Genomic DNA, 138,404 nt, shown 5'->3' with positions numbered 1-138,404 from the left:
CTCTCTCATCTCCTCTCCTCTCATCTCATCTCCTCTCATCTCCTCTCCTCTCATCTCATCTCCTCTCATCTCATCTCCTCTCATCTCCTCTCCTCTCCTCTCATCTCCTCTCCTCTCCTCTCAGCTGCTGAGGTTCAATTCCTCCACATGGAGCGAGCAGGACTCACAGGGAGTGTGACTGGTGAAGAAGAGGAAGGACACTCCAGGATGAAGCCTCCACTTCCCCTGCTCCTCCGCCTGACAGAACACAGCGCTGCCCCCCCCCACTCACGGCCCTGTACAGCTCCTGGATCAGGTACCTACACACACACACACACACACACACACACACACACACACACACACACACACACACACACACACACACACACACACACACACACACACACACACACACACACACACACACCACACACACACACACACACACACACACACACACACACACACACACACACACACCACACACACACACACACACACACACACACACACACACACACACACACACACACACACACACACACACACACACACACACACACACACGCACACACGCACACACGCACACACACTCGTTTGTTTGTACGCATCAGCATGACGCACGAGGAACATGTGCAGCACATACACACCTGACGCACCCCCTTCTTGCGATGACCTCTGCATGGCTGTCATTGAGTATGTCACCTACATAAAAGACAGCATCAAGGACAACTCAAATGAAAGAATCGATAAAACATTGTTTTCATTGTTCATCATGCTGTAAGGAATGTCCCACATGAATGTATTTGTTTTATTCTAAGGACACATACATGCAAGATTTCAGTGATGATTGTAATCAATCCTCACTTTGGACTGCAACAGGGTAATGTAAAAAGAAGTATGAAGAACATATCCTGTGGTGACAACTTTATGGTTTGTCTATGGGGGTTATTCCCTATCTTTATTCGAGAGCGTGGTCTTTAGATTTGAGAGCATACTTTATGTCATTCTTTCCCTCAAACCCTGTCCTCACACTCAAATAGTGCTGCTTGCACTCAGATCTGCTGCTGCTCAAACTGTAGCTTGCACTCAGACATATTGCTGCTTCAGATGTCCTGTTCCAGCTTCAAACCTTCTCCTCGCACTCAGGCTGTTTCTGTGCGCTCGTGAAATGTCTGCTCTCAGATTTCTTCTGTGCGCGCTCGGAGCTTTTGAGCAACAACCCTGTCAAAATCCCTCAACCAATAAGAGGCCTGTTGTCCTTGCGGGTGCGTTCGCTTTACTTATGGTCTATAAACTACCGCCCTCCACGGCTTTATGTACTTCACTTGTTTAATTTACAAAAATGTTTGGGGGGGAGGGGGGGGGGGGTAAACACAGTTATATATTTATAAAACGGACAAGTCAAATCAAGCAATCTGATGTTTCTTAGCCGTGATATAATGAGCGTATATCCCGGGTATAATTGTAGTTACTTTTCACAAGTCAGTATCCCGCGTCTGAGAAAAGCTACAACCGTACAACTGTTACATTACGTCCGTTACGAAACTAACTAACAAACAAGCTTAAGATGGAAACATTTAAGGTTAACTTCGACCTCCGGGGGGGCCTTACGATGGAGGAGTAGATTGAGAAGTGCCTATCTCCAGAAAAAAAAAAGCACCATGCTGTCTGTCTAATATGTTCGCTTGCTGTTATTGTTGTTGCATAGCAACCACCTCGCACTATGTTTTGTGCAGAAGGCAACGGAGGGACTATTTAATTTTATTCCCGGGCTGATTTTTAGTCCCAGACCAGTCCGCCACGGAACGTAGCTATTATGTAAGGTGCTGGTATATATATACTAACTGTGCTTCCCCCCCCGCAAAAAAAGTTGTAAATTAAACAAGTGAAGTACATGCTATGTTATAAAGCCGTGGAGAGCGGTAGTTTATAAACCAAAGAGTAACCGCCCTTACGGGACGCTCTAATAAGTAAAGTGAACGCACCCGCAATGACACCTGGCCTCCTATTGGTTGAGGGATTTTGACAGGGTTGTTGCCCAAAAGATCCGAGCGCGCACAGAAGAAATCTGAGGTTACACTGACCCCAGCTTCTATGAGTAAATGGCTTCGCCCTCTAAGGCTATTGGGTAATCCCCCCGCGCAGCACTGAAAACTTGTAGTCCACGCCCACCCGCAAGGTGGGCCCCACCCTCGGGCCTCCTTCCGGTATAAATAGGAAGGAGGCCCGGCAATCTGCTTCCATACAAAATAACTTTTCTTCAGCTATTCGTGGAGCCAGTGGGGCCCAGCACTTAGAGGGCTGCACCATTACTCATAGAAGCTGTAACCTCAGGTCTATTTCGTATATGGCTTCGCCCTCTAAGGCTATCGCTATTGGGTTAAGGGCGAAGCATGATGTAGTCTGCGCCCCACTGGGTCCGCCCGGCACTAGAAGCACAGACACACCTGCTCAATAACACCCCCTGCCTGTTGCGCCATGCGTAATGGCACCTCCCCGTCCCTGGAACATAGCAAAACATGCCTATCTTCCTGACAGGACGAAGGCTGGGAACAATACATACCGGCCGCTGTGAGAAAGTAGAGACGAAGGTCCCACCTTATCCTGCGATCATAGAGGGGGAACAGCCGCTCTCTGCGTGTCAGACAGGCAGGAGAGCGCCCAGCTGGATCCCTGACGTCACTCACTCCGACCAGACACTCCGTACAAAGTGTGTCAGAGGAAAAAGGAACATCCCTCCTATAAGAGGGGAAAAGGGCCGCTCTCTGCGTGCCGAGAGGCAGGAGAGAGGCGCACCGCTGGATCCCTGACGTCACTCACTCTGACAGGACACTCCGTACAGGGTGTGTCAGAGAGGAATGGGAGACATCCCTCAAATAAAAATGAATCAATGAACAGGGGGAAGACCAAGATGCAGCTGTGCAAATATCTTCCACTGACATTCCTCCGTGCAAAGCCGTGGAGGAGGACATTCCTCTGGTGTAGTGCGCACTGATGTTCTCCGGGGGATCCACCCCAGAGGAGACATATGCCTGCGACACAGCCTCACACAGCCAGTGTGACAGCCGTTGTGCAGACAGAGGCTGCCCGATCGAGCGCTCTCTATAGTGCACAAACAGGCGCTGAGAACGGTGCCAGGCCGCCGTGCGCGCCACATAGCAGGACAGCGCGCACAGGACAGAGGAGATGAGACGCGGCTTCTTCCTCGACCTGTGAGGAGGCGGAAAGAAGCCATCCAAGGTGATCACTCTCGACTCTAAAGAGCGTGTGATGACCTTTGGCATAAAAGCCGGGTTAGGGCGTAAAACAGCTGAACTGCATCTCCTTGGATCCGGAGGCATGACGGAGCCACAGAGAGAGCAGACAATCACTCACCCTTTTCTCTGATAGAGCCACAAGCAGTACTACTTTGGCTGAACGCAGTTTAAGGGGAACCTGGTCTAAAGGTTGAAATGGGGCTTTGCTTTAGTGCACTTAACACCAAAGCCAAATCCCACTGAGGCGCCAGTGTGCGTGACACTGGTCTGAGTCTCCATACTCCTCGCATAACGGCTGCTGCGCTCTGCGAGCCCCTCGGGTCAATTCGCCGGGAATATACATTGCTCTGATGAGAGCAACGTGTGTGCGCGCCCAGAACAGCAGCCGCCTGGCTGCGTTCAGACGCTGCGCAGATCGTACTCCTCCCTGGCGATTGAGGTAGGCTGCTTCCATAGCCGTGGCCTGTTGTCTGTGCAAATCAACACATATTTGATTGTACAGCAACGGGGCGACTCCCCCGTTCTTTTCCGAGATTTAGAAAAATAGCGGGGGTAAAAACCGCGCAAGACACTGTTCCTGACATGACAGGAGTGTTTCTTGTATCCCATGGAACTGCTGGGGGGGGGGGGGGGGGCTTCTCTGTGATGTGCCGTAATGGTCATCATGGTGACGAGCCACGCCCTCGCGAAAGGGCTGCGAGGGAGTTTCCACACACTGCATTTCACTCAGTCTCTCATCATGAGGCGCGTACACGCCCAGAGGATGAGAGGTGTGTGCATGCTGTCCACACGAGGCGTTATAACGGTGCTCGTGGGTTTATTATGACCGTGTGTAGGAGGCATATCTGGGACAGAGGAATGCAGCGAGCTCTGCAGTTTATAAACCAATAGGTTAACACAGCGGCTTCTGCAGCGAATGAACCACCTCTGGAGTGTCCCCCTGTTGGAAGAGACCCCGGGGGATCATCACGTGACCAGCTGACGCCAACGCCGAGCAGAGCGTCACGGAGAGGGCTGTGTGGGTTGTGACACGCCGGAGGAGAGCTGTCAGTTCCTCCACTCGCTGCCGCGAGAGCCGCGCTCTGCTGCTGGCTGAGTTTAATTCCACTCCCAGATAAACGATTGTCTGAGAGGGAAGAGGACAGCTCTTCTTCCAATTCATTATGAAACCCAGGCTTTGACAGATGCAATACGAGATGTACCGTCTATAGAGCGACTTCCTCCCTGGAGCGAGCCCGCAAATAGCAGGTCGTCCAGAGAAAACCACACTCTCATCCCTCCTCTGTGTAGCGGCTCCAGCCTTCTCTACACAAAAAATGCGAGGAGCCAGGAAATAACCAAATGCTATTTCCTGTGTTTCGGGATGATGGGTACGTGGAAGTATGCATTCCTGCGCTGCCCGTGAGGCAACCCAAGGTGAGCTTGGACCGAAAGGGCTGCACTGGGGCCTCCACACGCTGCGTCTCACTCCGGCTCTCATCATGAGGCGTGTACACGCTCAGGGGATGAGTGGAGGTGTGTGCAGTGCTGTCCACACGAGGCGTTATAACGGTGCTCGTGGATTTATTATGACCGTGTGTACGAGGCGTATCTCGGACAGAGGAATGCCGCGAGCTCTGTAGGTTATTAACCGATAGGTTAAAACCAGCAGGCTTCTGCAGCGAGCGCTGACGCCATGGCGCTGCGGGCGCTGCGGGCGCTGCCGCTGGGGGTACTCAGCCTGTAATGGTCGTCATGGTGACGAGCCACGCCATTGCCCTCGCCGCCGCTGCCTGTGAGGCGAAAGGACTGCGAGGAAGCCTCCAAACGCTGCGTTTCACTCCGGCTGTCTTCCTGAGGCGTGTACACGCTCAGGGGATGAGTGGAGGTGTGCACAGTGCTGTCCACATGAGGCGTTATAACGGCGCTCATGGGTTATCATGACCGTGTGTAGGAGGCGTATCTCGGACAGAGGAATGCCGCGAGCTCTGCAGTTTATTAACCGGCAAAAAAAACAGCAGGCCCTGCTGTCTACTTAATCAACAGATTAGTGGCAGCTGGCTTAATTACCGGCTGACCGGAGCAGACCAGGAGCGGGGGAGCCTCACTCCTCTTTGACTCGCCGCCGGGAGACCCTGTCTCTGGGGTGACGGGGGTCCAAACAGCCCGTCTGAGCTGATTGGAGCGTCCAGTAGCACTTTTCTGGCCGTCTCCGTAACAGACGCCTGCTTCCGCCAGAGGTGGCGCTGGATCTGTGTCACCCATGCGGAAATCCTCGCCTTGGAGACAGCAACGGACGCGCACAGAATGAGCGCCGTGCTGGCCGCCTTGCTGATTTCCTCTGCCTCGGTGGTGGACCGCTCTACCAGTGTCACCACCAAGTTGGAGAGCAGCGCGATGTTATTCGCCGCCGCGCTGTGGTGACGGAGAGGGGAAAAGCATGTTCGGCCGCCAAGCTGGCACCCTGCTCCGACTCTGTCTCCCCCGTCCGGAGGAGAGGAGGGAGGGGAGAACCGAAACGGTGAACCGTGGAGGGAGGCGGGGCAGGAGTTGCTTTTCTTCAGACTCCTGCCCGGCACTCGGCCCCAGGGACCCGAGGCCCCGTCCGCGGCTCGTAAGCCTGGACGGGCCAATCGTCCTCCTCGGCCGCGGCCGCAAGAGCGTCCGCTCTCCGCTTCCTGTCGCCCGAGGGGAGGGGAGCGCAGTGTGTGCACGCTACCTGCTGGTTTAGAGCCGCGTACGCGTGCTCTGACCCCAGGCAGGATTCGCATACTGCTTTTATCTCTGCTGGTCATAACTCATTATGAACCCAGAGCCACACGAGGGACCATCGCGGACGCAGTTGTTGCTCATGATGATTCTCAATTGCTGTGCTTCAGTAACTGTGCTGGTTTGCTGAAGAAAAGAGGGAGCAGATTGCCGGGCCTCCTTCCTATTTATACCGGAAGGAGGCCCGAGGGTGGGGCCCACCTTGTGGGTGGGCGTGGACTACAAGTTTTCAGTGCTGCGCGGGGACGCAGGGGGATTACCCAATAGCGATAGCCTTAGAGGGCGAAGCCATATACGAAATAGATCTGAGAGCAGACATTTCACGAGCGCACAGAAACAGCCTGAGTGCGAGGAGAAGGTTTGAAGCTGGAACAGGACATCTGAAGCAGCAATATGTCTGAGTGCAAGCTACAGTTTGAGCAGCAGCAGATCTGAGTGCAAGCAGCACTATTTGAGTGTGAGGACAGGGTTTGAGGGAAAGAATGACATAAAGTATGCTCTCAAATCTAAAGACCACGCTCTTGAATAAAGATAGGGAATAACCCCCATATGTGTCCTGCCAAAATAAACTCTCTGTTCCTACTAAACACATACAAAGGACACAAAGGTCACAGCAACAGGAGGACATACCAGAGGGACTCATGGCTGTCTGTCCGATACATTTGGTCCCCGTTCCCAGGGAAACAACCTCCTTCTCAACTGTTGGAGAAAAAAGACTTTGATCACATATTTAGTGCGTACACATGCTTCACATTCTTATATCCTTTTTAAAATATGTTCTCTAAATGATAGGCAAAACATATTGTTCATGCAGTCGTGTTCCTGTGCAGTGTGTTCTGGATATAAAGGGACAATGATACATTCATTACGTACATGCTTCGGAAGTGATGGAAAGTAATTACATTTACTTTCATTATCTGCTAATTTATACTTCTACCCCAAAACATTTTGGAAAAATATTGTACTCCCCTACAATTATTTCACAACATATGTTACTAGTTACTTTTGCAGGTTTATAATATGAATACAAATAAAGAGTAAATGAACTGATACACTTTGATGAACTGTTGGATGGAGATATCTAGCAGTATAAACAGTTGTTCATGTTATCTCATCCTTCAGCTGCAACTTAAAATGACATTAATGCATCACTTATTATAAACCAATGATATAATATATATCATTCAGAAAATGGCCACTTTGGATAAATAGTATAATTAGATGCAAAGTACATTTTGCATCTAACCCTCCTCTTCTCCTTGTACACAAACTCGCTCGGATCAGTCATTAGCCCGCATGGTTTTTCATACCACTGCTACGCTGACGACACCCAATTAATTCTGTCCTTTCCCCGCTCAGAGACCCAGGTCGTTGCACGCATCTCTGCTTGTCTAGCTGACATCTCTCAGTGGATGTCTGCTCACTACCTCAAGCTCAACCTTGACAAAACTGAAGTGCTTTTCCTTCCGGGAAAAGATTGTCCCACTCTTGACCTGACCATCAACATCGGCACCTCTGTTGTTTCCCCGACTCAGACTGCAAGGAATCTGGGTGTGATCCTAGATAACAACCTGTCCTTCACTGCAAACATCGCTGCTACAACCCGCTGCTGCAGATACACGCTTTACAACATCAGGAGGATGCGTCCCCAGCTGACCCAGAAAGCCACGCAGGTTCTGGTCCAGGCTCTCGTCATCTCACGCCTAGACTACTGCAACTCCCTCCTGGCTGGTCTACCTGCATGTGCCATCCGACCTCTGCAGCTCATCCAGAATGCAGCGGCTCGTCTGGTCTTCAACCTTCCTGAATGTTCCCACACCACGCCGCTCCTCCGCTCCCTCCACTGGCTTCCGGTAACTGCTAGAATCCACTTCAAGACACTGGTACTTGCGTACCATGCTGTGAATGGATCTGGCCCTTCCTACATCCAGGACATGGTTAAACCGTACACCCCAGCACGTGCACTACGCTCTGCATCAGCCAAACAGCTCGCTGCACCCTCGCTACGAGGGGGACCCAAGTTCCCATCAGCAGAAACACGTGGGTTTGCTATCCTGGCTCCAAGATGGTGGAATGAGCTCCCATTGACATCAGGACAGCAGAAAGCTCACACACCTTCCAGTGCAGACTGAAAACTCATCTCTTTCGACTCCACGATAGAACTATTAACAAAGCACTTATATACTAATAAAGGACTGGCTTATCTAAAGCCAGTTGAGTAGCACTTGAAATGTTTTTGCTCTATGAAGCCTGTTGTACTTTATGATTCTGTTTTCTTCAAGTTTGTATTTTGTTGATCGAATGTACTTATTGTAAGTCGCTTTGGATAAAAGCGTCAGCTAAATGCAATGTAATGTAATCAGAGGTGGGAAGTCACTCAAGTACTCAAGTACTGCACTAAAGCACAATGTTGAGGTGCTTCTACTTTACTTGAGTATTTACATTTTTTGCTACTTTGTACTTCTACCTCACTCCAATTCAAACGTAAATTGTGTTTATTTAATATCTTTAGTAGCTTTACATATTTTGAGTGCAGGTCATGGTACCGACTGGCTGTACTGCCGTCATGACGTCAGCAGTACGGCACGTTCTCGCGTTGCATTGACGAAACTCAAGTCGATGTTAAGTTTGGAAGGAAAAGGCTGGTTTCTCTCCGGTTACAGAGCAGGCTTGACATGAAGAGAACATGAAATATAGTTGTATGTTGTCCAACCTGTGTCAGAGTTAGCCCTCCGGGTGATTCTGAGCACCGCGGCCAGCAGGGTCCACTCTCTGCCCGGCTCAGGCTTCCCTCTCCGGGGCAGCTGCTGGAAACGCTCGTAGCACAACTTGGCGATTTCATCCGGGTCCACCATGTTAACCCGGGGCGGGGCGTGTGAGGGGGGGCACACAGGCATTAGTGTTATAATGTATGTTTAAGTGAATTGTAATTTAAGAAGTCACGGTCGCACATGAACAATATCTAACAGTATTTGTACTAAGCTCGGCTGCTTGAAGGCATCTCGAGAAAACGCAGAGGTCACTTCCGGGCCGAGCCAGCGAATGATTTCAAAATAAATGTCCTTCACTATTGGAGCCCTAACATCTAACTAGAAAATGCATTTCCTGCAGAAAATGCGTGCGAATGCTGTAAACTGTGAACATTTATGGCTGAATTTTGCTGAAAATGCAGAAAAAGCTTAATATTTCAAAGAAAAGGTTTAAAAAAAAAGGTATAAACAACAACATGTATAGCCTTGATGTCCTGAGATAGCTGAATAATGTAATAGTTGAATGGGTTCTGTAGCTGAAAATAGGCTGAAGGAGTTAAATATCAGATGTAAGTAGTAGTGAATGAATTTGTATTAAGATGAGAAAATAAAGTAAAAAGGCTTGGGAAAGCAGAAGAATATTTGAACTGCAAACTTTTCGACTAAAACCATACGTCACCAATAATGTATAAAATATGTGTAACCTGTTGAAGTCAGTATGAAGTCTCCATCAGACAGAAAAGAATAGGCTGAGACAGTCTGGTGTGTTTGTCAGTGTTTGTTTCTGTGCTGAGCACCTACTCATAACACCTGTGTGTGTCCAGAGATCAGAGACAACCAACTGCAGCACTGCGTCCCATAAGAATGCATTGACTTGTATATCTGACCATTTTGCCACCTGTTCAAAAACTATGGCGAGAGAGAGAGAGAGAGAGAGAGAGAGAGAGAGAGTGTGTTTGTGTGTGTCTGTGCAACACGTTCTCACTCCCATCCCGTCACATATTGACGGACGGTCAGGGCCCCTCCCCGTCGCTATATTACGTACAGGGTACCCCTTGCCCGTCAGGCTTCTACGGGCAGGGCGTCCCATAGACCTTCATAGACCACGTGATCAACAACGATGGCCGACCTTCGTGTTATTCTCGGTGGAAAATGCCTATTTTAAGGTTCATTTGGCCATTAAAATGTGTTTTGATGTCATTTTATGCGAGTAATGAGTTTTTATTTCTGATTATTTGTGCAGTACATGTACATGATGTTTAGTTTGCCAGTTATGACGAAGGTTACTTCATGAATGTGTACACATTCATGGTTGCTATGGACGCTGCAACAGCTCCCAGACCACGTGATCAACAACAATGGCCGACCATACCACCTTAGCACCAGAGAAGCCAGGAGGGAACTTGAGGTGCGCGTTGACAACAAATGTCTGGAGGTCCAGCAACCCCCGAAGTATCTTGGAGTGCGTCTGGATCGGACATTGTCCTTTAAAAAACACCTGGAAGAAGTCAAGGCCAAGGTGACATCCAGGGTCGCGCTGATCCGCCGCCTCGCTGGAACAACCTGGGGAGCCTCCGCTAAGACGCTGCGAATATCCACTCAAGCCCTGGTCTTCTCTGCAGCGGAATACTGCGCCCCAGTCTGGAGCAGAAGCCCTCATGCGAAAAAGGTCGACGTGGCAGAATAATAACTGGATGCTTAAAGCCTACCCCTGTGTCCCTCTTGCCAGTCCTCGTGGGAATAGCACCGGCCGGCCTCCGACGGGAGGCTGCCACCCTCGCCCTGGCCAGGAAGGCACAAAAGTATGACTGGCACATCCTGCACCACACCACAATAACTCCAGCACCTCCAAACAGACTCAATTCCCGCCACCCCTACAACATAGCAGCTCAAGAGATGCTCAACTCCACCTCTGAGGATATCTCCAGAGATGCATGGTTGGCAGCAGCTTGGAAGCAGGAGTGGGAGTCAGCCGGGCCCTCCCGAATCCACCGTTACATCTGGGACCCAGGAGATGGCACCATTGGAGGAGACGACCTACCGCGCCGGCAGTGGACCACTCTGAACCGTCTGCGAACTGGGGTCGGTCGCTTTAAAACCTCGATGAAGACGTGGGGCTTGGCGGACAGTGCGGCATGCGAGTGCGGTGACCCTGAGCAGACCGCTGTCCATATAATCACCATCTGCCCCTTATATAGACCACCCTCGGAAGCCAGCCTCTTCGACCTAGGACCAGAGATGCGGGCATGGCTACACGACACCGAGTTGGACATCTAACGTTATACGAAAGAAGAACAATGGCCGACCTTCGTGTTATTCTCGGTGGAAAATCCCTATTTTAAGGTTCATTTGGCCATTAAAATGCGTTTTGATGTCATTTTATGCGAGGAATGAGTTTTTATTTCTGATTATTTGTGCAGTACATGTACATGATGTTTAATTTGCTAGTTATGACGAAGATTACTTCATGAATGCTAACGTTTTTTTGGTGGAAATGTGTTTTTTCACAGCAAAGTCACCCTCTGTACTTGGACTTATTGGGAGAATCTAAAGGCAAGAACATCCCAAATATTCATTTAGGTCTTTATTTTAGACCTTTAGTTTTGCCGTCTGTGAGGAAAATACATGGGGCTCAGAGCCTCGTATTTTTAGAATCTTTTTTTCCTTCTAATTTGTTATTCTTTTCAAAATAACACACTGTTATTTACTCACCAATAACACACAATTATCCTTGCTTTTATTTATTGGTTTAATTCCATAATCTCGGTCTTTTTTGGTGTTCGTCAGGAACTGAATTTCAAAATAAAAATAACCGGAAACAGACGTAAGCATTTCGAGCGATTACCCAAGATTCTCAGCTACGCTGATTGGATGTTTTAGCCGCAATGCATGCTGGGATTTGGTGTTTATATTATATGAAATCCGGAAAACATTTTAAAAGAATAAAATAATACTTAATTCCGAGTGCTCTTGCTTTTCTCTTTGAAAGTCATCACATAACGGCATTGTAATACACGGTTCGGCTGCATTACATATTACAGATCTGCCGTAGTTCTTTATTTATAGCTCCCTGATGAGAAGACCTTTGGAAAAACTGAAGAAATGCCGCCGAAACTGAATACTTGGCGTGGATCATAAATATATCACCAATTACCAAACATCTTCAATTTCTCTTCTCACAATACGTCTCCTTGCAGTATCAACACTAATTCGGCTGACTTTTACATTTGATATAATTCATAGATAGGTTATATTTACACCATAGCGGTGCACAGCTGATATAAAAGGACTTGTAGTTTTTAAAGATATTACTGATTTGAATTGGATTGAATTTTGAATGTAAGAATGTAAATACTGAGTCTGAAATAGTATAGCAATATGCTGTAAAATTATGTGAAAGCATGAATAAAACTACACATCTTCAGATGTTGTACATACAAGTGTCTGTGTGTACCTTGTGTGCACCGCCTAGTGGTTAAAGCACGTTATTGAATTATTGTTTTTATGTGTTATATTTGATTAAAAAAATATTAAGAGTACATATACTTTCATAGGGGGAAAGTAGAAGGTCTGTGATAGAAATATAGAATATAAAAAATCAAGAAGATACTATAAGTGATCTCTTCAATAAAACAGTTTAGTGCAGGATGTACAAAGATATTAATAGGAGGAGGTGCAAAACAGAAAAACGGATTAACCTTTATTTAAACATTAAATAACAGATTAAGGTCTTGCTTTCCTGCAATGTTAACTATGTTAAAGCACTTATTTTAACTGATATTATACATATGGATTATACTCTTATGTATGTAGATAGAATAAGAAATGTGCAGAATATGACAGTTTAATGGTGGAGGTATACACATATTGATAGATGTCTTGTAATGCACTGTTGAGGGACCTGTGACCCAAGTTTTTCATTCATTGCATAACTACACCGTAGTTGTGTATATGATATGTCAATACACCTTTAAAATCTTGACAGGGATGTGCAAAATAGCCATAATATACAGTCTTTAATTAACTATTAGTAGAGAATAACGAGTAATTAATATACTTTATTACTCGTTTCCATTAATGTCAATTGCAGATACATGTTTAGTCTTCTCAAGCACCAACTATCAAATATCTCATTTTACTCAGGTGTAACTAAAGTCTGATTTAAGGGTTATATTTCACATCATTAATCAGAATCTGCAAAGTAACTCAAATAAGTGTAGTGGAGTAAAAATACCAGGTTAACCTCTGAATTGTAGTGGAGTAGAATTACAAAGTATCAATGAGCTGTCATGTGGGTATATATTAATGCTGCGCATTATGGACAGCGATTTTCACCCATTTATTAATTATATGTTTTACATTTGATAACACCAATGTGTTTAATACTAGCAACTTCTAATTGTGGGAAAAACGAAAACGTTCAGTAGAGACGTCCCATAGAACATTTTGTGAAACACAATCGTGTAATGTGTAGTTCTGGGGGGGCGTTCGATTCCAGTGTTGGATAGTCTGGCGTGGTTTCGTTCCATTTCAAACAGCTGTTTGACGCTCTGCGTAACCTTGGCGCACTGCCACTCCAACATCCAATCCCAGACCTTGAAGAGTCGGGGACTGTAGTCCTAAACGATAGCTGGGGATTATGGGTAGTGTAGTGTTTTCGGTCATCCTAAACTCAAAAATGTTGACAATCGCAATGATGCTCGAAATGTCCCTTATAGGCCTACGTCTGTTTCCGGTTCTTTTTATTTTGAAATTCAGTTCCTGACGAACGCCAAAAAAGCCCGAGATTATGGAATTAAACCAATAAATAAAAGCAAGGATAATTGTGTGTTATTGGTGAGTAAATAAAAGTGTGTTATTTTGAAAAGAATAACAAATTAGAAGGAAAAAAAGATTTTAAAAATACGAGGCTCTGAGCCCCATGTATTTTCCTCACAGACGGCAACACTAAAGGTCTAAAATAAAGACCTAAATGAATATTTGGGATGTTCTTGCCTTTAGATTCTCCCAATAAGTCCAAGTACAGAGGGTGACTTTGCTGTGAAAAAACACATTTCCACCAAAAAAACGTTAGCATTCATGAAGTAATCTTCGTCATAACTAGCAAATTAAACATCATGTACATGTACTGCACAAATAATCAGAAATAAAAACTCATTACTCGCATAAAATGACATCAAAACACATTTTAATGGCTAAATGAACCTTAAAATAGGCATTTTCCACCGAGAATAACACGAAGGTCGGCCATTGTTGTTGATCACGTGGCCTGGGAGCTGTTGCAGCGTCCATAGCAACCACCTTAGCAACCATGAATGTGTACACATTCATGAAGTAATCTTCGTCATAACTAGCAAACTAAACATCATGTACATGTACTGCACAAATAATCAGAAATAAAAACTCATTACTCGCATAAAATGACATCAAAACGCATTTTAATGGCCAAATTAACCTTCACCGAGAATAACACGAAGGTCGGCCATCGTTGTTGATCACGTGGTCTATGAAGGTCTATGGGACGCCCTGCCCGTAGAAGCCTGACGGTCAAGGGGGCCGCTGTCCGCAATGAAGGTCTATGGGACGCCCTGCCCGTAGAAGCCTGACGGGCAAGGGGTCCGCTGTCCGCAATGAAGGTCTATGGGACGCCCTGCCCGTAGAAGCCTGACGGGAAAGGGGTACCCTGTACGTAATATAGCGACGGGGAGGGGCCCTGACCGTCCGTCAATATGTGACGGGATGGGAGTGAGAACGTGTTGGTCTGTGTGTGTGTGTGTGTGTGTGTGTGTGTGTGTGAGAGAGAGTGTGTGTCTCTGAGATGTCTTCACAGCTGGACTGTTGAAGTCTGCTGCATGTCAGTTGGAGTGATGACATCATCGTGTTCCATTACACAGGTGTTTATAGTTGAGCTAACGAGGTGCCTAGACTTCAAAGGCTTCATTGTTCTGAATGAGAGATGAACCTCTTACATGTGAACGTTTTGTGGAAGAACCGTAACAGATATCTGTGAAATTTCAAAACGTGAAGCATGTCAAGGAAGTTGAGTATCTGAAGTGTAATTTTTGTGTAGTTTTGGGTTAATAATGTGGCCTTTTTGGCAGTTTAACTAAAGGTGTGCGGCTGCTACCATGAGGAAATATCTGCCTGAAATTACAATGGGCTTCAATGGAGGAATGTTGAACGTTTTTGTCACTTAATGCCCTCAAGAGGCATTTTCTTTAATATTTTTTTATCTTTTTTTCAACCTAGGAGAGGTTTTCCTACGTTTTCCATGAAAAATATGTCTGAGGAGTGTAGGGTTTGGGAAGTATGGCAAGTTTAAAACATTTTTGGGGGAGAATTTTGAGCTGTCCTGCACTCTGTTTTGAGATCAAAGCACTCTAGAGTTAACGAGCTGCTCCATCCACTCTAATGTAAAAATCTGAAAAATGCCTCTCTACCAAGCTCCAAACTAAATTCAATATCTCAGAATGTTTAAAAGATATCAAAAGTAAAAGTCAAGTTTGAATAGCTGAAGGTCTTGTGGTCATTTGAAAGTTGGAATGAAGAGTCTGGCTGAAATTATGTGGAAGGAGATGCATTTGGCGCAAAGTGTAGGAAAACAGGATTTGAAGGCATCTCCCATTGACTTCAATGTTAAAAAAATAGTTTAAAAAGCTGAATATTTCAAAAAGTATGAAATATTTTTGAAAAAGTTGAAGGTTTCTTATCAATTGCTGAAAAGGCTGAATAGTTTAATATTTGAATGGTTTCTGTAGCTGAAAGTAAGCTGAAGTTATGGAGAGCTAAAGTATTGGCTGATTTGAAGGCTCTTCCCATTGACTTCAATGTAAAAAAGAGTTTAAAAAGCTGAATATTTCAAAAAGTATGCAACATTTTGAAAACGTTGAAGGTTTCCCATCGATTCCTGAACAGGCTGAATAGTTTAATATTTGAATGGTTTCTGTAGTTGAAAATAAGCTGAAGTTATGGAGAGCCAAAGTATTGGCGGGAAGAATAAATATTTGAAGTATTATAGTGTGAATGCTGTAAACAGCATTCATACTAATGAGGGAGCTATCAGCAGGGTATTACTAGAAAACAGTAGTAGTGTCCATGTAGTATAGGAAGCAAAAACAATTACGGTAGTAATTATTTTAAGAGCAAAATATTATAGAAAACCTTGTACCATTATTGTATTGTACTTCCTTGTGTGAAATAAATACAGATCATTTGATTTACTATATGCATAATTAATGAGGTTTTTAATGTACAATACTAAAATAGATGCATTTTGGATGATGAATGGTAAAGAGCACAAATGCACACATTTAAAATGTTGGAATAGAGAGACATTGCCTGCTTGTTACCTGCAGCAAGAGCAGATCTGGATTGCCTCAGCAGCACCCCTTGCTGTCTGGCTGCAGCTCAGCTGAGAACACGGAGGCTCTTTGTGCTGCTGGATCACACTCTGTCTCACATCTCGTACGCAAAAGTACAAACTGAATTTGCTCCAAACTGCCGTCATTTCTTCTGCGGACAAACTAAGTGGACTCTGGCGGAAGATGCAGTTCCTAGTACACTCTCCCCCTGTCAGAGGCAGCTTCTCTGTGCTCTCCAGGACGGGGTGCGTGGCGTTGAGCTGCTGACCACATGCAGGGAGAACTTGTTTAAGTTCCTTCAATACTTCTAACCACTATCAGTCCTTTCCTTTCTCTAGGACCTTTAACTGTTTTGAACGACACGCGTAACCATTTCTGTGTGTCGCTCTCAACTTTGGAAGGAAATTACCTAATGGCATTTAATGAATAATAAAAAGATCCTTCATTTTTTTCTCATCTTATTTAATGTTTTTTTTATTTAATGTTTACAATTTTAACAGCAGAATTGTCGATCTCTAAGCGATGTTTCCAGCACCTTGTTGAGTCGATGCCACGAAGGATGAAGGCAGTTCTGAAGACAAAAGGGGTCCAACCCGGTGCCAGCCAGCTGTAACTAATGAAGTGGCAGTGAGTGTAGAGCTCCCACTTACCATGACAACATGTCTCTCCAAAGAAAGCATGAACACAGCTCAAGATTTAAATCTGATTTATTGTAGTTATGTACAGAGGGAACACGCTGAATCTCACAAGTCAACAGAAAAATAGAAATGAAATCACAACTCTTCTCTGAAGCCTCTGGGCCAGAGCAGCACTCGTTCATGATAACGGCTCTGTCTCGTGTACAGACACACACATGCACGCATTCACTGCCTCTCTTTCTCTCACTCTCGTCTCATTAACATGTTAAAAAAGGTAATTCTCTCTGGTAGATATGTTATACTGCATTAGCGGGAGCTGTTGTGTTGTAGTGAGTCTCTGAATCTGTTGTTGGTGCGTTTCTAAGCAGTGAGTAGAGGTGAGTGTGATGGGTGAGTCCAGTCAAATATAACTCTCTGTATGCGCCCTCCTGTCAAACCCACACACACACACACACACACACACACACACACACACACACACACACACACACACACACACACACACACACACACACACACACACACACACACACACACACACACACACACACACACACACACACACACACACACACACACACACAGGTGATTAATAAATGCAAAGTAATAATATTAATGACAAAACAACGATCCCATTGAATGGACTGTCCTTCTTTACATGTGTGTGTCTCCGGCGTCACTCCTGTCCAAAGCCCTCCGTCTCCTCGATGGCGAACAGGAGCTTCTCGCGGAGCTGCTCCAGGCTCCTGTAGGGCGGCAGGTCCAGGCGGTTGAAGCTGAGGAGCAGACAGAGGTTTAGTCTTCATGTCCATACACGGTGATATCGGTGAAATACTGTTCTTCAGATGAATGGTTCCCCTTATTCTGTCCTACACGTCACTGTGGACGTCTCATTAAGTGACCTGATTCAGAAGGAGGGCTAAGAGACTTCCGAATTTAAGGGACTTTTTCATGAAATCAAACCAGTTTTTATACAATTTATAGACCCTTTTTATTTGATCATCTTTATTTTAATCCTGAAATTAACTCCTTATACATTCATTGTAATTGTTGGATACAGAGTTAAACATTTATATTATGCTCATGTTCAGGTGATTGGTTCTGTGTGTTTTATAGAACAAGTTGAAACGCCTAACAGTAGTCTTTGAACAGTGTTGGTTATGAAGAGGCAGCTGAAGGCAGTTTCTCAATGCACACCGTGTGCATCGCTCTGTAGGTGGAGCGCTCTGATACTTTAACAGGACTTTAAAAAGCACCCAGACCTAAATGAGTATTTAAGAAATGTAAATATGGGACCTTCCTTCACAAAAGGAATTCACAGCACATCTTTGGAAACAACAGAGATCATCTTAAAGCTGCCCGTCCATTGTATCAGAGTCTTCCTATTGTCTTCAAGAACATTTCCTAAAGGATAAACTCACCATGTGTGACTTCTTGGAAGCCAAGTCTCCTTCCCCACCTTGTCTATGCAGAACTTCTGGGGACCGTTACTTCCTGCACGAAGGACAAAAGTGATTTAAATGAATTTAAGCTTGAATTTCTTTTTATTATAATGGCCTTACAAAACCATTTCACTTGTTCCAATGCATACCATACATTCTTATAAGGGACATTATTATATAAAAGCCAGGATTTAAATAATATTTAAAGTTGTTGAATTTGCCTATGGTCTAGTAAAACTGCTCAAACACTACATTTTAATATAATGAACTTCCATAGTACTAACTTCATCAGCACAACATGTTTTACAAGTCCTCTCTTTTGAACAGAGATACTCGTTTCGTCCTCCTATTCATTCCAGTTGTTCTGTTGATGCCATTCATGAAACTCAGTAATGGGAAGGCTGGGATACGCAACATGTCAGACCTAACCGTGAGGGCAGTGGGAGTGTGTGTGTACCTATGAGCTCAGTGAAGCCTCCGACAGGCAGTCTGCACGTTCCCGTCACAAACTGCAGCAGACGGATTCTCTTCTCGTTGTCCATCTCTTTCACCACCTGCAGAGACACACCTCCATCAATCACTGCACACACCATTCAACACAGTGTGTGTGTGTGTGTGTGTGTCCGTACCTGCCAGAACCAGTGGATCTGCTTGCTGTTCTTGGTGTAGTGTCTGTAGATGGTGTTCTTCTGCCAGTCGGCCATGTCTATCTCCTGCATCCCACACAGCATCAGCTGCAACACACAACAGGACACTTCACTACTGCCCCTACCAGAGGTCCACCGCTGACTCAGTGCTGCCCCACTCCATCAGGACAGTCACTACTGCCCCTACCAGAGGTCCACCGCTGACTCAGTGCTGCCCCACTCCATCAGGACAGTCACTACTGCCCCTACCAGAGGTCCACCGCTGACTCAGTGCTGCCCCACTCCATCAGGACAGTCACTACTGCCCCTACCAGAGGTCCACCGCTGACTCAGTGCCGCCCCACTCCATCAGGACAGTCACTACTGCCCCTACCAGAGGTCCACCGCTGACTCAGTGCTGCCCCACTCCATCAGGACAGTCAGGACAGAATGGATGATAGCGTTTCCCTCTTCTCTCTCACCCCATCACTAACGCCGATGCTGCTTTTCGGTCACATAACCCCGAGCTCTTGATACGTAACCAAGTAGAGTTCTTTTTTCTAGAAGCCTTTCCGATTTCTACCTCACTCAGTTTATTCATGTGTCAATGTTTGCTATGTTCCAAAGACTTTTATAATCAGATGTACTGCATCTGTTTGTATGACATACAGAAGATAAATAGTCCATTATCTTTCATTTAAGTGTATTTAGTATGAGAGGAAATATGCTGAAAATCAACCACTAAGTAATAATTACTTTAGATTTGAGTGTGTTCTAAATCCTTTCATTCACTATCCTCTTCTGACTTTAAAAGGTTCATACGCTGCTGCTGCTCCTCCTCACCTCCAGCTCCTTCTCGTCGAAGTAGCGCAGCCACTCCAGAGGAACCACTTCATTGAAGCCGTCCAGGAAGGCCTTGGTCTGCTCCTCCACCCCCCGGGTGAACCTCCAGTCCGTCAGCAGGCTGAGGGGAAGATAAACTCGTGTTCACGCTGAGCTGATGATGGTTAGCATGTCTGGTCTGTGCGGCTGCCTCTGTGCACCCACCTGATGTACTCCTCCTTGTTCTCCTCCGTCACCAGCTCGTTCTCTCCGTCGTCTTTCAGCTGGTGGGTGGACACCTTCCCCAGGATCTCCATGTCCTGTGCAAAGTAGAGCTCCACCCCACACTCCTCCAGGTGGTTGTTTCTGGAAACACAACAGAGACAACTCACAGCAGGGTTTGCCTCCTGCAGGAAGTCAGCTGCTACGCTTCCTGTGGCGTGTCCACTTCTCCAGGTCCAGGCACCTTTAGAAACATGCTTTACACATGGAACATTCTGATGTGGCCACACATTCTAAATGACTTAAGCATGCTGGAGAGAATGCTGTGAGCAGAAAGCAAACCATCGTCATGTGAAGCTATGAGGAGCTTCTGAGAAACTGTTCAGCATTTCTCTAAATAAGAACCTATTTTATTATTACTTGAAAAAACACCAGATGGAATCAAAAATAAGAAATCTTATAAAACGTATCTTTCTTACTTTATAAGAGCTGCAATTATTAAACAAGTTACAAGGAACTGGTTATAAGATGATACATGGAAACATCTGGTAAACGAAATGTAAGGATAATAAATGGGAAAAATGTTAAGTTACAGAACACAGTCGTGAATAATGACCCTGTGGTCGCTTTATGGATATAGCTATGAGTATTAATGATGTATTTGTTATTTGTAAGCTTTATCCTATACTTTAAAAACAAATCTGTTTTATTTTTCTGATTTGTGGATTATTTAACTATTTAATGTATTTTAGTTTTAACTGTATCTTAATTTGATACATATGTCTGCAGCCAAATCATTTCTTCAAATGATAAGAAAAAATACTTTGGTAAGAGTTTATATCATATACGTCAGTGCTTCTCAAAGTGTGGTCCGCGGACCACTGGTGGTTCGTGAGCGCCCCCTAGTGGTCCGTGAGTATATTGGTAACATTTCACATTTGAAATAAATAAATTTATTTAAGTTTTTCGCACTCTCGCGGGAATATCTCCGCAATGGAGCGAGCTTAAGTTTCACTTTCGATTGCATGATATAGCCCAGATAAGTACATTCATCACACATGTGGCCACTTGTTTGTACAATTTTCAGGCGATTTGTAAAAAACGATGTGTTTTTGGATATTTGTGGAGTTAGGTGGTCCGCGAGTGTTTTTTTATTGGTTAAGTGGTGCTTGGTATGAACAAGTTTGAGAAACACTGATATACGTGATCCTGCCGATTTGTTTGTAAATATTAAGCGTCATTTCAGTTTTTCAACATTTTATTGACTGATTCTATATTGACCTTCATACCTGAGATCAGCTGTTTGTTTCAATTATTAAAAAATTAAATAAATGAGGACAAAAAAATATTCTTCCTGAATATTTCCCTCCACTTTCTACTTTCAGATCACAGCTGAGCCCCCTGCATGACTTACTTGACCCACATGATGGAGTTAAAGAACTCGGGGTCTATGGACTCCAGGTCTTTGAGCGTGGGCTTCTTGTCCAGCATGCGCTTGTAGAAAGGCAGCGTGAAGCCGGTGTCGATGAACTTCCCGTGGTACAAAGCCTGGGGAGGACGAGAACATTAGCAGCCCCATAACATTCATTAAGAGATGCAGCACATCAGTGTTGGGGCGCCTGAGGAGATGCATGGCAGGTTTGAGTCCCTGGATCTAATGAAGTGGGAGAGTGGGGGGAGTATTTGGCCACTTGGGTAATACTATAGTGTTACTGTACGGTGACATATGGCTCAGGTTTGTTCTTGACAAATGATAAAAGTGTTTCAGTTGCTCCGCCTGTGCTGACGACTCACTGGGGATTGTTTTCGTGCCCATTCCAGTGTTGAAACGTTTTTAACAGCCAGTCACACACACACACACACACACACACACACACACACACACACACACACACACACACACACACACACACACACACACACACACACACACACACACACACACACACACACACACACACACACACACACACACACACACACACACACACACACACACACACACACACACACACACACACACACACACACACACACACACACACACACACACACACACACACACACACACACACACACACACACACACACACAGGAAGTAGAAAGGTAAAAAGGAGGCAGTGAGAGGGTTGTGTAGTCGACCAAGCATCTTTATAAGGGACGTCAGCAAAGTGAACTTTAGGACTAAATATAGCCAGCTGCTGCGGGTGTGGGCTGGGTGCGGCGGTGAGGTCATAGTGTGGGTGAGGGGTGGGGTGGCAGGCGGAAGGGGGGGTGGGGGTGCTGTGTCTGGGACCTACAGCTCTCTGGAGTTGACCCCAGAAAGAGAAGGAGACATGATAGTACACACAGTACATACATACATGTGTTTTCTGTTCTTCACAAGAAATAAGTAAATACGAAGCTGTAAACCAACTAATTGTTCTCTATTATTAAATAAAATATAAACTGGTTACCTGCAACTCTGTATAAACATTATTTTGTGTGGAGACCTAAACATAGAACTGAATTGAATAGACCCGTCTTATTGAGTCAGTATGGGAGCGCTGCATCCCGACTGCAGAGCCACTGCAACAGTCCGGCTTTACAGAACCTTAACTTCCCTGAAAGCAAATCCAACCCCAGGTACGACAGGAGTGTCTTCTCAAGTGAAGCTCACCATGGCGATGAAGCGTCCGATGAAGCGGAAGTACGTGAGGTGGTCGGGGTTGATGGAGGAGGCGGGGTTGATCTGCAGACAGTAGTTGTTCTTGCCGGCGTACTCAAACAGACAGTACATGGGGTTCAGCACCTCGTGGGACAGCAGGAAGAACCACTCCCTGCAGAGACACCAGGGGACAGGTGAGACACCAGGGGACAGGTGAGACCTCGGAGGGCAGCATGTCAGCAAGTGATGCACACATTGATCATATATAAGGGCATACTGTTGGATGACTGTTCTTTTAAATGATGAAGTGTGACAGTTCATTTGTGCATTAAAGTTTCATCACTATGAGCTGAGATGGTGGAAAAAAGAAGACCCAATTCAAAGTGCTTTTGTTGAACAAGAAACAACAACAGAAATAAATGTGACAAACGGATGATGGAGACAGAACATAATCCACAAAGACATTTTAGAGATAATAACAAACAACTTCACTCACAATCTAACTCAGTAACTCCAACTCCTCCAAACATTTGTAAGCAATTATAATAAAAATAAATAAAGATAATTGTAGCTGCTGAGATCTGACTGGCAGCTTCTCCTTGATATGACCAGCTTCCAAAGCTTTACACTTTCCTTCATTATGACCAGGTTGCTGTGACATCATATTACAGAGGAGTGGACTAAACTCATTCGTTCACTAAGTCCACTCGGGTTTGAACACCACACAAGATTTCTTTCAGCATTGCCATCACTTAATATGGTATTTAAATTAACCATGGTTTCATGTGGTGAGCTGGTGCCGGTAAAGTGTCAACACGTATCTAAAATAGTTCTTCATTTGTCAAATTATTTTATTTTATATTTTCATATTCAATATTAAGCATTTATACATATTCAATAAAGCTTTTCATGTGACTTCCCAAGAAAGATTCCAAATCCTGTAACAATACATCCTGAATTACATTTGGTTCTTGAGCTTTGGTTGCTTTGAACAAACCATATGTGATGTCAATGAATAGGATACAGACTTTAGTTATGAGTATAAAAGGTACTACTTCCATTCGGAGTCAGGACACAGAGTGGATCCTAACGTGGAACCCTTTGGGAAAACAATAAGCAACATGTAGCATTATAACTCAATGTAGTATAAAGCTGTTTCCTAATCTAGAGGTTTTTTTATTTTAGTCTTGTTTGGACCAGCTATCAAGAAAGTATATTTATTTGGATAGTGGCATTTATTTGAATATAAACCACATTTGCACACATCCTATCCTCATTAACTCCGAGACACACACACAACATGAAGGATAAATACAGACACAATGAGACAGTGGACTGCTGCATGTTATACAGAGTGAAGCTGCAGCACCACCACCAGCTGCAGCAGCACCACAGCCAGCTGAAGCACCACAGCCAGCAGCAGCACCACAGCCAGCTGCAGCACCACCACCAGCTGCAGCACCACAGCCAGCTGCAGCACCACAGCCAGCTGCAGCAGCACCACCAGCTGCAGCAGCACCACCAGCTGCAGCAGCACCACCAGCTGCAGCACCACAGCCAGCTGCAGCAGCACCACAGCCAGCTGCAGTAGCACCACCAGCTGCAGCACCACCACCACCAGCTGCAGCACCATCACCAGCTGCAGCACCACCACCACCAGCTGCAGCACCACCACCAGCTGCAGCACCACCACCAGCAGCTGCAGCACCACCACCAGCTGCAGCACCACACGCTCCCAACGCCCGGCCTCCCCCTGGGGGTTATGGGAGGGGGATATGGACGGACGGACGGACGGACGACGCAGACACCTCGCAACATCCCGTCCGTGGTTCTACCCTGTGGTAGAACAGCATGATGTCACCTACCATAGGGTAAAACCACTGACGTGACACTGGAGACACAATGCAAAACCAAACAGACAAAAATGAGGAAGACCACCGACAGAAACAATAACAACATACACAGAGAGGAGGTACACCTGGCACAGTGGGGTGGGGGATATGTGGGATGGGTGGGTGAAGGAAGGAAGGAGGACAGAGATGTTGCAAGAGTGTGGAGGATTTAATCCGACACACAGAAAGGCCTGACACCATTCAGGCGAAGAGTTGTGTCGTCTCAACACCACGTAATGCCGACGCCTCTTAAGATCTTTAATAGTTTCCTGTGTGAAAGTGAGATGCAGCGTAGGAGGAAGCTGTAGGAGGAAGCTGGGGCGGAGACGAAGAGTGATGAAAGAGCAGGGGGGGACACCCTCACCATCACAACAAAACAGAAGGGTCCAATCACAAGCTGTAGCACCTCACACCAGTTCACAGGGGGAGGACGAAGGTGGCTCTCACCTGGCAATGCCCCCGTAGTCCAGCCCCTCCTCTCCTCTCATGATGATGTAGAGTCTGCGGCGAAGGTCGTATGGCTTCACATTCATGATCTAGTGACAGAACAACATCTATCATGAACAAACACACAACACGTTTTAAACACGTTCAATGTGTTGGGTGGTCTCTACCTGCTGAAAGGAGTCCTCAAACAGGGTCTGTCTGGACACTGAGATCTTCACATGGCTGGGCAAGGCGTTGGACTGGAGAGAGACACAGTTCTCAGTCAGTAAGACATTAACAGCTGCCGGTTAACTTAACCCCCATCTCTAACTTTAACTTTATTACATATTACCATTACATCTTTGCTAACAACACCCTTACTGTACTGAACAGGGGCGAGTACTTCAAGCGGGTATATTCAGCACACATACTGGCTTTTCTATAGCAGATGGTAAATATATGCAGCTCAATACTATTAGATACACATCACACTGATGCTGCCTCTTCCCTCTCTGGTATCGAGCCGGGCACATTTAGTTCTACTTGTCCAGCACTGAGTTTCTGCCTCCAGCCGGCACACTGGAGGGAATGGAGGTTTGTTATGGCACACAGAGCACTGGAACATGATATGTTTTTGGACCCATAAAAACTCCACGTATAATGTGTTTTGTGTATTATAATAAGTGTTCATAACAGTGGTTCAAAAAGGGATGCACAACGACTTCCATTCACTTCCACTTTATGGAAGGGAGGAACACATCTTAAAATTGATATAACTAAATCTGGTGAAAATACAGACACAACTATCTTCATGGCTAGATACCACTCTATTTAAGTGTGAACATTTTCTTAATTCAAAAAGAACATTTAAACAATTTAAATGTTATTTTTATTTAAACCGCAGTGATACACACAACTCAGAGATAAAGGAGAGCTGCAGACTCCATTCCACACTTACATGGCACAGGAAGCGGAACTGGTGGTACTTCCACCTGAAGCTGCGGTCATAAGCTCCTGGTGAGCCGCCCTGCCGTGACCTGCACACACACACACACACACACACACACACACACACACACACACACACACACACACACACACACACACACACACACACACACACACACACACACACACACACACACACACACACACACACACACACAGGAAGAGAGGTATTTGGTCAATTCTAAACTGCTGGAGCAAATCCCCTGAGGGACTCATGATTCAAAGCGACAGCGTTGATAAAGGGACTCAGACACGCCATGTTCCTGATGATCAGAAACACGGCGCTCTCCTTTAAGAAGGCCTCGTGTCCCGTGTTGCTGGTCAGGGCCTATTCTGTTCTCACTGTTGTCTCCTATTCTGTGTCTGAGTCTCAAGACAGAGTGAGTCTGGGCCTGCAGCTGTGTTAGTATAAGCTCAACACACACACAGGATATGTGCTGAGTCAGCAGCGAGGCCGAGACGCAGGGAGAGAAAGATAATGGGAGGATGGGAAGAGAGAGTGAAATGAGGGGAGAGAAGACGGCGGCCTGCAATGTGTCTGGTTTATTCTGGCCTAGCTGCCAGGCTCTTCCCGGTCTGGTGAGGAAATGGAGACCGCAGCGGCACACACACTGCTGCAGCAGAACACACTCAGGAGCCCTCATGACCACCGTGCCACACACACACACACACACACACACACACACACACACACACACACACACACACACACACACACACACACACACACACACACACACACACACACACACACACACACACACACACACACACACACACACACACACACACACACACACACACACACACACACACACACACACACACACACACACACACACACACACACACACACACACACACACACACACACACACACACACACACACACACACACACACACACACTGCTGTGGATCAGTTGATGCACATCTGCACATTCTCCTGACTTTGCGGTGGGATTCGAGACTTCTTCAAGCTAGGCAAACATCCACAGGCTGAGGGGAAGAGGTGTGTGTGTGTGTGTGTGTGTGTGTGAGAGAGAGCTACTAGCATGAACATGTTGAACATATGACTTCATGTTAAAATACCTGTGAGGGTTACATTTATTCTGTCTGGCTCAAATGAATATTGAAAAATAGAAATGAAAGGCAATGGATTAAACACGGCTGAATAGAAAGGCAGGTCGAATCAAAAGATGATGTGTTTAGATTAAGACAGCTTTGACCTTTTCAAGGTTTCTAGATCACATTGGCTTTGCAGTCATGTCCGACTAAGGCAAGTCATTGTGCAATTATAAAACTAACTGGCTAACATTCTTTTATTAGTTCTTATTGATTCAAGAACTGAAGGATAATTTGATTTAGAAAAAAGCAGCTTTGGGAGGAGGAAGTAGGGCTGAGAGAATATTTACCCTGACTCAAACCCGGGTCGGGGGTCTTTAAAGCTGGTGTTGCGCGAGTTGTGGTCCACAAAATATCTGACTCCCTCGGCGGTGTACTTCATCTCCCAGCCCGGGGGCAGGGGGTGCTCCTTGATCATCCTGCAACAGGGAGAGGGCAGTGAGCACGGTCCCAGCCACAGGGCCCCGTCCTGGGGATGAAACTAACACCCCTCCCCTCCAACCTGGGGGGAGATAGTCTCCTCTGAGGGAGGTGTGACTGATTCAGACGGCTTCTGAACTCTGGAGATTAACCCATATTAAATGTTACCCTATTATAAACTCAAGGGCGTGGGCCGATAGTTCCTGTTCCACCCTAGCTGCAGTGTTTGCCTCTAATGAATGACATTTCACAGCTAACCAGATACCCAGTGACACTTATGAATCAGTTCTGAAGATATACAAATACGTCCAATTAGAAGAAATTCAGGCTGCAAATTAAAAATAATATTAATATTTTTTACCAGATTAAAAAGGTATTACTTTTTATCAAATCTTTTAGCAGGTTAGAATTAGTATTTTTTCCCGCCTTTTAATGACTTTGATGATTGTTGATGTAATTGTCTGTTTACAATGAGTTTCTGTTGAACGACATGTTACTTGTTCTGTTTGTAAAGTACTTGTATTGCCATGCGTTGAACAGGCCCTGCCTACAGACGGTAAGAACACTGTGAAGCCCTTCAGAGCAGCAGCACATGGCTTTGTGAGAGACTGCTCAGTGGAATGTAACAATGAGAGGCACACAGAGGCCACTAACAGCTTTCACAGAAACACTTCTACAGAAGAAGATGCCCTGAAGAAGATGTGGGAAATGTGCTAACCCAGAAGTTAAAGGATCCATCAGAACGAGTGAGGTGAGGGAAGCATTCAGCTCAGGCACGTTTACACGTAAAGGAAGTAGAGGGTGAAGCCAGAAAATGATCAAATTGTAGGATAAGAGCCTAAAAAGTTTCCAAATCTTTCTAATTTTCTTTTAATGCTTTGAACAGTCCATCATTAATTATAAACGTTGTCATGCTCAAGTCCTTGTGTTTTTATTTGAATGGACTGCTCCAGAGATGTTCTCAAATTCCTTCAATCACTCCAAGTGAGAAGTAGCTCTTGGTGTAAAGGACCCTCTGCCGGTGTAGGACCCTCTAACAAGCAGACACATGCAGACACACACACATTAGTTATGTTTCTTATGCTCACCCTTGGGTCCGGGGGTCGTCCCACTGTGTGGTCCGTGTGTTGTGGTTGACAAAGTAAATTCTGCCATTGTCCTGACGCTTCTCTGTGGACACAAACAGAACATGCGGGAACAATTAGAGCAGTGGGATTTGTGATCTTAGGAGGAACAGCTGGAGGATCGCCAAAGAACTCGGGAGAATCTAAAAGATCAGCGTCCTGAGCGCCTCTGTCAGCAACTGCTCTGCTCACTTTCTTTTTCTGATTAAGAGAAAACATATCTCACCACCCTGATAGAAAACCTGCAGGTCTGTGTGATATTTTGCCGAGACTTGATTTAAATACCTCACCGGGGTAAGTGTGTGTGTGTGTGTGTGTGTGCGGTAGGCCGCTGGTCTCATGAGAGCAGTCGGTGCCCCCCCCCCCCCTCCCTAACAGGAGTGTGTGGAGGGCCCAGAAACAGTAGTGCTCACATTGCAACTCTTACTTACTCCTCCACCCCCACTATACTATCCAGTTTGAACCCCCATCCCCCTTTTTTTGTTTTCTTTCATTCACCACTACATATGTTGCTTCTCCTCCATCTCTCCCTCTTCTCTTTTGGAATCTGAGCCTGAAAGGAAAGCGAGGGAAGCAACCGCAGATGCAAAGAGCGCCAGAGGAGCCGGTCTGAGCCAGAGAGATAATTGAGGTTTGGTCTGGAAGTGCCGCGACATGTTGAGAAGGCATCATGGGCAGAGAGCGAGGCTCTCGGAGTGAACATGCAGTCTGAGGAAGTGCTGATGGGTGTTGCCAACTTTATGAATGAATGATTGTGTGTGTGTGTGTGTGTGTGTGTGTTCTACATGGACCCCATTACATTACTCATGTGGGGAAAGGTTGGAAGATGAAGAGACCCATCAACAACACAGTCTCTGTCCCCTGTGACTTGAGGGCAGAGGCAGTGGATAGGGACGAAGTGGCATAACATGAGCAGAGTGTTGAAAAGGACCAATAGGCATTACATCCAGTTTCCCAACAACGTGATGAACACTGGGGACTACGATAAATAAGGCCAATAATAAAAGCCACAGAAAAAGAATTGTTTCTGATGTGGATGTGATCAAATGTGTGCTCAGAGTGTGTGGATAAGAGAAACCAGTACTCCCAAGCCTCACTTCCTCACAGCTGTGTGCAGAGACACAAAGCCAGCTTGAAGAGCATTAGGTTTCTATGATAGATGGCATCGCTTCACTGTTCACTACCGGCATGAGGAATTCAAATTCCCAACAGGATACTGGCCAGCATTTAATTTTTTTATTTAAAAAAGGTAGGAATCCTGACTGAGCACACACTTCAACACGTCCAGCAGGAGTACAGTCTGAATACAGCAGTGAACCTTCTGTAACAGGTCAGGAGTCTCAAAGAAGGTGACATGTGTTCGGCAGACTTACCCCATCCAGCAGGCAGCCCGCCCAGAGGGTCGTTCTCCACCGGAGCACCGGACGGCTGAGGGACAAACAGAGAGACACAAAACAAATCCGGTTAGGACACCTTTCTGTCTCCATCCACTGCTCTTCGCTCCGTGCTGCTTTCTCTCAAAGCTTGTCCTAGCTGTACATCGTCAGTCCACTGTTTCTCAAAGTCGCACGAGGAGGAGGAAAAACAACCCAAAAAGTAACGTGAGAAGGAACCGGAGTTCAGACGAGTAAGAACAAATAAGAAATCAAAAAAACTCACTCAGTAAAGTTTTCCCACATTTGGACAATCAAGTCAAGCCTTGACTCCGCAAAGTCACAACACCAGGGATGATTCCTGTGGGTAAGTGAGGCAGGTTGGTGTGTGTGTGTGTGTGTGTGTGTGAAGGTGTGAAGGGTGGGGGGGCTCCTCTCTGCTGAGGCGGTCAGGGGCAACTGAGGGAGCTGTCCGCCGGCGGCTCGTATGCCTTCCAAAAACGACACGCTCGGTAGGAGGATAAAACAACAAGGCTGTTCCAATGAGCTCACTTTCTGGATGCAAGCCCCGCCCCCCGGCTTCCCGCTCACCTCCTCAAACACACCCCACCTCTCCCTCCACCCCGGGACCCCTCCCTACTCCACCCTGAGATCCTCCTCCTCCTCTTGCTCTCTTCTAGCGCTCCTGTGAAAGTAGGCAGGAAAGTGCGATGTCTGAGGGAACTGAGGAAACATTCATGCTTGTTCCAGACTGGACACCTCCCCCCGCCTCCTCCCCGGTCGCCCCAACCCGCCCCAGGCCTGACAAAAGGCACCTTTATTCACCCTGGGCCTGGAAACAACTGTGGGGTTTACTCAGCCTGCACTCATATACACACACGCACAGTGGGGAAAAGTGTGTGTGCCCTGGTGTGGAAAGTTTGTCCTTGGCAAACAGTCCGTCAATGTGTACGTTCTTATGCTGGAATACAAACACATACACTTGCATGAATATATTAGCTTGAATGGAAAAGTAGCTGAAAAGGCGCTTGTTGGGAATTAGTGGCTGCTGATGGGTTTCCATGCTACGCCATGTTTATCAAAGGTGTAGGTGTGTTGCAAAAACCTGCAACACCATGAACTGGATCAGCAGGCGGAGCACAAGCCCCTCTGTGACAACACGTAACCCTGGCTCCTGCTAGCGGCCCGTACATAACAAGGTGGGGAGTTCTATTTGGTGACTGTAAAAAGACAAATATAAAAAAACAAAAACATTACACATAGAGAACATCATACATTCTCCTTCTCTTAGATTACTGGTAATGGCAGCACAGTTGGCGCTTGTTGTCCTTTATTAACTACACTAAAGTATAAAAAACATTTTCCAAATGAAAGCTGAGGCTGGTTGCACCACAAAAGTGAGGATTGTTTCCTGAGAAGACGTAAAGTTCACGATTATCCACCAAATGTCAACGTAACTTTACGAAGCACACAGAAATGTGACTGTGCCCATTTAAAGTGGATCTGTCATGGAAACTGTGAGGGAGCGGGGATGGAAAGGATGGGGCCGGCTGGAGGGGCCAGAGTGGGCACACAGGGTTAAAGGGTGTGTATGTGTGTCGCTCCCTTCGACAGCCAATCTATGCGTCTGCACCCCACCCATATGGGTTTTCTGTGACTAAAAAAGGTAAAAGGAGAATATAATGATATAAAGACAAGATGACTTCATCCTGGCTGTGACCATTCAGCTCCTCAGCAGCTTCCAGACAGGGGGAGGTTGGGGGGAGGAAAAGAAAGAGAGACTGAGAAAATAAGGGAGGGAAAGGAAGAGAGGGAAAGCAGCATGTCGGCAGAAACGTGTGAAATAATGGCAGGGTGTTATGGATATGCACGTAAAACGCCATACAGGAGCATTTCAAGGCCAGGTTCCACAGCTGACAAAGGCAGCTTAAGCTCGTCGCTATTCTCATGTTTTAACACTTTTACCACTTCAGAAGAACAAGTCAAACAAAGTTGGTGTAAAATCTGAAGCCACATTGCTGTTGCGTAGACGACTTGTCACTTGTTCTCAAAGAGAGGAGGCACATCTCTGTACACGGGGAGAGGAAGGGGAGAACAGCATCACACAGACTAGAGGTCAGTGAGTTGACCTGCCTATCTAACATGGCAGCTCAGTGCTATGCTTCAGACTGATCGACAAGCAGATTTAGTTTGAATAAGTTAGAAACTTGTATTGTAATTGTAGCAGTGTATAATTGCAATAGTTAAACCATGCAAAACATGTAATAATGCTGAATATTTGCATCTGTATTTCTTTGCTCTCTCAATTAATTTGACATTGAGGCTAATATAAATTACATTGTCCAACAAAATAACTTAAAGGTTGCCCTAAGAGTTTCAACCACAGATTATGATGATCTCTGGTTATTAGGTCTTGTTATAACCTATTATTTGATTAAACGTTAATTCAGGGTTCCCGCGCTTGCCGTGAACATTTTTTCCATGCTACCTCCTGATTTTCCAGGTACCATATTAAGTGATGATCTATAGGCCCCTGAAGCTTGTGAAGTGTGACCTGACCATCTTCATGACCCAGCGAATCTCTGCTTCAAATACAGCTTGGCTTGAACAAAAAGTTTTCCCCTGAGCTCCAGAGCCTTTTTCCGTAGGCTGTTCACTGCTGGTACTGGGCACCTGACTGTCACTTTCGATATCCTGGCTTGTTGGGCCGCTTCTTCCCTCTCCTGTTTTTGTAGTCAAGAAATCTGTCATTCTTCTTTCATTATTTAGCTGTCCAGCTAACTTGGTGTGGGTTTGTCCTTTTGAATGGCTCTTGAGGGAAGCGACCCCCATATTGCTGATGTCAAATGACTTGCGGCAAACTTGCAATAAGCCTTGTGGACATCTCCTCCTGGTACCTCTCCAATCCAGTCCTTGTATTGAGAGTCATCTTTCCAATGTGACTTGAATCTGCCGCGTGTCATTGTCACTCACTCCCGTAATGCATCACACATTTGAGATTATGAGTCTTACTAATGAACCTAAAAGGGAAAACATAAGGCTAGTTCCCCCTATGGTTCCTCAGTACAGCAACCCCACTAGTAAGCTTAGCTTAACAGTATAGATGTATAGAATTAGTCTAGGCAATGCATTTTCAAAAATGTCTCACCCCAAATGTTCCTATTTACTAGTATAATTTTTTTTTAAGAAAAAAACGAAAAATCACAAAATAGCTAAAAGTAGATATAAGAATGAATGTTACAAAATGTATCAAGACTAGACTATTCATGTCAACTAGTATAGAAGTAATGTCACAGCCTAATGTGAAAATGTCTTGGTAGTTAACTAGCAATGCAAGCTAGTTAGTTAGCAAACTGAATGTTGGCTAGCAAGATTGCACTCCATGTGCTTGCTAACCATCATTAACAAATCCAAATTCAAAACAAACTCAAACTGCTAGCTAGTTAGCAAGATTGCACTGCTTACTAACTAACGTTGATAAACTCAAGTTTACCACAGTTAAACACAGCTACTTACATTTGAGGATAAACTTGCATAAGAAGTTTCACTGTAGATGTCAAGGCTCCCGTGTTGGCTGGGAAATGCATGTATTTGACCCTTCTATTGAGATCGCGAGTAACGTTATTATTCCTGAAGTCCACCAATCCGAAACTATACTTTTAAAGTCCATATCACCAAGTTGCCTGCATCAAATTCCAACATCCAATATACCATATAGGATGCCAAGAGCATGCTCTACAACATGGGATCATCCATTTCTATCTACAGTAAAAGCTGTTCACATGTAAAGTGTTTTTATAAACTCATCTTAATTCTGTGCTCAATAGTTTCATTTTATTACTATTTTACACCTCATCTAATAACAATTTCCAGGACAACTGTTTCTATTTCCATGTAATTTGCTGGTTTTGCTGAAAGGGGCCCTATCAGGTTCATATTATATTACGTGCCTCTACTGTTACATGTCTCCTTGCTTTAATGTTCAAAAAGCTCAGTCTGCTCTGATTTTTCAGCTCGCCGGTTCTGTTGTGATTGGTCAAATGTGTTGCGCTAGCCAATAGAAGCAGGAGTGTTACTATGTTCCAGAAGTAAACTAATTCCCTCTGGAGGGAACACAGGGATTTTAATCTTTGCAGACCATTTACAGGCACAGAAACCGATATAAGACTACAGGAACGGAAAATACGCGGCGGCGGCAGCGGCAGCAGCAGCAGCTGCAGGAACAGCAGCAGCAGCAGGAACAGCAGCAGCAGCAGGAGCAGGAACAGCAGCAGGAACAGCAGCAGCAGCAGCAGCAGGAACAGCAACAGGAACAGCAGCAGGAACAGCAGCAGGAACAGGAACAGCAGCAGGAACAGCAGCAGCAGCAGCAGCAGCAGCAGCAGGAGGAACAGCAGCAGCAGCAGCAGGAACAGCAGGAACAGCAGCAGCAGCAGCAGCAGCAGCAGCAGCAGGAACAGGAACAGCAGCAGCAGCAGCAGCAGCAGCAGCAGCAGGAGGAACAGCAGCAGCAGCAGGAACAGCAGCAGCAGCAGCAGCAGCAGCAGGAACAGGAACAGCAGCAGCAGCAGCAGCAGCAGGAACAGCAGCAGCAGCAGCAGGAACAGCAGCAGCAGCAGCAGCAGCAGCAGCAGCAGGAACAGGAACAGCAGCAGCAGCAGCAGCAGCAGCAGCAGCAGGAACAGGAACAGCAGCAGCAGCAGCAGCAGCAGGAACAGCAGCAGCAGCAGCAGCAGCAGCAGGAACAGGAACAGCAGCAGCAGGAACAGGAACAGCAGCAGGTGTGACAGCGCATGGAGGATATCACACTCCTTCAAAACTCTTAATGCCTTATTGCTACATTTGCTTCATGCTCTTTATACGAGTCATATCAGACATAAACAGACATGATACACGTACTTTGTTACAGTTAGTGTGATTTTCCAAGGACAGCATTATATGAAGTCTACCATAGATAAATCAAGACATTATACATACATTATATTTTTTAAGATCTAAAAGTAATACACTAATAGTTGTCTGCACCTCCATGGGTATGTTGCAAATATGAACAGGTAAAAGCTCATTTGGCATGCTCTTACTGGGGGAATATGTGTCAACATGTCAACAAATATAGGCTGAACATGTGTCTCCAGTTTGTCTGAGATGAGCCCCACAGTGTCCATCTCTTAATGAACACATAACCACTCTTTTGTCTATTGGTAACGTTTGGAAAATATCAGAATGGTGCTTTATACATGGGAAAATAAAACAAGGTATTTCAAAAATAAGATACAATGTGTGGTTGTTCAATAAAACCACCAAAGAGTACACCTCACTTAAACAGTCGAATGAAAGGACTTGTTTCTTTCTTTTATCCATAACATGTTAAAAAGCAAAGAGTTGAAATCCCTCCTGTTCATTGTCCTCTCAGAGATCATAAGCACCCTATGGAAACATGAGCACTGACGGCTTGCGTGTGAACATAAGTGCACGTGACATTCAGTCACTGTGATAAAACACAGGGCTGATTCAGGTGCTGCTGTTAGGGCTCCTTGTTCCAGCCAGGATGGACAGGAAGTCACAGAGGAGAGTGGAGGGAGTACATGAGGGAGAACTCGGAGGGGAGTGAGAGGAGGGAGTCAAAAGAGAGAAGCAACAAGTTAAGGTGAAAGCAGAAAAAGAAAGAGCTTTGAGAAATGAGTTTAAAATCAATACATTTCTCCACAATGCAGGAAAGGGTGATTTTGGAGATTTGATAGAATGATTGGAGGGGGTGGGGGTTTGGGTGGGGTTAAGGGGAGGGATAGAGGTTAAAAGAAAGAAAGTCCGGTAAAGGTGAAGAGAAGGGGGGGAAGGGAGACGGGCGAGCCGGAAACAGAAGTTAATGACCCTGAGGCTGCGCTCTCTGGGGTTCCTAACGAGCTGCAATTAACACACACACACACACACACACACACACACACACACACACACACACACACACACACACACACACACACACACACACACACACACACACACACACACACACACACACACACACACACACACACACACACACACACACACACACACACACACACACACACACACACACACACACACACACACACACACACACACACACACACACACACACACACCTCTTTGGTTGTCATGTGCCACAGAAAAGAAATGTGGCACCCGACCTCGACATTACAGCCCTGTGAACAACACGTCTGCTCAAACACACACTCTGAGAGGAGGAGTATGTGGTTTACACACACACACACACACACACACACACACACACACACACACACACACACACACACACACACACACACACACACACACACACACACACACACACACACACACACACACACACACACACACACACACACACACACACACACACACACACACACACACACACACACACACACACACACACACACACACACACACACACACACACACACACACACACACACACACACAGGATGATAATGATAGGACAACGAATGATAGAATTATTTCCATAGTTCATGTGAGCCTGTCAGGAGAACATGTGGATGAGCTCACAGTGAAACTATGAGCTCTTTTGTGTGTGTTTCCCTGTTCACACACACTGGGGCCATAAATAGTAGCTGCTATCAGCAGTGTGGGCATTCCAAGACAGAGCAGTGCACTATCAACATGGAGGGCAGAGCTGCCTATTGGCTTTTCTCACACACACTCAGGGAGGGAGGAAACAAGTGCAGAGGAGGAAAAGTTTCCATCCTACCCCCAACTTATATTTTTCTATCCCAGCGTGGAGAGAGCGTGTGCAGTGTCACCTTTCTGACATTTAACCTCAGTTTATCGTGACACTTCCAAGTAACCTGAACGTACCCACCTGCATTAAAGACGCCCTGCTCTGCTTTTTGTGGTGTTCCCTCTACTGTAGTGTGTTCTATAGGTTTTTGTGCATGTAAATGGTCTGCAAAGGCTAAAATAAATAAAAAAAGGAAAAGTTTTTTAAACATTAAAGCAGCTCTTTAAGAACTTTTTCCTAAGCATTGCCAACATTTAAAAAAAAAAAAGATGGAAAGAAGTGCCATCTGAAACAAAAAGCTACATGTTTCAGCCTTTAAGTGTGTCTTAAAGGTCACATGTCATGGCCGTTTCCACTGATCATAATTAAATTGTTGAGGTCTACTAGAATAGATACTGTGCAATTTTCCAAACTCACATTGGTTTCGCATACAGCATCTCTGTAAAGTATGTGTATTCACTCTCTCCACTAAACGGCTCGTTGCAGCTCTTGCCCCCCCTCCCTGTATGTGTATTCACTCTCTCCACTAAACGGCTCGTTGCAGCTCTTGCCCCCCCTCCCTGTGAGCCCAGTGTGCTCCGATTGGTCGGGACCAGTCGGGACGTTGTGAATTGCGCTAAGAATCCTTGTTTAGCGATACACAGCGAAACTCACCCTGAGCACACACAAAGTCACAGCCGAAGTAAAAACAATAAGTGTGGCTTGATATTGAGTAAGAAAAAGGTTGATAAACGCTGTGAGAATGGGTCTGCAGAGAGAATTTCGCTGCAATCCCAACTGTCTGTTATCAGCCTGCAGCCAGGGAGGAGAAATCAGCTGAGTGTGTGAGGAAGTCCGTGCATTGGTCAATTTGGACCAATCAGCGGGGGCTTAACGTAACCGCTGCACAGACGTAACGTAACGGCTCCATAGATTGGTCCATTTCGTTCCGGGGACGACATGACATCATGATGTACCCGGAAGAATCAAATGGACAGTGACGTGTCTCCAACGAGGCGTTTTGGGGAGTTCTTCTCTGTGTTAGAGTTTTACTCCCTACATGGTGTACTTTGAGGGTTTTGACTCTGCACACCGTTTACATGCATAAAAACCTTCATAACACACAAGGGGACGGGTAATAACCGGAAAAGCATGACATGTCACCTTTAAGGCCCGTCCACACAGCGGCGTGCGTTGAAGCTTCCAACGCTTCTGCCCATTCACTTTGAATGGGGTGACGTCACTTTTAGCCGAACTGCATTTTGTGAAGCGCCGTGGAGCGTTGCTGGCGTTGCTCGCTTCAAAAGTTGAGCAATGTTCAACTTTTGGCGCCTCGGCAGAAGCGTCAGCCAATGAAATCCCGTTTATGCAAATCTGCCAGTACACGCGCTAGCCAATCAAACTGCGTATGCTGGGAGAGACTACGCAGGTCATTTCCTCATATTCCAAAAAATGGAGGGAAAATTAATTATAGCGGTAGTGAATCACCCGGTGCTGTATGATCAGTCTCTGTTCATCTACCGGGATACAAACCGGAGGAGCGAGGCATGGAGGGAGGTGGCAGAGACAGTGGGTGAAACTGATAGGTTTTCGCCTGTTAGGGGATTTTATATCCAGTTTACTTCGTTTTAACATTGCTATTGCTTTGTATGTTGGGGGCGGGAGATTCATGTGATTGGTTGTTGGTCGCAAAAAATCCCCAAGCTTCAGATACGCCCAGCTCCAAGCGTCAACGCACGCCGCTGTGTGGACGGGCCGTTAACCATAGTCTTAACACAAGCAAATGTCGTTTAGATTGTTTAAAATTAGCAAAGCTATGACTCAAATTAAAAAAATCTGATCCCACAATAAAGAAACAGGTGTAAGAATCTAATGTCAGCTTTGATACTTCACAGACTAAGTGCTGTGAACACATATGGTTCAGTACTCCAACTTTATTAAGGTTTGATACCCAGCCCTAAACCAGAAGAAATGACATCGGACTGTTACTAATGCATTCATCTAATTTGAGTCTTACAGGAATATGTGAGTTAATTTTCCATTCTTAAGGGCAGCATTAACAGAGATCTTATTTACTTTTTCTTAGAAGCATTACCAGGGTCCACAATGATCACCTGCCAAGAGCTATAAACCAGTAAAAGTCAGCAGCAACAGCACCTGATCACATTTTGTTTAAACTTTCATAAAAGGAGTTCTGTTTTTCTGCTGCTTGTGTGTTTAACTTGCAAGATGTTCGATGAGAGTTAAAGCACAAAGTTCAACGACTCTTACAGCGGTGTGAGAAGACTGAATTTTCTGGTTAAAATGATTTATAAACTTTTGTTTAAAAGTTCAACAAAGACCACAGCAGCCAAACACATACAAGTTATGACAATGGACAGAGAATGTTAAATAAGGATTCTTTAAATGTGAAATTGTTAATGAGTGGATAAACAAGTTAAAAAAGGATGGATGGGATGATGGTTCATGAATAAAGATTAGATAGACAGTGAGAGGGTTAGATGGATGGAGAGAAAGAGGGGATGCAAGGATTTTAAATGCATAAACACCCAGAAGCACATGAAAACAGCCTCAGTGAGAAACAGGGACAAATGCACATTCAAACATACAGAGTGCAGGTCGGGGTGTTTTTTATAGAAGCCTATAAGAGTTTTAAGGCTGGTTTTACAAATGGTCCATTGAGAACGCTCTGTTGTTTTGGTCCTATAACCCTTAACTGCCGGGCCGCTGTCTGACCTTGGCGGCTTCACTCGGGAGGACGGTGACTGTCAGAGATATAGCACAACCTGACTCCGCTGGAAAATACCATAAACAAATCTTCTATAACAGTTTTAATGCCCCCTGAACACGATGTCAGTAAGTAAAGCGCGCCGTGTTTCTCAGAACATGCACTGATCGTGGTCAGTCCCAGGTGCATTATGCAGGTTGACGTGCAAATCTAAACATATCGTTTGTGCTATGCAAAAGCACACCTGGAAGATTCCGTTACCATGGGAAAAACGGTCTTATGGTCGGGTGAGACTAAGATTGAACTTTTTGGACTGAACACCAAGCGCTATGTTTGGCGAAAACCAAACACAGCACGCCACCCAAAACACACCATACCTACGGTGAAGCATGGTGGTGGCAACATTATGTTGTGGGGATGTTTCTCTTCAGCAGGGACTGGGCACGTGGTCAGGGTCGAAGGGAATATAGATGCTGCCAAGTACACACACATTCTGGTGAAAAACCTGCATCCTCCCGCTAGACAACTTAATGCCCAATCTGAGGCCTCATTTATAAACGGTGTGTACGCTCAAAAGATGGCGTACGCCAGTTTCTAAGCAATGTTTGCGATTTATAAAAAACAAACTTGAGGGGAAAATGTGCGGTCCTCCACGCAAACTGACTTATCCGTACGCGGTACGCAAAAAAAACGGGAGAGACGAGAAACTGCGACACCGTTGGCAGAAGGAAGGATGGAGAGAAATATGTGGAAATAATACCATAAATATAATGTTACCTCTCATTTATCATATATGAAGAATTAATTTGCAAAAATGTATTAAAGCCAATCTTAAAATGATTTAACAAATGCCTGTTTGAGACTCCTCAGTGCACACAAACACATAATTTGGAGAAATAAATAAATACGGATGTTTTTTAAAACCACCTCGAATATGTTGTCTTAAAGGTGGGGTAGGTAAGTTTGAGAAACCGGCTCGAGATACACTATTTGTTATATTCCATGGAATGCTCTTAACATCCCGATAGCAATGAATATCTTAAGTGCTTTGACAAAAAAATCCATAAAAACATGTCATCTGTGGAAGCCGTAGTACTGTAAAAAGCACGACCAATCATCTGAGCCGGCCCGGCTAAAATAACTGGATGGCCTACCTGCCGGTCAGCCTTCCATCTGTGCACAAATCTGTGCTCATCATGGGGGGGTCTCCTGTCCCCGGCACAAACACACTGACACACAAGGTTATGTGTATTTTGTCATTAACTTTTTTCGGAGCACTTATTTATTTATTTTGGTGACGATCCGACCTCCAAGCTGCTACTCTGGTTCAAACTGCATCCACCAACCAATGTGATTTGTCTACACCTTCCCAAAAGAACCAAAATCTGACACAGTGTGAAATGTCTTTCTTAGCTGTTCTGTCGTCATTTCCTGCGATCTTCTTCATGCAGTCAGTCAAAATGAATATTAATACAGGGCGTTTCTTTGATTATTTATAGGCAGATATGGGCGTTACGTGAAGCCCGCAAAAGCTGCGCCGCATTTCGAGTTGATTGTGATTTATAAAGTGAAACCGGCGTAGGACGTGTTTTATAAATCAGAAAATGTATGTGCGTATTTATTTGTCTTTGTCCTACGTAAGCAACCTTCCCACGAGAATCCTACGCAAGGCTTTATAAATGAGGTCCCTGGTCATTCACCTTTAAACACGACAATATTCCTAAACATACTGCCAAAAGAACAACGCAGTAGCTTAAGGATAAGAAGGTGAAAGTCCTTGAGTGGCCAAGTCAGAAGCCTCGAGTTAAATCTGATAGAACATCTATTGAGGGACTCGAAGAGAGCAGTCTATTGCCGCTCACCATGGAATTTGACTGAACTCGAACAATTCTGCAAGGAAAAATGGGCAAACATTGCCCAATCTAGATGTGCAAAGCTAGTAGAGACATATCGAAATAGATTGATGGCTGTAATTGCAGCAAAAGGAGATCGTATGAAGTATTAAGTTAGGGAAATGATGACTTCTCCAACCCTGTTATTCTAGTTTTTCATTTTTTATTAATATTCAGAACTGTTGCCTTTTTTTGGATTTAACTTCTGTTAGCAGCTATCATACTGAATAAATATTTACTGTGAATCTATGCAAACATGTATGGCATATAGCTGTCTTCATTTCTCACTTATTCTGACAATGTACTTAACCCCAAATAAAAGAACCCAATAAAAAGAGTTGTTAAATAATAGTGAAGTCACGTTGTAATAACAATAACTCATCTCTCTCTCGAGTTTTCTTTTTGTGATTTGCCAAATGCCACTGTGGCACGTGTCCTACTTGGGTTGCCGTCCGGAGTTGTCCAATATGGCGGAGCATCTCGCACATGCACACTGCAGATAGGGCAGGGCTGCAGATCGGGTAGTGACTGTCACTACCCGATCTATATCACCAGTACCAAAAGAAAAATGACTGAAGTGCAAACCCAACTCCCACTAGCATTTAAGCCTCCACCACTCGCAACAAGTTCAGACCGAGCCAAAGCTATTACAAACGCCAAATATCCTCATGTTGCCATGATAGCAAAGCGCTACCTGGCTGTATCTGCTACCTCTGTCCCTAGCGAGAGGGTGTTCTCCACAGCAGGAGATATTGATAGTGCCAGCAGATCTACCCTTTCGGCAAGCAATGTGGACAAGTACATTTTTCTTAAAAAATACAATGACAAGCAAGTCATAATGTCAAGCTGGCTGCTTAGGTAAGTAGTATTACCAATCCCTTTTCAATCACATTAGTATGCATGAAAAGTGACAGGTGGCCCGCCCCCAATTATGCAAATGAGATAAGTCCCGCCTCCCTTTGTTCGCGATCCTTTGATGTGAGGGGTACAATTATGCTAATGAGCTAAGTCTCACCTCCCTTTGTTCGAGATCCTTTGATGTGAGGGTGAGGTGTCATCACACGTAGGTGTGAAATGCCCCCCTGTGTAGTACCTTTGTTGTCTAATCCTTTGATGTGAGGGTTGAGGTGTTAAAACAGTTAGGTGTGAAATGCCCCCCTGTGTAGTGCCTTTGTTGTCTAATCCTTTGATGTGTTGATTAAGGCAGTCTCTTTGAAGTTATGCTGTCTGGCCCCTGTCCCCTCACAGCCCTTTGTTGTCTAATCCTTTGATGTGAGGGTTGAGGTGTTATAACAGGTAGGTGTGATTTCACACCGGTGTGTTATAAGCCTCTGATGTTAATCTAGGTGTTGATTAAGGCAGTCTCTTTGAAGTTATGCGTGAGAAAAAGAAAAATGGCCAAGAGACGCCTTGATATGGGTTTAATCAGCGAGACGCCTGTGACAACTTACCGCCATCCGTCCGGAGCGCCAATCAAGAAACGGATGCAGTATCTGTGCCAGGTTCAGACGCCTCCAGCCGAAGAACTTCATGAAGAATGGCGATGTTTGGGGTTATGTATTCAACTATATGGCGAATGAACTGCATTTCTACAATCTGAAGAATGGAGAAACGTATGGACCCCGTAGTGTTAAAGCGGCACTGACCTCAACAGATTGGGCTGTGTTAACTCTGGTGTCTTCCAGAGATCTCCACGCAACCACTGTATCGGAAGAAGTAGTGCATCAAGAAACCATAGTGGAACCAGCGGTGTACAAGATATTTGCAAAGAAAAGCAAAGAAACGCAGACAGCATGCGAGATCAAAGAAAAGTTTTCACCGCTGCCCCTCAATGTGGAGGAAGAAGAAGGAGATATTCCCCCGCCGCCAGAAGTGAGAAGAGTCCTGACAAGCACCGTCTGGGAAACTAAAAGCGGACCATCGGGGGAATGGTATTACCGCGCAAGCCGTTTGGTGACGCTGGGGAAGGACCCCTCTGATGATTTTGTTTTGGAGTATTTCAACTCTACATGCGGGGTTTTTCAGACATCCTTGCGGGTGACTCTGACTGCTTGGCTGAAAATGATTGATGGAAAAGCTACAAAGCTTAAAGAACTTTTTAAACAGAGTCAGACATCGATGGACATTATACTGGTGAAAAAGACTCTCACTTTTGCAGATGACTCCTCCTCCCACTCAGCATAACAAGTCACACCCTCCTCACCAGATTATTTAAAACTAAGGACCCCTCAAAGAAAAGCATTGTGTTTTCTACCTATGTAAAGAGCGTCTGGGTTGTCTTACGAAAATGTGTTATCTCTGTATCAAGATGATGTGATAAAAAATGATGCTGCTGTAACGAATTTTGTGAAAAATACCAACGGTGTGAGAGACGTCAAAAATACACTCATTTTAACCACAGTGTTTGTTCTACATATTCTACAAATGTTTAAAGATTGTTACAAAATGTAAAAAAATAAAAAGGTATGGAGACAAAATTAATTCAGGTGACTGTCTTTATTAGGAAAACAAAAATATAATACAAATGGTTTAGGGGGTAAAATGTAACATTCTTGGACTTAATATTCTAACTCTCCTTATTCTTTTCTTCGTAAGCGGGGCACTCGGAGGCTCTTCCTCCTCTGCAGATATCACTGGCTGTTGCATAATGTGCAATACCTCGTTTCTTCAACAAGGCTTGAAAAACGTTGTTAAAGAATTATTTCCCTGCGTCTGTTTGTATCTTTGTAGGAATCTGACTTTTGCGAACTAATGTTTTAATTATTTTATTAACTACAAGGAATTCTCTTTGAAGAGGGTATTAATAGTTTAAAGATCTTAATGCCCCCTTGATCATGTCTTTTTAAAAAAAAAAAAAGACTATTTCTCTAAAAGGCAAGTTTTGTGATTTTAACACTTATTTTACTGCCATAAAGCAGTTTTTGGCTTGTGTTCTCACGGTGGGAGAGACGACATAAAGACACTCATTTTAACCACAGTGTTTGTTCTCTACAAATGTTTAAAGATTGTTACAAAATGTAAAAAATAAAAAGATCTGGAGACAAAATTAATTCAGGTGACTGTCTTTATTAGGAAAACAAAAATATAATACAAATGGTTTAGGGGCTAAACAACACTTATTTTACTGCCATTAGGCAGATTTTGGCTTTTGTTCTCTTGCCAAGATACTTTTAGACACACTTTGAGGTATGCAAAACCTTAAACATTTCTGAAAATAAAATACCTTATCTGAATACATTTTCTTTTAAACGCACTTTTGAAATTATTTATTTATTATTTCAGTGGAACAATCTAGTTTTTGTTAACATCAATGCTTTTTTCTATTTTCTTGTGTTACCAAGATACTTTTAGACACACTTTGGCATATGCAACACTTAACAACTGGTAGAATATGAAGTACTTTGTAAGGAATTTGGTTTCTTTTAATGGCAGTTTTTTTTTTTTAAACACTTGTTCAGTTCAACAGTTCTGATAACCTTACATATTTTAGTTATTTTCTGCTACCAAGATACTTTGAGATACACTTTGATGTACGCAACACTTAACAAAGGGTATAATATGAAATACTTGGTAAGGAATGGGGTTTTTCTTTAAGGGGTGCAAAACTTTAGAACTGGGTAAAATATTCATTAATTTGTAATGAATTGAGTTTCTTTCTTTTGATTTTCAACATACTATTTGTACACAATGACTTTTCCATATTTCTGACAAACTATACTTTTTGACTTTTTCCGTAAAATCTTGACAAACTATTACTTATTCTTAAATTTGACCTATTGCTGCTTGGTTGGAAATTATAGATGAAAAAGCTACAACGCTTAAAGAACTTTTTTAAAAACTCTCAATTCTACAGATGACTCCCCCCCCCCCCATTCAACGCAATAAGTTCCACCCTCCACTCAGCAAATCATCTAAAACTAAAGACCCCACTAAGACCGTTGAAAACTAGCCATGGATCTGAGAAAAACTAAGTCTCCCCCCGCGAGTTGCAGCCAGGAGCAGACTCCTGGACTACCATCATCACCACCATTTTGGACACCCGAATCTTGCAGTACTACTGCTGCTGATGTTACTCCTGGGGCCAAGACGTCTCTGTTTATGGACACAGTGAAATCGGAGTTGGTTCATCTTCTGGAGAGGGTGCTGTATCGGTACAGAGAAGAAATATGTAACGGATGCCGAGTTAGTCACCCCGGCCAGAGGCAACACGATTGTCTGAATGACATGCCCGATTTTTTCTTCAGAAACAATTACAACGCGTTAATGAAAAGACTTTGGCTCGCCGACTTCAGTACTGTGATTGACCAGAGTCTTATTGATAAAGGCATCTGCGAGGATGAACGGAGGATCCGACACGCTTCGAAGGCTTTTCTGCACAAGCTCAAAAACTGCAGACACCTCAAGGAGAGACTTGAAAATATCCTTACCGAGTTGTATGGAGGAGAAGAAGAAGACTAATTTATTTTCTTCTTAATAACCAGCCAGGGGATTTATTTTCGATACTTTGACTTTTCTTTAAAGTAAAAAAAAGAAGAAAGGGAAACTACTATGCAAAACGCTCTGTATATATTGATCAGAATGTAGTCAATACCCTTTTAATACGTGTGGTGATGAGGACGATTGAAAGCAGAATGAGTAGTGACCCCCGTGTAAACAGAATGGCTGAAGTTTTGTAAATTGGAAGACATTTTGGATATCGTTCGTTCTGGCAGTACTACTCCAGGACCACTTTAAATGTTTCGTTTACAATACTATTACTATATATGAAAGCAAAAATAAAACACATTTTCATTTTGTTATGGTTGTTTAATTGTAAACACAACATTCAACACATTTTCATAAAAACATATTACATTTTACCAAGTTAATGTCGTAGTGCATACAAGGTAATAGACTTAACGATTTGCACTGGTGCTTCTCTCCGCGTTTCATTTACAGTGATCGGTTTATCGTTCAATTCACACTGCCCAAGTAGATGTATGTTTATACATACACAGAATGTCAGTCACTGTGTAAAACTTTTATTTTCTTAAAGACTGTGACTCTAAAAGGCACATTTGTGATTTTAACGCTTATTTAAGGACACTCTGCAGATTTGTGTATAATTCTCTCACAAAGGAACTGTAAGATACACTTTTTATGTATGCAAAACCTTAAACATTTCTGAAAATAAAATACTTTATCTGAATACATTTTCTTTTAAACGCACTTTTGAAATTATTTATTTACTATTTCAGTGGAACAATCCAGTTTTTGTTAACATCATGTAAGGATGTGCAGTTTTCCCTTCTTCTGCTTCTCTTTTTGTTTCATGTTTGTTTGTATCTGTCTGTCTTCCTGGCTGGGCATGGCAGACCTACTTTCAGTTCCCGTCAATTCACCTCCGAAGCTGCTACTCATCTTCCTGATTATCTACTCACCCACACCTGCTTAAATACCCGGCTTCCTCATCCAGTATTCACCAGTTCGCCGTGAAAGATACACTGGTAACACATAGTGATTTCTAGAAAACTAAACCTAGTTTCCAAGTCAAAGTTTTATACTAAAACCTGTATTTCTCTGCCCAGAATCCGTCAACTACTCTGCCTGCCACGTCCAGCCAACACCACCTCGTCAGCGAACCTCGGATTATTATCACTACCAGCTCCAGCCTGCTCACTCTATTGAACTCTGATTCCCCGGCTCATCTCACCCGTGTTCTGCTGCAAATCTCCGAACCCCGGCTCCAGTCTGCTCTCTCCGATATCCTCCGGATCATCAACTACGGACCTCCACTCTCCCCCCCTAGTAATTCCCAGATCCGGATTAGTAATTCCCCAGCAGTATGGTGTGAGTTTTGAATTGGAAATAAATCATTTTACTTCCATACTCACGTCTCCTCTCTTCCGTGCTTGTATTGAGGGTTCAGCCTGTAAGCGCTCTTTGAGCTTAACAGTACGAACTGGTCTATATGAACCACTCAAGCACTGGATCGGATCCCTCCACTGTTCAGCAGGCTCTGTCTCATCAGGGAAATCTTCTTGGCCAACATGAACGGTTAATCCAAGTTTTGGTGGAAAGCAATCTTTCCATGACTGAAAGCTTGATCTCAGAAATGCCTATCACTTGGTTCGTATCCGCCAAGGTGATGAGTGGAAGACTGCCTTTAACACCCCCCTTGGCCACTTTGAGTATCTCGTCATGCCCTTTGGACTCTCCAATGCCCCAGCAGTTTTTCAGTCCCTGGTAAATGATGTCTTGCGTGATTATCTCAACCAGTTTGTCTTTGTGTACATCGACGATATTCTGATCTTCTCCAAGAGCCTGGAGGAACACCAAAGACATGTCAGTCTGGTTCTTCAGAGGCTGCTGTTCTGTCTCAGACTTCCGGGCCAAGCAACAAGCTTCATCCTTGTGCTTTCTTCTCTTGCCGTCTCTCCCCAGCTGAGAGAAACTATGATGTGGGCAACAGGGAGCTGCTGGCAGTTAAGATGGCATTGGATGAGTGGCGGCACTGGCTCCAGGGCAGTGAGCAGCCATTCCTGGTGTGGACTGACCATAAGAACCTTGAGTACATTTAGTCAGCCAAACGGCTAAATTCTCGACAAGCCAGGTGGGCTCTCTTCTTTGGACGCTTCAACTTCACTCTCACCTATCGCTCAGGTTCCAGGAATACTAAGCCCGATGCCCTGTCCAGATCATTCACGTCTGAGGGTCCAATCTCTACTTCGGACTCTATTCTTCCCCAGAGATGTGTTGTGGGAGTCGTCACCTGGGAGATCAGTAACGCTATCCAGGAGGCACTGTTGGAACAACCAGACCCTGGTTGTGGTCCGCCTAACCGTCTGTTTGTCCCAAACTCAGTCCGTTCCCAAGTCCTGCAGTGGGTTCACAGCTCCCGTTTCTCCAACCATCCCGGTGCTAACCGCACACTCTCTCTTCTCAAAAGACATTTCTGGTGGCCAACAGTCGACAAGGATACAAGGGAATTCGTCTCAGCCTGTACAATATGTGCCAGGAGTAAGGCCTCTCATCAGAAACCTGCAGGTTGGCTCCAACCCCTTCCAATCCCTAGTCGACCCTGGTCACATATTGCTCTGGACTTTGTCACCGGTCTGCCCCCCTCTCATGGTAATACGACAATCCTAACTGTTGTTGACCGCTTCTCTAAGTGTGCTCATTTTGTTGACTTTTATTCAATTTTATTTGTATTCAATATTATTTTATTGATTTTATTTGTTCATTTTATTACCGTTCAATTCACACTGCCCCAGTAGATGTTTAGGGGTCTCTTGGAAGTATACGAATGCATTTTATTAACATCACATGCAAATTCTCTATGTAAGAGAATATTTTAATCCGATCTGTGTATTTAGAGATTCTCAGTCTTTCTTGCATGTTCCTGCAAGTAATTTCTCAGGACGACACAGGTCAAGAGGTATTTTGCCTTTCCTGTAGGTGAGGGGTTTGGGCACATGAGAAGTTGAATACAGAGGTGCTTTGTTCCAAATGTCTGGTACTGATTAGAGAAAGGGCGGGCTCTTAGATCCCTCCTTTTCTGCTGTATAGATCTGTGTTCCTGTCGTCCTTTGTCCAGAGTTGATTTGGTTGTTGCACATGAAAGTTGTGAATATACCTTGTGAACTCTCCGGCCGTATTTTCTCTCTCAATAAATATCAGTGTTTGACCAAGGCGAATCCAGCTTCCATTCCTTTCACGAGCATTGGCTCTGCATTGCTGAACAGAAGTTTTCCTCACACTCTATCCTTTCACCCGCAACGATTATAATCTGCTTTGCTTCTTCTTCGGTTTCACCATTATTAGCTCTGAATGTAATCCTTTCTGGGGCTTCTTGTGCTTCTTGTGGTCTGTTGAATACCTGGCGTAGGATTTGTTTAGCTGTAAGGACAGGTACCATATAATTGTCTTCAAAAGCAATTTTGAAGACAAAACTATGTCGTCACACATTTTGGCATATCCTTCGATGTAATGACAACCGATACTAGAATAGAGATCCTCCAACAGTCTTTTAATACATGTTCTGGCACTGTCGCCAATTTGGGCAATTCCATAGTATCGCGCTTTTTCTCTCATTATATTGAAGCAAAGCTCTGCCATTGCTTTTGGTATTTGCTCAACACATTCGCAGCAGTCGGTTAGCGGTAGATGATCTATAAGATTATTATGATCCGGTAATGGCTCTACAACACCATCCTCTAGTTGACATTTCTTCACTTTGTTCCTTTTTCTTTTCACCTTCCTTCTTTTTGTCTTTTTCGTCCTTTTGCCCCTTTTCTTTTCATTCACATTCTGCGTTTGCTTTGCATTTTTCTTCTCCTTTTCATTTTTATTTTCTTTGTTTTTCTTTACTTTTCTGCTAATTGTCGTTTGCGATCTTGGCGAGTGGTATGAGATATATTGTTTCTATACAGGTTATCTATAATACCATCTTTTAAAGAAAGATATTCTTTATATGTCATGTTATCATAGTCCTCTTTTGTCCTAAAGACCTTACATGGATATGATATAGAGGAGAGCTCTTCTTCGGGAACATCCTCTCCCCTACTTTGTAACATCCAGTCGTTAAGCCCATATCCGTTATCCTGGTGATAATAAGGGGAGGCTACATCAGACTTGGTTTTTCTCAGATCCATGGCTAGTTTTCAACGGTCGTCTTAGTGGGGTCCTTAGTTTTATATGATTTGCTGAGTGGGGTGGGACTTATTGCGTTGAGTGGGAGGAGTCATCTGTAGAATTGAGAGTTTCTTTCATCAGTATAATGTCCCTCGCTATGTGACTCTTTTTAACAAAGTTTCACCAGTATAACGTCCCTCGCTGTTTGACTCTTTTTAAAAAAGTTCTTTAAGGGGTATTGTTATTTTGGTTTATAAGGGGGGTAGGAGTTCAACTGTAAAAATGCATAGGATAAATTACCGTGGATAAATTACTGTGTCTTAAATCTTTAACTGCATACACATTAATTTGTTTACCCTCTTCATTATACACCTCTGTTATAATGAAGACAACAGTGCATGTGGAGGACTGTAATACACATATATCAATAATAATATGAATTGAGTTCTTTAAGTGTTGTAGCTTTTTCATCTATCATTTCCAACCAAGCAGCAATAGGTAAAATTTAAGAATAAGTAATAGTTTTTACGGAAAAAGTCAAAAGTATAGTTTGTCAGAAATATGGAAAAGTCATTGTGTACAAATAGTATGTTGAAAATCAAAAGAAAATAAACTCAATTCATTACAAATTAATGAATATTTTACCCAGTTCTAAAGTTTTTGCACCTCCTTACAAAGTACTTCATATTATACCCTTTGCTAAGTGTTTTGTACATCAAAGTGTATCTTAAAGTATCTTGGTAGCAGAAAATAACTAAAATATGTAAGGTTATCAGAAAAGAAAAAACCCCTGTTTAACTGAACAAGTGTTAAAAAAAACAACCCTGCCATTAAAAGAAACCGAATTCCTTACAAAGTACTTCATATTCTACCAGTTGTCAAGTGTTGCATACGCCAAAGTATGTCTAAAAGTATCTTAGTAACACAAGAAAAGAGAAAAAAGTTTCACTGAAATAATAAATAAAAATTTCAAAAGTGCGTTTAAAAAAATGTATTCAGATAAAGTATTTTATTTTCAGAAATGTTTAAGGTTTTGCATACCTCAAAGTGTGTCTAAAAGTATCTTGGCAAGAGAACAAAAGCCAAAATCTGCCTAATGGCAGTAAAATAAGTGTTGTTTACCCCCTAAACCATTTGTATTATATTTTTGTTTTCCTAATAAAGACGGAGTCACCTGAATTAATTTTGTCTCCAGACCTTTTTATTTTTTACATTTTGTAACAATCTTTAAACATTTGTAGAGAACAAACACTGTGGTTAAAATGAGTGTCTTTATGACGTCTCTCACACCGTGAGAACAAAAGCCAAAATCTGCCTAATGGCAGTAAAATAAGTGTTAAAATCACAAAACTTGCCTTTTAGAGAAATAGTCTTTTAAAAAAAAAAAGACATGATCAAGGGGGCATTAAGATCTTTAAACTATTGATACCCTCTTCAAAGAGAATTCCTTGTAGTTAATAAAATAATTAAAACATTAGTTCACAAAAGTCAGATTCCTACAAAGATACAAACAGACGCAGGGAAATAATTCTTTAACAAAGTTTTTCAAGCCTTGTTGAAGAAACCAGGTATTGCACATTATGCAACAGCCAGTGATATCCGCAGAGGAGGAAGAGCCTCCGAGTGCCCCGCTTACGAATAAAAGAATAAGAAGAGTTAGAATATTAAGTCCAAGATGGTTACATTTTACCACCTAAACCATTTGTATTATATTTTTGTTTTCCTAATAAAGACAGAGTCACCTGAATTAATTTTGTCTCCATACCTTTTTATTTTTTTACATTTTGTAACAATCTTTAAACATTTGTAGAGAACAAACACTGTGGTTAAAATGAGTGTCTTTTTGACGTCTCTCACACCGTTGGTATTTTTCACAAAATTCGTTACGGCAGCATAATTTTTTATCACATCATCTTTATACAGAGATAACACATTTTCACACATGATCTGGGGAGGAGGGTGTGACTTGTTATACTGAGTGGGAGGAGGAGTCATCTGCAAAAGTGAGAGTCTTTTTCACCAGTATAATGTCCATCGATGTCTGACTCTGTTTAAAAAGTTCTTTAAGCTTTGTAGCTTTTCCATAAATCATTTTCAGTCAAGCAGTCAGAGGCACCCGCAAGGATGTCTGAAAAACCCCGCATGTAGAGTTGAAATACTCCAAAACAAAATCATCAGAGGGGTCCTTCCCCAGCGTCACCATCGCCCCGATGGTCCGCTTTTAGTTTCCCAGACGGTGCTTGTCAGGAATCTTCTTACTTCTGGCGGCGGGGGAATATCTCCTTCTTCTTCCTCCACATTGAGGGGCAGCGGTGAAAACTCTTCTTTGATCTCGCATGCCATCTGCTTTTCTTTGCAAATATCTTGTACACAGCTGGTTCCACTATGGTTTCTTGATGCACTACTTCTTCCGATACAGTGGTTGCGTGGAGATCTCTGGAAGACACCAGAGTTAACACAGCCCAATCTGTTGAGGTCAGTGCCGCTTTAACACTACGGGTCCATACGTTTCTCCATTCTTCAGATTGTAGAAATGCAGTTCATTCGCCACATAGTTGAATACATAACCCCAAACATCGCCATTTTTCAGAGTCCATTCTTCATGAAGTTCTTCGGCTGGAGGCGTCTGAACCCGGCACAGATACTGCATCTGTTTCTTGATTGGCGCTCCGGACGGATGGCGGTAAGTTGTCACTGGCGTCTCGCTGATTAAACCCATATCGAGGGGTCTCTTGGCCATTTTTCTTTTTTTGAAAGGCGACTTGATGAGTGGAAATGACTGGCTTTTTATTTAGTCTGTATGGATTTCTTTTTTCACCTAATTCCACCGCCCACTATCTTCTGGCCTCATATCGTGTGACAGGAAGGGGTTGAGAAAGGGGTTGAGAAAGGGGGAGAGGCCTGGGCTGTGAGGGGGCGGGGGCTAGACAGTCTCACGTATAACTTCAAAGAGACACCTAGATTAACATCAGAGGCTTATAACACACCGGTGTGAAATCACACCTGCCTGTTATAACACCTCAACCCTCACATCAAAGGATTAGACAACAAAGGGCTGTGAGGGGACAGGGACCAGACAGCATAACTTCAAAGAGACTGCCGTAATCAACACATCAATGGATTAGACAACAAAGGCGCTACACAGGGGGGCATTTCACACCTACGTGTGATGACACCTCACCCCTCACATCAAAGGATCTCGAACAAAGGGAGGCAGGACTTAGCTCATTAGCATAATTGTACCCCTCACATCAAAGGATCTCGAACAAAGGGAGGCGCGACTTAGCTCATTTGCATAATTGGGGGCGGGCCATATGTCACTTTTCATGCATACTAATGTGATTGAAAGGGGATTGGTAATACTACTTAGGTACTAGTACAGTACAGTTCAAATACAGATTATTTCAGTTCATCGGAATGCTGCACCTTAATGTTTATTTTATTATATTTTGTATTTATTTGAGTGAATACAGTATTCACAGTTTAATAATAATAAAAAATATATATATATTTTATGATAATTTTTTCTGCTGTACCGAAAAGTGACCTAAAAACCGAGGTACGTACCGAACCGAAATGTTTGTGAACCATTACACCCCTAATAAGCAGACTGCATCATGGTCACACAAATTCACGTTAGCCCCGCTAAGCTAAAGGACCTAATGTTGGAGCTAATGTTTGAGTTCTGTAGTCTCATTTAGCCACTGGATAGCAACCTCCGTTTCGACTATGACACAAAGAAGCTTCAGGCGTTCACTAGTGGGGTGATCAGATCTTATTTGGGGTGATGATAGACCCCAAATCTTATTTCAAGCATCTACTGTCAAAAAACATCAAAAATATTTCAAGACAAGGGAACTGCAAGCGGTAAAATGCTAACTCATCTCCGGGTTGTAGGACTCATTCCTGCACCTCTTTCTAATGTGCTCCACATGTACCTGGTAGAGGAAGCGCTGGCTGAACTGGTGCATGGCGCCCTGCAGCTGGCTGCGCTGGCTCTGCCACTGCTGGTAGCTGCGCACAGACTCCACCGTGGGCCTCTGCCATGTGGTGGTTCTGGTGTTGTGGTCCACATAGTAGTACCTTCCCCGCTGGTCCACTCGCTTCTCCCAGCTGGAGGGGAAACAGAGAGGGGGTGAATTGGGGGGGGGTGGCTGTGTCTTTTAACAACATCTGCTTTAGGCACGTCAATAATGGGAGGTTATAATAAAAAGCTGGGCTGATGATAGTAACGGAACTGTTATAAAAAGACAAGAAATGAAAAAATAGACAAGAAAACAGTAAGGGGAGGAGGGAGAGTAGGAGGAAAAAGAGGGGATAAGGGATACAAGTGTAAAAGTAGGGTGGAGGGACATGGAGAAATACATTATTAAATATGAAAGGATGGATGTCGCTGGTTGTGAGATGTAAGCGGTTAAAAAACTATATCAAAATATAAGAATGCACATGTTTTATCTTTACTTTTTCTTGTTTTCTTTGTTATGATTTACCTATCCTATATGTATAGCCAATACAAAAAAGTTAAGAAAATAAACCAACACATATTGAGTGGTTAGCTTTGAAGGGAACTGGTTTTTTTGTGGTGTTATAACTAGTTTGGCTGAGCCTATGAAGTTATTAACAATTATTCACTTCAAAAGACAATGGCAGCCCCCGATTACAGCGCTGAGGGAAACAATGGATGCTGTGTTTCTGTGTCAGTAATAATAATAATAATAATGGGTTTAATTTATAACACACTTCATATCTGAGTTCAGATTCCGAAGTACTAAAAGCATTTAGCATGGAACAAAAATAAAAACAGTACACAACACGGTAGAATGAATAAAAAGCACTAAAAACAAACAATAACAAAATAAAAGGGTAGTAATGAATAAGATAAAGGATCTAGGGAAAGGCTCTATTGAATAGATGGGTTTTGAGGCCTTTTTAAAAGCCTCCACGGTCTGTGGTGCTCTCATGTGCTCGGGGAGAGCATTCCAAAGTCTGGGAGCAGCCGAGCAGAAAGCCCAGTCTCCTATAGTACGGAGCTTGGTCCTGGGGGGTTTGAGGAGGTTGGTTTTGCTGGAGCGGGAGGTCCGCAAGGAAGTATAAGGGGTGAGGAGTTCCTTGAGGTAGGGTGGGGGGGGGGGGGGGGGGGGGGGGGGTTCCATGGATACACTGGTGGGTGAGGAAGGAGACCTTGTATTCAATCCTCAGTTCCACAGGGAGCCAGTGTAGTGTTTTAAGGATGGGGGTGATATGATCGTATTTGCGCAGGAGGGGGATATATCCAGTCTCTGATTGTCTTGATACTATGAAAGTGCTCTCATACTTGTTTGATTCTGAAATTGTATATATTTATATAAATGTCCGCATCTGTAGCCTGTTATTGTCTCATTATACCGCACTGTGAATGAATTCAAAGTAAACATATAAGTCGTCAAGAACACATCTGTCCATCAGACAGAGGGCTGCTGTGCCTCCTGTCATCATTAATGGACGTCTCTTTAAAATGACCGCTCAGAGGAGAGGAGTTCTCATTTCTCTAAACGCCTGCTGCTTCCCCTCCTCTCTCCTCGGTTCCCCTCCCCGACTCCTCCACTCGCATCTCCTGTGGGTGGGACTAAGTCACGAGGATAGGAGTCGAGGAGGGGAAATTAGAGAATGTAGAAGCCTTTATTGTGAGTGTGGGGCGGAGTTTGGCGATATTCCTGAGGTGATAGAAGGAGTTCTTGCACAGCTGTTTAATATGGGCCTCAAAGGTCAGATGGGCGTCTATTTTCACACCCAGGTTGATGACTGTTGAGGAGAGGGTAATGTCCTGGCCGGAGAAGGTGATGGCGGTGATGGTGGATGACCTAACCTGGTTGGGGTGCCAACTATAATGGCTTCGGTCTTGGAGCTGTTCAGTTTCAGGAAGTTTTGCCTCATCCACGCCTGTATCTCCTCCAGGCAGGCAGTACGTGTGGGTGAAGGCAGGGCTGCAGAGGAGGTAGGGTTGATCCTGAGGTACAGTTGGGTGTCATCAGCGTAACAATGGAATGATACTTGTTCATTCCATTTGAGGCAGGGCAGCAGTCGTTACACAGACCCTCACTATTGCGGTAAGCGTGTTGTCACTTCCGGGCTATCCTGTGTGCAATTCTGGTTATTGGTAGCTCTATTATGAGACACATGAATTTAGAGACCAAAGCCTCCACAGTCACATGCCAGAGCGTGCGATGTTAAGGCGCATCTTTAACTGCTGGCTAAGAATAAACTTAAATACAGTAAGATTGTTATTCACGTCGGTGGTAATGATGTTCGTTTACGCCAATCAGAATGCACCAAAGTTAATGTGGCGTCGGTGTGTAGTTATGCTAAAACAATGTCGGACAGCGTAATTTTCTCTGGTCCCCTCCCCAATCTGATCAATGATGACATGTATAGCCGCATGTCATCATTTCAGTGCTGGTTGTCTTGGTGGTGCCCAGCAAACAATGTGGGCTTCGTAAATAATTGGACAGCCTTCTGGGGAAAACCTGATCTGTTTAGGATAAATTCATCCTACTTTGGAAGGTGCAGATCTCATTTCAGCAAACATTTCAGTGCTTTGTGGACTTAATCCATGACGAACTGGAGTTGAGACCAGGCGGAGGAGTCGCAGTTTTATATGTTTCTCTGCGCTCTCTCCAATAAAATACCCAATATTAGCGGTGTGTGTGTCTGCCCAAGGACAATTTAAAGTAAAACCTAATAGAGGTGTCACACATAATAACTTAAAAGTAAATGTAACAACTACTACAGTGCAACAAAACAGGAAGATTACATGTGGACTCTTAAACATAAGATCTTTAGCATCTAAAGCAATATTGATAAATGATTTAATATCAGATTATAATATTGATATATGCTGTCTCACTGAAACTTGGTTGAGACATGAAGAATATGTCAGCATAAATGAGGCCACTCCACCCAGCCATATCAACACTCATATTGCTCGAGGCACGGGCCGAGGAGGTGGAGTTGCAGCAATCTTTGACTCAAGTTTACTTATCAATACTAAACCAAAATACAATTCTACCTACTTTGAAAGCCTTGTTTTTAGTCTTACGCATCCGACCTGGAAAACTTTGCAGCCAATCTTATTTGTTACAGTGTACCGTGCACCAGGTCCTTATTCAGAATTCTCTGAGTTTTGATCAACTTTGGTACTTAAAACAGATAAAGTAATTATAGAGTTAAATGCAACAGTAAGGCTATTTTTATCATCGTCAACATGGATATTAAAGCCACCTACAGAGTGTAAATAAACCAACCCACTGCTATAATCACACTCTCGAGTCACAACCTTGTTCTGACTTATGGTATTGAAATTGAGCAACTATTAGTCGAACCGCATAATCCTGCTTTATCTGACAATTTGTTGTTAACTTTTAAAGTACTGTTACTAGACTACAAAGCATTAGTCAAAAACTCCTGCAGCAGAAACCTATCTGTTAGTGCTATAGCCAAATTTAAGGAAGAGATTCCATCAATACTTAACTCGATAGCATGTCTGCATGTAGGGGAGGAAACTTATACAAAATGTACACCATCCCAAATTGATCATGTTGTTGATAGTGCTACAGATGCGCTGCGAATAAAATTGGACTCTGTTCGTTGCTCCTTTGAAAAAGAAGAAAATAAAACATAGACTAGCTCCACGGCATAATGCCGAAACCCGCAAAAATAAAGCAAAAGTCGAGACAACTTGAAAGGATATGGCGTTCCACTAAACTTGAAGAATCTCGTTTAATTTGGCATATTACTCTCAATGAATATAAGAAAGCACTGCGTAAAGAGAGCAGCTTACTACTCTTCATTAATAGATGAGAATAAGAATAATGCAAGATTTATTTTCAGCGCTTTCATTCCCATAGCACTCAGTAGCAATGATTTTATGTGCTTTTTTAACGATAAAATTGTTACTCTTAGAAACAAAATCAATGACCTCTTGCCTTTGACCAGTATAGTGTTATCAACAGCTCCCGGAAATGTAAGCTCTAATATTACACTAGATAGTAAACTAGAATGCTTTTCAGCCATAAACCTTGAACAATTACATTCAATGATTCTTTCTTCTAAACCATCAACGTGCATGTTGCATGTCTTTATTAGCAGGCTATGTTCCACAATCATTTAAAGTTGCAGTAATAAAACCTCTTCTTAAAAAGCACAACCTCGATCCAGAGGTTTTAGCCAATTATAGATCTATTTCTAATCTCCCATTCTTCTCAAAAATTCTTGAGAAAGCAGTCGCAAAACAGCTGTGTGATTACTTAAAAAACAATGATTTATTTGAAGATGTTCAGTCTGGCTTTAGAACACATCATAGCACAGAGACAGCTCTGGATAAAGTCACAAATGACATTCTAATAGCCTCAGACAAGGGACTTGTCTCTATTCTTGTTTTGCTCGATCTCAGTGCTGCATTTGATACTATCGACCATGATATCCTATTGCAAAGACTAGAGCACTTAGTTGGCATTAAGGGAACTGCTTTTGGCTGGTTTAGGTCCTATCTATCGGAACGCTCTCAGTTTGTACGTGTTAACGATGAATCTTCCACGCAAACCAAAGTTAGCCATGGAGTGCCACAGGGCTCAGTGCTTGGACCTATTTTGTTCACATTATATATGCTTCCGCTAGGCAATATTATAAGAAATCATTCTGTACATTTCCACTGTTATGCGGATGATACTCAACTATATTTATCCATCAAGCCTGATGAAACCAATCACCTAAATAAAATTCAAGACTGCCTCAAGGACTTAAAAACGTGGATGACCGGGGGCACGTAGGAGCAGCGACATGTGAGGACGCAGTTTTCTGAGCTCTGCTTGGAAAGAACATTTCAAAAGTTATTTTCGCCTCTTTTCTCGCTCCCGTGGGGAAAATCTGTCTCTAAAGTGTTCAGCTATCTAAAAGTGACCGTGTTATGATTTGGTTGTACATAAAACTCTCAAAAAATGCCAAAGAACCAAAGACCGAAACCAGGCCCAAACGCAGCGGACTCGCCTGAGGAAGACACGGCCGGGTCGGCGGAGCCCCTGTCGGATACACAGGCAATCATGGCCACCCTAAAGCGGACTGAGCAGTGTGTGCTAACTAAGATCGATTCAACGGTGAGTGTAGGTGAATTGCACACCAAAATAGACAACCTGTCGAGGGACTTAAGATCAGAAATCTTCAATGTGCGCACAGAGTTTACTAATGGCGCGTTTCCACTGCAGGCCTTGCTCGGCCTTGCTCGGTTTGGTTAGGCCTTATTAGGCCCGGCTCACTTTAATGCTGCGCTTCCATTACAGTTTAGGAACTGGGGCAGTTACTATAGTAACGCAGTGTAGGCGGAGCCGTGACGTCATCTTCAATGAGCGCCCCAGAAAAACAACACAGCCGTTAGCTGTTAGCCCTCAGAGCTCACAGCTCCTCATATCTGTTCAGAAACTAGACAAAAGTTAAACAAGTACAAACTACAGACTGCCTGTGTTATGGCGAATACAGTCGCTGGTTTATTTATGTCTGTATAGGCCGTTGTTGTGAGTGTGGACGGTCGGAGCATACATAACGTTAGCTTAGCCAAGCTCCATTTAGAAAACACGCATTTTAAAAAGGGTTTTTCGCCTGCCGTCTGTCTGCAGACTTGTCAAAGCATTAATTCATGGTTTTTACTAACCGGTATCAGTATGTTGTTACTTCGGCATCATTTTGAAACGTGTATTACAATTAAATCACGGTCAAATATGTTCATCTTGTTGTAGTTGTAGCCCCCTTGCCAGCGATTCTCTCTCTAGTTTAGCATACTCAGCCCGACTCAGCCTGGTTGTTCCTGGCCCTGGAACCACGATTTTATGGGGCCAGAAAAACTGTGAATTAGGACCCGCTAGCCGGTACTAGTCCAAGTGGAAACGCAACAAAAATGGGCCCCGCACGGCTCGGCACGCTTAAAGCGAGCTAACCGCTGCAGTGGAAACGCGCCATAAGGTTGTTGAAGATGTTAGGAAGGAGAACGCAACTTTCGTAACGCGCATTGAAGGCCTTGAGGAGGGGGCTAATTGCTATGCTAACCGGGTAGTGGAACTCGAGGCTAAAGTTACTACGCTGTCTTCACAAGTAAACAGGTTGGTGGACAAAACCGAAGATCTAGAGTCTCGACAACGGAGAGATAATTGTCGACTAGTCGGTGTGGCGGAAGGGACTGGGAATATTCGACCAGAGAAAGCCATAGCTCAACTACTGCAGGATGCTCTGAGCCTGGACTACACACCGACACTTGACCGTGCACATAGGGGCTTGCAGCCGAAACCAGCTGATGGGGATGCCCCGAGGCCGATCATCATTAAATTCCACTACTTTCAGGAGAAAGCAGATATTATACGGAAAGCCATGGGAGCGGGGCCCATCTTCCACAACGGCAAGCGTTTCTACATCTACCCGGACTACACGCTCTCGGTGAGGAAAAAGAGGGCGGCGTTTACTGAGGTCTGGGGGCTGCTGCGCCCTGGTGTGAAGTATGGACTTGTGTATCCAGCCACACTTAAAATCACAACCTCAGCTGGAGAGCAAAAGTCATTTGAAGGCCCAACCAAGGCAAAGCACTACATTGAGACGGATTTGCACCCGCAGGACCTGGAGGGAGAGTGATAATCAATATTGGGGGCCATGACAGGTACTGTTGGAGCTGCAGGATAATGTCACAGCCTGTGTCACAATGACTACATTTTTGACTGTTAATTACACTACAGTTGGTTGCGCTTTATGTGTGGACTATGGACAATGAGTCAGGGAAATTACAACAATGCAGATTTTCTTAAGTTATAGCTGTTTATATCTCCCAACTGTAGGTGTTTAAGGCTGTTTTAAGTTATGACCACATAAGTGCAGCAATGTCGGTACTATGAGAAGGGCCATGTTTCATTTGAATTCATATTGTTCTGCCCTTGCACAGTTCAGTCGAGTGTTTAGGTTAGTCTTGATGTGTTATATGCCTAAGAGTAGGACGAGTGTTTGTAGGGCAGTCTCAGGCTTTAAGAAGACCAGCCCGGGGATCCAGGATGGTAAGAGTTTATTTTTTGTTACTTTCTTAACTTTTGTCTGTTTTATGGTACTTTTTTGTTTTTCTATTGTTTCATGCCTTAACCCAAGATTGCACATATGTGTTCAGATTTTGCCAACTTTCAAGTCCAGACCATCTATCCAGTGGCAGAGTTATGGCTCCTGATGCTGTAGATAAACAACAAGGTGCATTCTCTTTCATCAGCTGGAATGTCAAAGGCCTAAATAATATGGTGAAACAGAGTAACATATTTGCCCATTTAAAATCATTGAAGCCTGATGTGATGTTTCTGCAGGAAACACATCTGAATATTAACTCCCAAAAGAGACTAAGATGCAGTTGGATTGGACAAGTGTATCACTCGCGTTTTGATTACAAAACCAGGGGCACAGCAATTTTAATTAGAAAGGGGATACCTTTTGAACTCTCTGAAATAATATCTGATCCCAATGGTAGATATATTGTTGCAGTTTGTTTAAAGAGCCTGTGACAGCATCCCAACAACTGTTGTGCAATGAAATATTGGGCTACTAGTAATCTCGAACCGTCAGTTTAAAAAAGAAAAAGCGATACCGTTTCGTTAAATATCAATACTTTCGAACATCGCGGGGAAATTCCTTCACTCATTTTGAAGTTTTGGGGGAAGCCGGAAGTGACGTCAATGCGGGAACGCTTCGAGAGCCAAACACGGACAAAGTGTGTTGTCATGCGTAGAAATGGTAAATTACTGAGTTTAGGCACGTTAATAACGTTTTAATGAAGTTGACTACAGTATATTCATATGTGTCAGTGCTTTCATGTCAATTCGGCGACATAAACATAATGATCGTGGTGAAGATGATGATTACATGAGGATTAAAAATCGGGAGTGAGAGCTGCTGAATTTCCTCCCGTCGGATGTGATATAAAAACAAATCGATTAGTTTTGTGGTTATAAACTCAAGTGGATGAAACTACATTTATTAGTGCTTTCATGTCAATTCGGCGAACATATTATACATTAAATGATGAGTGAGGATGATGATTAAAAATCGTTTGTTTGAGCCGGTCTGCATTTACTGATGAGAAAACAAACCGATGCTTTTTGTAGTTGTAGTACACCCACGTGGATTAAACGTGTGGTTTTTTACCACAATGTTGGGGAAATTAATGGATAAAATGCACGGATTATTATTATTATTCCCACTCCGATCGGGACACTAGGTCCACCGTTTCCCCGCAGCGAGGCTCCCCCCGTTGACAGTTTACGTGGGCTGGGTGCAGTGGCGGACTGGCCATCGGGACGAATCCCGATGGGCCGGTACCGAAGTGGGCCGGTCGGATAAGTAACTAGCACATCCCCCATAGGCGGCGCGTGAGGCTCAGGTTTGAGAAGGCTAAATAACTTATTTTACCTGACGCTGCCCGCCTCCGGCGTCTATAGAAAAGAGATCAACTCAGTGTGCGGAGTTTAAATCTCTCAAGTCATATTACAGGATAAAGGAAATACAGTTTAAACTGCCGTATGCAGAGAAGACGCCGACGTGTCGCACTTATCATTCATATTACATCATCAATCAGATCATCGATCATATAATATCATAATATATCATATATTTCCTTATCTGAGTCAGCTTCTCCAGCCTCATCTGGCCGTGCAACACTCACAGTGTCACAGACTGTATGCAGAAGTATTATTTAACACATTATGTTGACGAAACACTCGAGACAAATGTAATTAAAGTCAGATCCACTCGTGTCTTAGACGTGAACGCGCTCTCAGCTGGAGAGAGAAACCCTGGCTTGATTTACCGAGTTGATAACCAGCGTCGTAGGACCGCTTAGCGAGATCTCGTTTGTTAGTTTGTTGTTGTTAGTTTGTTTGTTACTCAAACATATCCAGGGTCTGTTGAACTGGCTTCGTAGTACAGGGCACAGGTGGCTAGCAGCGCTAATGTCAAAGACACAGACATTATACATTATATTTGTATTTTACATCCCCCACTCCCCCCGTTGACAATTTACTAGCGGTACCGAAGTGGGCCGGTCGAGAGTCCCGGGATGATTTTTAGTCCCATTCCACCACTGGCTACATGACCATATGATCGCCCATATTGACGCACCTCATTCCTAGACTTCTAACAGATACAACATAAACCGATCCTTCAGCCTCATATGAGCTCTCAGACACGTTCAACATTAACCTGTCATCGCTGTCTGAGCTTGCTGCTGTGTGCGCCGTTGTGCGTTTACATCTGACTGTATATATATAAAGGTTTACATGCAGATGCTGGGATCCTGGACGGTGCAGCTGGAGCGCTGTGCCCGCAATGACGTCACCCATTATTTGGCGGGACTTGAAGAATCCGCGAGAAGATCCAGAAAATTGTCAACATTGAAGGCAGATTAACGGTTATCAAAGTACAAATATCCAAAATCAGTTCAGTAACGGTTTTCAAGGGGACAATATGTACTCAAATTGATGGGTTTGGATGATGGGGGAAAACCGTGTCACAGGCTCTTTAATACTCCTTTAATATTGGCTAACATCTATGGACCGAATTGGGATGACTCAATCATTTTTCATAAACTTCTTCTCAGCCCTCCCTGACTTCAATACCTATACATTGGTATTGGGTGGTGATTTTAACTGCGTTCTCCATGCCCACCTTGACAGATCCAACCCTAGACCTGGTAATACCCTGTCAACATCTGCGATAGCTATAAACTCCTTCCTGCGCTCCTGTGGCCTATCTGACCCGTGGCGGGCAAAACATCCTAATACTAAACAATTTTCGTTTTTCTCCCCTGTCCACCATAGCTATTCCAGGATTGATTATTTCATTGTAGATGACCAATTACTTCCCTTAATCCCCAGGAGCCAGTACCACAGCATTGTGTTATCAGACCATGGTCCAGTACAAATGGATATGATGTTTCCTGGTAATATAGCACCCCAATGCAGCTGGCGTCTAGACCCCCATTTGCTTTCATATGAACACCTTAAAACTTACCTCAGTGGCCAGATTGACTTTTTTCTAGAAATGAATGACATCAAGGATATTTCGAGGAGTGTTCTATGGGAATCCCTAAAAGCTTAAATCAGGGGACAGGCTATTTCATACACTGCACATACAAATAAAGAGCGATCTAAGAAACTTAAAGAACTGATGCACAGCATTGCAGACGGTATGCTCTCTTACCCACGGCAGATCTTTTTAAAGAAAAAGTACTGCTTCAATCTGAATTTAACACACTTTCGACGTGGAGAGCTGAAAACGGGTTTACTATGAACATGGGGACAGAGCAGGGAGACTCCTCGCCAGAGGTCGCGTTAACCGAATATTTTCCGTCAATGACGGATTTTTTCTAACAATGACGGACACATCTGAAAGCAGTCTGTCATTTTGACAGATTAGAACACAACTCGGAACAGCTCCAACATTTCCACCAGCAGCCCACATTATATTACATCCTTAGTGGCCAGGTAGACTGAGGGCGATCTACTGTACTCTACTGTAGTCTGTAACTATTATTTAGTCATTCACACCCCTGTCCAGTTGGTGGCGAGTGTGTGCATATTAAGTAGTTATTGTCTAGTCTTGTTTTTGACCTCGTTGATTACCTCGTTGTTTAACCGGCTTTAGCAATCGCAAAATGTCACGGCAGTTGATCGTCCGAAGCTTTTTTAATAAGCCCAGTAGTTGTGATGGTGTGGATAAACGAGGTGAAAAAAAAGGGATTGATGCGGTGGAGGATGAAGGACAAGCCAGTAAGACTAAAACTGACAACGTTCAGCCAGCAGCAGAGGGGCAAGCAAGTGGCAAGGAGTTCAAGCGGGAGTACCGGGTTCAGTGGGAGCAAGAGTTTAAGTGGCTGAGGAGGGAAGATGGCAAAATGTTCTGCGACACCTGTAGAAAAGCTAAGATGAGTAACGGATTTGTCCGAGGGTGCACGACGATGCAGAAATCAGCGTTCAGGCTAGGCTACAGCAGATCAATTGAGTTGTTCTTGTAAATGTTTTGTTCATATTTTGATTGTAATTGTCTCATTTAAAACGATGGCATTGTTCATATTTGCCTGTTTAGGCACAATGGTCGCGGTGTTTTTAGCGGCCTCAGTCCCCCTTCTGCTGTGCTGTCTGTCAGTGCAGGAAAAAAGGAAAAAATAAATCATTCATGTTCGTGTTGACATGAAAAGTGACCACACGGTCGGTGTCTCTGTTCATCTTTTTTGTTCTCCATGCCCTTAAAAGTTCTATATGAATCATTAAAAAAAAAGAATGAATGAGCATTTGCTGCTCAGTACCCAAACATAATTATGAAATATGTCTCATCTCATTATTAAAACATGACAAATAAAATGACGGGTAATAATGAATTATGACGGAAATGTTACGATCGTGTCCGTCAAAATGACGGACAACGAAAAAGTCTAACGCAACCACTGCTCCTCGCACTTCAGCTCAAGCAGCAGGCGGCTGGACAGACGATCCCAAGGATCAATACAGGTGCCGATTCGACTTCGCATAATCCCCAAATAATTAATGACCAGTTTAAGCAATACTATTCTACTTTATATCAATCAGAGGTAGATGTTAACTCGTCTGAAATTCAGTAGTTTCTGGATTGCTTACATATCCCAAAACTCTCACCAGACTCCCAGTGCTCCTAAGAACAACCATTAACGGTTGGAGAAATAGAAGGCGCAATCAGACTGTCTAGTATAGGGAAGGCACAGGTCCGGATGGGTTTCCCATCGAGTTTTGGCAGGACAAGCTCCAGGTCAATTCTCACACTGAATTTAAAAAAAGTGAGTGAGGGACTGCAATATAAGAGGGAAAGAAAGAGAAACTTTAAAACTGTTCAATTGTTATGATGTGTAAAGACTGATATTGTTCTATAATCGTCTGAAACTGTTAAGTCATGATGTGAAACGGTTAACAAAGAAAAATGGACTCTCAAGCTGCTGCTACACTTTATTTGATTTATCTAAAATTAAGCACTTTTAAGATGCACATATTTTCAAAAGCTATTTTATTTATTTTCTCTATTTTATTTGTAAATGCAGCCCGAGAGGAAAATTACACATATCCACAGTATTTACTTTATATCTGTATAGTTCAATGTTAATTGACAATAAATATTGTTGTTTTTGAATTGTACTTTATTTGATTGGCAGTCAGTTGTTGATTACATGCAGACGTTGATAAAGCTACAGCTACTTCAATATATATCACACTAATTCATGAAGCAAGTTAGACATTTTGATGTTCCGGACCTTTGCATGGGAACATTTTCTCTACCTGGACCTCGTTGAATTTTAGTTGAAGACCCCTGGTGTAGACCAATCAGCTTTCTTTGCTGTGATTATAAAATATTAACTAAAGTCCTTGCGCAGCGATTAGAAGCCTTTATTCCTATCATTATTGATACAGTAAAGACCAAACAGGTTTAATCTCTGGGCGACATTCGTTTTTTAATGTATGGCGGTTACTTAATTTATTATTGTCCCCTAAATCCACAGTACGGCCTGAAATTATCCTGAGCCTTGATGCTGAAAAGGCGTTTGATAGGATTGAGTGGAACTATCTTTTTGCTTTCTTGGAAACATTTGGACTGGGATCTGTTTTTTGTAAATGGATTAAGACAATATACTCAGCTCCTACAGCCGCTGTTAAAACAAACGGTCTTATTTCCGAATATTTTATGCTCTACAGAGGAACAAGGCAGGGATGCTGCCTGTCACCCTATTTATTCGACATTGCAATTGAAACCTTAGCAATTGCTATCAGAACGGACAATAGGATTAAGGGTGTTTCCAGGGGCAACACAGTGCATAAAACATCTCTATATGCGGACGGCCTGCTCTTGCAAATGTCAGACCCAATAGAAAGCATGCCATATGTTCTCTCCTTGCTGAAGACATTTGGGAACATATCAGGTTACAAAATTAACTTGTCAACATCTTTACTGTTTCCTCTCAATGACTTGGCAAGGCTGGAGGATTATGGTCATCTGCCCTTTAGGATTGAAAATGAAAAATGTACTTACTTGGGTATTGAGATAGCAGGCTCGGTTAAGGATATTTTTAAGTACAATTATAAATCTATCTTGGAACGCACCAAGAATGATCTAGATAGGTGGTCAAAGCTGCCTGTCACACTAACAGGGCGGATAAATGCTGTGAAAAAGACAATATTGCCCAAATATTTGTACCTGTTTCAGATGATTCCGATTTTCATCCCAAAATCCTTTTTTGCCCAAATAGACAGCCTTATCTCTGCGTTTATATGGAATAAGAAGCCTGCACACACAAAGAAGGCAAATCTGGAGAGGGTCAAATCTGAAGGTGGTTTGGGTCTACCTAATTTCCTATTTTATTACTGGGCAGCTAACATTGCTAAACTCACATACTGGATTACCACATTTGCAGACAAGGAGGGCCCAATATGGGCTACAATGGAGTTGGAGTCCACACTCCCAGTTTCCCCAATTTCATTTTTAACTGCCCCCCTTCCATTGAATGTTAAAGTAAGTGAGTTTAACTCAAACTTAGTGGTCCAAAACTCAATTAAGATCTAGGGTCAATTTAGGAAAGATATGAATCTGAAAAGCATATGCAGTTTCTCGCCAATAATGTCTAATCACCTTTTTACACCATCCCGTTTGGACATGGCATTTGCTGTTTGGCATAGAAGTGGCTTGGTCTATTTTCAAGATCTTTTTAGTGATGGCAGTTTTGCATCCTTTACACACTTGTGTAGGGATCACAACATACCAAAATCTCACTTCTTTAGATACCTCCAGGCTCGGTCTTTTGCATCTAAACATTTTCCAGGATATCCATGTCCACCCCAGGGTTCTTACGCCTTTTCCAAAGTGAAATTCAAGCACTTTTCAAGCATTTTCAAGGTGCATTTTCAAGCTTTTCAAGCAGCTTACAGCGGCACTTGTAAATTACATATTTATATGCACATACTTATACTCAAATGATTATTTCCCTACCTCACATTAAATCAGATGTTCTTTATGCTATAAACAACCAAATGTGTGTTTCGTAATATCCTCTACTTGAGGATGACAAATTAAAGAAAAATAAAACAAAGTTTAATATTTTAAAATGAGTGACCCATATGTAAGTAGACTGGGCATCCCATATAACCTGGCTGAGCCAATATAAAACAATCAGCCAAATAACTTTTCAATAAATTCTTTATTAACATTTTTGAGGTCCTTTTAGGTTGGCAGTAAACATATGGCTCTCCAAGGTTAGGACAAACGTTTTATTTTGATACAATGTGACCAAACGAGCACAGTGTGAAGAGAGCGAGGCCACAGAGCACACATCATACAAAGATATATATATATATATATATATATATATATATATATATGTATATAAATTATAGGCAAACTCCCCATAAAACGCACGGTATTTCTCTATCTAATAAAAACAGAACATAAGACTTTAATCTAAGTAACAGCATGAGGTCAGTTTCTGTGTAAGAGTTTTGGTTTTTACAATATTAATTTATCCTAAGATAAAATGTACAACCACTTTTTAGATCAGAAAATGAGGCTCATTGAGACAGACCGGATTCCAGTTTGGGTTTTAACATCCCTTCTCCATCGAGTGAATTTCTCTGGATTTATTCGCTACTCTGCGGTGGATGAGTACTCCGCCACAGGTCTGCAGAACACACGACTCCCTGAATGCATCCTCACACAACATGCAGGATCAATCACAGGATTAAACTAGTTACATGAAAGGAAATGGAAGTGGGAGACACACACCTTCACAAAAGTCCTTTTTTTTTTAATACCAAACAGCATAGAAATCTATTGAAGTAAACAAACCGACAGCTTACACAGCCAAGGTAACAATTAGTTCCCTGCCTTCCTGACTACTGCAACCAAGTGGTGGCCCTGAGTCCCTTGCAGTTTTGCTTGCAGAAAGGACTGCTCCACCCCAAGACAAAATGCCACACCCATATAATTCCCTAATTGTATTGGACACCAGCATGTCAGGTGACATTGTGTATATTTAAATATATATATATATATATATATATATATATACACACACATATATATATATAAATGTAGAGGGCCAGTGTGAGATCGAAAAAAGTGGTTTGTTGCCTGAGGGCAACACTATGCCATAGATAGAGGGTTAAATACAATTTTAAAATACTTATACTTTCATTTTATGCAACTGTGTACTACACTTCTACTCCACTAAAGTTCGCCACTCTGCTGTTCCGTAGCGCTGCTCCCCCTCCCTCCGGCTGAAATTATGAATATATGGCGTATAGTAATCAGATAACACGGCAGGGTCCGTTACAGTTTGTTTTCATCTGATTTCAAATAAACAAAGTCTTAGCTTTCAGAATATTAAACTTGTTTCGGCAAATTCAGAGGCATAATTACAAGCGGAGAACGGAGTAACTTAACGTCACAGCAGGCATTATAACAGCCGGTGTTTCTCGTGAGTGTTTTCCCCGGGAAATAAACACAATACACACAAACGCAAAAATACACAAACACACACACACTCGCGAGCTTCCCCCAGACCAGTACAAACGAAAATATGTTTCCTCCGTTAGAAAGCTAGGAATATCCTCTTTCCAACAGTGTATATAACTCAAAATGTGTCTTCGGGTCAATGCGACTGATTTCGATGGAGCAAGTTTAGGCACAAACTACCAGTAGAAATACATTGCTTTAAAAATCATTCTGTGTGACACGAAACACCACAGGATGGCGACTGACATAGGTACGCTCCTCTGAAGTTATTGTCACCTGCATAAGCAATTATCCCACATTGAGTTCGCTAACGTTACTAGCTTAAACAAACGTAACATGCAACGTTAGCCTATGTCAACATGCTCTACTACGGCTTACCTTTCATGTGGCTCGTCAGCGCAGACTCTCCCATCGAGAACAACTGCATTTCTTTTTGGCAACCTTTGCATGGTTTTAGCCATGGCTTGTATTTTTCTTCGGATAGTCAACGCTCGTTAAAACAGCAACCTCCTGTCATCTCTATCACTCTCATCAGAATGCCCAATTCACACAAACAAAAACACTTGCAGGTCGCGCGCAAGTGGAAGCGCGGGAAGGCCGGAGCAGGGCTGTTGTATGTAGCGAAGCAATTCTTTTCTTTTAATCTAAAAAGCGAACTATTCAGTCAGACAGCAATTTATTGTAAAAGTAAAGCATTTACATTTTCAAGCACTTTATCTAAATTTCAAGCACCATTCCCAAAATTCAAGCACTTTCCCGACCTTGAAAACACCACGTCAAATTTCAAGCATTTTCAAGGATTTCAAGCACCCGTACGAACCCTGCCACCCTCTAAAGATCTAGCTCACTCGGTTCTTAATGTGAATCCATTTAATAAAGGGGCTGTGTCCAAAATATATACATTGATTCTGAATAACTGCCCTCCCACATGGGACAAAACTAAAAAAGCATGGGAAGGAGATATTGGTGATTCTATTTCAGAGGAAGCCTGGGAAAGCATTGTTTCACGTATACACACCTCTTCTTTCTGTATTAGACATGGACTAATCCAATTTAAGGTAGTACACCGGCTACATTACTCCAACGACAGACTAGCTAAGATCTTTCCCAGTGTCGCTCCAACCTGTCCCAGGTGTCATTATTCTCCTGTTTCCCTGGGCCATATGTTCTGGTCATGTCCGTCATTAAACAGTTTCTGGGCTTCTGTGTTTCGGTCACTCTCTGCAATATCAGGCAGGATGCTATCTCCTAATCCTCAAACAGCTATTTTTGGAACTGTTGATACTGGACTAGGGTTCTCCTCCCTCCACAAAAATGTGGTTGCCTATGCGTCGTTGCATGCCCGCCGTCTCATACTGCTAAATTGGAAAGGAAAAAATCCCCCTTCCTATATTCACTGGCTCAGGGAAGTGATGCTTGGGCTAGACGTGGACAAATGTAGATATGCAGTGCGCGATTTAGTCAACAAATACGACAAAACTTGGTCGCTATTTATTACCCATGTTCGAGGCCTATCCCTCACCTGATTCACTTTGCATTTCTCTTTGACTATTGACCTGGGCACTCTGGGGTCCCTAACTGTGGGCTTGAAGTTGTTATGTACCTTGTCACACTAAGGGTTTAGAAGGCTGGCAATAAGAATAGCATAAACTAAAATGCTTATTTGGGTTATGTGTGTGATGTTTTATTATATCTGATTATCTACTCGTACACTGTCTGTTATCGTCATTTTTGTTGTATGTGCTTATTTTGGTCTATTCCTTATTTTTTCATTTATTTTACTTACTTTTATATATTATTTCTATGACCATTCGTGTATTTATTTTTTTCGTTTGTTTGTCTATTCACTGGGGAATACCACCTGGAGGGGGAGGGGGGTGGGATCTGGGGCGTTTGCAACTTTTTGTCATAAATGTTGGACATACTGTATTTGTGAAAAACTGAAAAATAAAGTTGTTAAAAAATAAATTGAAAAAAAAACTAAACAAAAAACAAAAAAACGTGGATGACCTTAAACTTTTTGATGTTAAACACGGCTAAAACTGAAGTTATTGTACTTGGCCCAAATAATCTACGAAACAAATTATCTAAAGATACTAACTATGGATGCCATTAATTTGGCCTCCAGTGAGACTGTAAGGAATCTTGGTGTTACATTTGATCAGGATTTATCCTTTAACGCCCACATAAAATCAATTTCAAGGACCGCCTACTTCCATCTACGTAACATTGCAATAATCAGGCATATCTTGCCTCAAAACGATGCAGAAAAACTAGTCCATGCATTTGTTACTTCTAGGCTGGATTATTGTAACTCTTTATTATCAGGGAGTACCAAGAAGTCAGTCAAGTCGCTTCAGCTGATTCAAAATGCTGCGGCTCGTGTACTAACCAGAGTTAGGAAAAGGGACCACATTACTCCTGTTCTGGCTGCCTTACACTGGCTCCCTATAGAACACAGGATAGAATTTAAAATTCTTCTTCTCGCCTACAAAGCCCTTAATGGGCAGGCGCCATCTTACCTTAAAGAACTCATTATACCCTACTGTCCTACTAGGGCATTGCGTTCCAAGAATGCAGGGTTGTTGGTTGTTCCTAGAGTCTCTAAAAGTACAATGGGAGCCAGAGCCTTTTCTTATCAAGCTCCACATTTGTGGAATCAGCTTCCAGTTTGTGTTCGGGCGGCAGACACCCTATCCGTTTTTAAGAGTGCGCTTAAGATCTTCCTTTTTGATAAAGCTTATAGTGATAAAATCAAATAATTTAATAAGAGTGCATTGACGTAGATACGTTGTGCCTCTTCACCGATACATTTTAGTTTTAGTTTAGTTTTATACTTAAATCCTAAAAACTTAGATCTTATATTTAAAACTTTATCCAAAACCTTTCCCCTCTCTGACCTCTCGAGGTTCTATTAGAGGGTAACAGGTTGCAGAGAAGGCCTAGCCCGACCGGGGAGTGTGGAACGTAGCCACAGACCTACTCCTTACCTCTAACCAATTCAGGTTCCAGTGGGGACCTTTTCCCTGCGTGTGCCTCTCCACGTCTGTTTCCTACTTCTTACTTGCTACCCCTTTCCCTCAACCTATCCTAAGGGAGTGCATGTATGTAGACACGTTAGTTTAGCTGCTATAGGCTTGGACTGTTGGGGGGGGGGCACCTTACTCCGTCTTTCTGACTGTTTGTCCCTGTGTACTCTCATGTTCCGATTAACCCAGCTTCCCCCAAATCTCTTTTTTGTGTCCATATATACGCCGGGATCCTGAGTCGAGGCTGATCCTGTTGCTGTGGTCGTGTCCTGGATCCTCTATCCTGAGTCCTGGACTTCGAGTCCTGGACTTCGAGTCCTGGCTGAACCGGTCTCTGCGGTCCTGCCTGACTCTCACCATACTACTTCCCTGATGGCTCCCACAGGATTGTTGACATCCTCGTGGATTCATCTTCCTATTATACACACATGCATTTCCAAACATCTGGACTACCTATGTTGTAAATGTATTATCTTTTCGATTTACACACGGCATCTATTGTCCGTCTGTCCGTCCTGGGAGAGGGATCCCTCCTCTGCTGCTCTCCCTGAGGTTTCTCCCATGTTCCCTTTAAACTGGGTTTTCTCTGGAAGTTTTTCCTTGTACGTACGATGTGAGGGTCTAAGGACAGAGGGTCTCGTATTGTCATACTGATATTCTGTACAAACTGTGAAGACCACTGAGACAAATGTAACATTTGTGATATTGGGCTATATAAATAAACATTGATTGATTGATACTCCATGACGGCTGATGATACAAGCCATGTAGAGTGTGAAGAGGGTGGCGCCGAGAACAGATCACAGACCACAGGTGACATCATGGGTACCCAACTCTGCCTCACCCAAGGAGACCTACTCTGTTCTCCCGATGAGGTAAGATCTGAACCAGTCAAGGGGAGAGTCAGAGAGTCCGATGGTGGAGTGGAGACGGTGGAGGAGGATGCCGTGATCGATTGTGTCGAAAGCTGCAGTGAGATCGAGGACGATGAGCAGAGAGGGAGAGCCAGCATAAGCCGTCATCAGCAGGTCGTTGGTGACCCTGACCAGGGCAGTTTCTGTGCTGTGGCCAGAGCGGAAACCAGACTGGAACTTCTCGAATATGTTGTTTGAGTTTAGATGGTCCTGGAGCTGTGCTGCAACTAGTTTTTCCAGCACCTTTGATAGAAATGGGAGGTTGGAAATTGGTCTGTAGTCGGCCAGGACTCCCGGGTCAAGGGAGAGTTTTTTGAGACGAGGTTTGATGACAGCGGTTTTGAGGGTAGAAGGGACATGGCCAGCCTGGAGAGAGAGGTTTACGATCTTAGTGATCATGGGGCTCATGGTACTGATGTAGGATTTCACCAGAGCTGACGGAAGGGGGTCCAGGACACAGGTGGAAGGCTTCATCCTCCTAACGATGCGCTCAACCTCTCGCTGAGTGATGACCGAGAAACAGTGGAGAGGCTGTGTTGTCCCAGGCTGTGGGTTGGCAGTTGGAACTGGAGGTGCAGAGGGGCTGGAGAGGAGGGAGTGGATGGTGTCAACTTTGTTTGTGAAGAAGGCGGCGAAGTTGCTACACTGCTTCTCAGTGGAGTCGGAGTGTAGTGGACTTTGGGGTTTGAGGAGGTGGTTGATGGTGGAGAAGAGTTGCTTGGAGTTTCCAGTACTGTTGTTGATGATGAGGGAGGAGTAGTACTGGGACCGTGCATCTCTGAGGGACTGTGCGTAGGCCTTCTGGTGTTCACGATAGGCTGACCGGTGAACAGTGAGTCCTGAGGCCTTGAGCCGCCGCTCAAGGACATGCCCAGCTGTCTTCATTCTCCGCAGCTCGCCAGTGTACCAAGGGGCAAAGGTGACCATCCTAGTTTTGAGAGAGGCGTGCAGATCAAGGAGACTGTTGAGGGACTGGTTGTAACATTCCACTGACTCATTTACTGATAAGAAGTTGGCGGAAGAGAGATGCTGGAGGTCCAAGGTCATGGTGTCCGGGTTGATGTTCCTCAGGTTCCTGAAGTGGATTTTGCACTTGGGTTTGCTGAGTGGGGACTGGAAAGACATCTCCATTGAGATGGTCTTGTGGTCAGACACCCCCAGGTCATACACTAGCAGATTGCTGATGGGGGCGGAGTTTGTGATGACCAGGTCGAGCGTGTGGCCCTTGGCATGGGTTTGTCTTCAGAGGAAAATGAGGTGGGATTCAAACCAGGGACGTTGCAGTTGGAAGGGCCAAACCTCATTAGTGTACCAATCATGTCCACTGGTAACTCAAAGTATTTGTCTAAGGGGTTAGCATCTATATTGTGCATTAACATTAGCATACAACAAGAAGGATAATAACAATGAACAATTCTGTGTTTATAATCACTCATGTTGTGTTTGCTGTATGAGATGATGTGCTAATGGCATGGCAGTGCCTGCCAGTGGCATTACTAAGATCTCTATAGGCACGTTCACACCGCAGTACTTTTCCCACTTTAATTCCGATATAGTTCCGAAATGTTGCGTTCACACCAAAAAGAGCCGGAACTCAGACATAGGAACCTTTTTCTCCCATGAAAGTATTCTAAATCTACCCTCCGAGACTCATCAGACCAGGCAACGTTTTTTCAATCTTCTATGGCTGAAGTCGAATAGTCCATTTAGCTTAGGAACCTTCCTAAAGGAGTGAAATGACCCGGAAGTCCCTCAGTGGCAGCCATAAGTGCCGTTAGAATTCTCTAGAATGATGAGAATGATAGGAAAGGAGGTTTCAAACTTCCTTTATAACCTCCTTTAGCTTAGGAACCACTGGACCTCCCTAACCGACAGGAGAAGCGAAAATGCTGCCTCACAATGCCTTGCAGCCGCAGCATTTGCTGTCACTCAACAGTCGGCCTTTCACGGAAACAACCGATTATGACCGAGAAATTATATCATGAAAGTTACGGTGCTTATTAAGCATTTTAAAACATAGGTGGTAAGTTGCCAAAGTGCTTTGTTTTGAACGTTCATCAGTATTATAACCAAAAAGAGAAATATGAACGTTAGTTTTTTACTGAAATTATCAAATAAAGTCAACATTTCAGTCTTTACTGAGCTGTGTGGGGTTTGTTCAACTTTTAAAAGATGTTTGAATGGTGATATACACAGTGATAGATGGTAAGGACTAACGTTTATAATAAATACATTTGTATTGATTTTAAGATCTTTAGTTCATCTTTAGTTCATACGTATTGGGATCATTGGTATTAATGTGGACCGGAGGGAGAGGGTGACGAGCAGACGTTTCACTTTCCTTTTTTATTTCAATTCCTACTTTGGTCCTGAAGAATATGTTTCTCTGTTGTCCACGTTCATAAAGCATAAAGCAACAGCATCAGAGCACGGTGCAGAGTCTCTTGATGAATCCCTCGTTCTTATTGAACATTCATGTTGTAGTCCGCTGTATAGAAAACTGTGGTTTCCATAGTTTCCCCACAGCAGCAGACGCACACAATGACGTCCGCTGGCGCATCATAAACACGTCGGATAGTGAAAGTGCATTCGGATTCTAAAGTACCGCAGTCTCTTCTCCTAAGTCCTTTTGAATTCTCCTATCCACTATCCCTTAACCCCGTGACGTTTCACTCAGAGGTCAAGGAATAGACGATAGGGTTAGAACTTAGGAGCTGATTTTTAAACTATCCGACTGCAGCCTATGTCCAGTTTTGGTGAGCCTATGCAGATTGTAGCCTCAGTTTCCTGTTCTTATTTCTCTTATAAAATGTTTCTGTTCTGTGGTTTCAGACACAATACTGCCCATTTCTTCACGTTAGCTGTCAGTTATCTCTGTCAAAATGAAAGTACATTATAGTGTACTGCAGTGAATGGGCCTTTTGCAGTGTGTTTTACTCTTTGTTCGGATGATTGACAGTTTGCTTTTGCAGATGTGCCAGTCTGGAATATAGCACTGATTTAAAAACTGGCGTTTGCTAAAATAAATATTATGCTACTATATACTTAAACTCCAGTAAATGTATTTAACACTCATAGCTACTAGTTTCCTTTTACCAAAAAAAAGGCTTTTCTTATGTGATTTGATGCTGTACTGCACTACCAACACACAAAAACACAACCCAGTACTTTTTACTATCTAAAAGTTGGCACCACATTGCAAACATAAAAATGCTCTGACATATGTAGGGAGGGGAAAATCTGTACAATCTAATATTATATTAAAGGAAAAAAGCCACTGTGCATATTTATACATTTTACTTTTGATACTGTTAGTATATTTAGGTTATTATTTTACTAAAGTAACATTTTGTATTAAGGATTTACTTGTAATGGAGTATTTTAAGACCATAGTATTTGTACTTCTTCTTAAGTAAAGGATCTGAGTACTTCTTCGGTCTCTGGTGCTGTATCACGTTTGATAAATAGACTAAGGAGCTCTCCTCAGTCTGGCTTTCATTATTTCAGCTCCCAAACCTCGATTGCCTAACAACCCCCACCCTGCCCCCGGACCCCCCCAGCCTCTAAACTGTTCCTGGTGTGTGCATCTAGAGCCCGGCATTAGCTTGCTAATTGACCCTCTGAAGGGCCACGCGGCCAGCAGCCAGCAGCGTGGTGGATGAAGGTCCATGTGGCTCTAAGAAAGGACTTTTGTTCTCCGGGCCCCCTCTCGTTCCTTGTGTGGAAAAACTGAGATGGGAAGTGAAGTTTGGCGAATGGGGGACACACACCTTTTTCAAAAAGCAGCCTCTCCTTTTTCTCTGTCACCCAGTATCACACACACTCATTGAACATCAATAAATAATGTTTAGATGTCATAAAAGAGATGGCCTGTGTTCCTCGACTGCTCTCTACAAAGAGAGGCAGAAAACTGTGTTCTCCTTATGATGCCTTCGCACACAAACACTGTGGTCAGACTGGGTGATTCATGACCAATTACAATGTGTTTGGTTACTGTATAACCGAGAACATATCCCTTTTTAAAATAAACAAGAAACAAGAAGGCTCTCTTTATTCTCTGCATTCGATCTGTTCAATTTGGAGGATAATTCAATACATTTAAATGGAAACGCTGAAATCTGATTCTTTCCTTATCTAACAAATACATTATTTGTGTTGTATAAACATACAAAAATACTCCCAAAGCTAATAAAAAAATAAGGCTTTTAACATTCAGACTAACAACAGTATTTATGTTGCTGAAGTAACTGTAAAAAATATGAATCCCTCAATTTATCCAAGCAGTTAATAACAAGCTCATCTTAAAGGGCTTATAGCATTTTTACAAATCGAAGGCAATCCATCGAATTTCCTTATTTGTGGCATGATAGAGAAATCCAAGATTTGTGCTGGAAAATAATTATCAGGTTGGAGAGATTTTTGTGCTGAAAAATATCTGATGTTAAGCTGAGCTTATTGGTCAGCCTAACATGGGCTTACTGTAATGTGTGGAAAAACAAATCAATGTATCGATAAAAAAACACATGTAAAAATGTAACAGGCGTACCCTGGTGGCAGTGGTCTCTCCCAGGTTGTGGTTTTGGTGTTGTGGTCAACGTAGTACACTCTGCCATGAGGCAACACCCTCTGCTCCCAGCTGAAGAGAGAGGAAGGGAGAGAGACACAATTCACATTTTACGGCATTTATTCCGTAAGATATCTTATGAGCGCATGTGGGAGAGAAAATCCCTCTGGAGGCTGATCAAAGTTTTTCCATGACGTTTTGATTAATCTTATGCGTATTTATAAATTTCACAATGACTGTGCTAAAGGGCCTGCTCGAGGTTCATTAAGAAGCTAGCTGTTACTTTGTCTTTGTCCCCAAATGATCTTACCCTGTGGGCAGTGTCTCTGTGGAGGGCTCCGTGCTGCTGTTGCTGGCCTGCTCTGTGTTGGGGGGGGGGTTAGGGCCGGGCTCTGCGGGCGGGGCCGGTCCCAGAGCGTCCTGACCCGGAGAGGGGCTGCTGCTGCTGCTGGCAGCCGGGGATCGGCCCGACGGAGAGGGGGGAGGAGGGGTGAGATGTGCCACGCCCCCACGACTGCTCTCCAGCCCGTTAGACGTCAACTCCACTTTGTCTGAGAGGGGAGGAAAGAGTTAATGTTACCTGGTTATAGAGAATGCTCAAACCAAATCAGGAGGAAGAGTGTAGATTGTTTTCTTTAGTCATAGTAGTAGTGTAATACTGTATTCATGTGCTACTGAGAAGCTCATCAAAGTTGGCTGCTAAAAAAAAATGCTAGAATGTAGTAAGCTTTAACAGATATATTGTTATAGAGGCCAAGGCAGAAGCCTGCTCAGTGTTAGCAGATCTTTAAACAACCGAACCTCTTATCTAGCTAGGAATATTTTCATGGGGTTGATTCACACAACCATGACTCTTTAAATTTAAAGGTGACCAATCATGCTATATTTGAACAATATATTGTAGGTCCATACCTATATAAAGTATATAAATATAGTTTTTTTTTCAAAACACCAAACAGATCCTGCATTTTAGCCATGCCTCATTTCGCTCTATTTGCTCTTTCCAGCGCTGTTTTTGCAGGGGGCTGATTCTGTGAGCTGCAGCTGACCACGCCCCCCTGCAAGAGAGGGGAGCGTGCTTTGAGATCAGCTGCTAGGCTGCAGCGGGGAGAAGAGGGGGAGAAAAAGAGATCTCCGTCCTTCGTGTTTTATTCTTATAGAAGTAAGAAGAGAAGTAATGGGGCAGAAACCCTCCTTTTTACGCAGCGGTCCAGACATAGACATCAAACGGCGACACATATTCAGTTGCCAGTTACTTTGGCATCAGGGCAGGGATATCTAGATACTTTCCAAGGTTTGACATCATGAATTGTGCTACTTTTAAAGCAAGCAACGATGTTTTCAAATCTGTAATCAAAAAGCTCCTCAAAAACGCTATCGAAGCAGTTCCTGCCACTGCTACGTTAGTTTAAACAGTAAAAACTGACTATTTTTCTTAGCTTCGCGTCGGGCTCTTGATCAGCCTGTCGATGTTCTTTTCCCCATAATGACCGCGTCGCTGCACATTATCCCTTACATATGATTATGTAGTCATTATTCATTTGTTTTAAAGCACGAGGCGCAAACGCTTGCCTCGGGGAGGGAGAAAAAGAGCCACAGCAGAGAATAAACAGAAGGGCAACCATGGCAACCATGCAAGGGAAGTCTTCTTCGCTGCTTTTGTGGCAGACTACAGCGCCACTTACAGGCCCTATGTACTACAGCGTCTCCAGCGCTTTTGAGCAGCAATGGCCGGCCGTGGCCCAACCTCTCATTCCCCTGATAGGTGGAGAATTGACCAATAGCCGTAGCGCCACCGTCCTGCCGTCAGGACAGTGTTCAAATCTGGATCAGTCTGTATCAGATCCGTTGCAGCCCCTTTTTTTTTTAGATTTGGGTATGGAGGAAAAGAGAGAGGGTTGTATTTTCTGACACACCGGGGACACATATTCATGTATAAAAGACGTACAAGAGTGCATTTTGCATGATAGGTCCCCTTTAAATTAGGAAAGAGATACTTTTATTTAGCTAAATCAACTACCCAGCACAAACACTTGAATAGCCTTTATTTAAATCATTATGGGTTAAAAGTTGTAAAATGCGCTAAAAGCCGAATGTGCCGTTATTTGACCTCTCCATTCATCTGACTGCACTGAGACAGGCCGCAACAATGCGGATTGGAGGCGGGGCTTTAGCAACATGAGCACACTCGTTGGGCCCAGATACGGGAGCTTTTCTTCTCAGGCCATCTTGGCTTCATGAGCCACTGACGGGAATGAATGGGCCCTGCCTCCAACGCTGTATCCAGTTCTCTTCATACGTCATGGTCAGAACCCATTGGCTCTGGTTTGGATCCAGTTCACAAACCAAACAGTTAAGTTTTTCCTTATTAAAAATGTATTCCCTTATACAAGACAACTACAGAAATCACAACCAACTGCAGCAATTTGATTGTGTTGATGTGGTGTATAGTGTATTGTATGTTCAAAAAAGAAAGTGTTAGAGCAAAAGAGAGAAAGATAATAACATTGTTTCAACTCAGATACAGGATATCTTCATAAATATTTATCAGCAGCATCTTTCCACATTCCACAATTAAAATCAGCGCTTCCAGTCTGAGTCAACCTGAAGTTAGAGTGTGGAGTATAAACATCTAGAGTGTAACTGTACCTGCGCTGCATCCTGGGCTCCCGTGACTTTTGGAGGAGCGACGGTGAGCCACTGAGCCCAGGCCAGGGGTCTGCTCCTCACTCAGCTCCCCGTTGGTCAGAGAGCCCCCCCTGGGGCCCCCTGGGGAGCTGCCCTGTGTTCCTCCCACTGAGTGCCTGTTACTCCTGCAAAAGAGAAAGAAAAGAAGAAGATGAAGAAAGGCAACATGAGGGATGGGTGGAAGTTGGGAAGTGGGATGAGGCATAAGAGAGAGATGACAAAGAAATATGAACATTTGGGTTTGTGTCAGATGCACCTTTTCAGAATAAAAAATAATGAAACAGAATAGAAATATTTATATAGACATAAGAAGTTAAAGCCAATAGTGTGTAACAAAAAGATAAAATAAAACAAATGTTTTATATCAACACAAGAAGTAGAAATTAGCATATTGTATAAATATAAAAATGTACAGTGTTATACATTCATTAAAGGTGGGGTAGGTAAGTTTGAGAAACCGGCTCGAGATACACTTTTTGTTATATTACATAGAATGCTCTTAACATCCCGATAGCAATGAATATCTTAAGTGTTTTGACAAAAAATCCATAAAAAAATTCATTCAAGCCGTGGCGCTGTAAAAAGCACGACCAATCATCTGAGCCGGCCCGGCTAAAATAACTGAATGGCCTACCTGCCTGTCAGCCTTCCATCTGGGCACAAACTTATCTCGTGCCCTCATTGGTCATGTGCGCGTTTGTGTGTGTTGGAGGAGGGGCTCTGTAAGGAAGTGGCAGATTTTTTCCGGCTGTGTATTTTCAAATTCTAGCGCACTCGAGCTGGTTTCTCCAAAATGACCTACCCAACCTTTAAGTAAATTAGTATTGTAGTAAGGAATCATTCTAAAGGTTATACAGCCTCAGTATTGTCCATAAGGCTAGGCTTGGGGAGTAACAGATTACATGAAGCTTAATAATAAATGTATGTATGTATGCATGCATGCATACATGCGCGCGCGCGTGCGTGCGTGCGTGCGTGTGTGTGTGTGTGTGTATTGACCTGTTGTGAGATCCAGGTGTACCCGGGGACTCCTCACTCTGTGTCCTCCTCAGGTTGGGTCTGTCAGATTGCAGTATCTCTGCAAAAAAAACAGAACATCATCACTGTACACAGGGATAGGCAGTTAGAGACCAGCTGTCAATCACAACGCATGCAGCATGTCAATCCAGGAGAAGAGAAAGAGAGGAGACTGCCCGCTACAAAAGATCATAGTTCCCAAAAGAAGAGCACTTCTGCCAGATGTGCAAAGAGCACAAAGTAGAAACAGAGTTGCACTTTCTGACGGAATGCACAAAACTCTAACCAATCCCAACGAAATATTTCTCTAAATATAAAAACAAACATCCTAAATGTGACCACTGTTCAAATCAAAATCAATGTTTTGATGGCATAATGTACCTTAAACATACAGTCAGTTTAAATGCTGTTTTATACTGAAAAACCAGAAGTTCTCGTGCACAACCAGTTGTTAAGCTTTTATTCTGAAAATCCTTCATCGCCGGTTAGCATTTAGCATGTGGCTTTATTATTATTTTTTTTTTATTTAACCTTTATTTAACCAGATAAAAGCATTGAGATAGAATCTCATTTGAAATGCTGACCTGGCCAAGAAGGCAGCAACGTTACACATAACACGAACATAACTAAGAAAACAAAAGAAAAAAAAGCAGTCACTACATTGTGCACATTAGGACAGTAAGAAAGGTGCACTACTTATTACTGCAAGAGCAGCTGGTGGTAAGGACTTCAGACAACTTCAATCTAAAACATACTATTGAGACAAGTGCCCTCAGTTTGAGGCGTGATTGAAGGTCATTCCAAGACCAAGGACCATAATAAAAAGACTCCTTTTCCCAGCCTCAGTCCGCACAGCAGGAACCTGGAACCGTATCCAGGCGCTGGATCTGAGGTTGTAAGAGTCACAAACTGGAGCAAATCTGGCACATATGTACAGTGGAAGCTTACCTAAGATGGCTTTATACATTAATAAAAACCAATGCTGCATCCTACGCATACTAAGTGAGGACTATCCAGTTAGGCTATACAGTTTGCAATGATGAGTCCTATAGGGTGCATTTGCAATATAACGCAGCGCAGCATGGTAGAGTGGGTCAAGTTTGGCCAAAACAGTGGGACAGGCAAATCTATAAATGGTATCACCATAGTCCAGCTGGGACAGGAATAAGCCAGAGACCAACCTTTTACGGGATGAAGTTGAAAAACAACATTTAAGTCTGTAAAGGAAGCCAAGAGTGAATTTCAATTTCTTAGTTAGAACTTCAATATGGTGTTTGAAGTTGAGATTACTGTCCAACCAAAAGCCCAGATATTTGTAGGTATCGACAAACTCAACAGAGACGCCATCAAGGGTGTCAATGGAGAAGCAAGAGGATGCTGACTTGGGAGCAAAAAGCATTGCTTTGGTTTTCTTACTGTTCAAAAGCAGTTTGGAATCAAGAAGTGCATGCTGCAGCGTGATAAAATCAGATTTTAGATTGGAAACGGCCATATCCAGAGAAGGAGCACATGAATATACAATAGTGTCATCAGCATACATATGATAGGTAGAAAATTGCATCTGATTACAAATATTGTTTACATATAATAAAAAGAGCAAAGGCCCCAAAATAGAGCCCTGTGGAACTCCCTTCTTCAAGGTGACAGGGTCAGAGACAGTACTACCCAACCTGACGCATTGAGTACGGTCGGTTAGATAACTCTGAAACCAGCAAATGGCCTTATGACCGAAACGAGACATCAACATAACATTAGACATAATGTGGTGATCTACAATGTCAAATGCTTTGGCCAGGTCAATAAACAATGCAACACATACAGATTTGTTATCCAAAGCAGCCTTAATATCGTATAAGACTTTCAGACTGGCAGTCACAGTACTGTGCTTTGATCTGAATCCAGATTGCATAGGGTTAAGGATGTTGTGTGAATTAAAAAAAAGTTTTAGCTGAGTGGAAACTAGGGACTCAAGAATCTTTGATAACGCAGAAAGATTTGAGATAGGACGATAGTTATTTAACTCTGTGGTATCACCAGCTTTCAAGAGGGGCGATACCAGAGCTTGCTTCCACACAGTTGGCAGTGTGTGAGTGGACAGGGAGAGATTAAAAATATCAGTTACTGGTTGTGCTATAATCTGAGCTGCAATTTTTAAAAAGAACGGGTCGAGGCCGTCAGGCCCGGCAGACTTTTTAGGATCAATTGAGTGCAAACCCTGTAAGATTTCAGAGACCGAGAAATAAGCTAAATCAAAAACAGGGGAGTTCATCTCTTGACTAGGGCTGTGAGTACGACCATTTAGAGAGTCATGACTTTGCTCATCAAAAATGTGACCAGCCTTTTTGATGTGAGCATTGAAAGCATTAGCCATACCATCTGAATCTGAAATAAAAGAATCACTGACCTTCAGTTTTTGGGAAACTAGAAACCTTCTTGTTCTGAAGTGATTTAATTGTTTTCCAGAACTTAGAATGGTCATTAAAACAATCAGTGGTTAAGCTCAGATAGTAATCAGCTTTAGCTTTTTTAATAAGGGCTGAACATTTATTTCTGAGGACACGAAAAAGAAGCCAGTCATCACTAGTGTTAGACTTTCTAGCTAAGGACCATTGCTTATTTCGATCATGAGATCCGATAGTTCTCTAGTAAACCATGGAGTGTTCCTATTCTTCTTGACTCTGAATTTTCTAAGGGGGGCATGTCTATTAATAATCGATAAAAAGTGATCAATAAAAAATTGGACGGCAACATCGACAGATGGAATTAACGCTATGAAGTGCCATTTAACCTCCGCCAGATCGTGAAGGAAAGCCTGCTCAGAGAAGTGTTTGAAGCAGCGCCTGAGCACAATAAGGCCCTTGGCTTTGGGCAACTTAGTGCTCCTAACGCATGCAATGGTCAATGGTCGCTGATACCATTAGGACAAACACCAACAGACACATACTTATGAGCTGCATTTGTTAGAATGACATCTATAAGGGGATCATTATTGGGTTTGGCAGGGTTTATTCTAGTGGGACTATCAATAAGCTGAGTTAAGTTCAAAGAATCGCAAACCTGCTTAAACTGTGAAGATTTATCACTCAACCAGTCCCAATTTAAATCACCCAATAATATGATTTCAGAAGAAAACGTAGACAACAATTCAGTAAGGCTAGTAGTTGCATCCATGATGGCCGATGGAGGCCTATAACAGCCAATAACAGTGAGAGGAGCATTTGCTATAGTTATTTGGACTGCTAGAAACTCAAATTGCCTTGGAGTTGAAATTGAGTGAAGGACTGAGCACTGTAGTTTCTCAGCAGTGTATATTGCAACACCACCAGCTCTGCCCTTACGATCTGCTCTGAATACATTATATCCATCAATGTGAATAACAGTATCAGTGACAGATGGTTTTAACCAGGTTTCAGAAACTACAACAATATCAGGCTTAGCAACTAAAAACCAGGTCTTGAAAACATCTAATTTAGGCACTAGGCTTCTAGCATTAACATGCAGAAAACCCAATCCTTGCCTACAGCTAAACTCATTCGGAGTTGGCAAATGATGCAAGGAAGCAGAGAAACACTCAGGACCAGGGTTAATGTTAACGTTACCAGAGAGTAAAAGCAGTAACAATATTAACAGTCTGGAAGATGATTTTTTCACATGGGCTCTGGACGCGTCGCTCCTCAGGGGGGCGGGGCTGCTCCGATCCTTCGATATTAGCGAGTCCAGTGTAAAAAGGGCATACGGGAGAGCGCATTTCGTGCCATGAAATGTCAGCTTTTGGTAAAAACTATCCGATGGAGTCAGTGCTCCAGAGGTTCCACCATCCGAATGTCCGAAGTGAACAGAGATATTGCTGGGAGGCAATCCGTCAGTTTTGCCGACATGCGGGCTGACAATTAATCCCAGGAAAAAAGCGAACACAAGTGTAGCTTTAGGCAACATTGTGCCTTGACACACCCAATTCAGGATCCGCAGATCAGGTCGATCAGCAGCTCAGGTCAATCAGCCCCGACAGCACGGCAGGACAGACAGCAATCCAGAGTCCGAAAGAGCGACCGCTCAGGCAGAGAGCAAACAATCCAGTCGCAGCGAGGCACCGGCACAAAACAGCCCAAATACTTAAGCTTTTAAAATGTTTTTAAAAGCGCAGAAGACCAATTTAAAAACGGGTCTAAAAAGCAAAATAAAAATTATAAAATGTCAGTATGCACAAGAAGAACGAGAATGAGACAAACACTAACAGAGACAGAAACAAATCAACGTGCTGCCATCTTGGAACACACACCTGGGTGCGATTTAGCATGTGGCTAGTATACCATTTCCTATAGAGGTGAATTTAGTAGCGATATGACACGGAGTGTTGCACCTACTGATTTCAACACTACAACTATAGACGTCGAGATATTATTATTGCTGAATATTAAATGAAGGTACAGTTTATATGAATACGTTTGTTTACAGACGTGGGTAGCATGAGACAACATCCGGAACTACCGGAAATGATACCAGCCGTGAAGTATTTCCTGTATATTTGGAGTATTGATTACAGCGTTTAAAATGTATTAAATTAAAAGTCATGAAAGAGATAAGGAGGAGAAAAGGCCTGTTTAGTTATATATTTAATGTACAATGTCTGAATCCTCTGTTATACACAACAACGAACATTGGAGACGTGGAGGGCCGGCCCCCAGCAGCGCCAACTGGCCCACAGGGAGGAGCCAGCAGAGGACATTTAACAGCTGAAAAAGTGGTTCTCGCCCCTTTCCTTCGCTCTCGAGAGCCCGAGAACACAGCTGTTTTTCTCACCTGGACAATATTCTGCTTGTAACATTACCGCGCCTTTTTTAATTAAAGTACCCATTTGAACCTTCTCAGAGACTCAATTAGTCTCCTTAAAGCTTCTCTCATGGACGCGAGGACAAAGAACACAGTTAACACTACATAACAAACATCCACAGAATTCTAATCCTGTTAGTCATATGCCCCTTTCCCACCAAAGCAGTTCCAGGGCCAGTTCAGAACTAGTGCCCGGATAAGCACCAGTTCTTCCTGTTTCCACCACAGTGGGTCCGGCTCTTGGCCCCGAAAACCGGTTCTTATCTGGACCCACTCGACTGTCCTCCAAGAACCAAGAACCAAATATGTCATGCTTACGTCGGAGGCGGGGGCAGGGGCACTGAGCAAAGTGAATAGTACGCGAAAAAAAACAAAAAAAAAACACTTCTATAAAGCCAGTCAACACTAACCAGGCACAGTGTGATGCTGCTTGTTCTTACCTTACTTTTAATTACCATCCGTTTGCTGTTATTTCCCGTTGCCCGTTTTGAACTGCCTCATATATTTTCCCGTTGTTTTTTATTAGATCAGCTATCAGGTGGAATCAGTACATGGGCTACACAAGTAAAGTCATAAAGAAAAATACGCCGGATGAGCTTCAGTTGCTATGCTAACACCACCTGTCCTATACCAGAGATACTTTAATAACAGCGTTGGGATGCCAAAAAGCGTAAATTCAGACTGAAACACATAGGAATTACTGCTTTCTAGCAACCCTGCCGTGAGTTAACGGGAGAATAAACTCCGGTGGACGAGCAGCACCGCAGCGGTCGGTAAATGCAGCTGAAACACATTAATAAACAATGAACCACTGCACTCTGGGGAAGAGTATAGCGTTCGAGAAGTCGTTCTTTAATTTAATCTGGTTTCGTATGATTAAAAGCAACATGAGCATCGACCTGACGCAGTCCCCCATTTTGAGAGGAGGTGTTTGCAAAAATGCGTTGAAAATGCATGAATAACGCCGATTTTTCAAAATGGCCGACTTTCTGGGGGGCGGGGCTAATGGAAGCTATTTTTAAATATGTCCGCAATTCCATCAGTAATGTCTGTGGCAAGATTGGGGTAGTTTGGAGAAACTATATATGACTATCGCACAATAGGGCGCGCAAATGAGCTGGTGTACAAAAATTGACGTTTTTTTTGTACAGTCTGGAAAAAGACGTGGGTTGTGACGTGTGTTCCAAGTTTTGCGTCCGAAAGTCATTTTAGCGATTTTGTGGCATTTAAATCGTCAAAATTGGTACATGTTCCGTTCCGAGCAGTTGACTATTCATTCGTAATTTAGCATCACATTAGATATGGGCTGATCTTGTCCTGGTTTGGAATGTTTCCGATCATTTTCCTAGGAGAAGTATGCGAAAATGCGCTTAAAATTGACATATTTCAAAATGGCCGACTTCATGGGAGGCGGGGATAATGGAAGCCATTTTGAAATATGTCCGCATTTCCATGAGGAATCTCTGTGCCAAGTTTCGGGTAGTTCGAATAAATTATATTTGACTAGCGCACAATAGGGGGCACTACTGAGCCGTATTTGCTAAAACGTACGTTTTTTTTTTACAGTCTGGAAAAGGTTGTGGGCTGTGACATGTCTTCCGAATTTAAAGGCCGTAACTCATTTTTTCCCCTACTTATGGTTCGGTACATTTTTTAACCCTTCGATTTTGAGAAAAAACTGAATAGGACACGCCCACATTTTTCATTGGTTGCGACCCTGTAAATCTCAGTTTATACTCACCCTGCCAGTATGTCTATGACAAAATATATTTATTTCGTCCATCGGTTCTTGAGATATAAATTAGTTGTGTTTTTGGCACCCCCTATTGTCCGCAATGAAAATGCTTTTGTGTGCCTATTCCCCAAGACGGACTGAACCTATCCACCGAAATCTGTGATATTTGGATATATTTCGGATGAATTGTGAGCATTTATGTTTAGGCCACACCTTTTTGCCAATACGTTGTGATTGATGTCGGCCAAATTTTTCCACACCTCGTGCTCATTTTCTATTGTAATGTGTCTGACCCTCCACTGATGCTGTGCACTATGTTTGGTGTGGAAAATCAAGAAATTGGAATTTCTGTTAATATTTCACTGTTTTTCACATTATGCTAATTAAAAAAAAGTAGGCGGAGCTTCGGGATTTCATGGCGCTTTTGAGATAATATGTAGAGCTGCTGCACCCGGATAAGTGTGCACAATTTCAGGTCCGTCAGAGTTACGCTGGGACTTTGTAAATTTGTTCGAACAACTGAATTTTCACAGGTGGCGCTAGAGAGCAAGTTTGAAATTGTTGACCCATCGAATCCAGAATGTAAAAATGTTCACCCGTCCTGGCAGCGTTCCCAAATGTCGCTACATGAATAGTGTCGTAACCCCCTCAAAAACAGGTCCAATGTGCAGGGCAAGAATAATAATAATATTAACGCCAGGGATTTCAATAGGTCTTTGCACTTCGTGCTCAGGCCCTAATAAATGACTCCACAAACAACAAACAACATAATTATTACATTCAAATAAACTACTTGCAATAGATGAAGTACATTATTCAAAAGTTTACATTAACTTTGAATAACAACACGGGAGAAACGGATCCTCTCTTTTCCTCTCTCCCTCTCCTGACAGCCAGTCAGTGTCTCATGCAGTGCGCTAAACAGTGGGCGGGGCTTCAGGTGATTATGCAGCAGCTGATCTGATCTCTCTCTCGGGTCCGGTTATACTTCATTCCTGTTTATGTCCATATCGATCAGATCCAGCTCTCCTGATCGGCCTTTATAGAGAGAACAGATCAAACTATTAAGAGTGAATATCGGCCGATAATGACCGGCGGCCGATCGATCGGAGCATCGGACATTTTGACCGGCAGGTTTTGAATTTACCGGTTTTTATTCAATTTTACCAGCTAAAAACCGGTAATTACCGGCTAACGGAAACCCTGCTCTGAACCACTCTGCCAAGAACAAAAACACCCCTAACCCCGTAGCAACAAATTGAGTTTCCCTAACACCAGCATGTCTCTCAACAGGTTCTGTCCTCACATTACTATCAACCTTTAAAGCTTTGTAAAGAATAAGTACATTCTCATAGTGGGGATCAGGCCTCTTTTCATAGAGCAAAGGCAGACCTGAAACATGTGGCATAAATACAGTGAGTTAGTAGTTTAATAAAGGCCATTCAGCCTTGTATGGATAGTGCTGTGTGTGTGTGCGTGCGTGTGTGTGTGTGTGTGCATGCGGTCTTGGTGGTGTGAGGGAATGTGTGACTATACTGAGTCCCAACTGTGACTGAAAACCACAGGCCTTTTACATGCTTTTCATTAACACTCACTTTCTCCTTTAAAAACACACAAACACAGTCCAGTCCTATGTGGAACACACTCACGCTGCAGGCATCACAACCTCAAACAGTATCCACATTTATACACACACACATCCTGCTATCTAAAGAGAAGCAAACAGGTCATTTCTCTCTCTCAGACACACACACCCACACAGGCTATGAAAGGGTTTCTTGTGCGCATACCCGATGGACATACAGCAAAATAAACATTGGTCTAGAAGAGAAACTATTGTGTCATAGCCTGCTCACCGAGTTCAACCCCCCCCCCCCCCTCACGTTTAATGCCTCGGGTCTAATTACTGGTCTGGTGTGCGTTTGTGCGCATTCACATAAGTGTGTCGATGTAGGTGTTTCAAGAAACTAAAATGTATAGTTAGCCACTTTCTTCTCAAAAACATCTCAGCAACTAAACTAAAGCAGAGATAGCAGCTGGCTCATTTCAGTCCAGCAGCTACTATGGAACTTTGGATTATTTGTGTAACCCCAGTCTCTAAATACAACAGTGACAGATTTAATGTATGCTATGAAAGGGAACACCTCTCATTTACATTTTCAGTTAGGACTGTAGCAATCATTATTTGTATCATCTATTAATCTGCTGCAAACCACTTTTGATGAATCAATTGATCATTTAGCCAATAGAAGATTAAATAAAAATGTCTAAGGTGAGGCTTTCAAACTTATCAGTTCATGAAAGAAGCAACCAAATCAATCAATCATTGTTAAAGATATGTCCAAATCAGTGTGGATGGATGTAGTAAAAAAACAGCATCATTTTTCAGATTGGATTTCTAGTCTGTGCCTCTCTCTAGATGACACTAAATAACCAATCAACTGTCTTCTCTTCCATGGATTGTAAAAATGGCATGGTCCGAGTATAGAGGATGTAATGTGCCAGGATTTGCAATGTTCTTGCTGACTGGGGATATTCAGAAATATTTTTGAAGGCCGAAGAAATGTAGCGCAGAGATTTGAGGAGGTAGTAGTTGTGGAAAAGTTAGTTACAGTTCTCTGGCACATACAGCCTGTTAATGTAGAAAACCAGCATGAAGAGCCGATGATGAGTGTTAGTCTTTGTCTTTGCTGCGGGTTTACATGTGGCTTCTTTTTCTGTGGGATTGGAAGTTGACTATTTGTAAAAGTGTGTTCAAATCGAACATTTACAAAGTGTTCCAGTATTCCCAAAATGTAAATCGTTCTGGCTTCTGTTTCCTCCCATATTTCAATACAAGGATTTGTCCATTAAAGCTGCTATGTGTGCCCTTGCGAGTGTGAGTGTGTGTGTGTGTGTGTGTGTGTGTGTGTCAGAAATGAGTAACACGTCCAATGTAACAGAGGTGCGTTCACAGCGAGAACACAGAGCTCCTTAAGACGACCAGAAGGCAACACACTTCCACCTTTATATATTCAAGCAGCCCACAGATGCCTGCACACATTGCAGAATGCAAAACACATGTACACACGCTTGCATATACACACTCATGAGACCCATAAAACACACACATAAAAAGATAAGTGTCTCAACCTGACAAAATAATAGTTTTAAACCAATTTGCTAAAATAGGAAACAGGTTTTACTTCTGACATAAAGGTGCCTCTTTTTTTTTTATCTGCACAGTACAAACAATATTTATTCCTTTAACGGACAAAACATACCTTTTAAATCAACAAATGTGTAAATACATAATTAATAAACCATCATTTCCATCCCTCTTTATTTGTTCGTTGTCCATATCATGCTGAGAGCCTAGAAAATGCACACACACCAGAGGAAGAAACCCCCCTTGCTCCTATTCACACTGCTTCGGGTACACAGGAGGCGATTGTACTGCGGTGCTGCAGGCAATGAGGCTAAATTACGCAATTCTCAAAAACAAATTAGACAAAAGCCGGCCTTATGTGTGATTATGTGCGTATAGCGTTTTCAGGGAACTCTAAAGAATGGGCCATGGTCTGCTCTCCAGAGGTGGGTGAAGTACTCAGATCTTGTACTTGAGTAAAAGTAGAAGTACCAGAGTGTAGGAATACTCTGTTTCAGTCAAAGTCCTGCATTCAAAATGTTAATAAGTAAAAGTAGAAAAGTATTATCATCAAAATATACTTAAAGAACCAAAAGTAAAAGTAGTCATTGTGCAGATTGGTCCATTTCAGAATAATGAGATATGTTTTGATTATAATTATTGATGCATTAAAGTGTACATTGTTACATTCACTCCATCAAATTGTTATTTATTGTCTCTTTTCTTTTTATTTGCATTGCATTTGATATTGAGGCAATCCAAAAGTCATGGAAAGTAATCAGGTTACATAACTTTTAAATTGTGATACTGATGAATTATTTTACTTGTAAATAGTTTTAGTAACAGATTACACCCTGTGTCCATTCAGCAGAACACACTGTAGGCTCTGCTGCTTCAGCCTGTTGAATCCACAGTGAGGAAATGTGTTTGTGAACCAGTCAGAGTGGTCATGACGCACCCTGAGGCCCTGTGCGTCTGCCGCTGACTGGCCGGCATGTGGTTTGTTGTTGTATTGAAACTCATCCCAGGTATTTCTTTCCAAACGGTGTCACATAGCTTACTGTATCGGTGCTGTAGCCCTCAGGTGTGTCTTTGTCTGTGACATTTACTGCTTGAATTTCATGTGTGTGTGACACAGGGAGGTGATGGATGCATGGATTCTGCTGTGATTTTAAGAGTAGCTTAATACCTGTATATGTATTAAAGAGACAGCTAGTATTTGCACACAAACCATAGAGGACAGTAAATGTTAGCATAGTGCCTGGAAGAGGAAGGTTCTGTTGACCTACAGTCAATAAGTATGTTGGGTTTGAAATCCTTCCTCTTAGGATGATGGAATGATTTTATATTGGTTTGGAAATAGTATTATTTGCAAATGCAAGTGTTCTCTGATGTCAGTGTTTAAATGTTATGAATGTGTGTTGAAATCCGACATGGTAGCGACAGTGCAGCTGTACATAGTCAATATTTGTGCACTGGTATCAAGTTACTTTGACAATATTTTTGACATGTTACTTTTGGCAGGGCAGAAACGCTTCACACACACTATTCAAACAACGTAAAAAGTCTCCACTTACACTCAGATTTTGCAGAGATAAAAAAATACACATATAGGCTGACCATAAGCCTTGGGTAATTGCTGGATTATTGCTCTCTGGTTAGACACAATGCAGCAGAGAAACTACAGATCCATTAATTATGTTAATGTCCATTAATGGGTCTATATCATTCTAATACCTGAAGACTGCAGGTAAAAGCAGTTTGCAAAGTTGAGTGACAAACAGCAAAACATCTGAATAGATAAAATGATCATATACAAGAGACGTAACAGCAGATAAAGACAATAATCACATGGAGACACAACTGCATTCTGCTGAGCTGACTTCATGCACTGTCTAGGGGTTGAAATAGCAAGAAAGCAATCAGACTTGAATTTTAGTCTGTAAAACATCTACCTTTTCCTAATGAGCCCTCAGGCACAGCGCGTCGCAGCAGCCATCACACATTAACGCTCCAACAGATCATCCAGAGCAGTCACCAGGATTGAGTCCACATGGGGCCATGTGTTGAGACTGACAAGAGGCCAGCTGATGCTCTCTGAATCCTCATCAGGAGTGAGAGGGTAAGGCAGCTGATGCCACAACACAAGGAGGTACAATGGTTCTGTCCTTCTAGAAGTAACACATGAATACATGTTGCTAATAACATGTCGAAGAGAAGAGTTGAATCCTGGAGAGAACTGGTTTCTTCACATCTTCTAAGGACAGTACAGCAGGTCCTTCCTTCCTGCAGCACTCAGACTGTACTACCACCACAAACTATGGTACACCCCCACACACACACAGACTGGAATACCCCTGATGTGCAATAACACTGCCAGTAAATATACAACTTTGTGCAATATTCACGCATGTGCAATATACCCTCGTGCAATTCACGTTTCATGTTTTCATCACATGTATTTAACATCTGAAAACAGTACCATGCTACCTCTAGTTATGTGGTCACTTAAAAAAAATTATACTGCTACTTTTTTTTACAGTGGTCTACTTATCTGCTATTTGTTTGTTTTACTTGTTGTGTTTTTTTATTATTAATAACATGTGCATAGTTAATTTTTGTTTTAAAAGCACGTCTATTCTCTTTACTTTCTCTGCACTCTACTCCTGCTGTTGTAATCATGTAAATGTCCCCCTTGCAGGCAAATAAAGGAATTCTGATTCCGATTACATTCCTGGCTCTCCTGTAGAAGTTATAAATATCACAGGCCCATTTTGTCTTTCTCCAGCGACCATGAGGCCTCGAGCTGTCTCCGATCAGTGAATCTGAACAGCTCATCCACAGCTCAGCACAGGAAATGGGCACGGCTGCTATGGCCTCTGAAACAGCTGCACCGCCAGCCTTTTATGCACAAGTATAATTCTGCCCCTAAGGCCATTAGTAATTTCAGGGGTGAACTCTGCATCCCCAACAATAACACAAAAAACTGCACGTGGTTAATTATTATACTATACAATAGATAGAGTTCTAGTCCAGAGTTGAACCTTCTGGCATGTTGCAAGTAGGGATGGGTACCGAGCCCTGGTATTAAACGGGCCCCGGGGCTGAATTATTAAAGACCGTGGTACCATTAAGCTCCGACGTTATCGGTCTTTTTATCGGTACTGGAGACATCTAAAAAAATATGTCATATGTATTATTGCTACACAAACATTATATTGCAGTTTTAGTGTCGCCAACTCCGTTTCTAATACGCAAAAAGACTGTAAAATGCGTCTATGATTATTTTTAGTATTTTCGATCTTTCCAATCCAGACGAGATCTCTCTTCCCCGTCTGTGTGCGAGGGGGCGGGGCAGTTACACATACGCTCTGCTTCATGCATGCAACACACACACACGGAGGAGATGGCGGAGAGAACGCGCTCCAAGGTGTGGTTAAACTTTACCTGTCTCGATGTGAACAATGCTCATTTACATGATGGCTTAAGTGCTCATGTTAATTAATGTGCAATGTCCCTTCTTAAATAAATAATTACAAATAAAATAATTTCATAAATTCCTTCATTGTTAATAACATTATAAACAAATTCACCTCAAGAAATAACATACAAAACAAGATTCTCTTCTTACAAAATACGGCAATACAATACAACTTGTGAACAACCATTATATGGGTGTACACTGTGAAAAGTGTGTGCTTGTGTGTACATGTGTATGTGTATGTGTGTACGTTTGTATGTGTGTTGGCAAACAGGAAGGGAAAGAGTGAGAGGAGTAGTAATATTGTTGTGTATTCTGTACTCATAACTTGTCTAAACTTCTGTTGGAAAACAGTGTGAGCATATTCCCTTTAATATATTTTCGCTGACAAGTTAAATCCTGGTCTTTCCAAATTGCCAAGAAACCGGTCCTTATGTTAGCTTTGGCCTGCATTTCGGTTAAGCCCGCGTCACACTGTCCCGAAATTGACACCAGATGGACCCACGACAAAGGAAATGTTCAAATTCGGCTCTGATCAAAACAACATCGGGCCGTTCGTGAAGGCATCTTAAGCCATCGTATGACCGCCGGTGGAGTTTCTCAGGCTCCGGCAGCAAATTCGTGAGCGGAGGCAAAATCTTTGGCATGCCAAAAAATTGCCGAAAGATCTTGCGAAGGTTAATTTTCGTGTTGAATTCGTGTGTCCATGTTGCCCTTCGTAAGGCCAGCGTGAGGGCATCTTGTCAAATCGTGTCATCTTCGTCTTTACTTCGTGTGATCATCGGCCCCATCGGGGATTTTTCGCCTCACGAAGACAATACGAAGGAAACAAGAAGCTGCGATTGTCTCGCAATGCCGCCGTGTAGCCATCATATTATAGTACGATGACATCGAGATGGGACCACGGTGTGCAATGTTTCCTTGCAGATCGCTTCTCTGGTTGTTTTATTGCAAAACAAAATCATGTAAACATATTATGTAAATAACCCAATTTGTGTTCTGTGAAACTGAAAAGGATATTAAATTGTTTTTTTTACTTTCGTTGCAGTTGTATGTCTTAAAGGAGACATGTCATAGCCATTTCCACTGATCATAATTCCATTGTTGAGGTCGACTAGAATAGATTTATATTGTGCAATTTTCCAAACTCACATTGGTTTTTCAAACAGCATCTCTGTAAACTACGTGTATTCACTGAATTTCACTCTCTGCCTTTAACGGCTCGTTGTAGCTCCAATGGAGATGGCGTCTATCAACTTCCGGTTAATTGAGTGTGCGGTTGTAAACTTCCGGTCTACAGTAGAGCGGTAGAGGGAAGAGCGATAGATAGCGTATAGATAGCAATAGATGGCGAGAGAGATAGCGTATAGATATTATATAGGCACTATTTTACACTCGATGTCTCCAAGACCTACTGAAGGTTAACATCAGTGATGTACATCGGCTGGTACAAGCGGCAGGCTCAGCCCAGAGGAGCAAAAGAGAAAAGGGGTTCAAGGTGTAGCTACATATCAAGCTACGTCGACAATTATGAAGGTAAGTGACAAACAAAGCTGTAGTTACTGGCTAACTTTGACAACTTGACAGTCTTGATACAGTGTAAAGCGTTTTAATGATGTACTATTACGTTTTTTTGGATAACATGAATGATATCAATTCCCCACAGTTTCAAACAAAGATCTACCTTCAGGGAGAGTGAGCATCAGGGCTAGCTGTTACAGGTCCATGAGAAAGCACGAAAAGCCTCACGATCTCAGAGTAGGGAGGACAATAAAAAGTGTTAATTGGTTCAAAGCCTCAGTCAGGTTCATGTTCTGGGGTTTTGATGTGGCAAGAGTGTGATTTAGGATTCAAATCAGCCCAGCTAGCTGACGTGTTGCAACAGATTACATAGTGATAATACATGTGCTCACATCAACTGGCAGCTAGCTGTGTGTGTGTAGCATGAAGGGGCTACAGATTTATTCTCGTTTTGTAACCCTCTCGTGTAAAATGATAAATACATTAGCTAAACCTAAACTTAGCTTTCATCAAAGATTCTTAATGAGGTTGAAAACCGTCTCTGCTTTCATGGAAACCCCAGAAACGGGTTGTGACGGCTGCTGTTCTTTACTGAATGGTTAGTATAATCCATGTAGGGTCCAATTGTGTTGGCCAGTGTTAGGTAAGTGCTGGTTTTGTACCCTACATCTATGTTAAGCTGTTCAACGTTCTACTAACACTATTTTATGTAGTTATAATATAAGATAATACATGGAGAGAGCTGAGACAGGCTATACAAGCGTATCTGTTTGAATGTCCTTAAATGACAGTATTCCAAACAGCAGAACTTCTGTGTATGTGATGTGACCGACAACCTGACATGGTTTAGCCTTTTCCCGCTACTGATCAGCCTGCTCTCAGCTTTCTCATTTGTCTGTGTTGTATTGAAGCAGTGTCCTAAATGTAAAATGACTGACATTTTGTTTTAAGAACTGCTCACCTGTGGAGCTTGCAGTGGCAAAGTGTTCCTGTGTAGCTGGAACAGCCCTCTGCACCCACAATGTTGCACTGCTGTTCCAGAACGCACACTACTCCACACTCAACCTGGTTGCTGTGCCCCCTGTCCTCAGCTGCACTGAAACAGAGCAGCGATGGCTCAAGCCAAGAACCATGGTAAGTACAGTATGTGTTCACAACCAATCCACGGTTTAATGAGTATTTCCTTTGTGCCAAGAGCTGATTTAGTTCAATTAATTTGACAATTCTTTTGGAGTGTGAAACCAGGCAGAGTGAGTGACATGGTGTTCACTTCCACTAAGCCAAAGCAGTTTACAGTTGCTGACGGTGTAAGGTCATATCTATTGTCCTAATTGTATGTAGCCTGCTACAACTTTGTGGTTGTTGAGTGTAAGATTGTTCTTAAAGTCCTAATTATCATATAAACATGTTCAAAGGAGTACACGTTACAAGGCCGTGCGGGGGGAGCTGCCAGACCCAGATGTTCTCAAAGTCAGCGAGGCATACAAGGACTTCTCAGCAGACATCGCACCACGAAAAAAACAACGAATGGCTCACTACTCAACTCAACGACTAACACTCTTTCAGAGGATATGTTGGAAATGCACACATTATATATCTACTTTCTGGATATTGTACATCTGTTCATCTGTTATATAAACTAGCATTACTTAAATATGCAGAGACTAATTGAAATGTTTAAATATGTATTTTCCCCCCCGATATAACATCAACCTATGTTTTGTAAAAGTTTATTAAATGAATCTGTAAAATGTTATCATATTGTGGATTTATTAAATTATGTATTATCCTTTGTTATGTATGTGTGCGTTTGTTTTGAGGATATAATTCATTAGTACCTAAACATAGTATGGTATAACTGCTTTTTGTAATGAAATACACAATTGGTTTGGGAGCAAGAAATCTTTTAATCGTTGTTGCCCAGGCTTGCCGAAATGAATGGAAACTTATCTCCCGATTATAACATTGTGTAACTTGCTGCTGTTAAATACCGTCAAACTATGTGCAATATGTGCAATATATACTTTATATACATATGCCATCTTTAATAACTGTAATATATACCGGGCTGCTAAATCCTAAGAACTGCTACAGGATTTGATTTGTAGATTTGATTTGTTTTTGATCTGCATTTTTGAAAATTATGTAAGTTTTTATCTTTTTTTTGCATATTATATTATAACTTAGTACTTTTTTAGCATATTGTTTATTATATTATAACTTAGTACTTTTTAACGCATGTAAGATATTCAACACTAAGCTGTCTGTGGCTCTTTCCTGCTGTAACGCTGCACATGTCCCCTCTGAGGGACTAATAAAGTTATTCTGATTCTGATAACAGGACGAATTTGTACAAAGGGGCACACTGCAATGTAGTGCCGACTTTCTTACACGCTGGAAGGCCAATCGCTTTTCTTTACCCCGAAATCCGCTCATTCTTGCTTTCGGTGTAACATAACAAACTGTCAAACTGTCAAGCTGTCAAAACTCTGTACTCAAACCGGAAGTACTCAGCCGCACACCCAGCCGCCGGAAGTTGATAGACGCCATCTTGTGCACAGAGCCTATAGCTCCAACCCCCACCCTCCCTGTGAGCACAGTGTGCTCTGATTGGTCGGGACGTTGTGAATCGCGCTGAGCTCCGTTAAGGTGTTGTTTCCTTGTTTAGCGATACACAGCCAAACTCACCCTGAGCACACACAAAGTCACAGCCGAAATAAAAACAATAAGTGTGGCTTGATATTGAGTAAGAAAAAAGTTGATAAACGCTGTGAGAATGGGTCTGCAGAGAGAATTTTGCCGCAATCCCAACTGTTTGTTATCAGCCTGCAGCCAGGGAGGAGAAATCAGCAGAGCTGCCTGCACTGTGTGTGTGTGTGTGTGTGTGTGTGTGTGTGTGTGTGTGTGTGTGTGTGTGTGTGTGTGTGTGTGTGTGTGTGTGTGTGTGTGTGTGTGTGTGTGTGTGTGTGAGGAAGTCCGTGGATTGGTTAATTTGGACCAATCAGCCTGGTCATAGCTCTGGGCGTGGCTACTGGGTATTCAGACGTCACAATGCCCAGGAAGAACATGAGACATCTCCAACGAGGCGTTTTGGGGAGGTCTTTTCTGTGTTAGAGTTTTACTCCCTACAGCAGGGGTCGGCAACAGGTGGACCGCGGTCCGGATCCGGACCCAGACGCTGACCTATACGGACCCGGAGCCATAATAGGGGATTTTTCGGCACCTCTCGCTTTTTTAACGCTGATTTGGGTGACTTGTGTAATTCGTGGAGAACCGAAGAGTTTTCGTTTTGGGGGTGGGTGGGGGAGTCCGTCCGTCAGTCCGACTGACGGACAACTTCTCACTTCAAAAAAGAAGAAGATATCTAGACCGCAAAAATAATTAAACAAGCGAGTAACTGTTTTTCCTGGCCCAAGGACAGGTTCCTTGAACACAACACGAGCGTAACGTGTCTTCACGCGGTATATGTCTCGTCTGAAAGGAGTGCTGACAGAGAGCACCGGAACGCTGCTCCAGCTCTTCAAATATTGCAGTACCCATAAGGAGCGGTACACATGCCGCAGTGATTGCGTGGCTGTGTCTTTAGTTGTAAGCACAGTGGCGATCTGTTGTTATTAGCATCTGGTTAGCTAGCTATGCTAACGAATTTAAAGAGCTTTTCTACAACCAGGTGGAAGAGAGCTCTCTCCTGAGAGGCTCAAATAACCTCAGCTCAGTGAGGTTAAGGCACACCTTGATATGATCATTATAGTTATTAATGAGACTAAATGAAAAACAGGTATAAAATACTATATGACAGTAACAAAAAAGTTGTTAAAAATAACAAGAATAGAGTTTAAAAGGGGAGTGATTTGTAAAAATATCCAAAAAGAAAAATATGCTTACAGTTCTGTTTCATATGGATGTTGAGAGATGTATCCATAGATCTCTTAATGTTGCTCTCAAAGTGTACCAGATTGATGCTTTTAACTTCAATATTTAAAAATAAATTTTCCCGGGGGAGCATGCCCCCGGACCCCCCTAGAGGAGGTTAGGTCCCCCCCTCACTTAAATCATGTTCACATGTATAGGATGCTAAATACATTTGCACACATCTTGTGTCCATATCTTTCCGTTTAGGTGGTCACGCCACACCGTGCACATGCATGCATACGTGAGTCATGGTGAGATATCTGGATTAAGAGGTTGCTTTTTCTTTGCACAGCATGAAAGAAAGGCCAAATGAATGGGCTGTGATTTTAGTTTTTTTAAGCAGAGGTTGAGTTCAATCAGTTGTACGACCCTCGGAGGATGTTGTAAAAATTGAAAGGAAAAAGGTTCCCCACCCCTGCTGTAAATAATAATAAAAACCCTTGATTTTTAACTTAACATCTCTGTCTCCTATTGATCTTAGTATATTATAAAGAATAGCCAGTTAATTGAAGCATTATAGCACAGGCCTTTGTCAGATGGTATATTACGCTGTTTTTTTCCTGCTTCGAATAGTTCTCTCTTTTTTCACCATACCTGTGTTTGCATCACTGTAACCAAATGAGCACCTGCATGTGTATGAGAATGGCCCTGACTCCATTTCAGCCCAGATTTTCAAACTCCTGGCAGGACAAGCTCCAGCTCAATTCTCGCACTGAATTTAAAAAAAGTGAGTGAGGGACTGCAATATAAGAGGGAAAGAAAGAGAAACTTTAAAACTGTTCAATTGTTATGATGTGTATAGACTGATATTGTTCTATAATCGTCTGAAACTGTTAAGTCATGACGTGAAACGGTTAACAAAGAAAAAGAGAAACTCAAGCTGCTGCTACACTTTATTTTATTTATCTAAAATTAAGCACTTTTAAGATGCACATATTTTCAAAAGCTATTTTATTTATTTTCTCTATTTTATTTGTAAATGCAGCCCGAGAGGAACATTACACATATCCACAGTATTTAATGTTAATTGACAATAAATATTGTTGTTTTTGAATTGTACTTTCTTTATTTGATTGGCAGTCAGCTGTTGATTACATGCAGACGTTGATAAAGCTACAGGTCACTTCAATATATATCACACTAATTCATGAAGCAAGTTAAACATTTTGATGTTCCGGACCTTTGCATGGGGAGATTTTCTCTAACTGGACCTCGTTGAATTTTAGTTGAAGACCCCTGCCCTACAGGGTGTACTTTGAGGGTTTTTGACTCTGCAGACCGTTTACATGCATTAAAACCTTCATAACACACAAGGGGACGGATACTAACCGGAAAAGCATGACATGGGACCTTTAAATGTAATTTAGGTTAACTTCCTGTTTTATTTAGATGATTTTATTTTGAAGGCGAGTTTACGCTGTTGAAAGGAAGTTGTTGTTAAATGTGTTTTCTTTGAGAATATTGTAGTTTTTCGACCCTTTCTATTGTGAAATATAGGTTTTCTTTACATTTCTGTTATAACCTTCACTGTGTGTGCGTGTGTGCGGTAAAAGGCGGGACTCACTGTCTGCTGCCGCGCTGCCATTGGGCAATGTGCCCAGATCAACAGCCATGCCGTCCAGACAGACGTTGAGCTCGCCTCCCACTACAACCGAGCCTTTGTTCTCCGTCTGCAGCACCAGACTCAGCTGGACATTCTCCACTAGAGGGGGGAGGAGAACAGAGGGAGAGGATGAGTGGTTGAGATGGTGGAGGAGGAAGGTGGTTGAGTGGAGGTGGAAACGAGGAAATCCCACAGCCTGTTATTGCTGTTAAATGTGTGAACCCACAGTGATTCTGACAGTGATTCTGACATTTTATCTTTATGGATGTTGGGCATAACTTCATAGTGGGTTCAGAAGCTAGTTCTGTGGCAGGAAGTGACATTTCTCCAGTTGGCTACTGACTAACTTGTTCAATATTACAAGTACAGAACGTGCTGAATATGGTCCTGAATGCTTAGACCGATTAAACTTATTATATTATCAAAATGCCAAATGTTAATATTGTAACTGTTCTTTGTTCAGTTAATATATCGTTTTAGTGTCAGTACCAAAACTCACATGTTGTACGAGCACCAATATCAAAACCTTGATGCAGTTATACACGATGGGAAATGCACCATTGGCAGTTTAACAAATGGACCTGTAAGCATATTGCTGCAGCTCCTCCAATAAAGGGTTAAACAGAAAGTCAGTGATGCCAGTAAGCAAGTCGGTCACCATTTCAAGGAAACACCAGAGGAAACCTGAAGGAGTCGGGTTAATGTGATGAAGCTAAGCACAATGGAGGCAATTCTCCTGAAGAATATTATCAAATGTTTTATTTACACTAAGACCTGCACACAGTCACTGATGTGATATAATTCAACCTCGCAGGTTATAAGCAGTTACTGAGAATTCTGTTTGAACAATTCAAATTCAGAGTACTGAAAAATGAACTAGAGCAGACCTATTGCACCTCATCAGAGTCAAAGGATTCTCTGAATGTGGTTCAGAAATGCAGTGGTATTGCGGAAGACATCCTGTGTATCTTTTGCTATGCCTTTCTCATTATCACGGGCCGTCAGATTTCATTGTTGAGTGTTTAAGTAATCCTCCTTAACACGTAAAGTGAGAAGCCATTTGCCTTTTGGTGGTCACCTGATTTTACATGAAAATGTAAAGGAAGCCAGATATAGGGCCCTTCTCACTTCTCTTATTTTTCATTTCCTCGCTCCTCGGTCTCACCGGAAGTTGATTTGTCTGCGCCATCTTGAGTAGCTTCCCAATGGCCTTATTTTTGCCGGAGGACCGAGCAGCGAGGAGCGAGGAGCGATAATGGAGGAGCTATAACCGAGGAACCACCAGACCATCCTTCGATGAAATCCTCAGACACTCGCCCCGCCCCCTTACTGTGTATTGCTCACTGATTGGACGATGCAGTGCATGCACTGATCTGATGCTTCTTGACATGAGAGCAGTTTCCCAGCGGAGTGAAGAAAATACATGAACCTCACGAGAGTCACTCCTCAGTTTATACCGTGTTTTGTTTCAATTCATGTTTCATTTAGTTACAAATATGTGATATATCTGAACAACAAAGTGGTCAAAAATCATTTTATTCATTTATTGGAAACATTTTCATGATCGCTTTTTTCGTTTTACATTTTCATTTATTGTCATTTCCATTCAGTCAGTCATTAAGTGCTATTTAAAATGTTAATTTGCTACATATCCACACAAACAAACAAAGTGTGCAATCCAATGAATGTTAATCTAACTGGGTTTTGATAGATAACATATCTATTTTTCTTCTCTGAATTATTTTATTTATTTTGTGCACTCTAATCAATATTAATCCAACTAATGTTCATTTTAAGAATGGCGTTTATTTTTTTTGAGAATTAGTTCTTATTTGATTTTATTTATTTGGGTCTACAACAGATGATACAAATGTTTGTGTCAGTAAATGTGTGCTAACAGAGTGTGTGTGGAAATAACGGGGACAGAGCTGGCTGCTGTCAGACGATCTGCTGTGCAGCGTCATCACAAACGGACGTCGCTTCACGTGATACTCCGGAGGAAAACTAAAACTAATTTCCCTGCTTCTCGTGGTTTCCTTGCATCTCTCCATGCTTCCCTGGTGGGAGGGACTAGTCGCAGGGAAACGACGCAAGTGAGGGACGCAAGGAATCCATTTAACCGAAGTGAGAAGGGCCCAGAGACTTCACTGCTGTGAGATGAATACATTGACTTTTAACATTGAGCATTATGTGCAAGTCTCTGTGGCAGTGGGGTGTGGTTAGGGCGCCGGCTACCGGAGGCCAGACAGCTGATCGGAATAAAAGCATGTGGTAACCTGGTTCTGGTCTGTCTTGCAGTAGGCGGGATCCTGGAAGGTCGCCAAAGGACCTGTGAAGGATCCCACACGGGCAACGTTTTGCAACCCGTGGACTGTACTTTGTTTTGGTGCTAATAAACGACTGTGTTCAACCCAAACCTTGCTCTTTCCGTGGAGTGGAGAGGCTCACAGTCTCCTTTATGTTTTTGTTTTTTTATGGAAAACCTTACATCAGATTGAACTTCGCTATTTGTCAGAATGTTGTGAACTTGGAGATAAATGTAGAAATATTTGGAGCATGTACAGAACTTGTGAACAGAGTATTCCTTGGTGGTGGAATTCAAAATGTAGGAAGATGAGCTTTTTTCCGAAAGATTAATTGTATTTCCTGTTAAGAGGGTAAAAAGGTGATGCTATACAATGGACAAAATGGAATAGTATGAACATCACTTTTTATTTCAGATTTGCACCCTGGTCTTTTTTAATACAATAAACTTCAGCTAGCTAAAGATGAAAGACTTCAGAAGAAAACCCTTTCACACAGTTCTAAATGACTGTCTCTTCTCCCCACTTCTGTTGTTTGCCAGTTCCAGTCTTGTCTCGTTCTCTCCGTACTTTTCTTTCTTTTCCAATGTATATGAATAATATTGCTGCAAACTCATACTTGTCCCATGTTTTTGTTCCAGTTTATCAAAATACTAAGTTAAGTTATGCTATTTTAAACACTATGGGGAAAAGTCATCAAAATATGTTCTCAATAGTTTCCTGTGTGTCCTTACTCTTGCCGTGGTGTGTGCGCAGTGTGTCCAGCAGGTCGATGGTGGCGCTGCCCAGGAGCTCCTTCCTCAGGGTGTGGCAACTCCACAGCTTCAGGTCCAGGCGGCTCTGAGGCGTCACATTACTGCGCAGCACACAGCAACACACACATTATCAACTCATCTCATCAAAAGTACAACAAATACTGCATGTAGGCAGATTTCTTCAAAACTGCTTAACCCCCCTGGTTTTAAAATGAGCTTCCATTTAAAAAAAAAAAAAAAGATTGCATATCCAGCAGAACTTTCAAAATGAAGCACCTCTACTAGAGGGGAATATTCTTATTTAGAACTTTTTCATCATAAGTACACATGCATAACAACAAAGAGGGATGAATGCACAATTGTTTGAAGAAGTTTACAAGCGATAAAAGAACAGGATTGTACTAATGCCAGTGTGTTTGTGTGTGCGTTCTCACAGGGTGAGGTCTTCGTTCCACTGCAGCTCGAGGTGTCCGCTGCGTTTGCCGGTTTTTTTGGTTTCGCTGCTCAGGCCGTCTGCAGTCACCTCGACGAAGGAGCTGAGTCTGGAGGGACGGTTTGGCAGCTTTGGAGACTGAGGCTTTGCTGAAACCACTGAGAGCACACACACACACACAACAATAACAAGAACTGTCAGAAAGGAAAATATTAGATCTGTAAAATGTGTTTGTCAATGTGTCTTTTTTTTTGTAAAACTGGCAAATCTCTTGAAAAGTAAAACAAAATGTGTCGCATTAAGATACACACGGTTTGACTGTGGCCACAGTTCAACCACAATAAGGAAATGTATTTCTATTTATGAACGTGTTACAGGTCAAAGGTTCCATATCAGAGGAAACACAAACCAGCTGTTCCGAATCAAACACAAAGACAAGCCAATGACTGCAGCACTTTAGACATTTCTTTGGCTCACAGTAAAATACAGACCTATTTAAAGCCCTTCAGGCTTGCTTATTGACTCCAATCCACTCACACCGTTCATGATGTAACTGTGTACAATAAGGCAAGGCAAGGCAAGTTTATTTATATAGCACCTTTCAGCACCAGGCAATTCAAGGTGCTTTACAAAAATGTAAGACATTCAGAAAATGGCATTTAAAATCAGTAATTAAAAAGAAAAACTAAGAAAATAAACATTAAAAGATAAAAGTTACAGTGCAGTCTAAGATAATAAGACCTAGATCTGGTGAAGGAGCTTTTAGTTGTTCTGCTACTCTGGAACAAACTGCTTGGAGACCTGAAACCTGTCCCGCCGCATCCTCATTCATAAGATCATGATCAGGGCAGCTACATTGTGACACATTATACAGATGTAGCGCTTCATTTCAGACGCCTACCCGTGCGGGTCCGTGATCGGCACAGGGTGGGCCCCTGCTGAAAAGGAAAACCCCCCCGCAGGACTTGAAACGCCCCCTTGATAAATACATTTAATTATAATGAAACCAGCTGCAATGGATCATGGATCCACCAGGGGGAGCCATGAAAAGCTGCCACACTGGAACTCATGTGAAATAAACAGCTGATCTACAGGTATCTGATATAGCAGATATTTGTTAAGATCCATATGTCACGGATAGGATAATATTCTATGCTAAATAAGAGACATGTAATCATTTACTAAACATCACCATGTTTATATTTAACAAAATAATGTTTAATTTAAAGTACAAAACCATCGCTATGTTTTTAGATCAGGAAATGCATCCAGGCTCAAACAAACAATTTTCAATCATCATCCTCACGATCATTTAATGTATCATGTATTATTAGTGTCTAATATTAGTGGGGATTTCGGAATGGTACTGGATTTTGAGTTATTGTATCGGCTTCATATCGCAATATATTCCCGAAGTCTGAAATGCAAACATTTCCCACATTAGGGCAATTCACCCTACATTTAATATTCAAACAAAATCATATTTCGTTTATTTTTAACGAAATAAATGTGGTTTAATCCACATAATTTACTGTGTTAATTGTTTACTGTAGTATTGTGCACATTACTTTTCGCTGCTTGTTGCACCCCTGGTTAGAAGCTAAACTGCATTTCGTTGTCTCAGTACCTGCAATATGTGCAATAACAATACAGTTGAATCTAATCTTGAGCAGGAACAAATGTATTTAGGCTACTTAGTACATATCTGACATAAACGATTAAACACATTTGTCCATTCTTTAAACCGAGTCAAGCCGAGTCCGGAGGTGGCGGCACATTAAAGTGTGCACCTGATTGTTTAACTTGAAGGTGCCTGATGACATTTAATCATTCAAACAAAATCATATTTCGTTTATTTTTAACGAAATAAATGTGGTTTAATCCACATAATTTAGGCCTACTGTGTTAATTGTTTACTGTAGTATTGTTTAACTTGAAGGTGCCTGATGCAGAGTCCTGCACAGGTCTGATTTTCAAGACCCGCTCCCGCGACGTGCAATACCGAACCCGCCCCGCTACCCACACATATTGCCAATTAGTTCCGCAACCCGACCCGACCCGTCGGCACAAGATCCGCAACTCGACCCGAACCCGCATAGCCTAGCCTATATATGAGTAGTGAAAACGTGCAATTATTAACACATGCAGTTGCATATTTGTCTCAAAAAGCGTGGGATGTTGGTTGGTTATTTCCTCCATCTAGGATGACACCAACAGCCACCCAGACGTTGGATTTTGCTCTTGAGGAAGTGTTATTGAAAATGCTGTATTCTCCACTAGAGAGCATCACCTCAGCCATTTCCAATGTGACGCGCACAGCAGCAGATTTATGCGCTGCAGAGGTCATGATTATGCACGGTCCCGCGGGGGAGAAGTCTGAGGATTTAAACATTAAACTAAATTATTATTGGATAAAGGTAATGGTTATCGATGGTGCTTGTATAGCCTATTGTATAATAACTGTGTGATTTATATTGCTTTTCAAATGCATATATGGCCACCCATATGGACACGGCTCTTCCCGTCAAGAATATGAATAGAACTTAGGTAGATCACTTTACATTTCTGCAAATTAATTTGTAATCACACACGTCTCCCCACGTCTCCCCGCCCCGAAAATGATAAACAAAATAAAAAGAGGAAACAATTTTCAAGTTCAGTTTTCAACGTTTTATTTAAAATAACTGACATAACAGACACCATACTGTAGGCCTATCTGCTGCGGAAACCAGGACGAGCTATTTCGGGATCTGTTTTTCGGGGGCTCCTCAGTCTCTCATTTACCCGGCTCCTGATCTTATGCCACTGGTCAATGTTCAGATTTGGGAACCAATTGGAAACATAGGACTCAATCTTTTTCAACCTCTTGATGGGAAAAAAGGAAGGTGTAAATGGTTGAATGATGAATAAACAGTGAGGAGGGGTACAGTATGAATACACTAGATATACACAGCAGCCCAGCCTGTGAGCACTTTGAACACCAAAGAGCGCTCAGCTCGAGATACCAGCGAGTCGAGAGAGAGAACGATATCTGCATTTTCTCTTTTGGTTTGATTAGGACACATCCTGGGGATTGTGTTTACAAACATTGACCAGACCGTTCACCAGCCCACACCCCCCATGTTGCCTATGCTGTCCTGTGTTGCGAACTCTGTTTAAAACGAATTGGCCATCGGAATGTGTGGAGGAATTCTCCCAAGGGTCACTTTCCACATTTAACGCGTTATTAACGCGTTAACTTGACAGCCCTAATATATACACATTATCTGTGCCACGCTTCAAAGCGGTTTCTGTCAACTACGACACAGAGGGCAACATCACAGGTTCCTCCTCCTCCATGTCAAAAAACAAGCTTAAAGCTTGACTCACGTTCAGAGTTCTCTTCATCATAGTTAAATCTTCAAAACTCTAAATCTATCTAACTATATCTAAATTCTCAATGTTTGTCTGTCACTTTACTTCAATCGCAGTATCCCGCCGTCTCTCTTCGTCTCCCGCCGCCTGTCTTCGTATATCTTCGTCTCTCTCCATTTCCCGCCGTCTCTCTTCGGTGCCCGCCGTCCCTCTTCGTCTCTTTTCGTCTCGTTTCGTATCACTCCGTTTACCTGATTACCTCACCCCCTCCCTGGTAAATACATCCTGTTGAGCAGAATCTACAGTTTCCAGTATTTTCCGTTTCGTAAAATGATAAAATACGGCGAAGATATTAAAACATGTGCTTCCATTATTCATACTTCTGAAATATATCTGTATTAACTTTATATCATCGTATGTCCGTGTTTATTGGGTATTTTTGCATGAAACAAAGACTGGCATATAGTTTCAAGCCAGTACTTTCGACAGAAACACACGGCAATGTTGTCCGGACTGTTGTTTTTATGCGGCACCGGCTTGAACAGGTCATGTGATCTGATCACGCCGGCGTGACGGTCGACTCCAAAGAGTTAATATTAAATACATAGTTATTGATGCATAAATGTGTTCATCCATTCAATGTGGCATCTGCTATAATGGGGTTAATGTATGATATTACTTAATAATACAATACATTATAATATGATAATTACATTTTAGTTTTATTCATTTCTTATTTCATAGTTTCTCATTATTATTATTTTTATCGCATTTTTGATTTTATTAATCTGTGTAAATCTGTGCTGTCCTGTTTTTCACTCTCACCCTGTTGCTGTTTGAACTACTGAATTTCCCCACGGGATTAATAAAGGTCCATCTTATCTTATCTTAATGTATACGTTGATTTACTTCAATCTACTGTACTGTGTAAAAACACCCCAACAATATTACAAGAAATATACTGCATAAAGCAAACTATATACTTTATTTGATCTAAAATATTGATGTTTTTTCATTATAGTAGCTTGTGAAAACCATACAGTAACAAATAAGTGATTACATGCTACATTATTCAGCAAACACAACTGCAGAGCTGCAAACATTGCAAACAGACTAAGTTCTACAACACCCAGTTGTCTTTGTGTATTTTGTGAATGAAGCGCCATCTCATGGTTAAATCCTGTAATTGAACAAATGGGGAAATTGGGCAACGCCCTCTAGCAATTTGGCAATACCCCCAGCCACTGGCATCCGCTGGGCTTTTGACTGGGACACACCCATGTGAGTCTGATCTGGAGTGCTACATCTGTATACATTCACTACACTTATATCAGTAGTAGATTCAAAACCTTAAGCTCTCTAAGGACACAGGTTGACATTTGTATTTATTCAATGATGTACTTAAAATAAAAGTTAAAACTAGTACTTTTCCAATGTTTTGTTACAGTTCATGCAGCAGCGATCAGTGATCTGTTCCTCAGCATCACTGGAGTAAACTGATTCTGCACTTTGTATAGAGGACGTCTACAAACGTCACTGTTTATACTAAAAGAAAATGTTTTCCTCTGTGAGGTTTTGCCCGAGCTGGTTTACTACTGTTCAAAATGAGTTTGAGTTTTTCCCAGATGTGAGACATTTTGCCTTGAGCCATGCCAAACATTTTTTTTCTTTTGTATGCTTGGAGGTACACCCTCCATACTAAACATTGGTATGCTGTATGCATTTGAGACAAAACTCCTCTGGTAAGGCAGGCAAACAAACATAAACATTGCCCTCTAGTGGAAAAAAGGAAAAAGACATCTGGGATACAAATTTAGTTCCCTCTCGCGAGACTTGGGTCAATGAAAAGCTTTCAAAGCTTTTCAAGACGTACATCAGAGTGCTTCTATGGACAAATATGTTGACCTATGTTTTTTATGCTGGTATTATCACCATTTGAACCTCACAACCTAATGAAATGAAGGCATGAGACACATTATAACTGCTGTCTGACCCTCATGTAAAGACTTCCTGAGTGGTTCCTAACAGAGAACTAATGAAACCCCTTCTGAAAACATCTCTCTATATTTGTGATAGTTTGCTAAATGTCAGCTCTGCAATTGATGTAAAAGCCTACAGCTGGGCTTAGAAAGGCTTAGTGACTTCCTGTATGCAGACATCATGGTGTCAGTCATATGAGAGCCGATTTGTTCATCCTTGAATCACTTCTGGATTGCAAACTGAGAAGCCTGGTAGTGTTTCTCAGGGTAAGTGTGATCAGGACAGGTGATGGATGAATAAATGATGAGAGAGAGAAAGGCATTCTTCCACAGACAACACATTTGCAGATCTCTGAAGAGGAGAAGGAAGGGAGGATTGAGAGGAGGGGTACAGCAGATCCATCATGAAGTAGAGGAGGAGCGAAATAATATTGGTTGTGTAGAAAAGAGGAAACGGGAAGACCTGGGTCACACTGTACTTTTATGGGCTGTCCATAGGAAAGGTCTTTGAGGAGATACAGACACAAAAAACATCAATGCAACTGTTTCATGCTTAAACTTACGAATTCACTTGAGGGATATTACACCAGTGATACTTAACTAACCAGGGCTTTTGCTCACTATCGATGATACCCTTCATTTCTGTGTTTTCAGCGTTTTGCTTATGCAGCGCTTTTAGTAAACGCTGCGCATGTTTCCTCAAGTTGGTGAATGTGGAACAGCTGCTCTCAGAGTAAAAAGAAAAAAATTGATTCTGCGCAAAACCACAGATCACTTATATCCACAAACACAGATGAAGGAGGATTTAACACCAGGAACTGTTATGTCGATACAATAAAAAGGGTAAAAGTTGGTTTTAAAACCTTACCCTAAAACCTAAAAGTTTGGTGAAAATGTTTAACTATACCGAGTCCGACCTGGCGGTTCCTTATGAATATTAGCTTACCGGTGTACTTAAACGACGGTGATTGCACTACAGTGGATACGATGCGCCCTGGTGACATTTAGTGACTTGACTGTTGTGCCGATTCTTGCTAAAGAGAGTTTATTAACAGCGGTTGCATATCCTTCAAAATAATAATTCCTTACATTTATTATAGCGCTTTTTCCAGATGCTCAAAGCGCTTTACAAATACACATTACACACATATCATACATGTAACGGTCATGTACTGTGGACAGTACCCGCAGGAAATTCAGGTGAAGTGTCTTGCCCAAGGACACAACGGCCTGACGCAACGCCACCCTTGATCTGATGATCGACGCACAGCCCACTGCGCCACTCCGTCCCTATGAGCCATAATGTGTCATAAGCCGCTTTCACACCAAGTACTTTGCCGTACTTAGTGCCGGCACTTATTACCCCAGGGCACTAAGTACCAATCGCGTTCACACCGGAGTACTTTTCCCTGAGGGAAGATTACGCAAATGAGCCGCTGACGTCACTTTGTCTTCTTCTGCTTTGGGTTTACTGGCATGCCACAAACCACTTCACGGCGTATACTGCCACCCGAAGTCCCCGGCCGGAAGTCCCCGGAGTTGGGGACTCCCAGCAGCTTCTACTGAAGCCTTCCGAGTAAATCGCCAGAACGCAGACACCTCCTCATCATTCCACCGCTCCCATGTTTTTATTTGTGTTGCCATAAGTTATTCTCTCTCCGTTTGTGCGCAGGGATAATGCTAATGCTAATAATGCTAATGCCAGCAAATATAATGGCGGCTTAAAAAAACTTTTCAGAGTTTTACGGGGCGTGGTTTGCAATTCGCCCAGCCAATAGAAATTGGTACTTTTTTGGTACCACCTCTAGGCACTAAAAATGGGGGTAAAAGTTCTCTTTTTGGTGTGAACGCGACACTAGGGGTACTAACGGAACTAAACGGGAAAAGTACGGGGGAAAAGTACTCCGGTGTGAACGCGCCTATAGGCGTGCTTCTGTTGCCAATAAGGAATGGGAAACGCTGTGCATTCTGGGGCTGCCATTTGTGGAGGATGGCGTCCATGGCAACAGCAGCAGCTATCAATATATATGAGCGTTCCCAAGTCATCCGTCAGCGGTTTTGCATCCGAAATGAATAAAGTATGAAATTATTATAAATGCCGTTACAAAGAGAAGCTCTAGGCAGAAACAGAGAAGCATTATTTAAAAAAAGGTTAATTAATGACATCTGTCTGTATGAATTAAGGAAATAACAGATCGATCACTGTTACTAATGTCAGTCCTCTCTGGTGTTTAGAGTTGGTGTGTACACCTGTGTGTAATTAAAAAACATTAACCATTTAGAGGATCATGTCAGGTTTACAACCGGGTGGATACAGGACCTTCGGATCTACAGGCAAAGACCCCTATAGAATCATCTGGACAGAGACTGCTAATGCTATGCTAACTGAGTGTTAACCAAACATCGGCATATCATGCATAATTAATATCCCAGTATAAGTACGTATACTGATTTTCCTTTCTTTTTTGAAATCATTTTCCCAGTGTAGTGGTTTGTGTTAAGGCCCTGACACACCAAACTGACACCAAAGAACACGTCCCGACGGACCCGACTGTTGTGTCTTGGCCAAAAAGTCGCATGGAACACACCGCAAAGACTTCAGCCGACGGCCAAGTAGCAAGTACGCACTACGCACTGCGCATGCGTGAGTGGCAATAACTCTCCTTACCAGCAGGTGGCGGTAGTGTGTATTCATCACTCAAAAGAGGCAACCGGAAGACAGACTGCGTGATATATACAAACAACAAATAGCTACATGCTACAGCTCGAGCCAAGCAACACAGGGATGAACTATGCCAATATTTTTACAGTATCGGTACAGTGCCTTTTCAGTGGGGCAAGATACAGCAAATATGTGTGCCTATCCTGCCATTTGTGTTTATTCTTTTAATCACACAGCGTTAAAAGGTCCCATGACATGGCCATTTCTACTGATCATAATTCCCTTGGTGAGGTCTACTAGAATAGATTTCCACAAGTCATTAAACAATGATCAAAAGCCAAAACACAACATATACAAATGTATATTTATCCGACACGTTCTGTCCCTATGAACAGCAGTTTTTATTGAAAAACTGAGAGGATAAATGCAGTCTGTAAATTGTCAGGTTGACCCATAGTTTTCAAAAAAGAAGTACCTAAAATATAAATAAAAGGCTTTATAAGTTGGTGTGCCATAGAGAGGGTGTTTTCATGTTATGCTGGATGGACAGGACAGATAACATCCTACTGCCTAATGTGCTGCCACCATGAATAAAGACAGAAATAAAAAAGAGAGACACTTTTGTACCCAATTTCTGAGATAAACACACACAAATGTTTGATGCACTGCAGTAAGGGCCATGCTCCTGTTCTGTCTTTGATTTGGAAGCCATGCCAGACCATTTCTTGTATAATGTCCCAGTTAGTCATTGAGTGAGCAGAAAACAGATCATTACCTTTTAAGATCAACTGAGACTTTTCTGTAGTCTGGGCCCCGCCAGGTCTGCTCACGCTGGCAGCTGCCATGACCCCACAGCTCTGAAACAGACACACACACAATATTTCAAAATGTAAAACAACACTTTAGACTAAAACGTACAATTATATTGAGCAGCCGGATTTTCAATAAAGACAGGACAGTTACTATAAATGTAGTGAATGACCTAATCTGAGTATCAAAATATAAAAGTAATGTTATGATTACTTTGTTACATTTTGATTACCTCAATATCGAATGCAATTTATAGAGTAAAACTTACATTACAGGTATATTTATCAGCCTGATAAGAGACATTTCAATAAAGGCAGGACAGTGATTCCCCCATTAGAGTGCCAGCACTTTCATCAGACCCTGACAGCATCACCTTGAGCAAAGTCAGAGATGGTTGGATGCAAAGAGGACTGCACACAAGGACAATATGCAGCAGAGCTGAGATCTAGTGTGGAGCTTTGGTTAATGATGATCTTCACTGTGTATATTAAGAAAAGACACTAACATTAAGACGGGTTTGTGGAGGGGATCTGATTGTGTTTTCAGTGTAACGTTACTCGCTGCCCCACCAAGGTGACTGCTGCTGGCATCTCAGCCTGAGACCAGACCAAACCAAGAGATGCATGGTCAGATGGGACCTGGCCATAATAAAATCAAACCATTAGGTAATGTATGAACAACTAAATGCACACCTGAAAGTTGTCTCCGGGCTGTTACAGTAGATCAAAGCAATGACAACAAAAGCGCACAACATCTCCCGTGAACCTTGCGAAAGCTTACCCGGCTACGCAGCGTTAGCTTAATCCGTTAGTCAGTGGATTCTGGCTAAACTTCATACAGACTAATAACAATCCAACTCTCCCTGCTACACAGTTTTCATTGTCTACGTATTTAAATACCCTTAGCTGATGCGCACAAAACACAAACACGGAAGATGATCAAGGCATTTCTATTCACCACCGTCAAGCGAGACAAAGAAAATATTGACTTCCTGTTGAGTTTTTCAAACTACAACTCAAGAGACGATTGATGCTGGATGTTAAAACTATGAAATATCACACAAGTAACCAAACATGTACATTTGGGGAGATTATTTACTGAAGGAAAATGGCATCACGTATCTCTATTCAATGTTGTTAACCACACAATGCATGTTATCGAACCACTGGCATTTGTTTTGAAAGGAAAGTCTCAACACATCCGGTCAGATGTGCCTAATTCTGGCTAGCTTTACCAATAATAGGCTAACTGTTAGCGAGCGAGCTTCGTAGGGGGATTTTACAAAAGGACATGACAATAAAAGCTGTTCTAATCATTTGACACGAAACTGAACCGCATTGGCAGTTACGTGGTTCATGTCAGAACAGCTATATCTACCGAAACACTCAGATATTTGGCTTAAATGTAATCTTTCACGTACCTTTTTCAGCTTTGCTCTGTGCTGCTGTCGCTACTGAACTTTCATTTCCGCCTCAGTGATAATATCACGTGACCCAGGGTATGTGTTTTTCATTGAACAAAGGATTGTGGGTCATAAATAATTGTAAACATCATCCCTTAATATTGACCCTTTTTATATTTCAAATCAGTTTCTTTTGCATCACATACAGATAAAATAGAGTAGGCCTATAGGCCTACATCTAAATGAATTACACTATTATTAAATACATCTTAAAGCAAGGAATTAATAGTCATGAAAACAGGAATGTAATCATAATCCCAACATATATTCACTATTTAACACTTTAGTGATACATTTGGACTATAAGTGACCATCAAAGTAATACCAAAAGAGAAACAAATAAAATGACAAACCAAAGGCAGCCTATCAACATTAGAGATGTTATAGTCCAAGTGCAATGTAAGTCAAATGTTCACTGTCTATAACATGAAGCTGCAGAAAATGGAAATACTCAGGTATAGAACCACAACACTGTTCTTAAGTACTTCAGTAAATGTATTAAGTGACCGTTCACCACTGTCTTATTATCCAGTGACACCTGGCCGTGAGCTGTTGCCCTTTGATGTTGCAATGCATTAGATGTTCAAATGTCATATAATATTTTATGTATATTTAATGTATTTATTGGAAAAGATATGTTTCGCATTCCCTGCTCGTTTAAAAACACTCATTTATTGTACAGACCCAATGTAGGCATCTGTTTTGGTTTGACATTGCTTTATAGACTGTAAGGATATTCATTATTATTTCAATTTCGGTCAACAGTTTTAACTCATAAAAGAGAGTACAGGGAAAATAAAACGTAGGTTACGAGTGATTCAAGTTAGCCATTTTGTCAATTTATATCAAATGAAGCTACATATCCGACATAAAGTAGTCCCCCTGGTCTGATAAGCCCATGTCATCAGTTTAATGAACACATTTCATTTAAACGGTGTGTTATATTACCATGAGCTTGCATATTTGATGTCACTAACGTACCTGACAGCAGGAGAAATTAGGTGAAAGGATGTCAAACTTCAATATGCAGGTGAGGAGAGAAGATGCATGAAGAGACTGAAAAGAGGATGACAGAGAAACAAGTTCAATTTGAGTTCAAATACCGTCTGCTGGTTAATAACAGAATCCCAGCAATTTAGTTGCAAATAAACAAGCAACATTTTAATATTGTAAAATCAGTGAAAACTATAAGCAAAGGTCCAAATGGGATTTGTGAGGAGGGACTACTTTTTCAGCAGAAATCTTTTTTTTCCTTTATTTATTTGATGTCATTTCTTATTACTTTATATGTCTACCCTTGATGTGAACTTTTTAGTATACAATATTTATGATATTCATATATTTCTTGAACAAAAAAATCACTTAATAAAATCTCTGGTTGCTCTAACTTGTCTTTTAACTGATTTAAAAAAAGTGTATTTTGATATGCAGGGCACATATTTCCGTCAGCAAAACGCACCCTAATTGTCAAACTGATACAGAAAACAAACAGGCCGTCTAAGGCTATTATCAACTGATGCTAATGTCAGCTAGCTGTCGTATTCTTTTCTGGTTTTGTTCCTTAGCTTTAACCAATGTGCTTCACGTCGATAGGTTTTTATTCAGTTTGCTAGTAAGCACCATAGACAGTCTGGTACCAACATGTTATATATAATACAAATAACAATGTATAAGCAGTGGCCCCACCTCTTCCCACATTAAAAATGAAAATAAAAAATATATTTAAAAAATATATTTTTTTATTTTAAGGTAAATATTATATAATTGGTATCAGTAAAATGTATGATCTACAATAAAATCTCGTTTAAAATTGTGTTACGATTTCTAAAGTTACTGATAAGTCACATGTTTCCTGCCTGGCCGCAGCGTGTATCATTACCCTCTCTCATCTGGGCGCTAAGAGAGGAGCCCTCAACCAGTGCAGCAGCAGCCACTAGCAGCTGACTGTTGCTATCTGTAAACTATGCCTCCGAAACATAATTTCAGCCAATCAGCGTCGTCAGATCTGATGATCACCGGGCGCCAATGTCAGTGCCCGGTGCAGTCTGTGAGTTGGTTATGGCTAGAAAGGATCCGTCTTGAGTAAAACTCTCACGAGAGTTTGCGAGTCACGTGGCTGAATGTTTACGTTTGACAGGCAGCCTTTCAGTTACGATGGTTAACATCAGTGGGCCACAGCAAATGATGGTGGGAAGCTAAACTATCTATTAATTATGTCAATTACAGGGAGTGTGATTGTAACTGTGTGTGCTGGATGCAAACAGGTAAACGCTGCCTTTTGTTTCCCATGCTTGCTCTTCAAACAGCCGGGGACAGATACTATGTGCCAATGATAAATACACACACACACACACACACACACACACACACACACACACACACACACACACACACACACACACACACACACACACACACACACACACACACACACACACACACACACACACACACACACACACACACACACACACACACACACACACACACACACACACACACACACATATTATTGGATATAGTTGAGTTTTGACAGCATCAGTAGTTATACTGATACCGCTTTCGTCAAAAAAGTGACAGGTGGTGTGACAGGTCACACCTCAGTAGTTATACAAAAGAAAGTATGCATAAAAAAGTTACAGGTGACACGCCCCCAATTATGCAAATGAGCTAAGTCCGTCTCCCATTGGTAAATGAGCTAAGTCCCGCCTCCCATGTCCCGCCTCCCATGTCCCGCCTCCCATGTCCCGCCTCCCATTCTTTGATGTGTGTTATCAGGTAGGTGTGAAATGCCCCCCTGTGTAGTGCCTTTGTTGTTTCGTTCTTTGATGTCTTGATTAGGGCAGTCGCTTTGAAGTTATGTTGTCTGGCCCCTGTCCCCTCACACCCCTTTGTAGTCTAATCCTTTGATGTGTGTTATAACAGGTCGGTGTGAAAAGCCCCCCTGTGTAGTGCCTTTGTTGTCTAATTCTTTGATGTGTTGATTAAGGCAGTCGCTTTGAAGTTATGTTGTCTGGCCCCTGTCCCTCAGAGCCCTTTGTTATCTAATCTAATTAGCCTTTTATGTTTTGCCCTTTGATGTGAGGTGCTATAACAGGCAGGTGTGATTTCACACTGGTGAAAGCCTTTGATGTTAATCTAGGTGTCTCTCTGAAGTTATGCGTGAGACTGTCTACCCGCCCCCTCCCAGCCTCCCCCCTTTTCTCCACCCCTTCCTTATGGCTATGACGCCAGCAGATAGTGGGGGTGGAAAGAAGTAGAAATACACTCAAACTAAATTAAAAAAGACAGACAATTCAGCTTACCAAGTCACCTTTCAAAAAAGAAAGATGTCAAGAGACGCCTCGAATTGGGTTTAATCAGCCTGTGACAGCTTACCCGCCCGGAGCGCCAGTCAAGAAACGAATGCAGCAGCAGTGCGAGGTTCAGACGCCTACAGCCGAAAGATCTGTGCACAAACTTATCTAGTGTCCTCTTTCTGGTCATGTGAGCGTTCATGTGTGTTGGAGGAGGGGCTCTGTAAGGAAGTCTGAAGGAAGGGGCATATTTTCCCCCCGGTTTGACTGCAAAAGACTCTCACTCGAACTGGTTTCTCCAAAAATGACCTACCCCCTACCCTTAAGAACAATTAACACACACACACACACACACACACACACACACACACACACACACACACACACACACACACACACACACACACACACACACACACACACACACACACACACACACACACACACACACACACACACACACACACACACACACACACACACACACACACACACACACACACACACACACACACACACACACACACACACACACACACACACACACACACACACACACACACACACGTTGGAGTTGCCCCTTGATGTGAGGATTTGAGATAAGCATGGGATGTTAATCTATATGTTAATTAAGACACTCACCAAGACACCTAAAAAACGTTATTGCCCTCTCTAGATTTGATTCAGGGTTTGTTTTAAATGATTTGTACTGGCTAAGGATGTTTCTTTTAAAGTGTTTTGTGAAACTGTTAACTACAAGGAAGTATCTGTTTGCAAAGAGGGTATTCATATTCATTTAAACGAGCTTATTTAGGTTTTAATAGTGATAATTAAGGATGTTCTCTTTAGTTGTAGGATTGTGAACTCATATATAATTACTTTTATTTAACTATAAGAAAGTCTCTCTGAAGAGGGGAAATAATAAAACCATTTTAAAAACATGATCTTTGTCTTTTTTATAATTACTTTACACCACTATAAGGAAACCCAATATGAAGCTGTGTGAGGTTGTATGGGTGTAATATTAGATTTTGTTGTAGGCAACAAAGAGAAGTTTTCTTTTAAAAATGTGTTTCTGCTCCATTCACTCCATGGCGGCTCCAGTGGGGCTGATCAGAACAAAAGAAAAGCTGTAAACACTAAAATACTGAATCAGCAGTCTGAGGGTAAATTAAAATAGTCATTTACAAAAACATACAAGGCTTTTTTCTGTCTACTGGAGATCAATGCAGGCTCAGAGTCTCACTCTGTGAGGGGCAAAAGATGTGGATAATATTAGATTTTTGCTGTACCCATAAAGAATGTGTTTCTGCTCCATTTCACTCCATGAAGCCTCCAGCTTGTACAAGGCTCCGCCTCCACTCAACATAACATGTCCCGCCCTCCTCACCAGAACATTTAAAAGTAAGGGGATGGAAATAGATGAAAATAAATACGCTCAAACTAAATAACAGGCCAGTCATTTCCACTCACCATGTCACTTTTCAAAAAAGAAAAATGGTCAAGAGAAGCATAGATATGGGTTTAATCTGCGAGACGCATGTGACAACGTACCGCCACCCGTTAGGAGCACCAATTAAGAAACAAATGCAGTATCTGGGCCGGGTTCAGACACCTCCAGCCGAAGAACTTCATGAAGAATGGACTCTGAAAAATGGCGATGTTTGGGGTTATGTATTCAACTATATGGCGAATGAACTGCATTTCTACAATCTGAAGAATGGAGAAACGTATGGACCCCGCAGTGTTAAAGCGACACTGACCTCAACAGATTGGGCTGTGTTAACTCTGGTGTCTTCCAGAGATCTCCACGCAACCATGGTATTGGAAGAAGTAGTGCATCAAGAAACCATAGTGGAACCAGCAGTGTACAAGATATTTGCAAAGAAAAGCAAAGAAACACAGACAGCATGCGAGATCAAAGAAGAGATTTCACCGCCGCCCCTCAATGTGGAGGAAGAAAGAGTTATTTCCCCGCTGCCAGAAGTGAGAAGAGTCCTGACAAGCACCGTCTGGGAAACTAAAAGCGGACCATCGGGGCGATGGTATTACCGTGCAAGCCATTTGGAAACGCTGGGGAAGGACCCCTCTGATGATTTTGTTTTGGAGTATTTTAACTCGACATGCGGAGTTTTTCAGACATCTGTACGGGTGCCTCTGACTGCTTGGCTGAAAATGATTGATGAAAAAGCTACAAAGCTTAAAGAACTTTTTAAACAGAGTCAGACATCGATGGACATTATACTGGTGAAAAAGAATCTCACCTTTACAGAGGACTCCGCCTCCCACTCAACATAACAAGTCACACCCTCCTCACCAGATCATTTTAAACTAAGGACCCCTCAAAGAAAAACATTGTGTATTCTACCTATGTAAAAAGAGTGTCGGGGTTGTCTTATGAAAATGTGTTATCTCTGTAACAAGATGATGTGTTTAAAAATGAATTTTGTGAAAAATACCAACTGTGTGAGAGACGTCATAAAGACACTCATTTTAACCACAGTGTTTGTTCTCTACAAATGTTTTAAGATTGTTACAAAATGTAAAAAATAAAAGGTATGGAGACAAAATTAATTCAGGTTACTCTGGCTTTATTAGGAAAACAAACATATAATACAAATGGGTTAGGGGTTAAATGTAACCATCGTGGACTTAATAGTCTAACAAAATACTTTATCTGAATACATTTGTTCTTTTTAAGAGCACTTTTTGAAATTATTTATTTATTATTTCAGTGGAACAATCCAGTTTTTGTTAACATCAACGCTTTCTTCTCTTTTTTCTTGTGTTACTAAGATACTTTTAGACACACTTTGGTGTATGCAACACTTGTTCAGATAAACAAGGTTTTTTCTTTTCTGATAAACTTACATATTTTAGTTATTTTCTGTTACCAAGATACACCTTGATGTACGCAACACTTAACAAAGGGTATAATATGAAGTACTTGGTAAGGAAGGGGTTTTTCTTTAAGGGGTGCAACACTTTAGAACAGGGTAAAATATTCATTAATTTGTATTGAATTGAGTTTTCTTTTTCTTTTTTGATTTTCAACATACTATTTGTACACAATGACTTTTCCATATTTCTGACATACTATACTTTTTTGACTTTTTTCTGTAGAATCTTGACAAAACTATTTACTACTACTACTTGTTCTTAAATGATGACCTATTGCTGGAGATGAGATGAAAAAGCTACAACGCTTAAAGAACTTTGTTCTAAAAACTCTCAATTCTATAATTGACTACCCCCATTCAACGCAATAAGCCCCACCCTCCACTCAGCAAATCATCTAAAACGAAGAACGAAAGGATAGAGAATTTGCATGTGATGTTAATGCATTTATCTGATGTAAAAAATGCATTCGTATACTTCCAAGAGACCCCTAAACATCTACTTGGGCTGTGTGAATTGAACGATAAACCGATCACTGTCAATGAAACACGGAGAGAAGCAGCAGTGCAAATCGTTAAGTCTATTACCTTGTATGCACTACGACATTAACTTGGTAAAATGTAATATGTTTTTATGAAAATGTGTTGAATGTTGTGTTTTTTCAATTAAACAACCATTACAAAAATGAAAATGTGTTTTATGTTTTGCTTTCACATATAGTAATAGTATTGTAAATGAAACATTTAAAGTGTATCATGTGCTCTGATTGTATGCTCTGTTTTTTTGACATTGCTTTTGGTATTTGTTCAACACATTCGCAGCAGTCGGTTAGCGGGAGATGATCTATAAGATTATTATGATCCGGTAATGGCTCTACAACACCATCCTCTAATTTAAATGTCTTCACTTTCTTTTCACCTTCCTTCTTTTTGTCTTTTTCGTTTTCCGTCCTCTGGCCCCTTTTCTTTTCATTCGCATTCTGCGTTTGCTTTTCATTTAGCTTTTTCTTCGTTTTTCTTTACTTTTTCTTTTCTTTTCTGCTAATTGTCGTTTGCGATCTTGGCGAGTGGTATGAGATATACTGTTTCTATAAAGGTTATCTATAATACCATATTTTAAAGAAAGATATTCTTCATATGTCATGTTATCATGGTCCTCTTTTGTCCTAAAGACCCTACATGGGTATGATATAGAGGAGAGCTCTTCTTCGGGAACATCCTCTCCCCTACTTTGTAACATCCAGTCATTAAGCCCATATCCGTTATCCTGGTGATAATAATGGTAGGCTACATCAGACTTGGTATTTCTCAGAACCATGGCTAGTTTTCAACGGTCGTCCTTAGTTTTATATGATTTGCTGAGTGGGTGGGACTTATTGCGTTGAGTGGGAGGCCTCATCTGTAGAAAGTACTCTGTTTTATTAGATTTCGTAAAGCATCTGACTCTTAATGACAGTTTGTGATTTTGAGGCTATTTCAGTGAAAACAAGGCTGTTTTGAACATTTGACAGATGTATGCTTAATTCTCTCAGAAAGTTACTGAAAAGATACACTTTTGTGTTTAAAAAGCTGAAAAAGTAGATAATGAAGTAGACTTTGTGTCCGTAGATTTCGTTAAGATTCTGACTCTTAATGGCAGTTTGTGATTTTAGAGGCTATGTCAGTGAAACAAAAGGCTGTTTTGAACATTTGACAGATGTATGCTTAATTCTCTCAAGAAGGTTACCGAAAGATACACTTTTCTTTTTAAAAAAGCTGACCACTACCATGAAAGTACTCTGAGGAGATTTCGTTAGGATTCTGACTCTTAATGGCAGTTTGTCATTTTGAGGGCATTTCAGTGAAACAAGGCTGTTTTGAACATTTGACAGATGTATGCTTAAATTCTCTGAGAAAGTTACTGAAAAGATACACTTTTGTGTATAAAAGCTGAAAAGTAGATAATGAAGTACTTTGTTTGAGGAGATTTCGTTAGGATTCTGACTCTTAATGGTCCTCTCTAAATTTGATTCAAAGTTTGTTTTAAATGATTTGTGCTTTGTGTGTACAGACACACAGAAAACACTGAAAAACACAACAAGAAGGACTGTAATACACATGTATCAGACACGCTCCCCTTGCTATAATGATGACAACAGTTTTTAAATGTAAAATACCACTTTTTTTATTTTTCACACACAAAATCAATAGTTATACTGATTGTAGCATTCCCAGGACCATCTACAGCTTAGAATTCCCCATATTACTGGAGATGTCGTGATGGAGTTTTTTCACTTCAGTCAAAATATTCACGTGTATGCTGTTTTCGACACAAAGATGCATTACATCTACAAACAGAGCATACAATGAGAGCACATGATACACTTTTGATGTTTGTTTCATTTCTGAGGTAATGTTAAAGAATGTTTCGGAAAATAAAGATTCCAGGACCACTTGTTTCGTTTACAATCGTTTCCCAATGACCCAGAATAGTACTGCCAGAACGAACGATATCCAAAATGTCTTCCAGTTTACAAACTTCAGCCATTCTTTTTACACAGGGGTCACTACTCGTTCTGTTTTCAATCGTCCTCATCACCACACTTATTAAAAGGGTATTGACTACATTATGATCAATATATACAGAGCGTTTTGCATAGTAGTTTCCCATTTTTATTTTACTTAAAGAAAAAAGTCACTGCATTGAACAAGTCCCTGGCTTCTTCTCCATCCAACTGCTGGTTATTAGTCTTCTTCTTCTCCATCCAACTCGGCATGGATCTTTTCAAGTCTCTCCTTGAGGCATCTGCATTTTATAAGCTTGTGCAGAAAAGCCTCCAAAGCGCGTCCTATCCTCCGTTCATCCTCGCAAATGCCTTTTTCAATAAGAGTCTGGTCGATCTCAGTAATGAAGTCGGTGAGCCAAAGTCTTTTCATTAACGCTTTGTAATTGTTTCTGAAGAAGAAATCGGGCATGTCATTCCGACAATCGTGTTGCCTCTGGTCGGGGTTACTGACTCGGCACCCGTTGCATATTTCTTCTCTGTACCGATACAGCACCCTCTCCAGAATATGAAACAATTCCGATTTCACTGTGTTCATAAACAGAGACGTTTTGGCCCTAGGAGCAAAATCAGCAGCAGTAGTACTGCAAGATTCGGGTTTCCCCCATGGTGGTGTTGATGGTGGCCCTGGAGTCTGTTCCTGGCTGCAACTCGCGGGGGGAGTCTTGGCTTTTCTCTGCTCTATGGCTAGTTTACAACGGTTGTCTTAGCGAGGTCCTTCGTTTTAGATGATTTGCTGAGTGGAGGGTGGGGCTTATTGCATTGAATGGGGGAGTCAATTATAGAATTGAGAGTTTTTAGAAAAAAGTTCTTTAAGCGTTGTAGCTTTTTCATCTCATCTCCAGCAATAGGTCATCATTTAAGAACAAGTAGTAGTAGTAAATAGTTTTGTCAAGATTCTACAGAAAAAAGTCAAAAAAGTATAGTATGTCAGAAATATGGAAAAGTCATTGTGTACAAATAGTATGTTGAAAATCAAAAAAGAAAAAGAAAACTCAATTCAATACAAATTAATGAATATTTTACCCTGTTCTAAAGTTTTGCACCCCTTAAAGAAAAACCCCTTCCTTACCAAGTACTTCATATTATACCCTTTGTTAAGTGTTGCGTACATCAAGGTGTATCTTAAAGTATCTTGGTAACAGAAAATAACTAGGGCCGGGACTTTAACGAGTTAATTAAGATTAATTAATTACACAAAAATTAACGCGTTAACAAAATGAACGCATTTTAATCGCACTTTAATCGCACTTATTTTTGCACAGCGGAACGTTTCTCACTGGATGAGTTTCAGGCGTACCGATTATACTGGAGCACCAACTAACGTTCATGACTTCAGCATGGGACTTCAAACAACAACAAACCACGGTGAACAATAGTCAAACATGAACGAACAAGCTGATGAGACCGCTTTGGTCGGCCCCGTGGATGGGAAAATTTGTTTTAAAAAACGGACGGATGGAAGCGTCGATAAGAGCACGGTTGTGTGCAAATTATGCAAAAAAGAATTTGCATATCACCGCAGCACATCAAGCCTAAAGTATCACCTAAATGCAAAGCATGTAGCAGCTAGCGTGGACGTTAGCCCGACTCCGAGTGCAAGGAACCACACCCTGACCCAACCCACACTCAACCAGATGACTGGTTTCAGGGCCAGGATAAGTAAGTCCACGTCTGAGAAAATAACCAGCTCACTGGATTGCACTCGACTCAGGGCTCGACATTAAGGACTGCCCGATGGCCCGGGGCCATCTAGTATTTAGCTCGGGCAATGAAGCCTCACCTGCTGGTTGCCCGATTGGGCAATCTATTATGCCAGTATCATGCAGCTCGCGGATCCAGTAATGAGTGACTCGACAGTAAAACTAAACATATCTATAACTAGTTTAGGTAGTTTGAGAGGTAATTAAAATAGCTACGTGTGATATTCTAACCTGAAGTGTGTGTTTTGTTCCGCTCACCGCTGCATGTGCTTCTGCAGAGCTGCGTGTCGAGTCTCGACTCGTCAGCAGCAGCTGATCTCTCTCTCCCGTCAGATTAGACTTCACTCGCGTTTATGTCCATATCGATCAGAGCTAGTTCTAGCTAATGATATGACTACCTGCTTATTAAAAGACAACTACACAATAAGTGTCGCTATGCAACTGGATGAGGCCACAAAGTATAGCGCAGCATTATGCATTTGTTTACATGCCCACCGGAACACCGAGGCATTACCAACAGATCAACGCACAATCAACCCATACAGGACATCTCTTTCTCCACATTAAGTGTTAGACATTAGAGTTGACTCTTCTTGTCTGTCACATAAGTGGCGCAACTGAAGCGGTATTGCTCTAAAGGGAAATTATTTTGACCGAAGATATTTAGATTTGCTGGCTAACGGGAACTCTGACGTGTGCTTCGCGGATGCGCTCGGCTCCTCTCGACTGCTGCTCGGGTCTGCTCGGTCAGCATCCGGATGAGGAGGCATTCGTTCGACCAACTTACAGTAGTTAACATTACAAACATTTTTAACAGGGGCCATAATAGTGTAAATAATGTTTGTTTTGGCAGTTATAACTGAATGTAATGTTTTCTACTTTTTTCCATCTGATGAAGGCATTTGCCTTCATCAACACAAACAAGAACAAACAAACAAGTGAAATGAAGAATAAAATTGAAATTGTACAATATAATATTGTGGTGGTTCATCTTATAATTCAGTCTAGAGAATGCACCAGACAGCATCTAAGACCTGCAAAAATCTAAATGTTCTAGGGGGACGGAGGCCCCCCAAACCCTTCGTGCCATTTTGTCCGCGTGCATTTTTCAGGGCAATCTCTATTGGGCTCAGGGCCATCTGTAAATTAGCTTAGATGGCCCACAGAGCCATCTCCCAAAATCCTTAATGTCATGCACTTGGACTGTAGACCACTTGGAGTAAAATCCATGTGAAAATTGCTTCTCACTGTTCTCATGTCAAATATGTATATTTGATTAAAAATGCGATTAATTTCGATTAAATAATTGCAAAGCCTCTAATTAATTAGATACATTTTTTTAATCGAGTCCCGGCTCTAAAAATAACTAAAATATGTAAGTTTATCAGAAAAGAAAAAACCTTGTTTATCTGAACAAGTGTTGCATACACCAAAGTGTGTCTAAAAGTATCTTAGTAACACAAGAAAAAAGAGAAGAAAGCGTTGATGTTAACAAAAACTGGATTGTTCCACTGAAATAATAAATAAATAATTTCAAAAAGTGCTCTTAAAAAGAACAAATGTATTCAGATAGAGTATTTTGTTAGACTATTAAGTCCACGATGGTTACATTTAACCCCTAACCCATTTGTATTATATGTTTGTTTTCCTAATAAAGCCAGAGTCACCTGAATTAATTTTGTCTCCATACCTTTTATTTTTATTTTTTACATTTTGTAACAATCTTAAAACATTTGTAGAGAACAAACACTGTGGTTAAAATGAGTGTCTTTATGACGTCTCACACAGTTGGTATTTTTCACAAAATTCATTTTTAAACACATCATCTTGTTACAGAGATAACACATTTTCGTAAGACAACCCCGACACTCTTTTTACATAGGTAGAATACACAATGTTTTTCTTTGAGGGGTCCTTAGTTTAAAATGATCTGGTGAGGAGGGTGTGACTTGTTATGTTGAGTGGGAGGCGGAGTCCTCTGTAAAGGTGAGATTCTTTTTCACCAGTATAATGTCCATCGATGTCTGACTTTGTTAAAAAAGTTCTTTAAGCTTTGTAGCTTTTTCATCAATCATTTTCAGCCAAGCAGTCAGAGGCACCCGTACAGATGTCTGAAAAACTCCGCATGTCGAGTTAAAATACTCCAAAACAAAATCATTCGAGGGGTCCTTCCCCAGCGTTTCCAAATGGCTTGCACGGTAATACCATCGCCCGATGGTCCGCTTTTAGTTTCCCAGACGGTGCTTGTCAGGACTCTTCTCACTTCTGGTAGCGGGGAAATAACTCTTTCTTCCTCCACATTGAGGGGCGGCGGTGAAATCTCTTCTTTGATCTCGCATGCTCTCTGTGTTTCTTTGCTTTTCTTTGCAAATATCTTGTACACCGCTGGTTCCACTATGGTTTCTTGATGCACTACAGTGGTTGCGTGGAGATCTCTGGAAGACACCAGAGTTAACACAGCCCAATCTGTTGAGGTCAGTGTCGCTTTAACACTGCGGGGTCCATACGTTTCTCCATTCTTCAGATTGTAGAAATGCAGTTCATTCGCCATATAGTTGAATACATAACCCCAAACATCGCCATTTTTCAGAGTCCATTCTTCATGAAGTTCTTCGGCTGGAGGTGTCTGAACCCGGCCCAGATACTGCATTCGTTTCTTAATTGGCGCTCCTAACGGGTGGCGGTACGTTGTCACAGGCGTCTCGCAGATTAAACCCATATATATACTTCTCTTGACCATTTTTCTTTTTTGAAAAGTGACTTGGTGAGTGGAAATGACTGGCCTGTTATTTAGTTTGAGCGTATTTATTTTCATCTATTTCCATCCCCTTACTTTTAAATGTTCTGGTGAGGAGGGCGGGACATGTTATGTTGTGTGGAGGCGGAGCCTTGTACAAGCTGGAGGCTTCATGGAGTGAAATGGAGCAGAAACACATTCTTTATGGGTACAGCAAAATTCTAATATTATCCCTAGTACAACCTCACACAAAACTTAATATTGGGTTTCCTTATAGTGGTGTAAAGTAATTATAAAAAGACAAAGATAATGTTTTTTAAATTGTTTTATTATTTCCCCTCTTCAGAGAGACTTTTATTATAGTTAGTCAAAAGTAATTACACATTAGTTCACAGTCGTTACAATTAAAAAAGAGAATATCCTCAGGTATCACATTATACAATATTACGACTTTTTGAGATATTTTCAACACAATATACTTGTAACTTTTTTTATGGGGCTTCAGATATTTTGCATGTCTGCATAAACACGGTGTCATCTTTCTTGAAACTGTCCGTTTTACAAAAGAGTGAAACATAATGGCTGTTTTTATTTCATTTGATCTTGTTTTATTTTTTAAAACTAACTGCATCTCACAGACAGTGTTCTAAATCAGCATACCTTCCCTGCACTTTTGTGTATAAAAGCTGAAAAAGTAGATAATGAAGTACTTTGTTTTATTAGATTTCGTCGAGCATCTGACTCTTAATGTCAGTTTGTGATTTTGAGGCTATTTCAGTGAAAACAAGGCTGTTTTGAACATTTGACAGATTTATGCTTAAATTCTCTGAGAGAGTTACTGAAAAGATACACTTTTGTATATAAAAGCGGACCACTACCATGCAGTACTCTGTTTGAGGAGATTTCGTTAGGATTCTGACTCTAAAAAGGCAAGTTTTTTTATTTAAAGACTTTTTACAGACACTCGGCAGATTTATGTGTAAAGATTTCGTTAAGAATCTGACTCTTAACCCACCATCCCCCGAGAGCATAATCACGCCCTGCAGCAGCTCGGGTGTGAACCCACATACAGAATGTCAGTCACTGCGTAAAACTTTTTAGTGACACTCTGCAGATTTGTGTGTAATTCTCTCACAAAGGAACTGTAAGATACACTTTTTATGTATGCAAAACCTTAAAACATTTATGAAAATAAAATACTTTATCTTAATACATTTTCTTTAAAAGCACTTTTTGAAATTATTTATTTATTATTTCATTGGAGCAATCCAGTTTTGTTGACATCAATGCTTTATTCTCTTTTCTTGTGTTACTAAGATACTTTTAGTTACACTTTAATGGATGCAAACCTGTCATTTTGGAGAAACCATCTCGAGTGAGCTAGAATTTGAAAGTACACAACCGGGGGGAAATCTGCCACTTCCTTCAGACTTCCTTACAGAGCCCCTCCTCCAACACACATGAACGCTCACATGACCAGAAAGAGGGCGCGAGATAAGTTTGCGCACAGACCTTTCGGCTGTACTCTGAACCCGGCCCAGCTGCTGCATTCGTTTCTTGACTAGCGCTCCGGACTGTGGCAGTAAGTTGTCACAGGCTGATTAAACCCAATTCGAGGCGTGTCTTGCCATTTTTCTTTTTTGAAAGGTGACTTGGTAAGTGGAAATGACTGTCTTTTTTAATTTAGTTTGAGTGTATTTCTATCTTCATCTAATTCCACCCCCACTATCTGCTGGCGTCATAGCCATAAGGAAGGGGTGGAGAAAAGGGGGGAGGCTGGGAGGGGGCGGGTAGACAGTCTCACGCATAACTTCAAAGAGACACCTAGATTAACATCAAAGGCTTATAACACACCAGTGTGAAATCACACCTGCCTGTTATAACTCCTCACATCAAAGGGCAAACATCAAAGGCTAATTAGATTAGACAACAAAGGGCTCTGAGGGGCAGGGGTCAGACAACATAACTTCAAAGAGTCTGCCTTAATCAAAACATCAACGAATTAGACAACAAAAGGCACTACACAGGGGGGCTTTTCACACCTACCTGTTATAACACACATCAAATGATCTCGAACAATGGGAGGCGGGACTTAGCTCATTAACATGATTGTACCCAATCACATCAAAGGATCTCGCAATGGGGGGCGGGACTTAGCTAATTTGCATAAGTAGGGAGAGGTGTGACCTGTCACACCACCTGTCACTTTGTTGACGAAAGCGGTATCAGTATAACTACTAGCATCCATCAAACTAGATGTTGCCTTAATGGTCTGTTTTCTAATATTTCTGTGTTTCTGAACCACGTCTGTGTCTGCATATAATGTTCGTATCTATGGTTCGTATTTAGTCTCCTGATTTTAAATGGGAATTCAATCATTTGAGTGTTCCCAAAGAACCGGTGTTCTGCAGTTTGTGTGGGTCTACTGTACTGTTGCACAGTTTACTGTAGCAACTATGTCCAGGACAAGGTATTTGGATGTTTTGGAAGATTCATAGCTAACCACACTGAAGATTATGGAGGTATTGATCAGTCTTCTCATATCTCTAACATCACCAGAAGTCATAACCACCAATCGCAGCTGTGGAGACATTGGTATAAAATAATTTCTACCAGCCGCCACTGTGTATAAGTGTGTTACAGTCCCTCCTAACTAGGGGTACAAAGGGAAGTAACAAAACACCAAAATAACCAGGCGAGAGAAAAAGGAGAGGAAACTGTCTACTGAAGCCACAAAGTGATGTTTTAATGCAGGGGTGGGGAACCTCCGCCCCCCGGGCCGTATACGGCCCGCGAGACCATTTGGTGTGGCCCTGGAGGTAATTTATAAACACACGCAAAAAAGAAAAAAATTAAAGAAATCTAGACCGAAAAATAATTAAACAAGTGAGTGCCTGTTTTTCCTGGCCAAGGTCAGGGTCCTTGAACACAACACAAGCCAAACGTGTCATCACGTGGTATATGGCTCGTATGACAGGGGTGTAGTTCTGACGGGGAGCAGTGAGCACCAGAACGCAGCTCCGCTCCAGCACTTCCAAAAACTGCTGTACCCATAATATAAGGAGCCGTACACATGCTGCAGTTTCTGCGTGGCTGTGTCTTCAGTTGAAAGCCCAGTGGCGATCTGTTCATCTGTCACACAATGATCATACAGTCAATAGCTTTGTTGTTATTAGCATCTGGTTAGCTAGCTATGCTAACGAATATAAGAAGCTTGTTCTACAACCAGTGAGGTAAAGGCACATCTTTATATGATCATTATAGTTGTAAAAAAATAAGAGAATAAAGTAAACGGGTATAAAATACTATATGACAGTAAAAAAAAGTTGTTAATTAATTAATAAACAAGAATACAGTTTGAAAGGAGAGTGATTTGTAAAATGTCCATAAAGAAAAAGAAAATCTGCTTACAGTTGTGTTTTATATGGGTGTAGATCTCTTCATGTTGCTCTCAAAGTGCACCAGATTGATGCTTTCAACTTCAATATTTTAAGCATGCCCCCCGGACCCCCCTAGAGGAGGTTAGGTCCCCCCCCACTTAAATCATGTTCACATGGATAGGAGTCTAAATACATTTGCACACATCTTGTGTCCATATCTTTCTGTTTGGGTGGTCATGCCACAACTCTGCACGTGCATGCATGTGTGAGTCATGGTGAGATATCTGGATTAAGAGGTTGCTTTTTCTTTGCACAGCATGAAAGAAAGGTGAAATGAGTGGGCTGTGATTTTAGTATTTTTAAGCAGAGGTCAATAATTTGTACGGCCCTCGGAGGATGTTGAAAACATCGAAATGGCCCTTGAGAGGAAAAAGGTTCCCCACCCCTGTTTTAATGGATACAAGAAAAAGGGCTCACCAGCCAACTTGCAAAGCAAACAAAAATAAACAAAAAGGTAAACTGGAGCACATCTCCTAACAATTCACAAGAACACAGGCCTCACACAGAGACAGAGACATGCTGCACACAATGCAGCCAGAGGAGAAGGAGAGAGGCCACTGCAGCCTTCCTCAGGTCCTTTATGGAGGCCCTGATTGGGGATTGGGAGCACCTGGGGGAGAGGCTGCACCTGGAGACAATCAGGGAGGTAGACACACACAAAAGCACCAACTGCGGCACGTAACAAAGTGATTAATAAAAATGCCTGAAAAGTGTACTTAAGCAGAGTACTTGCACATAGTTACAGCTTTATTGATAGGAAAAGCTACCTTTTATTCAGCATATTCAGACAGCAGCCTATACACCAACAATGAAACACATGAGTACATACTACAGTTTAAAAAAGCAGAAATAAATTCATTTTGTGACACTCCTCCCCCCTTTAACAGTTGTCGTCCCGACAATCTTACTGTCCATACCTGTCTGGAGGCCTACCCCTGTTTTGTCTCTGACACCTTCGTAGGGGTGATGCATTTCTCTGCTCTTGTGGGGCCACAGAGTCCTCTCCTACGGGACCCGTGGGAGGAGCAATTACCATGGGCACACGGGTCAAATGCAACAACAGGGGCCTAGGAAGTAGCGAATTGGGGAAGATTGAGTTTGTTTCAATCTCTGGGGCATGATGTGGTACCTCAGGTGGATCGAAAGGGCAAGGCCTAAGATGGTTACGATGGATTGTCTTAAAGGACCCATGTCATGCTTTTCCGGTTATTACCCCCCCTTGTGTGTTATGAACGTTTTAATGCATGTAAACGGTCTGCAGAGTCAAAAACCCTCAAAGTACACCCTGTAGCGAGTAAAACTCTAACACAGAAAATACCTCCCCAAAACGTCTCGTTGGAGATTTCTCATTTACTTCCTGGGTATCACTACGTAGGGATACCCAGTAGCCATGCCCAGAGCTATGGCCGCACCCTCTGCCAGCCTTTCACGAAACAAAGCTTCCCAACACTTTTCAGCGATTCATGCCGGATATATGTACAGCGTAGGGCACTGAAGAACGATATGTCATATTTATTATGCTACACAAACATTATATTGCAGTTTTGGTGTCGTCAACTATATACTATATGTATATCTAATATACAAAGAGACTGCAAAAATGCATCTATGATTATTTTTAGTATTTTCGATCTTTCCAATCCAGACGAGAGATCTCTCTCGAGGGGGAGGGGCAGTTTGCACACATGCGGCTGCTACATGCAACACACACGCACTACTCCTGCTTTGTTTGGACCAGCGGGAGATTTTGGTACACAACCTGTAAGTATTCATTGTTGTTTGTGTATTTATGATGTTTAATACAAAGGTATCTACCACGACTGTTTAAATGGGTGAACGTTTTTCGGACTACGTTGGGATCGCAGAGAATGCAGACCCATTCTCACAGCGTTATAAACCTTTTTCTTACTCAATATCAAGCCACACTTATTGTTTTTACTTCGGCTGTGAGTGTTTGTGTGCTCAGGATGAGTTTAGCTTGTTCTCGCTGTATCTATCTCCGAAACGGAATCCCCGTCTGCTCCTCACTACAATAAAAAGAAAAACACAAATAAAAAAATTACTGAAATAGAAGTGACGAATGAATGCAAAATCCAGGATACGACACCACTACCATCAAAATACGGAGCGAAAAGTTTAACCACAAGAATCAAGACTATATGAGCTACCACTAAGCGACTCCCAGTCTGTACTTTAACATAAAAAAAAAGCTGGACGTTTACTTTTTGTTTTAAGCATCGTTTTAAGGTCTTAACGTTTCATTTACAAATGCGTGTTCCCATGACAAGGGGTGCATTTCATGATGGGGGTGCATCATTTGACACAACACCGGACACAACACCGGTGACACAACACCGGTGCGCACTCTTAAAAACGGATAGGGTGTCTGCTGCCCGAACACAAACTGGAAGCTGATTCCACAAATGTGGAGCTTGATAAGAAAAGGCTCTGGCTCCCATTGTACTTTTAGAGATTCTAGGAACAACCAACAACCCTGCATTCTTGGAACGCAATGCCCTAGTAGGACAGTAGGGTATAATGAGTTATTAGGGCCTGAGCACGTAGTGCAAAGACCTATTGAAATCGTCAGTATTATTATTCTTCTGTTACCGGTTCTGCACTTTCGACCTGTTTTTGAGGGGTTACGACACTATTCATGTAGCGACATTTGGCAACGCCGCCAGGACCGGTGAAAATGTTAACATTCTGGATTCGATGGGAGAAAATGTTTCAACTTGCTCTCTAGCGCCACCTGTGTAAATTCAGTGTTTCGAAAAATTTACAAAGTCGCAGCGTAAGTCTGACGGACCTGAAATTTTGCACACTTATCCGGGTGGAGCAGCTCTACATATTATCCTTTCATATCCCGAAGCTCCGCCTACTTTGATTTTTTTTAAATTAGCATAATGTGAAAAACATTGAAATATTAACATAAATTGCAATTTCTTGATTTTCCAAACCAAACTTAGTGCACAGCATCAATGGAGGGGCAGACACATTACCGTACAAAATGAGCACGAGGTGTGGAAAAATGTGGCCGACATCAATCAAAACGTATTAGCAAAAGGGTGTGGCCTACACATAAATGCTCACAATTAATCCAAAATGTATCCAAATATCACAGATTTCGGTGGATAGGTTCAGTGTGTCTTGGGGAATAGGCACAACAAACAATGTTCATTTCGAACAATAGGGGGCGCCAAAAACACAACTAATTTATATCTCAAGAACCGATGGTCTAAATATATATTGTCATAGACATACTGGCAGGGTGATTATAAACTGAGATTTAAAGGGTCGCAACCAATGAAAAATGTGGGCGTGTCCTATTCAGTTTTTTCTCGAAATCGAAGGGTTAAAAAATGTACCGAGCCATAAGTAGGGGAGAAAATGAGTTACGGCCTTTAAATTCGGAACGCATGTCACAGCCCACAACCTTTTCCAGACTATAGAAAAAAATCGGACGTTTTAGCAAATATGTCTCAGTAGCGCCCCCTATTGTGCGGTAGTCAAATATAGTTTCTTCGAACTACCCGAAACTTGGCACAGAGATTCCTCATGGAAATGCGGACATATTTCAAAATGGCTTCCATTATCTCCGCCCCCCATGAAGTCGGCCATTTTGAAATATGTCAATTTTAAGCGCATTTTCGCATACTTGTCCTAGGAAAATGATCGGACAAATTTCAAACCAGGACAAGATCAGCCCATATCCAATGTGATGCTAAATTGCGAATGAATAGTCGACTGCTCAAACGGGGAGCTCGTAAGCTAACGGAACATGTACCAATTTTGACGATTTAAATGCCACAAAATCGCTAAAATGACTTTCGGACGCAAAACTTGGAACACACTTCACAACCCACGTCTTTTTCCAGACTGTACAAAAAAAAAGTACATTTTTGTACACCAGGTCAGTAGCGCCCCCTATTGTGCGATAGTCACATATAGTTTCTCCAAACTACCCCAATCTTGCCACAGACATTACTGATGGAATTGCGGACATATTTCAAAATAGCTTCCATTAGCCCCGCCCCCCAGAAAGTTGGCAATTTTGAAAAATCTGTGTTATTCATGCATTTAAAGCGCTTTTTCGCAAACACCTCCTCGGGAAAAGATCGGGAAAATCCCAGTCTAGGACAAGTTAAGCCCATATCCAATATCATGTTAAATTGCGAATAAAATAGTTGCTAGCTCAATCGGGGCGAACGTAAGCTAACAGAGAATGTACCATTTTTGACGATTTACATGTCTCAAATGACTCCAAACTACTCGCATATAGTTTTCCAGATATTCACGAAACGCTGTATACACATTACTATTATGATGGCACACAAATTTACCAGCAACAGCTCTGCTTATTAATTTCCCACATTAACCATAAACACCCAATACATATAAAACTCCTAAACAATGTATGGTGAAATGTTTTCCATCTTTGTTTTTCTATCTACGACTACAAACAGTATTTCCACTACAAGCACAACAGTAACACATCTTTCTATGCAATACAATAGAACAGTATGTGTTCACAGCCAATCCATGATTTAATGAGTATTTCCTTTGTGCCAAGAGCTGATTTAGTATATTGCATCAACGACCTTTTCAATTAAATTGACAATTCTTTTGTGTAATTAATAGTGTGTGAAACCAGGCAGAGTGAGTGACATGGTGTTCATTTCCACTATGCCAAAGCAGTTTACAGTTGCTGACGGTGTAAGGTAATATATATTGTCCTAAGTAATTGTATGTAGCTGTGTTCAAAGGAGTACACGTTACAAGGCCGTGCGGGGGGGGCTGCCAGACCCAGATGTCCTCAAAGTCAGCGAGGTATACAAGCACCTCTCAGCAGACATCTCACCACGAAAAAAAACCGAATGGCTCACTACTCAACTCAATCTTGTGCACAGAGCCTATAGAACACATAATTTAAACCAGCAGGATGTAAACAGAGGAGAACAGCCGGTCTGATTTAGTGCCATGTGATTATCCTGTAATGAGTAACATACACAGTGTTGATCGACTATATAAACAGTTCATTTATTGTCTCGATACATGTGTTGTGTAAGACATTTGAATACATTTGATACGTCAATATTAAATGTACCTTTATTTTGAAAAACTTTATTGTGAATGACAAACCGGATGTCACATTTCCGGTATTTCCGGTTTAGGGAGAGACTTAATTCAGGTAGCTTGCCTTGGCTGTCTGTGTGCGCGGAGGTTTTGTCGTCAACAGACTCATTAAACTACCCACTTTTCGGTACATAGAAACCCTGCTCCACGGTCAAACGTGAGTAATATCGCAATTGGTGTGTTATACTGAAATGTGTTGACCTATACTTTATACTTTATTTATATATATGTATGCTTTTCATTGGAACACGCGGTGGGTGGGTGCAGTGCTAATGCTAATACCTAGCGCCACTTGTTTTGATGTACGTTTTTGTTGGTAACCTCGCTAGTTTGTATCTTTTAGTGTTGAGGTGGGCACCGTTAGATTATGTGTCTCCTTGCGGTCATAAACAATGTGTTTGATGTGGAGCTAGGATAAGTAATAAGGGAGCATTTTTCGGTGCAGTAATAGGTTAGCATTTTTCGCTCGGGGCTAATTCAGAGGCTCACTGTTAGCATTGTGTGTTTTTTGTGAAAAAATAAATGAAAAAGATCAGTTAAATTAGTTTTTTTCCCGTTCTATGGATATAAAATATTCATAGTTTATTAAATATTAAGCTTCCTTAGACGTTGTTTCCTGAAAATGACGCGATTACGGGTCCGTGGGGCCTAAAACGATAACAGAGTATGTTTTATTTTTATTTTATTTATTTTTTCACAACAGTTGTATTTGGATGGAATGAATACCTATAGTGATAATTCAAAGTAATAAAATGATTTTTACAGTGAAAACGTTCAAATGGAACTGATGGTTCCCAAATTACCCAGAGGTGAGGTGGACTTTATTTTTCTAAACCTCTCTTAAAAAGGTCAAATTTCACTTGTTTTGCATCAATCTTGATACAGGGTACTTATTATATGTTATAGTTTGGATTCCTAAAGCTTTTAGTCTACTAAACTCATCATTCAAGGGTGGTTTTCACTATAAGTAATGTTTTTTTTTTAGGCGGACATTAGAATTTACATGTTTTTACTATGTTCCATCTCAATTTACTTTAAAATAAAAACATC

General features: G+C 42.2%; 2 protein-coding genes across 5 annotated transcripts in view; both read right to left on the bottom strand.

Annotated features, from left to right (window-relative positions):
• Positions 1–9,056, bottom strand: part of adat1 (adenosine deaminase tRNA specific 1) — a 22,009-nt gene extending 12,953 nt beyond the window's left edge. Inside the window, 5 exon segments of the mRNA XM_034086238.2 lie at positions 129–264; positions 266–299; positions 633–687; positions 6,621–6,689; positions 8,704–9,056. Coding sequence (XP_033942129.1) covers positions 129–264; positions 266–299; positions 633–687; positions 6,621–6,689; positions 8,704–8,887 — 478 coding nt within the window. The 5' untranslated portion in view covers positions 8,888–9,056.
• Positions 9,057–16,790: 7,734 nt separating this feature from the next.
• Positions 16,791–115,633, bottom strand: wwp2 (WW domain containing E3 ubiquitin protein ligase 2). Of its 4 annotated transcripts, none has more exons than XM_034086804.2 (24): positions 115,561–115,633; positions 114,106–114,187; positions 105,337–105,493; positions 104,882–105,003; positions 101,806–101,943; positions 81,618–81,696; positions 80,580–80,743; positions 78,241–78,481; positions 77,913–78,002; positions 53,796–53,970; positions 29,865–29,919; positions 28,456–28,537; positions 27,238–27,366; positions 25,775–25,853; positions 25,005–25,076; positions 24,838–24,926; positions 22,511–22,670; positions 21,266–21,399; positions 19,855–19,995; positions 19,651–19,771; positions 18,811–18,915; positions 18,639–18,735; positions 18,161–18,233; positions 16,791–17,515 (listed from the first exon to the last, which is right to left on the bottom strand). In XM_034086804.2, exons 2-24 carry the CDS (start codon positions 114,173–114,175, stop codon positions 17,416–17,418), a joined length of 2,673 nt encoding a protein of 890 aa, XP_033942695.1. In that variant the 5' UTR covers positions 114,176–114,187; positions 115,561–115,633; the 3' UTR covers positions 16,791–17,415. The 4 variants fall into 4 exon arrangements, with proteins under 4 accessions (XP_033942695.1, XP_033942696.1, XP_033942694.1 ...); XM_034086805.2 differs by lacking the exon at positions 115,561–115,633 and adding an exon at positions 114,921–115,068; XM_034086803.1 differs by lacking the exon at positions 115,561–115,633 and having other exon boundaries at positions 16,791–17,167; positions 17,398–17,515.
• Between the last annotated feature and the right edge of the window lie 22,771 nt (positions 115,634–138,404).

This window comes from Pseudochaenichthys georgianus, chromosome 7 (genome assembly GCF_902827115.2).
Source record: "Pseudochaenichthys georgianus chromosome 7, fPseGeo1.2, whole genome shotgun sequence".
NCBI classification, from domain to species: Eukaryota; Metazoa; Chordata; class Actinopteri; order Perciformes; family Channichthyidae; genus Pseudochaenichthys; species Pseudochaenichthys georgianus.
This window is presented reverse-complemented; position numbering and strand designations above follow the sequence as displayed.

Coding starts and splice junctions, on each gene's coding strand:
- wwp2 (XM_034086804.2), bottom strand. CDS start 114,175: ATGGCAGCTGCCAGCGTGAGCAGACCTGGCGGGGCCCAGACTACAGAA. Junction 105,004..105,336: donor TGGAACGAAGACCTCACCCT/GTGAGAACGCAC, acceptor TGTGCTGCGCAG/TAATGTGACGCCTCAGAGCC. Junction 18,234..18,638: donor AGGCTTCACTGAGCTCATAG/GTACACACACAC, acceptor TCCTTCGTGCAG/GAAGTAACGGTCCCCAGAAG.